Below are 144,179 nucleotides of genomic sequence, written 5' to 3'. Positions count from 1 at the left end.
GACTTTTTTTCGCCGGAATATTCTTTTTCGCTGGAATATTATGGCCAGACGGCGCCCGGAAAGTGGTCGGAAAACAACCGGTCGGTTGGCCAGTGGCCGATAGTCAATGGCCGATGGCCGGTGGTCGGAAGTCAATGGCCGGTGGCCGGTGGCCGAATTCAATGGCCGGTGGCCGAATTCAAAAGCGGACTTGTCTTCTCAAGGGCGGCCACACATGGGCGGATTGGAGGGTCCGATTTGGACTTATTCGCACAAGGGCTGCTACACATGGCTGTCTCTCATAAGAGAGGGCAGCCCTTTTGGCCTATAAAAAGAGGCCATTTCTACACACATTTCATAGTGTGAAGTTGATGCAACAAGGTGAGTGTGAGGTGGTGAGAGTGAAGCAAGACGGGAGCTCCATTAAGGGTATAATCCCTTTGTAAACTACTTCTTGTTTTGAAGTACTAAAGCCATTGAGTGGCTGCTTTCCCGTGGACGTAGCCCACATTGGGTGAACCACGTATATCGTGTGTACTCTCTCTCTCTCTCTCTACTCTATAATCTCGTGTATAATAATCTGTCTCTCTCCATTAAGTAATCTACTCAATTATCTATTTAGCTACGTCTTATTTCCTAACAACTGGTATCAGAGCAAGGTTTGCTCGTAGCTAAATTATCTCAAGGAAAGGATTCCTTGAATTGAGTGGGAGTTATGGCGGAGGAAGGGAAGCTCAAGATTGAGAAGTTCAACGGCAAAAACTACCAACATTGGAAGATGCAGATTAAAGACTATCTCTACCAGAAGGACCTCTATTTGCCACTAGGCGGTCTTGCGAAGAAGCCCGCAACAATGGCAGATGAAGCATGGATTGTCCTTGATCGAAAGGCACTGGGAACAATCCGGTTAAGCTTGGCGTCAACGGTGGCCTTCAATGTTTCGGAGATGAAGACCACGGAGGACTTGATGAAGTCACTTGACGACTTCTACGAGAAACCATCGGCATCCAATAAGGTATTTCTTATGAAGCGCTTGTTCAATCTAAAGATGGCAGAGAATGGTTAAGTTGCAGAACACCTAAATGACTTTAACACAAACATAAGTCAACTTCGATCAGTGAAAATCAATTTCGATGACGAAGTGCGAGCTCTCCTTATACTATCATCTCTACCGGATAGTTGGGACAGCCTTGTGATGGCTGTAAGTAATTCTATCTCTGGCACAAATACTCTTAAGTTTGATGATGTTGTGGGTGTTCTCCTAAGCGAGGAAATGCGAAGGAGAAGCACAGGAGAATCATCAAGTGCTGCACTATCAGTGGAAACAAGAGGAAGGCTTAAGGAGAGGTTCAAAAACCAAAAGGGTCGTGATCGCTCAAGGCGGAGCAAGTCACGCACAAAGTCAGTTCTTGAATGTTGGAACTGCGGCAAGAAGGGCCACGTCAAGAAGGATTGCTGGTCCAAGAAGAAGAATGAGACAGAGTCTCAAGACAACAAGCCAACATCGGAGGCCAATGTGGCAAGTAAAGTAGAGCAAGATGCTCTAATTCTCTCATTAGACAATGTGTCTAATTCCTGGATAGTAGATTCCGGGGCTTCATTCCATGCGACACCACACAAGAAACATTTCCAAGACTACACCAAAGGTAATTTTGGGTATGTATACTTGGGAGATGATGAACCTTGTGAGATTGTAGGCAAAGGTACAGTTTCTGTCAAAACTGCTAACGGAAATGAATGGAAGCTTAAAGATGTTAGGCATGTTCCTTCTCTTCGCAAAAATTTGATCTCTACAGGACAATTGGACGATGAAGGTCACAACATTGCATTCGGAAACAAACGGTGGAAGATCTCAAAGGGATCTTTGGTGGTTGCCAAGGGTGAAAAAGTCGGTACACTTTACTTGTGTACTGTTAGCACGCAACCTTTAGCTTGTGCAGCAACTATAGAAGTTGACAGTGCGGTGTGGCACTACCGACTTGGGCATATGAGTGCCAAAGGAATGCAAATCCTTCAAACAAAGAAGCTTCTACCAGGTTTGAAAGAAGTGGACTTAGAGTTCTGTGAAGATTGTGTTTATGGTAAACAAAAGAGGGTAAAATTTCAAAAATCAGGAAATAAAAGAAAAAATAAAAAACTTGAGTTGGTTCATTCTTATGTTTGGGGTCCTGCAAGTACAACATCACTTGGTGGCTCATTGTACTATGTAACATTCATAGACGATGCGACTAGAAAAACATGGGTTTATGTCATGAAGAATAAATCCGATGTATTTTCCATATTTCAAAGGTGGAAAGCCTTTGTGGAGAATGAAACAGGTACCAAGGTTAAATGCCTCAGATTCGACAATGGAGGCGAATATTGCAGCCAAGCTTTTGAAAGCTTTTGTGCTAGCAATGGCATTCGGAGGCAAAGGACAACCCCAAGGACACCTCAACAAAATGGGATTTTGGAAAGGATGAACATGACAATCATGGAACGAGCACGAAGCATGCGGCTACATGTAGGCCTACCGCTTGAGCTTTGGGCGGAAGCTGTAAGTACGTCTGTGTACTTAATCAATCGGTCACCCTCAACGGCATTGGATGGGGGAGTTCCAGAAGAGGCATGGACAGGTAAACCGGTGAATTATGCATTTCTCAAAGTGTTTGGGTGTGAGGCTTTCATGCACATAGATAGAAGCCTAAGATCAACGTTAGATGCAAAGTCCAAAAAGTGTTTCTTCATTGGCTATGGAGAAGGAGACTTTGGGTATCGTCTATGGAATCCTGAAGATGGTAAAATCTTAAGGAGTAGGGATGTAATTTTTAACGAACAAAATATGTACAAAGATTACTTGGAAAGAAAACAAACAAAAGAAACAGGTGATGAGTACATGGAGCTTGAGGACGGTGAAGACTCAAGGACTGCAAACGGTGACAATGTGCAACAACGTCAACCAAATGAGGAGCCTTAACCTATTCCCCGAAGATCTACAAGAGCAAGTAGGCCTCCAGAAAGGTTTGTTCCTTCCTTCAACCATCTCTTGATCTGAGATTCTGGAGAGCCGGAATCATATGAAGAAGCTATGCAACATGAATCCAAAGAAGAATGGACGAAGAGCATGCAAGTGGAGATGGACTCACTACATCGTAACCAAACATGGGAGTTGGTTGAGTTTCCTAAAGGTAAGCGGGCACTTCAAAACAAATGGGTGTACAAGCTAAAGGAAGAAGAAGGTGGGAAGAAAAGGTACAATTCTAAGCTTGTGGTAAAAGGTTTTTCTCAAAAGAAAGGTATTGACTTCAATGAAATATTTTCTCCTGTTGTAAAAATGAACTCAATTAGGCTTGTCTTAAGCCTTGTGGCTGCTCATGATCTAAATCTCGAGCAAATGGATGTAAATACGGCATTCCCTCACGGTGACTTAGAGGAGGAAATCTACATGCTTCAACCAAAGGGGTATGAAGTAAAAGGTAAGGAGAAAATGGTTTGCAGATTAAAGAAGAGCTTGTATGGTTTAAAGCAAGCATCAAGACAATGGTACTTGAAGTTTGATCGATGGATGTTGGATCATGGATTCACAAGATGCAACTCGGATCACTGCGTCTACACGGAGAATTTGGGAGATGGAAAATTCATCATCCTAATGTTGTATGTTGATGACCTGTTGATTGCAAGTGCTAACATGCAGGACATCAAAGACCTAAAAGAGGAGCTGTCCAAATCTTTTTCAATGAAAGATTTAGGTGCTGCAAAGAGGATACTTGGTATGAAAATATCAAGGGACAGGACGAAGAAGACAATAAAGCTATCTCAAGAAGATTACATCAAGAAGGTACTAGAAAGGTTTGCAATGCAAAATGCAAAACCAGTTTCTACACCTTTGGCTGGTCATTTTAAACTAACGAAGGATATGTGTCCAAAGACACAAGAGGAGATAGCCTATATGTCTAAAGTTCCATATGCTGCAGCGGTAGGTTTTCTAATGTATGCTATGGTCTGGACAAGGCCAGACATTGCATATGCAGTGGGAGTTGTGAGTAGGTTCATGGACAACCCAGGTAAAGAGCATTGGCAAGCTGTGAAGTGGATACTTAGGTATCTAAAAGGGACAACAACAAATGCTTTGTATTTTGGAGGAACTGATATTTTTCTAGAAGGGTATGCTGATGCAGATATGGCAGGTGACAAAGATACTCGAAGGAGCACTACTGGCTATGTGTTCACGGTTGGAGGCACAGCAGTAAGCTGGGCTTCAAAGCTGCAGAAAGTGGTTTCACTTTCTACCATGGAAGAAGAGTATGTAGCAATGACGGAGGCAAGCAAAGAAATTCTGTGGCTTCACAGATTCTTAGAAGAGCTTGGATTCAAACAAGACAATTGTGTCTTGTACAGTGATAGCCAAAGCGCTATCCATCTTGCGAAGAACTCAGCCTTTCATTCAAGGACAAAGCACATTGAGGTGAGATATCACTTCATACACACTCTTTTGGAAGAGGGACAACTAAAGCTAGGAAAGGTGCATACAAGTGAAAATCCTGCAGACATGTGTACAAAGGTGGTCAACAAGGAGAAGTTGAGCTTTTTCTCATCTTCAATCGGCATTCAAGGATAAGAAGCCAGAATGGAAAGCAGTCAAAGGTTTGGTTTGGAGATCAGTCTCCAAGTGGGAGATTGTTAAGTATGGAGCTTGATTTACCCTTGTAATTTTCTGTGGTAAAAACGCACATTTGTAAGGCCCCCATTATGAGGAGAAGCCATCGTGCTTGAAGGAAAATCACTCACCGGAAACCAAAATTTTCACGGACAAGAATCAGGGGAAACTTTAAAGGCCTCGAGACTTTTTTTCGTCGGAATATTATGGCCGGACGGCGGCTGGAAAGTGGTCGGAAAACAACCGGTCGGTTGGCCAGTGGCCGGTAGTCAATGGCCAATGGCCGGTGGTCGGAAGTCAATGGCCGGTGGCCGGTGGTCGGAAGTCAATGGCCGGTGGCCGAATTCAAAAGCGGACTTGTCTTCTCAAGGGCGGCCACACATGGGCGGATTGGAGGGTCCGATTTGGACTTATTCGCACAAGGGCGGCTACACAGGGCTGTCTCTCATAAGAGAGGGCAGCCCTTTTGGCCTATAAAAAGAGGCCATTTCTACACACATTTCATAGTGTGAAGTTGATGCAACAAGGTGAGTGTGAGGTGATGAGAGTGAAGCAAGGCGGGAGCTCCATTAAGGGTATAATCCCTTTGTAAACTACTTCTTGTTTTGAAGTACTAAAGCCATTGAGTGGCTGCTTTCCCGTGGACGTAGCCCACATTGGGTGAACCACGTATATCGTGTGTACTCTCTCTCTCTCTCTCTCTCTACTCTATAATCTCGTGTATAATAATCTGTCTCTCTCCATTAAGTAATCTACTCAATTATCTATTTAGCTACGTCTTATTTCCTAACAGATACTATCCTAGATGAACAATACATATGATGAGAATTTCTATCGCTTCCACTCTGTGCGATCTATTAGAATTAACGGATGGATTAGCCGTAAAATACACTTTCAACAACGTATAGTGTTTCTCTTTGTCCCAGAAAGGCTCAATGAAATACTCCTTTCACCGGATCCCATCATACTACCTCTTATAGACTATAACTTTTCATTTGACGTAAGTGTAGTTATCTTGCTATGAATCAAGAGGATTTGTACACACAATTAATCCCAATCACTAGATAAAACATATATATTATGGTAAGCATAAAACTATAATTCCAAAGAACAATTCATAGCCTGTTTGGTCGCAAAGATTGAACGCCATTAACTCATCTATTAACCCTTTCATATTACCCATGATACGATATGACCATAGCCTTGATGTTTTTTATCTTTGTGTTGTTTTGATTTTGTCTTTCGTGTTCTTTCTTTGTGTGTGTGAGTGCAAGAGAGAAAGAGTGGGGCTTCTTTGATTGCACTTCCTTCCAAACCCTAGTCTTCATGGAATCTATGGTTTAACTCCTTCATATAGTTTTTGGAGTTCTCTCACAAACTCTCACAGCCAAAAGCCCGGTGCTTTCCTGGCAAGACCGCAAATTTCTCGACAACACGCAAAGCGGCCATCGACGTTAGAGTTTCGGATTTCAGAGAGGGATAGAAGATTGTGCGGAGTCCATTGCGTGTGGAGTTTCCTTTGCGGTGAAATTGAATTGGCTTGGATCTTTTACGGCTTGGTTTGTACGACCATGGAGTGCGAGAAGGTATCCAATTACCAGATCTTGCAACTTTAATATGTCCCTACATTGCTCAAGGCCCAAAACCAACCAAAAGCTATGGATAACGGATCGTCAACCATCCATTTAGCAGCCTATGCATTTTTCTTTTGGCCTTCTTTGGTTGTTACTGAAGCTGCAAGTGATGGTGATGACCTGAGTTGCTGGTAAGGAATGTCATAATAGTCATCACTATTGCTGCTATCCTTAGCAAGGTTGCATGCTAGCACTTTCTCTTTGTGGTTTAGCTGGTTATGGAAAGTTACGGTTTGCTTGCTCTTGGGTTGTTGTTTTTGGGATGACTTTGGTATCCACTTGATTAGAGCGTTGTTAGCTCGCTGACATGGCTGTGCTCTTCTTGGTTGAGTCTTTTCTTCATTTATGGGAGCCACGTATGAGGATGCTTGTTGCAGTTGCATTTCCACAGAGGGTTTTGGAATCCATTTCTCATGCACTTTATTTTTGTAGCGATGACATTGTTTCGTGGGTCTTTGATCTAGACAATCATAAAACCGTGCATTTGTTAAAGTGTTGTTCATGTCACCTCCTGGGTCATCCGGATTTCTATTGTTTGCATCTTCTTGAAGCTCCAAGTGTTCTACAGAGTCGTAGAACTCATCTTCTTCTTCCTCTTCATTTTCCTGGATCACACTCACCGTAAAATAAGGAACAACATCACAACCATCTTCATCACAAAACTTCGTTGTTGGACTCTCTTGAATAGCGCACACATCGAGAGTATCCAAGATGTGTTCCCATTCAAGTGGCTCTAATTTTTCCTCACGATAGGATTTTGGGATGTAATCCATATCTTCAATTGTCCTTTCTAGGATGCCTTCCTCTCGCGTTAAGCTTCCACATTGCGAAGCTCCACAAATCCACAATTCTTCAAGCTTACCCAACCATGCTGGAAGCTCTGATCCTACTACAATAGCGGAATCAAACTCCTCCATAGGTGTTCTCGTCACATCTCTATAACTATGGTCCTTCAAATTTATCTTTGTCATGGTTTACATATGTCTCAAGTAGATATGGTCATAACCCCATCTTGGACCATTTTCCGTTGTCTCATGCGTGGTCTTCTTAGAATGATATCATAGTTGTTATTCTTGCCAAAATCAACAATAGCAAAGGTTTGCTCATATTCAATGCCACAAGAAGTAACTGCTTTATCTAGCAGTCCTATAGACCTTTCCATGTGTCCGTCTGCAAGCTGTAGTTTCATTCTTGTAGCCCTCATTACTGGTTTTTCCCATGTTTTCCAGACCTCTTTTGTTGCGATGGAAACAATGGCTCCACTATCAAGGATTGCCATGGTTTTTACACCTTGGAATTCTACAGGAAGAGTGGTGTTCCCATTTTCTCCCTCATAATACTCGCCTACCTTGTTTAACGGCACTGACCAAGTGTTTAGTTGAGGTAGTTGTAGCTCTTTGATCCCTTTCCTCGATTTGAGTCATTGGTCTTTTAACACCAAATTTTTCTAAGCATTTTCCCACAGTAGCCCACATATTTGGTCGTATCTTGAGCAACTCGGCTAATGCTATTGTATAGGTGACTGGGGTAGATGGAATATCTATCAGCCCTTTTGAATCGATGACCTTGTTGGGAGACAGTCTCTGTGATGAGACTGCAACAACTCTGACTTGGCCTCGTACTATAGGATGGTAGTGTTTTTAGCGAATGGGGTTGACTGTCCATAGACTGTATAGATCCTTTGTTTCCCAATACGATTCCACTTCTAGATTAATTTGAGATCCAGCTTCAAATTCCTCTATTGGTGGAAGAGACACTCTCTTCATCGTTCGTTTGGTTTACTCGTCTGCTTATCTCACTTGCTTCATTGGCTTCTCTGACTTGTTCCCACAAATTGTCAAGACCATCTATTTATTTACAACTCTTACGTATAGCTATGTGAAATCCCTCGGAAGAGTTATCCGTGGTATTCAACACTATCCTTGGCTCTAATGTGTGGTCCTTGAGCTTTTGTCCATGCTTGTGACTAGAATCTGGCTCTTTTTGTTCCTGGCTTGGTGGGATTACTAGTGTAGGTGGGATAGGGATCACACCCTCAGGTTTTTCAACTTGTGGTTCTAGTAAAGCTTGGGATTTTTGAATCATTTTCTTGCACATTTCAAGCCTGTCCTTTTGTAGTTTTGCATATGGATATGTCATCCACCTCTGTTCTTGGGTTTGGTTGTTTGTGATCCGTGTTTAATAGGCTTTTAGGAGGGCTTCTAATGGCTCATAACCTTCTTGACTAACATTGATCCTCTCAAACTAGCACTTTTTGGCTCACTTTCTATTGATGGTTCTGTTGGAGGTTGAGATGCCTCCGCAAGAGAAGATGCAACCCTTTCCTCATGTTTTGTTATCTTCTCTTCAGCTTGGGTAAGCTTCTCAGCTAGGGATGTTTGCTCTCGTTCCCTACGTGCTTTCATCCTAGCCTTTCTAGCTTTCCAGTTGTTCCGTTTGCTCTTGATTTTTTTGACTAGGTGCATCGGTCTTTGGTTCACCCGTCTTTGGAATCACTTTAGTTTTCGTTTTCTTTGTCTCTAGGTTCTCAACTTCTTTTTGAGCTTGTGCTCTTGTAACTACCTAAACATGTACGACGTTTTTATTTTTTGAGCTACTGGGTAGCTGAACAATTCCTGAGACAGTTGTCGTGATCTTCATGACTCAATTTGGATTTTTTGGACAGTGGGGGATCAAGTGAATGACGCCACAATCAAGACAATAGGCATTCACTTAAGTGATCTCTATCTGAGGACATTGTTTGACCAAGTGGTTGCCACGGCTTTTGTGACGATCTATCTCTGGGTGGGGAGTTTCTTCTTCCACTTCCTCTTGGTTGTAAACAGGCTTTGACCTTGCTAAGACTCTATTAGCAATTAACCGCAATGTCCTTTCGTCCATCTCGTATCTTCTTTCTTCAAGTCGAAACACAGGAGGTGGAGGTTGTACCAGCCTCACCACTCCATGTGTTTCTCTCATCTTCTGTCGCTTTGAAGGGCAGTACCTACTTTGGTTGTCATAATACACTAGAGCTGGTACTAACACTTGTTTATTAGATTCTTCCATCATCTGCATACATCTCATGTCTATATGCATTCTAGCACCTGGCTACAGAGGTTGTTGTCCTAAGACAAGTTGTGGCCTTGCAACTCCTACTGGTCCTGGCGCATTCCCCATAGCGTACCTAGGTGGAGTAGGTGCTACTGGATTAGGTTGTACATACCTCTCCCTAGCATATTCCATGCTATAGTAACACTCTTCCTTCATATGGTTTGTCCATTTTCTCTCCATTTCGCACCACATAGGTTCTTGGAGGTCAGATTTTCCTAGAGGAGCAACTCTCTGAGCTAATCCTTTTATAAGCTTCATTTGCTCACTAGATACCTCTGGCTTTAATGTGGGTTAGATTCTTGGTGAATCACTCCTCTGAGAAGATGTGTCACTATCAGTATCATATCTTCTCAAGGTTCAGCTCTGATTTGGATAGGAGTAAGTTATAGGGGGTGGTGATGGTACATATGGTCCTGTTGTGACCGTAATTCAACCTCTATAAAAGTCATGTTCTATGGTTGCATCTGGATACATCCATGATCCATTAGGTAGATTCACTTGAGGAGGCATGTCTGCCATCTTTGTGATCATTTCATCTCTCATTATCGCTCTAGAAAGGAATCCCAATGGCTCCCTTTTTGGAATTCTCATGTTTGGTGGAGGTATCTGTGGTCCTTCATTGACCAAATATCCACCTCTTTCTAGTGCATTGTGTGGGTTTGTGTCAAAATGTGGATAGATTGGCATTTCAGCACTTCTAGATCGGCTTGTCATACCTCTGGTCATATCTACAAAAGGATTGGTAGATTGGCTTTCCATCCTAATGATCTTACCTTTCTTAATGTCAGGCCCACTCAATACTCTCAAGGTAGTCCTTAACAAGCACCTTTGGCCCTTTGTCAGGTCCCTAAAAGTCAAGTCTGGCTAGTCTTCTGACTCAATTTGGAGTTGTCTATCAAAAGTTAGAGTAGTTTTGGTGAACTGCACTTGAAACAACAGTCAAAACAGTTTCAGGATCAAGGATTTTTTCTTGTGTCTTGACCAAATGTGACCCAAATTTGTTGAAACTTGGTCAATAGGCTTCTTTTATGGTGGCAAACATTTTTGTGAGCTCAAATGTAACTTTTTGACCTCTATTTTGGCACTTGAGACATTATACGCGTGTAATTTCTGTGCTCAGAATTTGACAAAAATTGGTATGTGAGCTTTCCTTGATGTCCTCTACCCACTACAAGTTTCAATTTGTGAATTTGACCTTTATTTTGACACTTAAAACATTACGCTGTCAGACATTTTTTGGATGAGTACAAAGGCCATAAATAATGCCAAAAAAACTTGCTGACCGCCCTCATGTATATATATGTACATAGTAAGTTCCAGCTTGAAAGTGTCCATGTAAAAAAACCCTGTACAAAGGCTTGGTTTTGGTCAACAAGCTGTTGGTTGAGTTTTGTGTTGGTCGAGCTTTCAAAAAATAGTTTTTAATGAGCATTCCTAACCGTGCTTAATAGCTTGCAAATTGAAATCGGACATCATGAGTCACACGCACTCGAAGTGGATGGTTTTTCACTTAAAAAGTGGCGGCGGATGCACGTGGGAAGACGACAAGTGGGCCGACTTGATGGTTTTTTTTAGCAATGGCATGTTTAGAAATTTCTGGAGTTAGCCAGGGTAATAAGCTCCAAGCCGTGCTTTATGGCGCTATATTTGGTGGTCTTAAATTTTGGTCCCCTGGACACTTTCCCCACCTCCCCCTTGGTCAAAATCATCGACATGGAGCTTTCCTTTCCCAAAAAAGGCCAAAAATAGCCCAATTAAAAGGGGAAATGAGAGAGAAAGATAACAACTGAGAAAAGGAAGAAGACTCCACTTCAATAAAGTGGAAAATGCCCCCATTATTTTAGCTGCATTTTCCTGCATATTCTTTTTTGCTTACAGAGACTTGTTTTTTGGAGCTTTTGAGAGACCTTCCATCTTCAAATGCTTGTAAGTCTCTTGTCGGTTATCAGAATCAAGCATATGGATGCTCTACGGAGATCCTCACGACACAAGATTCGTCTTTATGGTATCGGTTTTCTGAAATTTTAGCCATGGTTTGAGTTAGAGCTGTTTCTCACCCATCTTCATAGGTGTTCGACTTTGGTGTATTCTACTGTCATACAGGGTTTCTTTCCAACAGTGTGACATGTGCAGAGCTATAGAGGCACTTGTTTTCCTTATCGTTTGCATGCTAACATCGTTTTGGTGCTCCCACTGAGGAGAAATCCTCGTGTGCTCTAATTTTTACGAAATGCCTATATCATGCAGACAAAAAATGTAAATGGGATGTGGGTCCTTATGGACAACCGCCTATGTATGTGTTATTTGTGGAGAGCAAGTGAGGCGGTTGTTTAATTGGATTGTAGCCTTTGTGAGGGTCGTGAGGTTGTTTGAAGCCGAGCACTGGGGGCTAGGTTACTCAGTGTGAGGTGGATTAGGTACTGGAGCGCTCCATCGACATCCCTTGCAGCTTCGACGTCACATGTAAGTGTTTGTGTGGCAATCAAACATGGCAGACAAGTTTCCTAAGTTTCATGGATTGCCTAGTGAAAATGCGCACTCTTTTATTGAGAAATTGGAAGTTACTTGCTTGCTTCGGGGCATACAGGATACGGCTATACTGTTACGGCTGCTGCGATACAGTTTACAGGATGAAGCAAAATCTTGGCTACAAAATTATGGAGAGGCGGCATAGGCACAAATGCCAGGGATTGTGTTGGACTATAATCATGTGAAGATGGCGTTTTTGGCACAATACAGGAATGTCAAAGCACCTGATGAAGTTTGGCATGAGATTTTGGGCTACACTCAAAGGGCTAATCAGAGTGTGGATGATTTTGTCATGCATTTTACCCGCCTTTGGGATAAATGGGCCCGAGCATTAAACCCCTCCCGCCATGTTAAAAAAGGACCGTTTTGTGGCAACCTTGAAGGAGAGTTTGAAGTTTAAAGTTGAGTTGAAGCGGCCTACCACTTTTGAAGAAGCAGTTGTAATTGCCAAGGGGAAAGAGTGGAAAGCTCAAAGACTTAACGAGTATGGGAGAGTGGCCCATGGACAGGTTAATGGTGGCCAAAATGAGGAGAGCCAGGTAGAGGCTGGAGTTCAACCTATGCAAAGGGCTACAAACATTGAGCAATTGCAGCGTAAAGTAGGACATGATGACCATGATGCAGGAGTTACGGCTCAATGTCCTTGGAAGTGGTCGTGGTGGTGGTAGAGGGGTGGCCCAACCATATGAAGCTCAACCTAATGCCAATGCGGGTCATGGACAAGGTGCTCCTCAGTCAGCAAGAAGGTTTATCCCTACTTGTTATAATTGTGGTGAATTAGGACATATCAGCACTCATTGTACAAAGCCAAAGAGGATGGGAGGTGATATGTACCCACTTCCCCTGCAGGTTTGTGACAGGTCTAATGATTATGCCTTGGATATATGAGAGGATCATGGTGCTGAACAAGAGAATCAAGATTCAACATCAGGTGGTCACGTGGGTATTGTGCAAGTTGAGAATAAAGAGGCAGATATGATGCCCTAGCAAGAAGAAAGGGAAGGAGAAAGAGGGTGAAGATGCAAAGGCCAAGAAGAAAAGGAGACCTCGCAGGAAGTTTGAAGTAGCGGATTTGCCATTGGGAGAAGATTAGACAGCTTATAGTCTCAAGGAGGATCTAATTAGGAGGAAAGTAAATTGTACTTTTGGACAGTTGATGAACATGGTACCCAAAATTTAAGAGACAGTGGAAGTCATTAGTGAATCCTATTGAAAAAGAGTCAAAGCGTGGTCATGTCAGAGTGTTGTCTGTGGAGGAGTTACCCGACATCTGTCCTGTGGTGAACACTTGGCACAAAGGTGTGGGCATGGGAGAGGCCTACATTGATGGCGGTGCGCAAGTTTGTGTGATCACACAGTCATGTGTCGAGCCTTGGCTTGATCATGTCCGGAAGCTCTGGGTTTAGGATTAGACTAGCAAACCATGCCAAATTTAAGTGTTGGGACTAGTCAAAGGTTTGGAGATTGATGTTTTTAATGTGAAAGTTATGGTGAACTTTCATGTTGTGAGCGGGATAAAAACACACACATCGCCTCTATAACGACCCGACACACACTCTTGGGAAGATACACACACACACTATGGGGCACCACTCGGCTTACACAACACACCTGGCCGAGACAGGGAACACACCTCTGGAGTGAGAGGAGAGAGACTATCCACTTGCCCACTCCACACAGACACACACACACACACACACACACCCCCAAAAACTCAGCTCAAAAGAGGAGAATTTCTGATGTTTAGATACAAATGAGCTTGGGCCAACACCAATGGGGCAAACAGCTCACACAATATGGGTAAAAGATACCAGATACAATCACAAACTAGAGCAGAAACTTCGCTCATAGGAGAAACTTACACAGAAAAATAGCAGGAAAAGAGTGAGGAATTTGGCAAAATGGACAGCGCCATCGCTTCCGGAACAGCCCAAAACCCCAGTCTACAATGTCAAAGTGCTCAAATCCGACCTCGGATGAGCAGTTTACGGCCAAAACAGGCTCCAAAATGAGCAAAAACGCACCTGCGGCTGTTCCTCCTCTCTTCTCCACGTTTTTTCTGGTCTTCTCTTTTTTTTTTCAGTTCCCACACTTAGCTTTATTACTTGGGCACCCTTGGCCTTTTAGATGACCTCAAACGGACCTCGAACAGGCCAAAAACTGACCTCGCAGTGCATAGTTGTCACCTTTTTGCATCATTCGCACACCTGGCACTCAGTTTTTTTCCAATAATGCATCTCGCCACCACGTGAAGTGGCCCCAAAAAGTGGTCCTAATGATGACCTTTCTGCATAACTCTCACAAGAAAACACCCACGCTGTGTCCGTCCTCATCCGCGTGCAAATATTGACCTCGTTCGCCCTCCTGACGCCACTAGATGCCATCTGACGCACCTGCTGACCTCACGTCGTCGGCCTGCGGATAGCTTCCTCGAGAAGTTTTACGCGCTATAAACTCCTCATTATTGTAGAAAAAACATACTGGTACTGGTGATAGTGAAAATCGATGCACTATGTACACACTGTCCTACCTGTACACATGTGGGCCCCACATAACCACCTCGCTAAGGAAAATGGGCAATCCTTTATTTGATGCACCATGCATGTATATGTACATATGCGCAATCCCTTGCTCCAAAAAACTCCTGACATAATTTGCCCATCCCCTAGCCTGCTAGATCATTCATGATTAGCAGCAGCAAAGAGAGATATGAGACTCGCCGCATCACATGTCTCCTCATCCTTCACCAACATTGCTTGCTCCACAGACAGCTCATCGTGCTCCACCATCATCAATCTAGCATGATACAATTTAAGACGCAATCCATTTACCCTTGACTTGTGTAGAACACCATCCAGGTTAGCCAGCTGATATGTGCCATTTGGAAAACACTCCACTACATTGAAAGGGCCTTCCCACTTAATTTGAAACTTCTTTTGGAAGGTGTTGTCCAGCTTACTGTTGTAGCGCAAAACCAAGTCATGTTTCTTGATACCCTTACTTTTGACCTTTTCATTTATCTTTGCCAAAGCCTTATCGTGCATCTGCCCATAATGCTCCAATGCGCTCATCCTATCCAACTGGACCTCTTGTAACTGCAAGAGCCTCTCTTTGAATGCATCACTAGGCGACCCAAGCAACTTCTCTAACATTTTGACCGCAGGCAACTCTACCTCCACGGGCAATAGTGCTTCCTTTCCATACACCAAATGAAATGGAGTAAACCCTGTACCTGTCTTCACTGAAGTACGGTAAGCCCATAATGCAATAGGCAATTCCAAATCCCAATTCTTTCCTTGGTGCTCTGTCACTTTAGAAAGAATTTGTACCAACTCACCATTGAATCTTTCATTTAAGCCATTACACTGTGGGTAATAAGGAGTGGTATGCTGGTGCCTAATCTTCATCTTTGTGCATAAGAAGTCTAGCAGTTTAGCTCTAAATCCTGGCCCCTTATCTGAAAGTAGCTCTAATGGCACCCCAAACTTGCAACTATTTCATCATACACAAATTTTGCCACATCCTTTGCAGTGATCTGTTTTACTGCTATAGCCTCTGCCCATCTAGAGAGATAGTCCACTGCCGTCAAGATATAGCTTTTGCCCCTGCTTGTGATAGGTAACGGGCCTATTGCATCAATCCCCCACTTTTCAAACACATCAAACGCCATAATGGTTTTTCGTAGCTCTGGCTTCAACACTCTCTTCCCAAATGCTTGACACCTATTGCAAGACCTACACCAATGGTGAACATCCTTGTGCAAACTAGGCCATACATACCCCTCTTGCAAAATCTTATGCAAGGTGATCTTTAGAGCAAAATGGCCACCACATGCGCCTTCATGATTCTCTTCCAACACTCTGTAAAGCTCCTCCCGCCAAGGTACACGTCTCAACACGAGATCAGCCCCTTTCATGTATAAGACATCACCAATCCATTTGTACCTGTATGCTCTACGCACAAAGCCATACTTCTTAGACTTCTAAATCTCCTTTGGAATGATTCCTGTTAGCAAAAACTCCTCTTCTTGAGCCAAACTTTCCCGGCCATGATAAAGAGGTAAATTGGTCCTCAACACGAATAGCTCCCCAATCATGCCTTGAGCTGCTTCATGTGCCTCTCCATTTAGAGCACGTTCAATGTGTCTGATGCTCCATGCTTCGAACTTTTTTAACAGGCCTTTAATTCTGAAGCACATTTCCTTCAATGAGGTGTTCTTGCTCTTCCACACACCCAGCACTTGCTTCACCACTAACAAGGCATCACCTTTTATGCTCAACCTTCGAACCCCATGCTTCAAACAAATGTGTAATCCGGCTTCCAATGTAGCATATTCAGCCTCATTGTTACTATGCGCATCCAATTTGAACCCTCTCTTGCATACTAGCTTCCCCTCTGGATCATAAAGTGCTATACCCCCTGAAGCTGCATCATGGCTCTTTCTGTATGAACCATCAAAGAACAACACATGTGCATTGCTGATCTGTGGCACTTCTTCAACTACCTTTCTCACCACCTCTTCCTTAACAATAAGGGGATTCTCCTTGTAGGTCAACAAATCAGCTAGGGTAGCCCTTGTACTATCTTCCACTAGAAAAGAGAACTCAAACTCTTGCAGCTCAATTACCCATTTCTTCACCACATTTGACATGTTAGTACCATTAATTAACTGTGGCAAAAAGGCATAACTCGTCAAGAAAACAAAAGGCCGTGGTAGCAAGTAATGACGAAATCGTCGACAAGCAAATATTACACTGGCCATCACTAGCTCTACTTCCGATAACTTTCTCTCCGCTACCAACTTCACTCGGCTTGCACAATACACTGGCCTCATATAATGGCTGCCCTTCCCCTTTTGCAATAGCATGGCTCCAATGGCATCATCCCCTACTGATGGATTTACATAAAAAACTTTCTCCCAATCAGGAGCCTGCATGGCTGACAACCCCCGTAACACCTCTTTGACCTCTTGAAACACTTCTTCACACTTGTCATCCCATTGCAATGGATCATGCTTTGCCACTTGTTGTAATGGATAAAGAATCTGAGAAGACAATGGAATAAACCTTGCCATGTACTTCACTTTGTGTATAAAGGTTGCCAATTGCTTCGTACTCGTAGGTGATGGAAGAAGAATAATAGACTTAACCTTGTCTGGATCAGCCTCAATGCCATTTTCTGACACCATGTGGCCCAATAACTTCACCCTTGGCTGTGCTAGATGACATTTCTTTGGATTTAGTTGTCCTCCACATTCATCATATCGAGCGAATACCATCTGCAGCTTCTCATGGTGATCAGCCCTACTGCTATAGACACAGAAGTCATCCATAAAAGCTTTAACACAACTACCAATGAATGGTTCCAACACCCAATTTGCTCTCTCTTGATAAAAGGAAGGTCCATTTGACAACTCAAATGGCAATACTGTGTAGCAATAGCAGCCCCATGGCGTAATAAAAGTTGTCTTTGTGCGGTCTTTAAGAGCAATCTTCAATTGAAAATAGCGTGAAAAACCATCACACACATTGTACCTCTCATAACCTGCCACTGAATCCAAGATCTGATCGATGAATGGAAGAGGATATGGGTTCTTTTTAGTGGCTGCGTTTAAGGGTTTAAAATCTACACAAATTCTCCACTTCCCATCCTTCTTTGGACTGACTACTACTGGACTCACCCATTCTGTGGTCTCCACAGGGACTATGAACCCTGCCTTCAACAACTTGTCCACCTCTTCTCGCAAGGCTTCCATTTGCTCTTGACCCATCCTTCTTAGCCTTTGCCGCACTGGCTTAGCACCTTCTTTCAGCTCTATATGCATCTCTTCACCCTTGAACCCTCTGATCTCTTCATATGAAGTAATGAACAAATCAGGAAAACTAGCCAGCATGTGTAAATATATATCCTTCTCCATAGTTGAGAGGTCTCCACTAATGATTTGCGTCATTAATTCCTGCTTCTTTGACAACTCAACCTTGGTTTGCATCAGCCCTTCAATCACTTCATAAGGCCCTTCACTTTCATCTTCAACCTCATTCGCAAATGCAACTAAACCAATCTCCTAGATTTCTTTGTCCATCAAAAGAAATGCAACATCAACATCCTCACTACTGGTGGTGCTATCACTGTCCTCATCTGTCACCGTGGAAGAGTCTTCATCACTAGACTCATCCTCATCTTCATAAAGCTCCTCTAATCGTTTCCTTGTGTCCATATTATAAAGCTTCTTGGTACCTGTCTTTCCATAGAGGCTAATCGTACCATGTCGCCAATCTTGAACAGCTCCCACTGCACGTAACCATGGTCTACCCAATATAATAGGATATGCTCCCAACCCTGCTGGCATCACATGAAAATCAACCACTGCCTTTGCATCATATGCCTCCACTTCTAAGCTCTTTACAACACCCAAGCATTTTACTTTTTGATGGTTTGCCAATCTGATCCGAAAACTTGACACCCCAGCCACTGTGAGACCCATCTTCTCAACGCATGAGTGTGTTATGACGCATATTTGGGCTCCTCCATCCACATAACCTTGTCCCAAATTTTTCCTTTTATGCCACACATCTACTATTGGACAAATGTCTGGTAGCTCATCCATTGCCAACACCTTTACCGAACCTCTCTCTGGCTCTTCCTCCATTGGGTTAACCATCCTTTTCCACTGTCGCTTTAGCTTAGGCACCATCTCTATAAGCTGCCCAAAAGTAACATCTGCCTTCCTGCTCGTCAGATCCTCCTTCAAGTCATAGCTTAATTGCCCATCCCCTAGTGGAAAATCTGAAACATGAAACTTTCGACGAGCTCTCCTTTTCCTCTTGGCCTTGACATCCTCGCCTTCATGGCTCTTTCCTTTCTTCTTACTAGGACCTGAGGCACTTCTTCCTTCCTTATCCTCTGTGGTCCTCTTCCCAGTAGGCATCACTAATGTATCCTCTAGCTTTGATGCCTTCTCCAAGGTGACTACACTTAGCACTTTTATCTTTCCTTTTTCCTCCTGGGTCAGTCCACTGGTTCCTTCGTCTCCCTTAATTTCGATGCCATAATCATTTGACCTAGTTAGCACCTGTCTTGGCAATGGATACATGTCTCCCCCCATCCTTGGTGGCTTATCACATTGCGGGCTGATGTGACCCAACTCTCCACAATTGTAACAGGTGGGCGTCTGCCTCCAAAACCTACCATTGCTTTGTCCAACACCATTCCTAGGTCTTTCTTCACCTCCTGGCTAATTTGCATACCTCCCTCGACCTCGATTATTTCCCACTTGACCTAGCATGTTTAGGCTGAGATTCTTCATCAAATCTACCATTTGCCTCATGTCTTGCCTTAGCCCATCATCTTGCACTGCTGTAGTGACCACTGCTGGCATAACCTGAGTAGTAAGAGGAACCACTGGTTCGTGATGAACCCCTGACATGCGCCCTTGTAAAGACTCTATAGGCTGAAATTCAGACCTCATTGGCAAAGACTCCACCCCTAACTGGCTCATTTTCCTCAGCTTCCACTCTTTGTTCCTTGCTACCTCTAGTGCATCTTCATATGTCCTAGGCTTCTTTAGCTCCACTCTCCAACGTATATTCTCCCAAAGACCAGCCAAGAACCTGTCCTTCTTCATCATGTCAGGCGGGGGTACCTGTGGTGCTAAAGCCTTGCACATTCGCTCCCATGCCAATGAAAACTTACGTATGTACGCATCTACTGGCTCACCTTCCTTCTGCACCAAACCTTGTACTTCTTGCCACACTTTGTCAGGATCTTCTATCTTCACAAACTCCACTTCCAATCCATGCCTTAGATTGTCCCAACTCAATCTTATAGGTGGATCTGTTGCAGGCAACTCCTCTTCAAATGCCTTGGACCAAACTCGTGCATCACTCTTCAAACAAATTTGGAGAAGGCGTAACATTTGCGTAGGGTCATGAATCTGGTTGCTAATGCAGGCAACCTCCATCTTTTCCAAAAATTCTTCCACATCTTCATCACTTCTTCCATGAAACTCCGGATAAGAGAAAGCCATGGCTACCCAAGTTACAATGCTTTGAGAACCCCTTTGAACACACGTGCAAGAACCCAAAACTTTTGACTACCCAATCCCCAGAAACTTCAATGGAGCTCAACTTTAGATAAGGACAAACACATGCACATCAAATGAGTTTTCATAGTTAATCATCGGAATGACAACAGGCAAAGGACATTCCAGGATCTCTCTCAATCTTCTTGGCCCAAACATAAAGACTATGCGCTGCTGGAAAAAGATCTTCCTGGACACATGAACAATAATCTGAATCCTTTGAGTTAAATGAAAAGGAGTGAAATGAGGGCCATTTTGATCATCCATTAAAGCCAACCATGAAGCTCCCAAGAAGGCACACCTGACTTATCCTCTGTTTTTTGCCCAAATTTCAGCAGCATAACAGCATAAATGGCTCAAAATACCAAAAAACCAGCCATCATAACTTGGGAAAATTTCGACAGAGTTTCCCCAGAAGTAGAGCAGTAGGAACCCAAAATATAGACTGTCTATGTATGCATAAACTGTCAACAATAGAACCCGAGCATCAAGTAGGACTCACTAGTACATAGCCTATGGCAAGGTCACAAAAAGGGTGCTCCAGCTACTTGTATCACCGAAAGGATCTCCACATTTGAGAATCCCCCAGCTCAATAAAAACCTCACGCTATCGACCCTCACACGAAGGCTAATGCAAATCGCATATAGTCAAGTCTCAGAAATGACTATCTTCCAGACCAAGTCTCAGAAATGGCTCGGACTGCCAAATACAACCAAGAATGGCTCCACAAATGCGTACAATGGCAGTTTCCACAAGTAACGTACAATCCAGCAGACAATGCGCTCAAATAGGCGCCAAGTGATGCATTTCCACAACAACTGCAAGTGACATCACTGCTAGTAAATCACTGTACTCCAGCTACCTGTACCTGTGTGAATCACCTGTACCTGTACCTGTACCTGTCCCTGTCACCTGTAACCTGTAACCTGTAATCCCGAAGCTCGAAGCTCGAAGCAGAAGGTACTCGAAGAAGATCCTCCGTGGGGGCGCCAAAAGAATGTGAGCGGGATAAAAACACACACAGCGCCTCTATAACAACCCGACACACACTCTTGGGAAGATACACACACACACTATGGGGCACCACTCGGCTTACACAACACACCTGGCCAAGACAGGGAACACACCTCTGGAGTGAGAGGAGAGATACTATCCACTTGCCCACTCCACACAGACACACACACACACACACACACACCCAAAAAACTCAGCTCAAAAGAGGAGAATTTCTGATGTTTAGATACAAATGAGCTTAGGCCAACACCAATGGGGCAAACAGCTCACACAATATGGGTAAAAGATACCTGATACAATCACAAACTAGAGCAGAAACTTCGCTCATAGGAGAAACTTACACAGAAAAACAGCAGGAAAAGAGTGAGGAATTTGGCAAAATGGACAGCGCCATCGCATCCGGAACGGCCCAAAACCCCAGTCTACAATGTCAAAGTGCTCAAATCCGACCTCGGATGAGCAGTTTACGGCCAAAACAGGCTCCAAAATGAGCAAAAACACACCTGCGGCTGTTCCTCCTCTCTTCTCCACGTTTTTTCTGGTCTTCTCTTTTTTTTTTCAGTTCCCACACTTAGCTTTATTACTTGGGCACCCTTGGCCTTTTAGATGACCTCAAACGGACCCCGAACAGGCCAAAAACTGACCTCGCAGTGCATAGTTGTCACCTTTTTGCATCATTCGCACTCCTGGCACTCAGCTTTTTTCCAATAATGCATCTCGCCACCACGTGAAGTGGCCCCAAAAAGTGGTCCTAATGATGACCTTTCTGCATAACTCTCACAAGAAAACACCCACGCTGTGTCCGTCCTCATCCGCGTGCAAATATTGACCTCGTTCGCCCTCCTGACGCCACTAGATGCCATCTGACGCACCTGCTGACCTCACGTCGTCGGCCCGCGGATAGCTTCCTCGAGAAGTTTTACGCGCTATAAACTCCTCATTATTGTAGAAAAAACATACTGGTACTGGTGATAGTGAAAATCGATGCACTATGTACACACTGTCCTACCTATACACATGTGGGCCCCACATAACCACCTCGCTAAGGAAAATGGGCAATCCTTTATTTGATGCACCATGCATGTATATGTACATGCACAATCCCTTGCTCCAAAAAACTCCTGACAACGTTATGCCGGCAGGTTTGGGAGTTTTTTCTCTCATATTGGGACGACCTTGGTTAAGAGTTGTTGGTGTTGTACAAGATTGGGGCAAGGGCACAATCGCTGTGTATAGCAAAAAGGGAGAGAAGAGGATGTTTGATATGATTACCAAACAGCCTTTGGCATTAGAAGAGGTGTCTGAAGATGATGAATCTGAAATCACCAGTGAGGGAAGTTCAAAGGATTCAGATAGCAGCGCTACTTCAAGTTCCAGTGAGGGTGAGGTGTCTTTTTTGTTACTAAATGAAGAGGAGAAAGGTGGTTAAGTGCTGCAAATTTCAGAGGATATAAATGCGTCAAGTCGATTGGAGCAGCTGAAAGAGTTAATGCAGCCCAAGTAGGAGCTATCAGTGAAGAAAGGACTTGTTCAACATATGCTACGTACAGATTTGTCACAAAAAGAAAGGGCAGAATACCTGATGATGTTGGATAAGTTTTTGAATCTTTTCATTACATCATATCAAGAAATAAGGGGTTTTGTTGGGGACCCAGTGAAGATTGAGTTGATAGAAGGAGCAAAGCCAGTGAGACAGAAACTAAGAAGAATGGGTAAGGAGCAAATGAATGCTTTAAAAGAAGAAGTGGATAAGCTTTTGAATGCAGGGTTTATTGTTCCAGTAGATAATGCTGAGTGGGTCAGCCGTGTAGTGGTCACTCCCAAGAAGGATGGGCGTTGGAGAGTTTGTGTTGATTATAAGCCATTGAATGCAGTGACCAAGAAGGATCCTTACCCGTTGCCTTTACTCGATCAACTCTTGGAAACGGTGGATGGTTTTGAAAGGTATAGCGTCTGTGATGGTTATTCAGGATATTTTCAGCTTATCCTTGCTCTTGAAGATCAGAAGAAGACTACCTTTATCACTCCATGGGGTTGTTTTTACTTTTTTTGCCTTCTCTTTGGGTTGACAAACGGGCCTGGGGCTTTTGAGAGAAAGGTAGATTGGGTTCTTACCCCATTCCTTGGGAAGTTTGTCAAAGGGTTCAGAGATGATTTTTGTGTGTATAACTCACGCAAGGAGCATGTTCAAAAGCTTGAGATGACTTTTGCAAGGTATGATGAATGCGGGGGTCAGTTAAACCCTAAAAAATGTCATTTGGCACAGCCAAGGGTGAAGCTTCTTGGGCATATGATCTCTGAAAATGGAATTGAAGCAGATCCAGGGAAGGTAGAAGCTTTGCTATTGTTGTCATCCCCAAAAGATATGAGGCAATTGGCTACATTCATTCAGAAGGTCAAATATCTGTCTCGTTTCATACCTTTGGCGTCACAGCTGTTGTATCCTTTGCAGCAAGTGGTCAAAAATGATCCTTTGGAGTGGACACATGACTGTGAGGATGTTTTTGACAAAGTTAAAGAAGTGTTGAGCACCTTACCTGTTATGCAAGCCCCTGATTGGGAGAAGGAGTTTTATGTTAACTTGTTAGTTGGAGAAGATGCTATTGGGGCTATGTTGTTGCAAAGAGGGACAGAGTCTCAGTATATGAAGCCTGTTCATTATTCTAAAGTGGAGGGGAAAGTGGAGGGTATATATACTAAAGGAGGACTAGTCTATGGTGTACCAAATGGTGAAGGAATGCACTCAAGGCCTTGCAAGGAGGGCTCGTGGGCATTTTGGGGAGCTAGGGGCGCCATGTTCAGTTCCCACCAGCCTGGCCAGGCACCTAGACTTAAATTTTGGTCCTTGGACACTTTCCCCACCTCCCCCTTGGTCAAAATCACCGACATGGAGCTTTCCTTTCCCAAAAAAGGCCAAAATAGCCCAATTAAAAGGGGAAATGAGAGAGAAAGATGACGCGACTGAGAAAAGGAAGAAGACTCCACTTCAATAGAGTGGAAAATGCCCCCATTATTTTGGCTGCATTTTCCCGCACATCCTTTTTTTCTTACAGAGACTTGTTTTTTGGAGCTTTTGAGAGACCTTCCATCTTCAAAAGCTTGTAACTCTCTTGTCGGTTATCAGAATCAAGCATATGGATGCTCTATGGAGATCCTCATGACACAAGCTTCGTGTTTATAGTCTTGGGTTTTTGAAATTTTAGCCATGGTTTGAGTTAGAGCTGTTTCTCGCCCATCTTCATAGGTGTTCGACTTTGGTGTATTCTACCGTCATACAGGTTTCTTTCCAACGGTGTGACTCGTGCAGAGCTATAGACGCACTTGTTTTCCTTGTCATTTGCATGCTAAAAATGCGTATAAAATCTTTTGTGGCAGAATGAGGTGACTTTTGTTCCACTTATCACTCAAGCAACTCTCAGCAAGTTTTAGAATTCAATTTGGACATTTTTTGAGCAAATTATGATTAATACAAGCATGAATCTATCCAGATCTGTCTTCTGGCCTTTACAAGCTCAAATGAGCTCCAAATGCAATGAAATTTTGGCTGGGACTTCTTCTATGCTCTAGGACACTGAGGTATACTCAAATGTCTGTTTTGACCTAAATCTGGCCACTAAGACATTATACGCGTATAAAGTCTTTTGGCTCAGAATTCACTTATATTTCTACCCAAGGTACTCCTTGATGCATACAACAAGAATATGTGATCACATCAAATTTTGGATGTCAAAATTGATCAAAATCAGAACGTTTTAACCTTTACATTCTTGTATTTGCAAAAATCTCTTTAAATGCAAAAGTATGTGTCCAAATGAGATGAAATTTTGCAAGCAAGCTTAACACACCATTTCCCAACCCCCTATCTGGTCAAAAGTGAGATTTGACTTTCAGATCTAGCCTTGAGACATTATACGCGTATAAAGTCTATGTGCTCAAAATTGGATAAAATTTGGTATGTGATTTTGTCTTGTGGTGCTTAACACCCTGGACAACTCAAATTTCAACTTTGTTCTCAAAAAGTGCCCTTTAGACATCATAAACGTATGATGTCTAACTGGTCAGAATGAAGCGATTTTCACTGCAGAGGTTCCTCACTACACTAGCAACTCATAACAAGTTTCAGAATTGAATTTTGACAAGCAAGCTATGGCTAATACAAGCATTCACTTGCCTAGATGCGTCTTGCGGTCTTTGCAAGCCCAAAAAATGCTTCAAATTTGATGAAATTTTGCCTATATGCTCCCTAAATACTGTAGTTCAAAAGGGTGCACTGAGATGTAACTTTTGACCCCAATCTGGCCTCTAAGACATTATATGCATTTAAAGTCTTTTGGCTTAGAATTCACTTATGTTTCTACCAAATGTGCCCCTTGTATGTACCACAAGAATATGTGCTCACAACAAATTTTAGTTGTCAAAATCGCACAAAATCATCAATTTTAGGGTGAAATTCTCTGAAAGAGTAAAATCCCCTTAACTCTCAATCTATATGTCCAAATGACATGAAATTTGGTGTATGTGCTCAATACAACATGCAGAAGATGGACATAATGTCAAAACTTCATTTTGGCTGCCAAAATCACCCTTGAGACATCATACGCGTATGATGTCTGCTGATGAATTTTTGGACAGAAATCATTCACAATCTTCCCCAAGTGTCTAACACTAGTTTTCAAGCACTTCTACCAATTTTCATGCAAAAATATACTTCAATTCACAAGTTTTTCTATTTTCCGTTTCAAACACTCCGTCTTTTGCCTTTTGGGTGTCAAGAGTTGGTCAGAACTCTAGTCTCAATGTGTACTTATGTTAAAACCCCCCTTCTATGTTATAGAATTGATATCTTTTTATTTATTGCAGCTGACAGGTGGAAAAGACTAGACCGAGCTAGACCTATGCGAATGGATATATATATATATTGTACATTATATTATTCAAGTGCTCTTTTATGAGCTTTGGTCATTTATGACCGGCCGACCAGTTTTTACTCAATTTGACCATTCAAGAAATCTATAAAGAAAATACGTGCAAGAAAGAAATGGTCACTCTTGCACGGGGGGAGATTGCACCCAGTGTCTGTGTTATTCTCCTCTCGTCTCCTCTCTTCTCTCTCTCTCTCGTCGTGCCGGCATAGCACTCTGCTCTAGGAGGTGCACCTGCATGTGCGTTGTTGCGACTATTTTAAGCTCATCAACGCTATCAATATCTCTCTATGTGTCCCACTAGCATCTCAAACTTGGGATTTTTGCCAAACTCTAGATAACTCTCTCTCTTTATATGTACTCTCTCTCTCTCTCTCTCTCTCTCTCTCTCTCATTCCTTTTCCCGTTCCAACCTTACACTACCATCCCCACTAGTCTTTTACAACCTTGCAGTACCAAAATAAATGTTTTGTGTTTTCCAAAACATTACATGTTTCAAAGCATGCATTTGTGGTACCACTATTTTTCCTCATTGGAGGTACCGCCTTGATTCCCAAAACCGAGAGAACATAGTGATGTTGAAATGTCAAACTTCAACTTTCTAGGAGTTTGGTCTTGTAAAATTGAGGATTAATATAAAAAAAGTATGCAATTAAAAACAAAGGCGATTACTGCTACAAGAGTGCCTACATGCAATGTTTTCCATCCCATTAGTTATAGTGATGTTGGTTCTTTTGCCCACAAACCCAAACAAAGTATGCATGCCAACACCTACTCTATCTCAAGCATTGCTACCTTCACAATTTTTGTAGGTCACATGCTACATCTATATAAAAGGAACCCCTCTACCCATACACCATGTCCAGTTTACCCCTTACAGATGGAAAAGGCCTAGACAAGCACTGCATCAAGGAAGAGAAAGAGGGATCTTTGGGAAAAGGTGGATTTCGTTATAGTATTTAATTGGTTTTGGATTGATGCTAGTTGTTCTTTGAAAACATGTATGTAACTCTCTTTGGTTTTCCTTGGAAATGCATGCTATGTATCCAAGCCTTTCTAAAATTTTATTTTTAGCACAGAAGCTCCACATTGAGGATGGGAGGAAACGCACCCAAATTCCTCTCTAAGGGGTACTTTGGATCAATTTGGATTGGCATGTAGAATATTGTGCCTCAAGCTAAAGGAAGGCTAATTGTGTAAATGGGGGTCAAGATTACTGCCATCTAAGCTCAAAGGAGTTTTGCAGTCCCCCATTAAAGTCCAAAATTTTGAGAGCTTATGTTACTTATACCCCATATTTGATACGAATAATACTTTGCTTCTTGTTTATGTCAAAGTTAACGATGTGGAAGCATAGCACAATGGGGATAAGACATGAAGAAAGAGAGAGAGAGAGAGAGAGAGAGAGAGAGAGAGAGAGAGAGAGAGAGAGAGAGAGAGAGAGAGAGAGTACATATCGTTTTTCAGTGGCAAAGTGCATTGTCCATGTTACTTGTGCCCTTGTCCATTAGCTTGAGGATGATAGGGTACCCATTTGCGAAGTATGACCATGAATTTGTCTTTAAAGAGAGAGAGAGAGAGAGAGAGAGAGAGAGAGAGAGAGAGAGAGAGAGAGAGAGAGAGAGAGAGAGAGAGAGAGAGAGAGAGGAGGAGGAGGAGGAGGAGGAAGAGGAGCCTCGTATCGGAAAATGCAGAATGAGGAGGGAGAGAACGTGGATGCGTACATCCCTAGGAAATGCTCGGCTTCAAATCGCTTGATAATTGCAAAGGACCATGCTTCAATGCACTTGAACTTTGGGCATTTGGATGAAAATGGCCTTTACTCTAGACAATTTACCACATTTGCCTTGTCTGGGTTTGTCCAAGCTTAGGGGGATGTGGATAGTGCTTTTGATCGGCTTTGGCAAAAACAGAGGGCAAAAATTGGCCAGTAACTGTAGTGGGCAATCCCTTACTCTTTATTAATGTTGGTCTCTATGAGGAAAAGGATTTTAGATCAAATGACCTTTTAAGCTGCACTTGGAAAGCTCAACAAGTTTGTAATTTGAAGACTTGTCTCTGCTAGACTCCACTTGTGAGTGAAGTGCCTTCAATTTAAAAGGGTTTTTGATTTTTTGGACACAACTGAACGTGCCCTTGCCTCTATTTATCTGTGTGCACATTGTTTCTACGTCCGAAGATTATTTTTGAATCCAAAAAGAGAGAGAGAGAGAGAGAGAGAGAGAGAGAGAGAGAGAGAGAGAGAGAGAGAGAGAGAGAGAGGGAGAGAGATAAACTATACGCATGTACATCACTGGTGTCAAACCTTGCTGGATAAATGTAGATTGTTGTGGAATGTCAATTTGACAAAGTTCAAGTTTGTTTTTGGTTTGATCTCGTTTTGATGCACAATACAAAAGCAGGTCTTTTATTCTCCTTGTTGTCTTTAAGATTTTGAATGTTATCCTTCATTTGGAATGCTCAAAATATGCAAATCTTTGATGGATCAACTTTTGCTCTATCTTTGCCTTGGTCTCAAATCAAAACTAAGGTAATTGAGGATTACCTGAGTATGTCGAAACGTATTCGGAAGCAAATGTAAGAGTGTATTGTCATGCTATGAAAGATACCAATGATGTAGAATATGTAATATAGAAAGGAAAGTTAACCCGAGAGAGAGAGAGAGAGAGAGAGAGAGAGAGAGAGAGAGAGAGAGAGAGAGAGAGAGAGAGAGAGAGACTAATGTACCAACCAACGATAATAGAATGGGGGCAAGGTAGTGCTTATATATTCACCTTAGCAAATTGCTCTACCAAGATTTTGACAAATAAGTAAAATAAATACCTAAGCTGGAATGAAATAGTGGGATCACATTGGCCTATTCACTTGAGATGCTAAAATTTTAACATCCTCTCTCTAGCTCATAGTGGACATATATAGGAAGACCAATTTGACAAAGAAGCTACCATGGACACCCTAGTAGCTGATCAGTCTACTAGATGCACCTCGGTTTTTGCAACCATTAACTTCTCATCTTAGAAAAATGACATCTTGAATTGTAGAGCACACCACATCCAAGTATCGTGAACTATGAACACATCACATCCAAAATTTCTTAGACAATGAATTTTGAAACACATCTTTTCCATAATCTAGCCAACAATAATGAATTGCTTCACACAACTTTGCACCTCTCTTGTGGCTCCTTCAGTTTTGAGAATCACTAAACAATGTTGCACTCTCCTACAATTCATTTGGTTTCAATAATCACTGGACATTTTCCCCATGCTACCAAGGCCAATTTTGCATGTCTTAATGTCGAATACTCATGGTCTATTTATTATGTATAGTATTAATTATGACTCGCCATAGTCATACTTTTAAGTATCTAGTTTGTTTCAACGTTTTTTTTTCTAGAAGAGTAGAAAATTGAATTAAGGCTCAGAAAGAAAGTACAAAAGCCAAAGGAAGGGGGTGGATAAGCCTTATACAAAAGGAGTTACATCATAAGGTCTCTCATACTAAAGCTTACTCTGGAATAGAATTTGAGCAAGAAGGAGCTTTTTGCATCTAGTAAAGGATGAGTCTTCTAGGGCTTTGCATGAGCGTAGAAGGCGTGTGGAATGGAGCTAGATTGCTTGTTTGAAATTGGAGGTAATTCGAAAAGGTCTACTCTCTCAATTTCTTCACTCTCATCACCCGCTAATAACTAGAGTGCTTCGTTAGCCTGCATGACTACAAGTGGATAATAAATTGGTGGAACGGTACAAGCCTTCAAGGCGATTGCAATTAGAGAGAGAGCTTCCCTTTGGTAGTTGCATGTGTATGGAAATGGATTGAGAGCAAGACATACCCAGATTGACATCAAGCATCTATGAGAAAAGAAGAGTGTATTGATTTGATATATAGATAAGACGATTGAGATTGAGCATGACTAGTGAGAAACATGTAGCTATTCTAAACTTAAGGAAGCATTGACAAATTCAAAAAATACAGAAAACATCAATGGACTATAAATTTTTTTTTGCACTACCGACCTGATAATTGTGTACGGTCCTCATCCAATTGTCCAAGCCGAAGGATAATGTTTGTGTTAAGCTACAGCAAACCAATGTAAATAGTTAAACATTTTGTCTTGCAATGACACGTCACAGAGTGAAAATGCTAATTATACAGTGCACGTCATGCAGAAGTGCCATACAAGTATGGTGGACAGTTGGCACTGTGGTCTCTCCAAAAATTATAAGAAACGGAAACCGTGCCTTGCCCCGTAGCATTTATGTGTTGCGCCAAGCAAACGCATAGACATGGGGAATTGCATGCAAATAACGGACCTTGTAGTTTTGTCAAGCTGAACTTTCGAGTAAATATCATCCTCTCTGTCATGGTTTCGTTGTCTGTTATACTTCTATCATGTCGATCATGTCTAGCCCAACCTTCAACCATAGAGTTCTGGGCTCAAGGTGACGTCTTGAAGGCTATACAACAACAAGGGGTTCTGGCTTTGTTTTTATCGTGCTGGATTTGGCTTTGTTTTTATCACGCTGTTCTTGTCAAATGGCTAAAGGCTCAATTGAGTCTGTAATTGCATTTAGAAAAACAGGCCAAGGTTGTGTTTTCCCAGGTTGCATTGTCTCAATCATTTTGGGCATATCTTGCAATCTTCATGCTCTAACGTTTGGATAAGGAGAGGCATATGAGCCTTTCTCATCATCTCTTCTATGACTTCTATCCTTGTGTTGATTCTCACTTTCACTTTTACTATCATATCGAATACCATCACCATTGCTTCTGTGTTGTTCCTCTTCTTTCAAGTTAGTCACATGCTGGGTATAGCCGCCGCAACTCTAGCAAAAATACTCTCCAAAATGCAAATGTTATAGAGCATCCATGATATATTTCTCTCGTTGTGATCGTGTAGCGAGCTTGTGACATGTGAAAAAAGTTCATTATGTAGCCCCCCCTCCCTCCCTTGCACTAGGCAAGACCGTTCTACGCCAGGTTTGAGCAGTTCTTAGATGGTTGGAGGTCATCATCCAGGAGGAATGGGTGATCGTTGGTGTAGGAAGTTTCCAAGTTGTTGACGGTGTTTGGTAGAGCAAGGGGCAGCAGCCGCTAATCAACGGTGGCAATTGTAATGTACACACCCAATGTTGTCGCAAGAGAACCAGCAGAAGCACTTTAAAGCAGGCTGTTGTGAACAACCTCACAACAGGTTCACTTGCTGCCTGTGATGATTCTGATACGCCTTCGAGCTCTATGCGAACCTTCAAAATCTTTTAGCCCATCATCGCCTTCGCATCGTGATTTGTCGTCATGGTGTAAGCTGATTTTCGGCAATAAAATCTTTTAGCCCATCATCACCTTCGCATCGTGATTTGTCGTCATGGTGTAAGCTGATTTTCGGCAATAATACCAAAAGAATGCATGAGGTTGTTATTAAAAGAAAGCGTCTGGTTCATCCTCCACAGCTGTAATTCTCTTTGAGACATTTGGCAAACATTTATGCTTAGCATTACTTTTCTCATGTGTCATCTCTATATTGCACCACCTCAAAGGTCTGGCGCACCCTCCTCTGAATGTTCAACTTGAAATCTTGCTCTACTGCCGACGCTTTGGTGTGCAGCCGACGAGGACTGGTGTTGTGATGATGATGATGAATAGGACTACAGGGCAGCCGATGTGATGATGACAAACTGGATTATTGCAATCTCCATCTCCAAATTGTGCTGACTGCACAACAAATCCAACAGCTCAATCTCGAGCAAAGGCGTCTCCAACTAAGCATCTCTCCAAAGGCTTCTTTGCCGAAATTTCATTGTGGATTCCATTGCCCATATCAGCATCTTGCGTAATGCCACGTGCGTTAAGATGCAAGTGTACGTAGGTGATTGCATTTGGAAAGATGCCATCTCTTTGCATTTGTTGAAAACAACCCAGGGCTTCCTGGCCCTGTCCCTGTTGGGCGAATTCCGCAATCAATGTACTCCAAGAGATGACATTCCGGACAAGAAGCTCATGAAGCAAGTTTTGTGCTTTCTGAAGTACACCACATTTGGCATACATGTCGAGCAGTCGACCAAGGCAGTGTCAAGCACGAAAGCATATGTAATTGCATTTGGAGAGATGCCTCTCTTCTCATACGTGAAAATAGCCCAAAGCTTCTTGGCCCGGCTCATACTGGGCAAATCCTGCAATCAACGTCTTGCATAGTGCCACATGCCTTCAAAATGCAAGCATAGGTGATTGCATCTGGAGAGATGCCATCTCTTTGCATCTGCTAAAAATAGCCTAGAACTTGCTGGCCCTGTCCTTCTTGGGCGTATCCCGCAATCAGTGAGTTCTAAGGAATGACATTCCAAACAGGAAGCTTGTCAAGAACTTTTCTGAGCCAACTGAAGTATTTGGCATACATGTCAACCAAGCAACAACCCTTGACTAAAAATATCATAGCGGATTCCTTCGCCCATATCAACATCTTGCAGATGCAAGCGTACATAGGTGATTGCATTTGGAGCGATGCCATCTCTTTGCATTTGTTGAAAGCATCTTAGAGCTTGCAAGCCCTGTCCTTGTTGGGAAAATCCCGCAATCAATGCACTCCAAGAGATGACATTTCAGATAAGAAGCTTCTCAAGCAAGTTTTGTGCTTTCTGAAGTACACCACGTTTGGCAGACATGTCGACCAGGCGACCAAGGCAATGTCAATCACGAAAGCATAGGTGATTGCAGGTGGAGAGATGCCCTCTCTTATCATGCGTTGAAAATATCCCAAAGCTTCCTGGCCCTGCCGGCCCTTCTTGGGCAAATCCTGCACAATCAGCGTCTTGCATAGTGTCACATGCCTTCAAAATGCAAGCATAGGTGATTACATCTGGAGAGATGCCATCTCTTTGCATCAGCTGAAAACACCCACAGTTGTTCTTATTGAGCATATCCCGCAATCAGTGTGTTCGAAGGAACAACATTCCGGACATGAAGCTCGTCAAGCACTTTTCTGAGTCATCTTAAGTATTTGGCATACATGTCCACCAAGCAACATCCTTTGACTAAAAATATCATCATGGATTCCTTGCATCTTGGGTAATGCCGCATGATTTTTAGATGCTAGTGTACGTAAGTGATTGCATCTAGAGAGATGCCATCTCTTTGCATATGCTAAAAATAGCCTGGAGCTTCCTTGCCCTGTCCTGTTGGGCATATCTCGCAATCAATGCACTCCAAGAGACGACATTTTGAAGAAGAAGCTCCTCAAGCATGTTTTCTTTTTGAGGCACACCACATTTGCCATACATGTCGACCAAGTTAGTGACAAGCACGAAAGCGTAGGTGATTGCATCTCGAGAGATGCCCTCTCTTCTCAGATGTTGAAAACAACCCAAAGCTTCCTGCCCTATAAGGCCTTGTTGTACAAATCCTGCAAATCAGCATGTTGCATAGTGCCACATGCCAAGCATAGGTGATTGCATCTGGAGAAATGCCATCTCTTTGCATCCGCTGAAAACGGCCAGAGCTTTTTTTTTTGGGCATATCCTGCAATTAGTGTGTTCCAAGGAACGACATTCCAAAGAGGAAGCTTGCCAAGCACTTTTCTAAGCCATGTGCTTCCTAGTCCTGACCCTATTGGGAAAATCCCACAATCAATGCACTCCAAGAGACGCTTAAGTATGGAGCTCATTACTGAGTCAACGGACATTGTAAATCATAAAGAGCAAATGACAAGCCAATTTTTTCCCAAGAGAGGAGAGCTTACTCTCTTACAGTGGGATCAATGATCTGGTAGCGGTAAGGGCAATCAAGACAATCATGCCAAGTTTCGAACGGAGCCTCAGCTGAGCTATGACATGCGCGAGGTGGTTGGTGATGAGAGGGAAGGTGCACTACTGAATTGTTGACGGAGGCCCATGCTATGGAGAGTGTTGTCAACAAAAGAGACGCTCGGGTTGAGGTGGCGGATCACATCAGAGTGAACGCTCCAACTTGTGCAACAACGGCCATGCTTGCTCACACATGTGTGGACCTTCAGAACGTCACAAGAAAAGCAGCGTTCTTGTTTTACTTAACTTCGGCGTTGTGCAGACCTTCAAAACAAAAAACTCAGGGCTTTTGCCCATCTCAACATCATCCAAATTGACAAGTGCCTTAACAATGCAAGCATAGGTGATTGCATCTAGAGAGATGTGCTCACTTCAGCCCCTCAAGAACTCATTGTGTGTTTTGAAGTACACCACATCTTGAAGACCGTGCCTGTGTCCCGCATATCCCACAATCAGTGCCTTCCAAGAGGCGACATTCCATACAAGAAGCTCCTCAAGCAGAAGAACAACTTTTCAATAGCCCCTGAGTAACAATGCATCGTGAATTTTGTTACCCATGAGTGTTAGCGCCATCCATGCCTACTAAATTTACCCCGATAAAGCAGCGAGTTTCATTTTGATCAACTGCATTCCTTCCACTAAATGAGCACTCTCTACTTTCACTATCACTATATCTCTTTTCTTTCTTGCACTTATTAGGTTGATTGACAGCCCGCATTTCCATCGAGTGGATTGTTGCCGAGGGATTCTTTGCATGCACCTAATTGCAATGGTCAACGGGGGCTCTAGAGCGAGTAGCGGATAGTCAGGACACAGCTCTTTTGAAGCAATCCTACTTGCTTCAAGCATGTGTTTTTGAACTAGACATGGTCCAAAAGGAAACAACTCACAAACACATCATAAAGACTCATCCTAGACAGTCAGAGAAAATGCAACTAGAAAAGTTTCAAAGACATCATGTAACTAGACATGAACCAAAATCAAACAACCCACAAACACATCATAAGCAGTCCTCCTACAGACTGTGAGAAAACCATGAGAGAGAGAGAGAGAGAGAGAGAGAGAGAGATTGCAAACCTTGCGAGCTGACAAGCTGCTGCAAATCTATTAGATGGTGATGGCCTACTGGAATTGCAACAATGGGAGCGCTTCATGTGATCTGCCTGCGATTAAAAGAGCGTGAGCTGTTAAAAATAAGGATACAGTCGCTAAAAAAGCGCATCTACGTGGACGAAGGAGCTGTCAGGGATTTGAAATTGGCTCCTACGCTAACGAAGTAATAAGCTGCTCTCGCGCGTCAATGGATCAGGTCTAATTAAGCTACGTCGGCTCCTCTTAAAGTGGCTGCCTTGCTGCTGGTGTGCCTGGCCATCCCCCTGGCTCCAACGGCTAGCGCTGCCGACGAGGAACCCCTGTAGGACTTTTGCATGGCCCTCAGCCCCGAAGAACTGCAGCAGCTCCAAACCACCCTCAACGACCTGCCCTGCAAACCTGCCGCCGCCGTCCAGTCCTCTGACTTCACCTCCCATTAGTTCCGCACCCCGGCTAACTTCACTGGCAACCTCGCCTTGGGCGAGGAAGAGGACTTCAGTGGAACGGGGTGCTCGTGCGGCGGGGTTGATGCCGCGGGCGGGCAATGGAGAGGCCTTGCGTGTTGAGGGCGCCGAAGGTGGCAGCGGTGGCCAGGTTGACGGCAGAGCCACGCTCCTCGTGGGCTTTGTCTCCACCGCACCTGCCAACCAATTCTTCTATCAAACCGTCTATGATGGCGATCTCTTCGTGTTCCCCCGTGGCCTTGTTCACTTCCAATTCAACCCCGACAAGCCGCCCTGGCCATCGCCGCTCTCAATAGCCAGAACCTTGGTGCCTCCCAGCTCGATGTTGCCCTCTTTGCCTCTGAGCCACCTCTCCGCGAGGAGGTGCTCGAGACCACCCTCGGCATTGATGATGATGAGGTGCGTCGCCTCATCGCCAACGTCCAAAACACCCTCAATTAGGACGTCATAATTCCTCCTTTGTGATTGATGTACGTGTTGAATCTACTGCTTGCCACAGAATCAATCAACATTGAATTTTTTGCATTGCTAATGGTATAATTTCCTTGTGTTTAGAGCCGGCCCATGCAGCATCCTAAAAAATATGTAGCATTTGCAAGGCGGATACCTCCCTGCAAGTTACAATGAAATAAACAAACAAAACGCTAGCTATTTAAATAGTTCTGTTATATCGTTTGAAGCACATTTCCCTGCCTTTAGGTCTTTGAATTTAGGGTAATGGAGTACACATTTAAGTCAAGTAGTCATCCCCTTGTGTGTTACGCCTCCTTGACATAATCAGTTGCAGAATACTCTCATCGTTGAGAATGGGGGTTGTATTTTGCATGTTGGTATCTTATGACCATAAGTTGGCCTAGTTGCAAAGGGTCTTCACAAAACTTGAGTTGATTGTAGATTATAAAATAAGGCCTCCATTTAGGCTTCAGGTTGCTAAGGTGCCATCATGGAGGGGCTAACCGCCTACAACGAGCAAAGGTTGCCAATGAGTGGAAACGTAAAGACATCGACTATGCATGCTTTGCTTGCATTTCTTAACTACATATGCTAGCTCTAACCAAACAATCTTGACTTTGTTTTCTTCCCTTTTGTTTTTGGGAGGGGGGATAAGCATTCATAAGTTGGATGATGATAAATGTTGTGTAGAAAGGATCGATTCACTCACCCAAATTGCCATTGGTTTCTCATTATAGCATGCGCATTGGAAAAAAAAGTATGTCTCTTAGCAGTGGCTTGGTAATCGGACACTTTTATGTGTTGTTAACCAGAAAGTGTTTCTAATGAAGAAGTTTATGCATATTAACATGAAAGAAGGTAGCACTATTAGTTCATAATTGAATAAGTTTAACAGATGAAAGTCATTTTCTTGCTATGCTCTTTGTCTACATCATGGGATACATTTAACACTACCATTAGTAACTCCATCCCTAAGCAAAAGCATGTTTTCAATGATGTTACTAGGTCTTTTCTCACAGTAGAGATTCAAAGAAAGTCCCCTGATAGTAGTGGGCATGGTGATGCATATATGGCAAATGGAAGTAGCCAAAAAAACAAGGGCAGAGAGGTCATAGTCATAGTCATGGTCGTTCTCAAGATTTCAAGAATGCATGTAGCAGGAGCAGTGGACGAGGAACATTGAATGCTGTCATTGTCACAAGAAAAGACACATGAAAATGGATTGCCATTTATTGTAAAGAGAGAAGAGTAAATCCATTGTCATAAGTTTTGCACCTCCTAAGAGCAATGTGAAGATCAAGGAGCTCAATGTCGTTGAGTCTCTACATTTTGATGTTATTCTTGATGTGCCACAATCATCAAGATATACTTGTTTCACTTTTGATTTAAATCCAGAGACATTGTTAGCTCTTGACAAATGCTATGCACACAATTGTATTATTGACTCAGGTGTCAATTTTCATGTTACTCCTCACAAGGAGATTCTCCAGTTATGCTTCCACACATGGTTTAGTTAGGCTAGGGGATTTTCATCAGCTTGAGATGTGTGGCATTGGAAATGTGGAGTTGTGTATATGAAATGGTATTGATTTCATCATGTGAGGTGCTAGACATGTGTCAAATTTGGCTAAGAGTTTGGTTTGGTGTGAGTCGATCAGCTTGATGATTTGGGCTACACTACAGTGTTTGGAAATGGTTCTTGGATTATCAAAAAATGTAACTTGGTCATGCTCAAAGCCAAAATTCTAGCTCATCATATTCCTTGCAGGTCTCTTCTATGAAAGAGAACTCTATCTATATAGCTGAGATGTCCTTCATTGAGTTGTTGCATAGCCAGCTTCTTCATATGAGTCCGAAGGGAATGAAATAGTTACAGTATTTTAGTTATATCTTTGTGTTAAACTATTCTAATTTTAGTTTATGTGAGTATTGCATATACGAGAAACAGACTAGGCTTACCACTTCACCATTGGATAGAAAGTTAGGGAATCCTCTAGATTGGATTCATAGCAATCTATGTAGGCCTATGCCGCATAAGTCTTTATGTCCTGTCATAGATGATTCTACTTAAAAGGTGTGGGTTACCTCTTGAAGAGGAAAGACAAACTCTTTAGTGTCTTCCAAAAGCTCCTCGCTATGGTTGAAAACTAGTCAAGCAAGAAGTTAAAGGCTTTGCGCATTGACACGGGGGAGAGGGGGCGAGTACATCTCCATTGAGTTTAAGGACTTCTATAGCAAATGAGGCATTAGGAGAAAATTTACTATGCTATACACATCTAGTTAGAATGGAGGTGTTGATTTCATGAATAGACCTACTCAAGAGAGGGTTACTTCCATGATGTCTATGGCAAATTTACCTCAATAGTTTTGAGTAGAAACTATTATGATAGCGGTGAATATAATCAACGGGTCACCTAGTGCACCATTGAACTGCAAGATTCCATAGGAGATGTGGACAAGCAAGAAGCCTAATTATGAGAGATTACATGGCATTCTCACATGTGCCTAAAGATCTTAGAAAGAAGTTGAACCCCAAGTCACACAAATGCATCTTCATTGGCTATGGTACAGATGGAGAGATGGGTTATCATCTCTAGCACTTGAAATCTCGAAGAGTTATTCGCAGCTCACAAGTGATCTTCAATGAATAATGTATGCATAGACAACACATGAAAGAGGTTGAGTATGGCAAAGTGATAGTCAAGTATGTAGCCTCAAGTCTAGCTACACAATCAGATTAGTCTACTAGCAACGTACTTACCACCGCTAGTGATGCTACTGATACTTCTGAGAGAGTAGAGTCCAACATTCAGGTAGTGAGGAGATGTACACATGTATCTCATACCCCTAAGTTTTTTCAACCAAGGTTAGACTATTGATCGGTCACTAACTGCAAAGAGCCTACCTGCTACCAAGAGGCTATTGAGATGGAAGATATCATAAAGTGGGAGCAAGAGCAGACAATGCAATTTAAGTATAACTTGATTATGGCTAATGAAACTTGGTAATCGACAGAGTTTCCATAGGAAAAACAAGCCTTGCCTTATAAATGGGTGTATACAACAAAGTACACGCCAAAAGATCCCAAACCTAAGTATAAGGGTAGATTGGTTGCTAAGGGATTCAACCAAAAGAAAGGCATGGATTTTGATGAGATATTTTATCCAATGGTTAAGATGACCACATTGCATCTAGTGCTTGGACTAGTAGCCATTGAGGACATGGAACTTGTCCAGATGGACGTGAAGACGGATTTTCTTCACAGGGACCTTGATGAGGATGTCTACATGAAACAACGAGAGGGTTTTGAAGTCAAACCTAAGAAGCCTACAAGGATAGAACTAGTATGTAGATTACATAAGGCATTGTATAGATTAAAACAAGGCTCAAGGTAGTGGTACATGAAATTTGATAAGTACATGCAGTCCCAAGCGTATGAAAGGAGCCAAGAAGATTACTGCTTATATACTTGGAAGTTGAACATTGGTTCACTTATCATCTTGATACTTTATGTCGATGACATGCTCATTGCCAAAAGTTCTAAAGACAAGACTTCCATGTTGAAGAAGTCACTTAGCACATAGTTTCTATAAAGGATTTGGGAGATGTAATTCACTTTCTTGGCATCCGTATCAAGAGCAATAAAAAACATGGAATACTAGAGTTGTCATAGGAAACGTATATCCACAAAGTCTTCCGACATTTTAATATACAGGGGGGAAGGCTATATTGAGTACCTCAATGCACACAACTCCCAAGTTTGATAATGAGAAAGCAAAAATGACCAAGATGCCATATTCTTTAGCAGCCGGCAATCGTTTGTATGCCATGGTAGCCACACGAGATTAGACATTTCTTTTGCAGTGGGAGTGGTTAACAAATTTATGGAAAATCCTAGCAAAAAACACTAGGAAGTAGTGAAAACATCTTGAGATATCTAAACAGTACGTGCTTACATCTAGAGAATAGTGATGTATCCATTGTGGGTTACATGGATGCAGATTATGTGGGTTGTGTAGATAGTTGGAGATCCACATCTTGCTATGTTTTTCTACTTGTTGGAGCAGCTATGTCATGGAGATCGTGTCTCCAAAACTGTATGTCATCCTCCACCATAGAGGTAGAGTATGTGACACTTCTTATGCTAGTAAGGAAGTTATGTGGTTAGCTCGCCTAGTGGGAGATCTTGGCAGTGAAAATTGTGTTTGCGGTAAACAAATAAGGGTAAATCCATCCCTTCGTGGCTCTTTGTATTATGTAACATTCATAGACAATGCAACTAGAAAAAAATGGTTTTATGTAATGAAGAATAAATCCATGTGCTTTCCATATTTCAAAGCTTAAAAGTCTTTGTGGAGAATGAAGCATGTACCAAAATTAAATGTCTCAGATTCGACAATGGAGGTGAATTTTGCCACCCAGCTTTTGAAAGATTTTGTGCTAGCAATGGCATTCAGAGGCAAAGGACAACCCCAAGGACACCTCAACAAAATGCCATTTTGGAAAGAATGAAGAAAACAATCATGGAGCGAGCACAAAGCATGCAGTTACATGCAGGCAACTTTTGCAATCATGTGATTAGTAACACTTTTAATCTTGTCATGCTCAAAAAATATTTTTCCATAGAAATAATTGTCAAATTGAATAAGCCAAGCAAGAACATTCTCACCCTTTTTTTAATGATCATATGTGCATAGAATTTTCATAAGTCTTCAATCTTCATTATCATGATTTGAAAAATTTTATGTCAATATGTCTTGGAATTCTTTTGCTCTTTTAATAGCTCCACAAGATATTCAGTGACTGGATTTGGAAGTCGTGATTTGTGATATTTCATCCCAAGAATTTGGGTTGATATCACTCGAAGAGTTATTGTTGGAAGCTTCCGTGGTGTAGTGTCGAAGGTGGGTTAAAAGGGTTTTTAGTGAAGAACATGTTGTTCAAAACTATGTAGCAAATGTAAAAGGAAAGACTGTCTATAAAATTAACACTAGAATGGTAACCTAACAGGACATAAAAGTGTCCTTTCAGGGTTTTGGGAAAAAATTCCAAAACCATAGTAGATCCACTCATTCTGAAAAATCCTTTCATGAGCTTATAGTTCAATAACTACTACATATGGAAACAATGAGAAACTTGTAATTTTTCTCATCCCTTGGTCACTACAAGCCTCCAAAGTTGATGGACCAGTGCATTTTGCCTAAAACAGTAATTTCTTACAGTTGATTGCATATAAATAAGAGTGGGGATTTTTGTAGGACATGAGATAAAATGCCCCGTTAACTTCAATGGGTTGGTGACCAAAACATATGGTTGCTTTTACCTCACTAATTTTTTTTTGGGCAAAAAAAATAGGTATATAAAAAAGTTGCATTTTTGCCATTCTGTGGACCTATCATCAAAGTTTCTATAGTCACGCTCAATATAGATACTATATACATGTTTTCTTAGTTCCCTTTGGGCCTTTGGATCCAAAAGGAGCCATGGAGCATGTCAAAAGGATAATGGATCTCTTACAATTGGAACCTTGGGGGCAATGATAAAGTGCTAAATACAGCAAACATGAAAAAACTGGGTTTAGCATTATGACCTCTAGAAACCCATAGAAACTACTCAATATCTATCCAAGTTTGTAGTCTATGATTAGATATGGTTACTACCTACAAAATACACACAATTGGCCTAAGAAACTAGCAATACTGAGAAAGTTATACTTGCTACTCTAAAATGTATCGTATTCTTCAGCAATCAAAAAACTCAACCATCATCATATACTATGCTATATAGCATATTAGGTCCCCCAAAACTCAAGGAATATTAGCTTTATGTTATACATTACACTTACACAATCAAAATTGAATTTGGATATCAAGAAAGCCACCAAAAAAATTCATAAAAGTGCTAATTTTGGCAAAAAAACAGGATTATGCAATTCTTGTAAATTGGTCATAACTTTCAATTTTAACACTTAGCTCTCCCCACAAGCATCAAAACATGTTGAGAACTATGAAGTCCTAACCTCTAGCCATCTAAACCTCACAAACATGAAGTTTAGAGTGATCTAGTTGCCAAAAATTGAAAAAAAAAACAAAAAATAGGACCCGTTTTTTCACATAGTTTAGGTTCAAAAATGTTGTGCACGAGTAAGGTTAATGGTGAGATCAATACTCCAAAAAAAATGCTAAGTTTTTTTCAGCTCATAAGGCAACTTTGTGGATATATAGCACCTAGAAATTCATTTTCATACTCTTCAAATAATTCAAGCAAAATGGTCACTTAACAGGACACAAAAGTGTCCTGTTACCATTCTTGTGTTAAAGATTTTACTCTCATCTTATCAAAAATTCTTTTAGCAATAGTAAACAACAAAGGTGAATACTCAAGTGGTGAAGCGCTTGGTCGTTCACCTTGACGTGGTGAGTTCAAAGCCCCTCTTGTTGCAAGACGTTGAGGAGGGATCCTATACGCATAGTGCCAATGACATACCAATGGTGCCTTGAGTGCCAATAGCATGCCTTGGTCATAATGCTTCGGCAAGCTTGCAAGTGCACCAAAGGTGTTGGGCTTAGAGGGCAAAAGTCACATAGAAAGTTTGCAATCATCAAAACTTCTCTTTTTATTTTATATGTTCTATATGATGATACCACTGTTTTGTGCACTGATATATAAAAATGTTATGCATTAGAGGATACACATAGAGAAGAACAAGAAGACGGTCTATATAGATTGTGTCCAATATCCGCCTCTCCATGCACAATGAGCTCCTCCCTCATGAATGTACTTTCTTTTTCAGGTGAACTCAAAAGAGAGGTATATTTCACTTTGGACAAAAAGAAAAATACTTTAATTAAAATAGAGATTGCATAGTCTAAGAGGGGTTTCCTACAAATATGAGATAAATAAGAGATAAGAGACTTTTCTCTTTATTGTAGAAATAGAGGCCGCCCAAAGTAGATGAGTCCTCGTGTCTGTTTTTACATATCTAGCAACACCAGATAATATTTCTCACTAATGAAATATCCAAGGTGGATCAAAACTGAAAGCCATTATTTAATTGACAATTTCATAACATTTATGGACTTCTTATTTGTCCGTTGTCTCTCAACACATGGTAATCTTTCACAATGCATATATGAAATTACTTTTGTAAGAATGGCCTCACACTTCATTTTCTGAGAAGTAATAGCCAACTATAATCCTTCTTGTTTGTTTGAGGTTTAAGTGACGACATAATTAAACAGGTGAAAGCAAGTCTCAAAAAAGTTTTTGAAAGGAAAAGAGCTCCACAGTTGTGACATATTATTTGTCCACAATAGCACCACTCACTAGTACAATACATAATTGAGCCCTGAAGACAATTAATCCATTTTTTATTGTCTGTAAATCTTATGGATTCCCATGGGGCAATACGGTATAGTATCTACAAAATTCGAATTCATAACATATGCATTTACCATGCTGGTAAGATCATTGTGATATGCTATGGATACAACATTTATCTTAGGTCTAGAAGAGATGCATTGGATACTTTGTTTTGCTTTCCAAGAGTGTGAGCAATGTGAGAATAAAATTGAAAAGGAATTTTCCCTAAGTGATGCACTTTGTCGCACTTACAAAGCACTTCAAAGCTTTTGCAAGCACCCAGAATTACTAAGTAAAGCATTGTGACACTTTGAAGATGTTTCGGCTCATATACCTAAGGTAAATCAAGGAGATGCACCGGATGCACCACATGTGCCCTTTTGCCGATTCTCTTTCGAACAACATCTTTCTTGTTTAGGGAGATGCGGGATTCCATTGACCAAAATCGAAACACGATTTCTCTAATTTCGATTGTTAAGGTACTGGTCCTATGTTGTTGACATTGACACGTGTCTAAGAGAAGTGACCCCTTCTCCATATGAGTTTGCAGTCGGAAACTCGCTCCCACGAAATTTCTTCGATGAAGTCCTAATGTCTTCGCAACATCATTATTGCTCATTGCATTGTCAGCCCCATTAACTCCATTGAGGCATGCCATGACAGTAGCCCGTTTCAAAAATAGCTCATTGTTTGAACGAGGAGTCTTCACCTCAGACAATGTATGACAAATGTTAGAGAAAATCAGCCTCCCAATTGTCCCTGATGTGGGTTGCAACACTACGAAGTTGATGTAGAATGCTCCATTGAAGACCCTCGGAAAGCTTGTTTGTTTCATTACGCCAACGCTTAGCAACTGCCCTACATATTTTCTTTGCCTCCTGCTCATCAATGTCACCATTCTCTCGTGCTCGTGCCATCATTTTTGCATGTTTCTTTGTTTCCTCTTTTTTGCAGCCCAGTAGTTTCGGAGACTCGGCAGAAGATCCCTTGGGATATGTTGTGTAGCAGATAATGGAGGAAGGTAAAGGGGGTTTGTACTGCCATTATGAGTATTATGTGATTCCATGTGGAATGTGCGAGGATGCTAATGACATGACAATGAAGACAGTCAAAACAGTGCTATAGTACTCATAGAGAGAGAGAGAGAGAGAGAGAGAGAGAGAGAGAGAGAGAGAGAGAGAGTTTTCATCATATTAATATAAGGTAGGTGAATGTACTAATTGGGGAAATTGTTTTTGAAGCAACGACTTAGGGTGAGAAGCATGCAGAGGGTGGAATCAAACATTGAGGCTCTCACAGTAAGACAACTAAGTTTTATCATACATGGAATGGAGCTTGCAATGATCATGATTGGACACACTCATTACAATGAGGCAAGGTTGTAGGTAGCCTTGAACAGCAAAGCAGGTAGACCATAATATGGCTCTAAAGGAGTTGACCATGACAAATAAGAATGTCAAGAGGTAGGTGGATTAAAGGAAGAAAAGGTGAGGATGGAATTTTCTTCCAATTGCACTCTTGTTGGTGGCAGCCAACTATGGCATGCATCTTCAAGTGCAGTTCCACTTTTCACAGCTAGTCGTCTTGCCACCAGCTGATCAAGCTGATTACACATGAGAAGTTTGAAACATGCACCATTCTCTAGTATCAAATCCTTGCTCACAAAACTGTAGAAAGTTTCAACCTTAATTCCTCATACTCCACCTCAACAATCATATGGAAGTTCCTGCAATGGGGTTGGGTTCATCTCTTTGAGCTAGGGTGTGTGTTTCTATAGCCAATACCACACGACTGAGTGAAGCAATTTTCATTATGTTGACTAGAGAGCCATAATGCATGCTACTTCGTGAACTCATCTTAGTGAATTCAAAATGTGTGAGAGAGAAAGCATAAAGGTTTATAGAGAGAGTAAACACAAAGGTAATTAAGGTACGATCAAGGCAAGCAACACTTTGGGGTTGGAATTTATGTGCATCATGTGTTTGCTTTTCTCTTTCATCGTCTTCTCAACAATGTTGCCTACATCTAGCACACAAAAGCAACTAAGAAGGAGAGGGTAAGTGCATGTGAGCAGAGCATGCCAACACCATAGATAGATTCCTTGTACACATGCCTTTAGTGATATCATATTCTAATCATTCCCTGCTATTTATGATACTCAAAGTATATCAATCATCTAGCTAACAGACATGGCATAGAGAAGACAAGAGTTAGAAAGAGAGGAGAGAGGAGAGAACCAGTGCATACCTCTTTCTAAAATAAGTGTATTCGTGAGTTTGGGAGAGAGTAAGTGAGAGAGACAAATATACCTCTCTGAGGCTCAGCTCTTGGATATGGATAGAAGGAAACTCTAGTCTATATGTGTTGATGTGATCATGGTGGACAAGGCTTGCTCTCACGATGTTCCAAACATTACTTGAAATTTTTTAATTCTCTTTGCATTACATGTGCTACTTTTCTCACCTCACCACGTGGCACATGTCTCACTTCTTATAAGAGGGCACTCCCGTTATAAGGATTAGATAAGCATATTATAAACATAGACCTAGTGAAACTTCTTTATAGTTTGAAGACTTGCTGGCCCCCTCACTACTTTACCAGACTTCAACGTGCCCTTGATTGCACCCTTGCCATCTTAGAGTCTCTTCGTCAACTTTGGATGTTCCAACCTAGCCTAGAGAGAGATAACTACTCATTACGCCTCATATACAAATTTTGATAGCACAAAAGAAATAATACCTTTTTGCTTAACAATTAACTTAGGCTTGCCAAATTACAAGATTGAGGATGCTTTGCATGAACCTGCACACTTAATGAAGCACGACACTAAGTGTCATCAATTGAATTGAGCTTCTAACTACTTTTGTTATCTCCGTCATTATCAATCTTTGAGCACTTAAGCTTCTTATATTGCTGATTTTGTACAAACGATATCCATTTTGTGTAATTTTACAAGTAAAATAGTATTCAAAATTTAAAAAAATGAAAGGTTACATTTGATAATCAATACTCATACTTAACTAGAACAAAAAACTAACAATGAAAGAAACATAAGAAAGGTTAAATACACAAAACAAGAAAGAATCTTGGAATTGATAGATGGAGTGATGTGGATGTACTCATATGGATCCATGAGAAAACATTGTAAAGATAGAGGAGAACTTTGTGTTATGCGTGTAGGTGTAATAAAAGTTCACATAGAATGACCTCAACACCTCAAGTCAATGAAATTGTGAATAATACAATTGCAAGCTCCATAACAAAAAGATTTACTCATTTTCAGATCCAAAACATCAAAACTCAAAACACCCTTCCAAGTTCTTAAAAATCTACATAATCTAAATTTTTACTAAAGGATATGGCTTCATCTTACACGTCCAATGTGATTTGGAAAAACTCATATCCTTTCCTTTTAGAGTTTTCATCTCTAGTTTGAAACATGATCCAAATCCAAGATAATATTGTATGAAGTTGGTTGAGAAATCGCATTGTGTTCTTCAATTCTTAGCACACCATTATATCATGTTGCTCTTCCTTATTAATTATTTTCTAGCTTCTGCCATTTTATTGGAAAGACTAAGGCAACAAACCACTTGCTCCCTTGTACCCCTCTACTTTCCCTCGTCTGAAAACTTAAAAACAAACAAGACGGTATATTTAGGGATGTGTTATACATTCTTGTTTTGAGGAAAGATCATCTACGATGTCGAAAAGAGGCAACCTAATCTTAAAGCTCCTTGCAACTCTCCAAGTGTCTGTCACAACCAAAGTGTGGCCCTTCAAAATATCTCCTTGCAACAATTAGGAGCCATGAAAGTCTTTTAAGCCACACACTAATTGCTATGGAATGTTGTTTTAAAAAAACAAGGTAGTGGAGAAAAAGTACACTTGTTGAATGAAGACGAAGAGCAACATGCAGAATTAGAATCCGACATGCAAACATCTCTAGCTCAACCATTAACAAATGGAAACTAATCATGACCTATCTCCCTTATGCACATGCACGCACACATACACACTCATGAAGACACTCTTCCGTATACATGTATTGAGAAGCAAACAACATTATGCACCAAAACCACTATTCCACTGTCAAAAAAAGGTTAGTACAAAAGAGTTTTTGCAGATAAGGAACTTTTTTCTTCACCATGACACAACAAATATTTATGAAATATCCTCATGACCATGTCTTTAAATGTTAGGGAGGTTAACTTATTAATCTCAAATTGTATGGTTATGCTATAGGCACACATTTTACGTTGAATGGTGTGTAGGATCCCTTTGAGAGAGCCCAAAAATTACTTTGGTTATAGGATTTTCCTAGGGTGGTGGAATATAACAAAGGTAAAAACAAAAACATCATATAAGATATCCATTGTGACCATCCATGATATAAGTTTTGTGCATTGATGAATGACGAAATCAATTACATCATGAGAGGAAACTACAATTTCCTTGGGGGATGAATGAAGACAGGCATAAGAAATGTTTCAATGGTTAGTGGAAAAAACAGAGGAAGAGATGAGTCATTAATTTGAGAGAACAAATAAGTGGAGGTGACCATTGTCACCAATAAAATATAAGCATGAGCATTGTAGGAAAAACAAAAGCAAAAGTTTTCTCCCTCTTAATATGAAATGAAATAAGTAACATGGCGTACTTGTGAGGAATTTTTCCTATTAGAATTATATCACCAACTATGCATGTGCGTGAATTGCACATGGCATGCCCATGTGTATTTAGTATCCCAACAATAATTCAAATCAAACAAACTATTTAACGATACAATGGTCAAACTAAGCCTGGCATATGTATAAGAAAATATAATGGATAAAACAAAATCTTACATAATGTACTAAAATACAAATATACAAATTGAAGGTGGTTAATTTGATTAAAGATATGAATGTTACACATGTTATAGAGAAACTCCCCATCATATAAAAAGTGGGACAAAACCTTCTAGTCTACAAGAGTTGTACTAGCATTAGAATCTCCTACATGCCACCATCCAAGAAACACAACAAGCCATCGAAAATTTGTCACCGATTTGGGAGCTTTTTCCTTATTGGCCTTGAGAAGTAAATCAAACTAGCACAAATGGTGTATAATAGAAGAAACACAACAAGCCATCAATAAGTGTCATAGATTTGGGAGCTTTTTCCTTTTTGGCTTCAAAAAATAAATCAAAGCAGCACAAATGATGTATAATATTAGTTTAAAATCATGTAATAATCACAAATCTTTTAAGTTTATAAAAAAAAACCTTGAATTTTCAAGTTTTCATGAAAGAGACCACCATGTGAGCTAAGACAATCTGAGAACTAAAACCTTGTTTAATATCAAATCAGTTATTCAAATCCATGTTTGGAACAAACTTTAGATTAAATTTGTGTATTCTTGCATAAAGATCAAAATAATAAGGTTTAACTTACCACCAAAGTACAGCATGTGCTCTTCTAAGCAACAATCAATATAAAATTTTTGAGAAAAATGGGCAACATTTTGTTTGTTGTTTGGCCAGATTAGTACTTCAAGAATCAAAGTTAAAACAAGCAACCAAGAGTAGTTGTCACAGCCTCCAACCGTCATCACCTAAGTGAGTGCCCAAACACTTTTATGATGAAGACCAACCACCCGTCGATAATGCACATGGTGAACCTTGTTACTTTTGAAGATACATAATAGATGATCTTATGAGCAAGTAGTCAAGAATGCACTCATGACACACATACAATTTAGTGCAAGCACCTTAGGGCCTTCAAGAAGCAAAAGACAACCCAAAGTACATTCACCTATGCCAATGGAACTCTCACGCATCTCAATAGTCAATTATGAACACTGCTACAAAGGCCCTGTGAAGGATGGCTTTATTTTTAGTGCTGATGTTGATATATGTGACACAAAGATCTTCTAAGCACGTTTGTAAACAAAACTATATTGAAAGCCACTTATCCGGAAGTTAACTTATCCTGAGATACATTAGCGACAATTTATCATCACCTTCCATAAATTACACATTTCTCAACTAGCTCTATTTTGCAAATCCACCATTAAAATATTAGAGCTCTTACAATGTCATCACAGATCTTGACACATTGGAGTCAAAATTGATTTTATTATAATGCCAAAATAATGATAGGAATATGCTTCTCAACCCATACAACCACTTGGACCCTATTTTGAGGCCATCAGCTCGTCACTAAGGGTAATGAAAGCTTCACCTAAGGCAATGAAGGCATACATTCAGTCGCCAAAAGGACTCTCATTGTGTCGCCAACACAGCCATTTTGGTACCACGAGGGCAATCAAAACCAGATGTACAAGTTCCCTGCCCACCACTTATGCTCGTTATACAGCTTCAGACATAAGGTTGCATGGATTATTCCATGATGAAAACATGTATACCTTTGAACTTTTATCCATCTAGCTTGCTCCACACCTTGCCTAGCAACCTCTACTTCCAAGCCTAGCAATTGTGTAAGCTGAAGTGCAACAATAGGTTTCAGTATTGCATGTATATTTGATTTGTCTCGTTGGGCAATGTCGGCCTCTTAACAAACATAAAAAAGATCTTTTTTTTCTCTTTTTTTCTGAAAGCCACAAGCAAAACATGCAGATTTTGTGTACCTCAGAAGAAGAGGTTCTCCTTTAAGGGCAAATGAATACATAAACCTCAATCCATGTCCTCCATCATGATCTCCTCATTCGACTCCTGCATGAGGTTCTCAAGGACAGACCTTATGCGCACTCTTAAACCAGAAGCCTCTTGGGGCTTGAACCACTGCCTGCCAAACTGAACTTCCAAGGTTAGCAGTACAAAACCAGATAACCAGAGGCAGTGAAGGCATTTACCATAGAGTCGAGTAAACATGGCTCGAATACGTCGTCAGCATCACGCAAAAAGCACTCAATAAAGTAAAGTAGGAAGAGACCACAGTCCCAGGCATTTTGTTGCAGTGGCACCTGCATCGAGATGCGAACTTACATAAGCTCTTCTTATCTCATACTTCACGAAGCAAAGACGTTACTCCAATAACCTGATAGTGTTTCTGTCAGCAATGCACAAAAACAATACCTCGACTCGTTTCCTCACAAAGTCTTTGAGAACTATAGTACAGTTTTCATCATTGACATCCACGCCTCTGATATGATTCCACTCAGCTTCGACGTATCTGCTGATAACGAAGGCAAAGTTACCAAGAAAACTGTTAAGGATAAAAACTCTTTTACACCAGAGCTGCAAACCCAAACTAGGCATGTCAAAGCTACATCAGGCAGCTGTCAGGGAAGGATGGCCATTTGTGGGTTAGGGAGGGTTGGCCATCTAAAATGCCATGTAGAAAGAAAGATCTTTTTACGACTATTAGAGGCCCAAGTCGGCCTATGAGATAAATCAAATATAAATGGGTGAGTGTCCTCCATCTATCAGGAAAGGACAACGTACAAAGTAACAAAATGTAGCCATGTGGTGGTGGTTGTGGGAGGGGGAGGGGGGGGGGGGGGGGGAGCAGCGCTCTATCTTTACAGGGTATGGGTGCACATCTACATGCTCAGGGAAGTACAATCATGAAGTGCATCAAGCTGACTAGCTCCATCCTATGTCAAACTAGGGTGTAAGATCTGGTACATGGGCGGGTGTGGTATAAGAGCTGCACGTATGATCGCGGTTGGGGTTGCTAGCATCTTAGCAAATATCTCCTGGGCTGCCTCGTGGCAGCGAGTCTAGATCTCCTAGATCTGTAGGGGATGCAGTCTTGAAGCTCGGGGTATCTCCTAGCTTTGACAATCTCGGCCTGCTATAGGTGACCCCTCGATGTGTCTGTGTGATGGGTGGCAGTAGCGTGGTAGTCCTCTAGAAGAAGTCTGTAAGCTGTGATGTCTGCCACCCTTTGGTGCTGCTACAGGTACCAGCCACGTCTCTGTGTCTATGGATCTCCACTAGAAAACGACCAAACTACCGCTGACCTCTAGACTCCATGATCTGTTGTAGGGTGGGCAGTCCTGTGAAAAGAGCATATCTGTCTCTGATACTCTCATATGCTCTACATCTGCAGACGAAATGCTCCTCGTCCTCAGTCAGTCTCTCTGTGCAAAGCTGGCAGAGCCTCTCAGCTCGAGGGGTATAAGCAGCTCTTCCTTTCTCTATCTCTAGCCAATGTAATGACCGAAGCTAGCCAATCGCCACTCATGACCTATGTGGCAACCCTTCATCCAGATCTCACACAGTGATAGGAACACGGTACTCAGAGAGGATCTATTGCAGCTCTATGTCAAGAGAGACATGGATCACACCTAGATAGCTTCTTCCCCCGAAGATGCTCATTTACAGTGAGCGCTTCTTGACCATGCTAGATGAGGGGTTCATCCAGAGGCCACCCTACATGGGCACATACAAAACAGGGAGGACCAGAATCGCCATCTTGAGCTGAGCTCGAGTATGTTGGGCGATGGACCCAGGATGGGAATGTGACCCACGCCAAGATGCACAGAGCTGAGGTAGTGAGCACTGGGCAGCGATGGCCCACAAGTGAAGGGTTTGAGGCTGAAGTTAGAGCCCACCTAAGCCACTTAAAACAGTCTTTCTGGTCCCACCAAAGAAGGAAGTGGCACTTGGTCTTTAAAACAATCTGCGAAAAGGATAAGCCAGATGTACCAAAATATTGGCTCATAGAATGATGCCTATAAGAGAAATGCGAGTAGAATAGACTGTGTTTGCATGAATCCTAGTAGATTACCTTGGCTTTTTCAGTGAATCATCTAAAGCAAAAAGTATTAGAAAAACTGATAGATGCTCTACTGAAAAATTGAAAGGTTTAAAGAACTTTGGAACTCTCTTGAAGGGTAAGACAGGGTGTATCACAAGCCTTGCGCATAAGAAGAGGCCTACAACGAAAAGTGCACATACAATAGACAGTGCTGCACAGATACCCAGTAGATTACCTTTTGAGCAAAGCATGCCAAACATATATTGGGGGCAAAACAAATAATGACTTTGAATCCACAACATTTGTGACCCCTTAACCCGAAGTTGAGAGGCACAAGTTCCAACTGCTAGACCAACTCCTTGAGGACTAACAAGCTTTGGAACCATACAAGCCTAGCAGAAAGACAACTCTTCTTTATAAAAATGACTAGAACAGAACAAACCTGCTCAGAACAAGAAAAACTTCTTTGCTGACATGGCCTTCTCTCATAGAGTCTAAATGAAGTATGTATGGTGTAAAACCATTCCTCTCCTGAGGATTTGTGGCAAAGCAAATGATAGCCAGACTCCAATGGGCACTACAGAACACATGAGAGACACGCAACATGTGACTGTGATGAAAACTAAATAGCCGTTGATGACCATATAGAAAACACTTTTTACCAGTCATGTACGGGTACTAGCAAGTACTTTTTCTCAAAGATGTTGACGCCTTTTGTCCATTTTCGTAACTCGGAGTAATAAGAACTACCCTTTGTTTTTTTTCTCTGCATCAACGCGTGGCAAATGAGAAACAACAAAAGTAGCATGTCCATTTCTTGATTCTCAAATGTTCTTAGAGTACGCTACTGCTTAAAAGAGGGACAAAAGCTAGAGAATATTTTCTTGTGCATCCAAAATTGTGCATGTAGAGGTTTAAAAGTTTGCAGATATCCAAATATGCTTCTCAGAAAAATTGCAAGGTTTTTGGAACAAGCAACAGGAAGTTCATGGATGTTAATTGTGTTCTACCATACACCAATGAGATTAAGCAAACCTTCTCCAAAAGCAGTTTCTTGAAGAAAAATGTATTGAAGAAATGAAAGTGTACTTTCTTTTCCTGTCTCAAAAACTCTGGCCTCTGAAGATACCTGTGAATAACAAAACAAGACCAATTTAGAACAAAGCTCTCCCAGAAATATAAAATGCAAAAAAGAAAGAAAAGAAGAAAAAATCTTTTTACGTCTATTAGAAACCAAAGTCGGCCTATGAGACAAATCAAATATACATGTGTGTGTCATCCATCTATCGAGAAAGGACAAAAGTACGAAGTGGGGGGGGGGGGGGGGGGGGGGGGGTGTCTATTGCTAGGGGTTATGGGTGCACATCTTTATGATCGAGGAAGTACAATTGTGAAGTGCATCAAGCTGACTAACTCCAACAAGAAATCGCAAAAATGCCTGGCACAGTTGAGCAAACAGTATATGATAGGTATCTGTACAAACCTTGTATACAGAGGTTGAGAGTCTTGACCATGCCACATCAAATATGGTGCAGAAGGTCACACAATGATTCGAGTAAAATTCAGGCACTTCTTGACAATTCTAAAACCACGTAATCTAATCCTATTTCATTTATTACAAGTGCCTCTATAAATACCTAGTTCTTTTCGATTTGCACATGAAAAGAACCAAATAAGAGTACTTACTTGATATAGAAATCGATCACAGTATCGTTTAAAAATTCGTAAGGATCCAGATGCTTCATATCAGATTGCTGGACCTCAACTGCTTCAGGATCGCCACTAAGGACAAAGACAAAAAATATGAGTTGAAAGTTCGTTTATATCCCAAGCACATCAAGGGACAGACCCCGAGGTGACATACATATTAATAAATAGATTACAATGATAGTATCTAACCAAACATTATAAAGAAAACAATCCTGGCCTGTAGCTCATGAGAGGCTTTTGAAATACAAGGCTGTTTCTAGGCTTCCAAGCAAGCCTCCTCAGCTCAAAAGAGTTAATGTTTCACCACTTGCTGAGCCTTGCTTCCTGACTATGCACAGCTGCACCCCACTTCCTCCCTGTGCCTGACCCATTGAAGACCCAGAGGGTTAGGACTCCGTGAACCTAACCTGCAGATTCCGGTCGAGGGGCCTAAACCCTAGCAGAAGCAGAAAAAGAAGAAGAAGGTGAAGGAGTTACCAACTTGCAAATCATCGCCGAGTGGGGCCTTAATAATAAATTGGGCTAGGATTAAAAATCCTAACCCTCGACAACTTATGAAACTGGCTGAGGGGCCTGAACCCTTAAAATAAAGCACACACACACACACACACACCCCAATATTCTGGCACAAAAATTGATTATGTGGCGTGCTATACGGACGTCCACGATTTGCATTGACATGTTGATGTGGCAATTGTATGGATTGTCGTGACTTCCGTTGGTAGCTTTTGGGACGTAGAATTTAGAACCTGCCGTATTTCATGTAACTACTTTCTGATAGGCCAAGGGCATTTAAATATGAAGCGTGGGCTCTCTCTTGGGCATTCTATCGTGTGGAGGAGCAAAGCAAAGCCGCAGAGTTGTACCCTGTTGAAGCAATATAAAGAAATACCGAAAGGGGTGCCATTGTTTGGGATGAGTGCAGTTTGGGAGTGGAACTGCACCACTCCGCGTCTCGTGGATTCTCTCGTTGTTTGAAGTGCTAAACGTCTGTCTCAGTTTGTTTTTTTCAGTTGGCACGTGGTGTTGTTGTCACGGGGACAAGCACCACATGGCCAACGGAAAAGAACAGAGTGAACAACTTTAAGCACTTCATTTAACATTAAACTGAAAGAGATGCATGACACACGAGACGGGGAGTGGCGGAGTTCCACCCAAGAGAGAGCACTAGCCCAAACCTTGGCACCCCTTTTAGTATTCCTTTATATTGCTTGAACTCAGTACAACGCCAGTACTCCATCCTCTGCACCTCCACGCGAAAGCATGCAAGAGAATGAGCCCTTGGCTCATATTTAAAGGCCCTTGGCCCTTCAAAAGCAGTTAAGCTGCCAGCACATTTTGTGGAAATCCGTACTGTTGCCACGTGGCACTCTCAATACGAATTGCGGGACTATTCATACAACCTGCCACGTCAGAATGTTAGCGCGTTTTGCGGAGACAATACTTGAATTTCGCAAGGGAATTGGAGAGAGTGTCTTGATAATTTTATTGTCTTTAGGTCCCATGGGCCCCATCGAACGGGATCCGGTAAGTTGGTGGGAACTCTTCTTTAAAAATAAGCCACTCGGCAAGACTTTGCAAGTTGGTAAAACTTCTTCTGTTGCTACTTCTAGGGTTTAGGCTCCTCGGCCGGGATTGCAGGTTGGCTCCGTTCTTCAATGGCTTGACACGTCAGCAATTTGTGACATTCCCCCTTCTTGAAAGAAAGTGATCGTCCGCGATTACAGCATATCTACAAAACAACTTAAGTTAGCTCAAAACTTTCTGAGGGTCGTTCTGAGGGACATTCCGAGGATATTTCGAGGGGCATTTTGAGGGACAATCAGTCTTCTTATTCTAGATTGGAGCCCTTGATATCTTCGGCCGTTGTCTTCCCAAATAAATGTCATCCAATAAGGAGTCTCATTCCAGATTGGAGCTCTTGATATCCAGGGTCATTGGTTTCCCAGAAAAATCTAATTCAATAAGGAATATTCAATGGTTGGCACATCACAATGCGACACAAATGCTCACATATGCATATTACAAGACATAGAAACATAAAGTCACGGATGAACACTCCCACCGCAAATAACCATCCAGGTCCGGGCCATGAGCTGCTCAACGACTCCCTCATCACTCCTTCCGCATAACCTAAAAAGGTCTCAGCCGAGAGATATAAAGGCCTTTTACAACCAAACGCCGCCTAGACTCTAGCCTGCATCATTTGGAGGTTCAAGCATAGAACCAAACGTTCCCCAACCATCTCGTCTGCGTCGTTTTTGTTAGACTTACACCACTTTGCTGCTTCAAAGGTCTATGGAATACTTGTACGGCTAGTATGTCTTCGGGTTGGCCACCCATAGTCTAGGTTGTACCTGGTCTGCGGCCGCCCAAGTTTGGGACCGGCCGCCCACTTTGTCTGGGTGCCCTCATATATTTCCATGTATCATTTTTCTATTGGGTCGTGGGGATTTTTATCAGGCCTTGCCCTACCTCCCCTTGAGCACCTATTTATGGGGACAGGGGGGTACCCACTTCCATCATACTGATTGTATTGAGGGTATTCTGCTGCTCATGGTAGTCATGGGGGGTTGATCGCCCCCTCTTCCTACACATAGCGTTTTGGTCTCTCTCTCTCTCTCTCTCTCTCTCTCTCTCTCTCTCCGATAGACGGATGACGTACACACCATGTACATTTGATTTGTCTCATAGGCCGATTTCGACATGACATAGACGTTAAAAATCTTTCTTTCTTTCTTTCTCTCTCTCTCTCTCTCTCTCTCTCTCTCTCTCTCTCTCTCTCTCTCTCTCTCTCTCTCTCTCTCTATCTCATGGTATCAGAGCTTCAAGCTCTCCATGGGACTAGCGCTTTATCATCAGCAACAAGTTCTGCTCTCTCAAGGGATCACAACGGCCAGCGTTTTTGGAGAATCATCATCGATTTCACTGTGGAAGCATAGCGCTAGCAATTCTGCACAATTTTGTCGTGGGAAAATTGCAAAACGCCCTAGCATTTTTGCAACAGCCTAGCGTTTTTTTAATCTCTAGATGTTTTTTGCAAACCAACCTTGCGTTTTTGCATTTGAAGGCATTGATCTCCCTTTCCTCTCTTGGCACCCCCTCCTCGCAGACAAACGCACCCCCAAGGCATGAGATCAGCCTTGTGTTTTCTGGAACATATCTGAGTTTTCAGAAGTTGCTGCGTTTTCTGAGGTTGCTGCGTTTTCCGCAAATGCTAAGCCTCTTGCATACATGGGAGCGGCCAAGGCACTTACAGGAGTCTTCTACACTGCTTGGAATTTGCAGATCTACGCCATTGTCAGGTATCTACACCCAACCATCACTTTTCCAGCACTTATTACTTGCTGTTTTTTTTCTGTTTTCAGCCCCTCGACAGCTGAGAAGTGCAAGAACCCCCTCATCTGAACTTCTACGACGCTCCCGTACCGATCAGTGGCATACAAGCATGCTGAATTCTCTGTTACAGCAGCGTTTTCAGCCCCCTTTGCAGCAATTTTTAGGCGGACAGCAGGCTGAATTTGTTGCCTCTTGTGTGGTCGATCACTCCATTGCTCGTTAGTCTGAGCGGTTATTGTGGACTGCTACAGCTTTGGGGACGGTACCTTCTACGGCGACGTGAGATCCTATCCCTTGATCCTTGGGAGATCCATGCATTCCAGCCAGAGTTACCGGGGAACGCCCCCTAGCCCCCGTTCCGGCGTTCCGGGGGGCAGTTCCCTTCCCGAACGTTCCGAAACGTCCCGGAACGTCTGACGTTCCAGGTGGCCAGTGCAAACCGGAATGGCCGTTCCGGAACGTTCCGGAACGTCCCCGGAATATTCCGGAATGCCCCTGGAACGGCCAACGGCTACAAACAAATTTGGCAAAAATTGGAAAAATTGAAGTAAATGTTTGGGCTTCTTTTGGAAGTGTGCAAGGCCTCAAGGACTCATAAAATGCACCCCCCTCCCCCTTTCTCTCCACAAGCTAATCCTCAAGGGTCAAGCTCTCTCCCTCTCACACTCTCAAGATCTCTCCCTCTCAAGACTCACTCTCTCAAGGCTCAAGGCTTCAAGCCTTCAAGCTCTCTTCCTCTCCCTCCCACTCTCTCAAATCTCTCCCTCTCCCTCTCACTCTCTCGAGTCTCTCCCTCTCACTCTCTCAAGCTCTCTCTCTCTCTCATCTTCATCTAGTCATAGCAAGGTTGAATGGTCTTCAAAACGAGTTTTTTGTGAGTATTAGAGTCAAAGCACTCTAATACTCCTTGTATTTAAACACAAGGAGCTAAAAAATGCACTATTTGGGTGTTTTTTAACCTCCCGTTCCGCGTTGTTCCCGTTCCGGACCCCTAGCCGTTCCCCCGTTCCGCGGGGATCCCGTCGCCATTCCCGTTCCGCGTTCCGGGTAACTATGATTCCAGCCATCATTCGGCGGTTGCACACTGGAGAGGGGGTGGTGACTTGTGGTTTGCTATGGACACACCTATGCACTCATCAAAGGAGTTCACACGAGATATGGCCATGCTCATGGCATTTGGGATTCCGACATTCCCAGAGACGACACCACCATCTTGGGTGGACAGACACTTACCACTTGACCTCGACACGTGAGATCACTTGCTTACACACGAGCATCTACATGGACTCAGGGAGAGGATCTTGGATCTCTTCTTGGACAGGTTCATTGCTTGGATCTACAAACTGGAGTGGGACTTTAGTGCTCTGGACTCTCTTGGAGAGTTTCTTTTTTCCAGAATCTCTCTTGGAGAGTTTACCCGCAAGATGCGAGAGATCATTTGGATGGTAATGCAGTTGCTCTTCTACACCAACTGCACTACCATCCCGCGACTACATCACCGAAGTTTCTTTTTTCCAGAATCTCTCTTGGAGAGTTTACCTGCATCACCGGAGCTTGGCTTGGATGGTAGTGTAGTTGCTCTTCTACACTCCTGATCATTTGGATTGCTACCTTCAGAGTTGCTTACACTCACCCTCGATAACCTTACAATAGACTTATCCCTCGACCTGGGCAGTAGGCCACTCCCAACTCATTCACATTGAGAGCCACACTTAGATGCGGTTTGGTGACGGCGTTGGCGCGAATTCTGATTTGGTTGACACTGAGGATTGGAGGCGGGAGATACAGGCAAGATGGCACAGACAGATTGGTCTAGCCTTTCCTCTTCTCAGAGGTTATTCACAGCGCAAATGCTCAGTCTGGCTTCCCTTCTTCTACAGGATGATTACAGTGCAGAAAGCTTGGTCTGACCACACCTCTTCTCAGAGGCCCTCCACAAGGCAGACTCTTGAGTCTGGCTTTCCCCTCATCTTGGATTACCCTACCTATTGCCAGGACACCATCCGGTGGTGGTCCGTACGGTCTATCGATGACTCTTGCAGCTTACGATAGCTTCTACAGTGCAGACTATTTAGTCTGCCTTTCCTTGATTCGGAGAACGTTCACGACGCTTAGTGTCACAAAGTGATGACGTGGCTACCAACAACAGAAACCCTAAATTCTGTCAAAAATCCTAAAATTCCTGCAAACCCTAATTTCTGGAAACCCGAACCCTAGCTGCTGACTAGAAACCCTAATCAAGCGGGGCAATGCCACGTGGCAGTAGTGTACAGAGGCTTACTGATTTTGCGGCGTGAATCACGGAAAGCTGAAAAAAAGCATGAGCGACGGATTCTCAGCTGCTTTTTGGCTACGCACGAAATTAAGAGAGAGAAAGGGTTAAATTGCTTTATTTTTTTGACTCTTAGTGAGAGAGAGAGAGAGAGAGAGAGAGAGAGAGAGAGAGAGAGAGAGAGAGAGAAGTTGCTTTTGCTTTCAAGCTTTTGGGGCTCTGCTTTTGGGCATCCCTTGTAACATTTAAATATGCGGTGAGGGCCTCATTTCTCAGAGCATCTGGACGCAGAGTCTGAGAGCGAAACCCTAACCACTCTTGTACTCTGACATTGATTTTTAATACAAAAAGAAATACCGAAAGGGGCGCCAGTCTTTGGGGCCAATATCTCTAGGCACGGAACTCCGCCGGGCCAGTGCAAATCTATTGTGATCTGTGAATTGTTTGAAGTGGTTATTTGGTGTTGTCCCGATTGATTCTTGACTTGGAGTGTCCAAGTCTCTTACAGTGGTATCAGAGCACGGCCGATTTCTCTTCTACGGGAAATCCGATCCCCAATTTTTTTTTCCGCGGCACCTATGGCTTCACGCAAGGATCAATCGACTCCCTCTGCATCTAGAGATGCGGGCAGGGATCACAACGAAGATTTAGACAGAGAGTATGGCCCGCCCCGGCCTACTCAGGCGGAGCAAAGAGAGATGAAGCGTCGTCAATTGATCGGCGATGCAACAAAGATGATGCTTAGTTTTGCGAAGGATCCGAAATTGGCAAAATATATGAGCGAGACTTCTTTTCAGGAAGTGCATGCACAGTGGCACAAAACCACCACACCACCCCTAAACCCGCTCTCAAGAAACCTTTTGATCACAAACAGTACTCAGAGAAGGAATTACAAGAGGTAGTTGATGCACAGATTGCTCAGCTTTTTGACACGCAAAAGAAAGCCAAAAAGCACGGCAAAAAGCAAAAGAAAAGCACTGACTTCCCGGGATATTTGGGTCATCAGTCGACTTTTGACAAGGCAAAGAAACAGAAGAAGCGTGTTCGATTTGAAGGAGTACCCACTTCTTCTTCTTCTTCTTCTTCTTCTTCTTCTTCTTCTTCTTCTTCTGACAGTTCTTCTAGCTCTTCAGATTTGAGCGAAGAAGACAGAAAAGGTAAAAAACGAAGCAAGAAACAAAGCTTCGGAAAGGGCAAGAAAAAGGCAAAGAAGGCTAAATCTCGCCCAGAGCCTCACAGTTCTACTGAGGACTCGTCTTCAGACAGCTCAGTTTTTTATGATGGAAACTTCTATGCGAACAAGAAGAATTTTTACAAAGCCAACCAGTATGACTTTCTTGAAGATAAAAGCAAGAAAGTCCGAGAGTTTAAGGAAGGTGACCACTCGATCAAGTTTGATACTTTTTCAGAATACTCAGATGCTTCGAAGGCTTTGTCTTTTATATAGCAGTTTGACATTGCTTTCGCGGGAGGACGCTATTCAGAGCACTCCAAGATTCAGAGAGCTACCTCTTACCTTAAGGGGAATGCTCGTACTTGGTAGTCCACGCTTCTTTTAAACAAGACTGCGTCAATTAAATGGTTGAAATTTAGAGCTCTTTTCTACCCGCCTCTTCATTCAAGAAGATCACGTTCAGAGAACAGATTGAACGGTTTACCTTGGGTCTACCTATAGAGATCCGAGATCACTACTTGGAGCACAAAGTCAGCTTCTATTCAGGAGTTGATGAGTCATGCGAAGCGGGGCTTTGCCATTCACTCTGGCAGTCTGACTTACCCCACAGATGAGAACATGACACAACGAGCCGAACAGACTTCTGGGAATGAAAGTAGAAAGAAAAAGAGCAACCCAGAGAAAAAGGATGCACGACCCAAGCTTACTCCTCAGGAGCGAGCTCGATTCATTAAAGAAGGGAAGTGCTTTGGATGCGAGGAACAGGGACACATCTCCGCAAAGTGCCCTAAAAAGACACATAAAGAACAGAATGATAAGGACGACGACAGGCCTGAGAGTTCGAGAGCAGCCGAGGAACATGGACGAAAAGGCAAGATGAAAACAGGACTGTTTCCAGATTGTGTGGGTACCGATCACGACACCATGGATGAGAGTACAGAACTTTGCCGAGCTTGGGGCCGAGCTTGGGGCAAAGTGAAGGATCAAGAGGCCCTGATTTTCTTTGATGGAGGAGCCAAGGCCAACTTCATTTCACCGGAATTGGCGGCGCGGCTCGAGATTACTCCCGATCGGATGGGACCACTTGCAGAGGCAGTTCTAGCGGCACCCGACAGGGACGTAGCCATTACACTTGTCATTGGCAAACTTCGGTTGCATTGTCAGGGGTATTTGGGGCATGAGGACTTCTTCATAATGCCTTTGGAGGGTTGTGATGTTCTCTTAGGGATTCCCTCGTACCAGAAGAACAACGCCGTGGTCGATTATAAGGCGAGAAAAGTGACTTTGACTACAGAAAAGGGTAGAACAATTGTACTTGATATAAACCTGAAGAGGGAGTCTATCCCTATTGTATCGGCTTCGGCCATTTCAAAATTAATGAAATCCAGTCTGTTTGTTTCCTCGATCTTTATGAAAGAATTGAGTGATAAGGATAGGACAAATATGTCTAAACTTGATAACGAACACCAAGACTTTCTCCACTCTCACGTCGATTGTTTCTCAAAGGGGCTACCAGGAGAGTTACCCCCTGCTCGTCCTAAAGATCATACCATTGATCTGATACCTGGAAGCACACCACCCAACCAGCCACCTTACCGTGTGAGCCGAGCACAGAATGAAGAGATTATGAACCAAGTGAAAGACCTCTTGGAAAAGGGTCTTGTCCAGCCTAGTACTTCACCGTATTGCTCTCCAGTGTTGTTGGTTTTGAAGAAAGACGGATCTTGGAGGATGTGCACCGATTATAGAGCTCTCAACAAAATCACCATCAAGAACAGATTTCCGATTCCTAGGATCGATGGTATACTCGACAGGTTACACGGATCCTCGTGCTTTAGCAGGATTGACTTGAAGAGTGGATATCATCATATCCGAATCGCACCGGAGACATCTACAAGACAGCCTTTCGGACTACTTTTGGGTTATTTGAGTTTTTGGTGATGCCTTTTGGCTTAACCAATGCTCCTGCGACATTTAATCGGATGATGTACAAGATTTTTCGAGAGTACAGACTATTTGTTGGCACTTTCTTTGACGACATCATTGTTTTCTCCAAGAATGAGGTAGAACACAGAGATCATCTGCTTCAGGTCTTTCAGGCATTACGAGATCACAAGTTAGTGATTAATGCAAAGAAAAGTGAATTTTTCCTACCAAAGATACACTTTTTGGGACACATTGTCTCAGCAGCTAGAGTGCAAATGGACCCGGCCAAGATAGAGACTATCCGTGATTGGCCCGATTTGAGGAATGTCCATGAAGTTGGAAGCTTCTTGGGACTGTGTTCGTACTACAGGCGGTTCATACAAAAGTTTGCAGAGGTTGCTTCCCCTTTGCATACCTTGACACAGAAAGGAGTCCCTTTCTCATGGGGTTCCACAGTGGTGACTGCCTTTCGGACATTGAAAGAGAAATTGACTACGGAACCAGTTTTGACTTTGTCGGACTTGCAAAAGTCATTTGAAGTATATTGTGATGCTTGTGGTCGTAGTCTGGGTGCGATCTTGATGCAAGAAGGCCATGTCATTGCTTACGAGAGCCGATTGTTCTCTGGGCCGGAGATGACAGCACAGATATATGAGAAAGAGCTTTTGGCGGTTATCCATGCTCTTACTACCTACTCGGAGCGGATTTTATTGTCTTTACAGACCATCAAGTTTGCTCTACTTCTTGTCACAGAAGCAGCTTTCGGAAAAGCAGATGCGGTGGGCGAACATCTTGTCACAGTTTCAATTCCAGATTGTCCATGTTCAGGGACAAAAGAATGTGGTGGCAGATGCTTTGTCTTGGAAGCCGTTGGTTCTAGCTATTTCCGCGATACATCATAGGAGCTTCGAGGATATGGTCGATCAATATGCCACAGATACAGATTTTGCAGATATTTTCACACGGATACGGGATGGGGAGACAATAGCTGGATACTCCCTTCGGGAAGGCTACTTGATGAAAAAGACTATATTGTGCGTTACACAGCCGTTGAGGGAAGGTTATGACTGAATGCCACTGTCCACATTTTACGGGTCACCGCGGCATTGCTACCACCATGAAGGGGGTAGAGAGATACTTCTTTTGGCCGAGACTCAAATTGTGGAAGAGTTTGTGCGCAGTTGCTTAGTATGCCAGAAGGTCAAGTTTGACAGGCATAAGGCACAGGCATTGTTACAGCCTTTACCCATACCCACCCGCCCCTGGGAAAGTATTGCGATGGATTTCATTTTTGATCTCCCGAGAACACAAAGCAGTCACGATGGCATCTGGACTGTTATTGACAAATTTAGCAAACAGGCTCATTTCATTCCAGTGAAGAAAACAGTCAAGCCAGATCACTTAGCGAGACTGTTTGTGGCCCAAATCTTCATATTACATGGCATGCCTAAGACGATTGTCTCCGACACAGACCCTAGATTCACGAGTTTGTTTTGGAAGGCAATTTGGGAGAACATTGGCACGCGGTTGCACTTCTCGTCATCGTTCCACCCGCAGACTGATGGGCAATCTGAGATTGCAAATTCAGTGGTTCTAGATTTATTGAAGTCTTATATCTCTGATCAAAAGACTCAATGGGAAAAGTACTTGCCTTTGGTGGAATTTACCTACAATAACACGATACACTCTTCAACGGTGAAGGCGCCATTTGAGATTGTTGAAGGTGCCGCGAAGGTTCCACCCTTCCTGAGCACGAAAGATAAAATCCTTGAAGCGGATGAATATACGCGAGATTTGGATACGGCTTTTGCCAAGGTTCACGAGACTTTGCAGAAGTCTCAAGAACGACAGAATAAGGCAGCGGATCGCCATCGTCGCGACATGAAATTGAAGGAGGGTGATTGGGTGCTCTTACGTTTTGAGAAGGCATGCCTACGAAAGAAAAAGGGAAAGGGGAGGCTTTTTCCAAAGCTTAGTATGCGATACTACAGACCTTTCCAGATCACTGAAAAGATAAATGATGTCTCCTTCCGATTGAAACTGCCAAATACTTGGAGGATTCACAATACATTCCATGTGAGTCTCTTGAAACCTTTTAAGGGTGATGTGTCTGATGATGGGGAGCCTGATGAGCAACCCAAAGTAGAAGAAAACGAGGAGATCCTTGTTCCTGAACAGATGTTGGCACATAAGGATACGAAGAATAAAGGTAAAGTCCGAAGGCGGTTCTTGGTTAAGTTCAAGAACTATCCTGCATTGGATGCGAAGTGGATGGAGGAGGAGGACCTAGCAGATACTCCTCAGATTGTGAAACTTTACCTCGATGCTTTTGGTTTAGCATAGTCTATTCCAAACGGAACCTAGAATTCAGCTTGGCCGCAGATCTGGTGCAGTGGGATGCACAAGAGGGGAGTCGCTCCGCTCCTTTGTCAACAGATGCCTTGATTTAGATACTAGAGTCACTGATGTCTCTTTGAGCTTCAGGGATACTCAAAGCTAACAGTATTCTGCTGTATGACTTTAATGAAATGGAATTCCTGATTATGATGTTGATTTGTTCTTGACTTCTCTTAAGTGCAGGAACTGATAGACGAAATGACTGCAGCATTTTGGTCTGATTGATCTCGAATGGACATGGTTGCAATAGGGGTTAGTCAATCAAACATCGATGAGGTCCCGATTGGACCTAGATGTGATTGCTAGCTACATTGCCGATAAATCATGGTCTAAGATCCGAATGAATGTTGAATGTCATGTGATGTCGTGTGATGTGACTATCGATTTGGTACATGTGCTAGATGTGTGTTCCTAGTACGTAGGTACTAACAGTCAGTGTCTACTAAAACGGTTTATGGCTTTTGTCGGTTTTGCAAGCGTAATCGCAGTTGATTACAATGCTTTCAAGAGGGGGGTATTTCACAAAGTGATGACGTGGCTATCGACAGCAGAAACTCTAAATTCTGCCAGAAACCCTAAAATTCCTGCAAACCCTAATTTCTGCCAAAAACCCTAATTTCTAGAAACCCTAACCCTAATTGCTGACTGGAAACACTAATCAAGCGGGGCAATGCCACGTGGCAACAGTGTACGGAGGCTTTCGGATTTTGCGACGAATCACGAAAAGCTGGAAAAAAAGCATGAGCGACGCATTCTCAGCTGCTTTTTGGCTACGCATGAAATTAAGAGAGAGAAAGGGTTAAATTGCTTTACTTTTTTCACTCTCAGTGAGTGAGTGAGAGAGAGAGAGAGAGAGAGAGAGAGAGAGAGAGAGAGAGAGAGAGAAGTTGCTTTTGCTTTCAGGCTTTTGGGGCTCTGCTTTTGGGCATCCCTTGTAACATTTAAATATGCGGTGAGGGCCTCACTTCTCAGAGCACTTGGACGCAGAGTCTGAGAGTGAAACCCTAACCACTCTTGTACTCTGACATTCATTTTTAATACAAAAAGAAATACCGAAAGGGGCGTCAGCCTTTGGGGCCAATATCTCTAGACGCGAAACTCCGCCGGGCCAGTGCAAACCTATTGTGATCTGTGAATTGTTTGAAGTGGTTATTTGGTGCTGTCGCGATTGATTCTTGACTTGGAGTGTCCAAGTCTGTTACACTTAGCCACCTAGCCACACTGGTTACAAGTTCATGCATTGACAAGCTTCTGGTCATTCGCATGACAGTTCCTAGGCTTCACCATTTTCTCCATACGGTTTGACTACAGACACCACAGATCCTATTGGGTAGGACACTTGCAGGTCTATTGGCTCTTTTCACGACAAGGAGTTGTTTTCACACTCAGTTCGGGGCCTTCATGCAGTATCTTCACCTTGTATCGACGAAGTATAGAAGTTTGCTACACTGCTCGTGATGGCACTTCGCCATGGAGATCTCTCGGTGGTCGGGACACCCCAAATTGCTGCTACACTCGTAGAGTTTGCCAAAGTATTGTCCTTCAGTCGACATTGCCGAAGACATCTTCATCATTTGCCTCACATCTTCGGCTTCATACATTTGTTCATCAGCATCCGGTGCCGAGAGGGGGTGTTAGACTTACACCAATCTGCTGCTTCACAGGTCTAGGGCATACTTGTACGGCTAGTATGTCTCTAGGCTGGCCACCCATAGTCTAGGTTGTACCTGGTCTGTGTCACAAACGAGAGCGCATAACAATATAAAATACATTCGGATAAATAGGATTTATCACTTATTACTGAAGCCAAAGGATATAGAGAGAAATAAATAGAGAGAGAGAGATAGAGAGTGAGAAGATCGACACAGTACTGGGGACCAGAAGATGGGTTGGTCCCCCCCCGTAATAGTATCTTTATTACTGAGGAGAAGTCTATACAAGCACTTGAACCGAACGTATTACCAAGTTCGTTCTAGAATAAGACTTGATGGTTCCCGGAAGCCTCAGCTTCCGATTCCTAGGGCAAAACCCTATTCCAAGGAACTTCCGTTCCTTATTCCAATTCCTCGAGAATCAAGGTTCTCGCCTCTGGATCTCACCTTCCAGACTCAGGGCATGGCATCCCTGCAACTCTTTTCCAACTCTCTTTCCAGAGTCCTCTTCCCGCAGAACAACTCTGCTTTCCCGGACACGAAGTCCTTACTTGGGAATCCCAACTTCCGGATCACAACTTGAGAGACTACCTCTCTCCGATCCGTGGATCTACTTCCCAAACTCGGGTACGAAACCCTTGGGCTGATCTGGCTCTAGTTCCTCAAAGCACTTTTCTCCTACAAAGTCTCATACCTTCCTCTGCTCCTACTCCCTCACTAAGAGGAAGTACACCTGCAAACAAATACTCAGAGTTCATAACATGAAAATCGTTACCTTCAAAGTCTCGACGCTCGAAACGCAACTCCGTTCTCGAAAAGCAATCCCCCGGAAGAGATCTCTCCATAGAAAATCCTCTCTTCCAATCCTACACACAAAAGAGGTGTGTTCTCGGGTTCCTTCTCGTAAATCAGCCCCGTCTACGACGTTTATGGGCTGAAAACAGAGAAAAACAGCAGCTTGTCGCGATGGAAACACGCTCCGTAGGCACTTCTTCGCGAGGGAACTCGCGCACTAGGTCTTGGCAACATCGGGTACACTTGGGGCAGCCATGCACATCACCGGCAACGTTTCTTTAGGGCTAAAATCTGCAGCAGCATCTCCTCCTTGCAAAGATTGGTCCTCCCCTCTGAGTGAGGGCATGTGATGCTTTTATAGCTCCTAGCCACAGGCACAAATAGCTGCTCGCGTAGAGATCGCGGCCATTTTTTTTTCTTCTTTTTTTTTTCTTTTTTTTTTTGTTCTGCCAAAAAAAGAGAGAGAAATCGCTTGCTGATCTGTTGCCTTATTTATCATATGGCTGCCCACTTATTAAGTGGGCGGCCGGCGTATTTTAAAAATAGTCTGAACCTGCCCCAAACTCAATAAAACCTTATAAGTTAAAAACAATGCTTTCACAGCACTTCCCAGGCGTCCCTGGATGCAATCACATGCACAGTTGCAATGCAGACATAGACTTCCTCGCGGGAAAGCATCTGCTTTCCCAAAAAGCAATCGCGCTTTCTCAGAAAACATTTGTTTTTCCTCAAAGTTTCCTCTGAACCCATCTTCATTCAAGTGCTTGCTTTTTCCTTGTGCACAATTCTAACACAGTTCGGAATTTCCTCCCGACTATGGATATTCCCTTTCCGATGCACCCGTCACCCACCTTGTGACGCATCAGGAATACCCATCACCTAGTCCTTTCCTACCGAACTTACGGTACAATCTCCTTCACGATGCTCTATGTCACCCATCCTATGACGCATCAGAGATGTCCGTTCCCGGATGGTCGGATACTTCTTTCCGATGCTCCCTGTCACCCATCCGATGTGACGCATCAGAAGTACCCGTTCCTGGTGGCCTTACATATATTCCCGTTCTCAGTGTTCCCGTCATTACTTTAAATGACGCACTAGGAATACTCTGTACTCGGATGTCTCCAATGAGAAAAGCCCTCTCACTTAAAATTCTAATAATTCATTTAGAATTATTTTTCCTTGGCGTTCCAAGCGAGAAAACCCTCTCACTTATAAATCCAATAATTCATTTAGAATTATTTTTCTGTAAGATAAAGCCAATTTAGCAACAGTCTGACCGCCCGAGTTTGGGGCCGGCCGCCCACTTTGTCCGGGCGCCTTCATATATTTCCATCTATCATTTTTATGTTGGGTCGTGGGGGCTCTTTATCAGGTTTTGCCCTACCTCCCCTTGGGCACCTATTTATGGGGCCAGGGGGGTACCCACTTCCATAATACTGATTGTACTGTGGGTCTTCTGCTCATGGTAGTCATGGGGGGATTGATTGCCCCCTCTTCCTACACATAGCGTTTTGGTCTCTACTCTCTCTCTCTCTCTCTGCCTCAGCCCACGCAGCCCCACCCCTCACTCTCTCTGCCCACGCTGCTCCAATTCGTAAGTAAAAAGGCTTACGCAATCCCCCCTCCTGCCCACGCTGCTGCAAGGCTTACGCAGCTCCCCTCCTGCCCATGCTGCTGAAATTCGTAAGTAAAAAGGCTTACGCAGACCCCCCTTTTGCCCACGCTGCTGCAGTTCATAAGAAAAAAGGCTTACGCAAAACATTAAGGCAGTAAAGCTTACGCAATAAATTACACCAGTAGGTGGACTTGCATAGCAACAAACGGCAGGGAGGCCGAACCTACAGGCAAGGAGGCAAAATTCACTCGACAAAATCCAAAAAATTCCAGGAGGAATTTCCACAGGAATTCCCACAGTCTCGGCTTTTCCGGATTTTTCGAACTTTCGAATTTTCAAAAACCTGCATTTTTCATAACTGCAGGGGAATTTGGAAACTGCAGAATTCACAGAAATTGCACATTGACACATACGGAAAGGAAATATATGCCATGTAGGCTGAATGTGGACACAAATGTATGCATAATGCGGTGCGTATAGGTCGCTTTCTCCTCTCTCTTAGAAAGTGAATCAAATAACCGAAACAAATAAGGCAAGAAAGATGGCGGCGCACTACATGGTCACAAGCAAGAGGATGACAACCATTGAAAGGGAGTTGAAAGAATGCAAAGCCCACATGGATGAGTGGAAGAAAGAGAAGAATTTAATTCTTGAATGGAAAAAGAGGGAGGAACAGGCGAGGGAACTAGAACGCAAGGAGTTCCGGGATGAAATTCAAGCTTTAAAAGGTAACATCTCAGCCCTTAGGAAGGAACTCGACGAAACCAAAGAGGGGGGATGCCTTGAAGATGGAGAAATTCAGCCATCAATGATCGATGAGCTGAATAGTATACGAGCACAAGTCAAAGAAATAAAGGAGGAAGGAGAAAAGAAGACCTCATGGGTGGAGGTTCTCTCCAAAACGCAAAAGAAGATGGATGAGGCTGAAAAATGGATTGAAGTTGTCAAGAAGGGAAAGGGCAAAGAAATCCCGACTACACCTGACATCATCAACAAGACACTTGAAGAGGAACAACGAAGAAGGGTACGCGCTCTACACGTGAGAGTGACCGGCCTAAAAGATTCAGATAAGGTGGACCAAGAGGTGAAGAGCCTCATGTCCATGATGGGGGTGGAGAAGCCCTCGCACACACAAGCTTGGAGAGTGGGCAAGAAGAGTGAAGGTAATGGGGAGAGTTCAAAAGGACGGGCTCTCATTTTGCGCTTTCCCTCCATGGAAGAAAAGAAAGACTTTTTAAAGAAGAGGCCAACCCTCAAGAAAACAGGTATCTTTTTAGGAGATGATCTTACGCTCTCACAGCTTGCACATATGAGAGAGGTCATGCCAGAGATTATAGCAGCAAGGGAGAAGGGAAAGTTTAGCTTTCTACAGAAATGGACGAGTAGTGATTACAGAGCACCGCTCTACATGACGGTGCGAGACCTATGGGACCACTCTCAGGATGGCGGTTTGGAACTATAATGGTTCGTATAGACTTGATGTGGGGGCCTTTGAGGATAGCTTCAGCGACAGAGACATTGTTTTCTACTCAGAGACTCATCAGGCTCCAGGACAGTTGATGCCGCACATATCAGGATACAGATGGGAGACAGCTTGCCGGACAAGCACCAGATCTACGCATGGGACTAGAGGATCAGGAGGTGTAGCAGTTCTTTTCAGAGAGGAGTTCCAACCACTACTGCACATAGTTCGGAGAGATGATCAGGCCAGATACTTTTGGATGAGGCTAAGGGCAGAGACTGGACGTTTCTTGTACATCGCCATATGCTATTTTCCTCCCAGCACTTCAGTATATGCTTCACCCAGAGGACAGTCTCCTTACTCTGTACTTGATGATGATATCTGGGAGTTCTCCAGAGATGGAGACATCATACTCGTGGGGGATTTCAATGCCCGTACAAGCAGCTCACAGACGGTCTTCTATGACACCTCAGAGGAGATGCTTAGAGAGCTAGAGCCAGAGGAGATGGGACTTGAGAGATGCTCACACGACAGAGAGCATACAGAATATGAGAGATACCTGAGGGAGATGACGACTACTCACAGTTTAGCCATACTGAATGGCTTACCGACTTTCCCACTATCTACAGGTTTTACTTGTTTTCCACACAGGCATGGGTCCAGCACTGTAGACTATGTTCTGACACATCCGAGCTTTATCTCTCACATTCAAGATTTCACAGTGGGGCCCAAGCATGTAGGGACAGCAGTAGATCATGCACTTTTGACATTATCAGTCTCCTTTGAGTACAGTACATCTCAGGCCTCACGGGGTGGTAGACATCCACGCTATACTTTTACACCAGAGACTGACTCAGTCTATGCAAAGGAGATACGTAGGCTTTTATGCACATCAGAGCCAGTATACACAGTGGAGGAGATCACATCTATGCTGACAGTGACATTACATGCGGCAGCGACAGAGGCATACCTATTACCCACACACTCAGCCTGGTCAGAGACGTCGTTCTGGGGCACATGCCTCAGAGCAGCTGGTATGATGAGGAGTGTCGACAGAGTAGAGCCCAGATACAGCGCGAGCTTACATTGGGAGTGATCACCTATAGACAGTCTCGTATTGCTACACGATGACTAGTGCGACGGAAGAAGCGAGCTTTCTTGGTCCAGATGGAGCAAGATTTATATCAGCTCTTCCTTAGTAGAGATTCAGGAGAGGCTTGGCGTCTATTCCATGAGCAGTCTCCTCACCAGTGATTACTTCTACAGAGATATGGGGGCACTATGCAGCATCTTTATACACTATACCTGGACAACCACCACTACCAGATCCACCACAGCCATGTCCGGCTACGAGCACCTTCTTTACCACTGAGATGGTAAAGGAGGCCATTGACAGGATGAAGACCAGACGGGCACAAGATCATGAGGGTTTGGTAGCAGAGCACATTATACATGTTGGGGATTTGTTGGCAGAGATGCTTGCACGGTTATTCAACCGTGTCATGTGTGAGGGCTTCCCTGAGTCTTGGAGATTATCTACTATTGTACCTATCTTCAAGACAGGAGACCCCACAGTGCCGGGGAATTACCGTACTATCATGGTAGGACACACATTGGCACATTTATATGCATCCATCCTTGAGCATAGGCTAAGCACTTGGGCAAAGATTATGGGCATACAGGCACCTGGGCAGGCTGGTTTCAGGAGGGGTTTCTCCACACTAGATCATGTCTTTACACTCAGAGCTATCATTGAGGAGGGTCGAGCACATGGTAGACGGATATACTGCAGCTTTGTGGATTTCCGCAAAGCTTTTGACACAGTACCGAGGGCCAGATTGATGCGCCGACTTATAGAATTGGGGGTACCCACAGAGCTGATATGGGGGATTATGGCATTGTACAGTTCAGTGATGGGCCATGTACGCACATCACAGGGGATATCTGACATAGTTCACTCCACTATCGGAGTGAAACAGGGATGCCCACTGTCCTCTACTTTATTTGGTATGTATGTTGATTAGCTCTCTGATTATATTGACAGAGGAGGAGATAGAGGTGCTCAGCTTGCTGGGACATGGATCCCTCTTTTATTATATGCTGACGATATCGTGTTGATATTAGACTCACCAGAGGGTATGCAAAGACATTTGGACGCATTGCATAGTTTTGCAGAGGATAGTGGATTGTTTGTCAACCTTGGTAAAACCAAGGTCATGGTATTTAATACCACGCCACAGTGGGTTAGGAGATCAGCACCTACTTTCACATATGGGCAGGACAATATGGAGTACGCTGATGCATACACATATCTTGGGGTGGTCTTTAGTGGACCGAGGTTCACACTAAAAGTGGCAGCAGACACTAGATTGACTCGTGCCTATGCAACCCTAGGCGGTTTAGAGAGGATTTGTTCGCAGGTTCAGTTCCAGGAACCTCGAACAAAGCTATGGCTTTTCGACACTTTGGTTGCTTCAGTTATGCACTACGGGGTTCAGGTTTGGGGGCCGTCTGTTGACAATGCTGGATGGAGTAATATGGAGAGACCCTTGATATCTATGATGTCTAGGCTGATTAGAGCCAAGGCCTTAGTCCCACATGACATCATACGAGCGGAGCTGGCTGCCCCACCTATGGAGGTTGAGGCTCTCACCAGATCAGTATCATTTGTACACAGCTTATGGGACACCACCAGGGACAGGTATGTCAGGCTTTCTCTTGAGTCATCTAGACAGCTGGCATTACAGGGAGATACATCATGTTGGTATGCACAGATGAACTCATGGTTTCAGAGGCACGGTTTCAGCATGGACAGGCTGCCCCCTTTCCAGTATTCTCTTGATGCACCATCTTTGGCTCTTACACGGATGGAGACTACTAGACTCATTCGACAAGATCTTATCCAGCTTGATAGCAAGAGGACATGGATAGAGCCAGCACGGGAGTTGGGTACGAAGAGGGTTTTCTATAGAGAGCATCTTCTCCAACCCACGACAGACGGATTTGTCACACGGCCCAGTTACATGGACACACATCTATCTCATGGGTTACGATGTGCTATACGCCAGATTCGCACATCTTCACACCAGCTTGGGATTGAGACAGGTAGATTCAGAGGCATACCAGCAGACAGTAGGATATGTCAGTTATGCCATGCAGAGCCAAAGACAGAGTTTCACTACATATGTCGCTGCACGGTCCTGTGAGATACGGGGACGCTTTCATTGTTTATTCAGAGATGGTTTCGACTCGCTAGATAGAGTCATGAGATACCAGGATCAAAGATGTCTCGGATTATTCCTACTTGAGATACAAAGACATAGAGACGCTCTATTGAGTTGGCAAAGACAGAGACGGTCCCAGAGACGCATCTCAGATTTCTTCAGTCTGAGTACCACAGAGGCAGAGGGGACACCACCATCACAGAGCTCGGTTCCCACCCATACACACACCAGCGGTACTCTCATTGATCGAGCTATAAAGCTAGGGAGATCGAGACGACCGCGACTGATGAGGAGGGGAGCCATGCAGCACCGACGGAGATTGCGGCAGAGGATCCACAAGATTCTAGCACGACACCCAGAGTGTCGATCAAGATAGGCTTCATGCTACTGTTATATTTTATCATGGTGACATTTATCCCCACTTTGTACCTTTATGGCATGATACCATTGATCAGCCTACCAAGCCACCCATAGGAGTCGGTAGCACTCCTATCAGTTTCCTTGTTTGTAGTTTTCTTTGTTTGTACCCAGACTTGGTACTAGACTCATCATTGTAATCAGTTAGTCTCATAGGTCATTTTGGCCTTTTGTAGACGTTAATATATCATTTCATTTCATTTCTCTCTCTCTCTCTCTCTCTCTCTCTCTCTCTCTCTCTCTCTCTCTCTCTCTCTCTCTCTCTCTCTCTCTCTCTCTCTCTCTCTCTCTCTCTCTCTCTCTCTCTCTATCTATCTATCTAAAGTACCTAAATGTCCTAGGTCTAAGGACTTTTAAAACTAACATTTGGAGGTCTTTAATGAAGCTTACCCTAAGGTCTTTGAAGATCCATTACTTGCTCATTGCTCTTTGGTAGACTCTCTCCCTTTTGCACCCTTCAAGAGATGTAGCCCTTGGTCCCATGCTATTCTAACTCTTGTTTCCATTCATTTTCCAACATTAAATGATCAGTTTAACATGAGAAAATCATTCTCCTCCCATCTCTTGATTTAGCCTCATTCTACATATGTTGTTTTTCATTGGAAGAGTCTCCCCCTTATGTTTGTTGTGGCCCTCTCTAGCAGAGGTGGTTGTAGCCCCATGGGCAGTTTTAGTAACTAATAAAAGGATCTTTTTCTCAGAAAAGAAAAAGGGTACAACTTTGTGGGTCTCCTATACTTCTCTTTGTGGTAGAATGCGAGAGAGAGAGAGAGAGAGAGAGAGAGAGAGAGAGAGAGAGAGAGAGACCATAGTTCATATTTGAAGGCCCTTGGACAATCCAAAACCATTAGCATGAGAAACAATAGGTTCTAAAAGCATCTAGACCAAAATCTGCACCCCAAAAGCTGCCATCGAAAATCAAGGAAATCCAAACTACCACATCAGCATGTCAATGCAAAATTGTTTTTCAGTCCTAACCCAAATTATTATTTGGGCCACTCCGTGATGATCTACAAGTTGGTAAACCCTTTTTTTGCTTCTAGTAGAGTTTAGGCCCCTCAGTCGGAATTGCATGTTAGGTTTCGGAAGCCCTAACACTCTGGATCTTCAGTGGCTCAATGGGTCAGCGGTTTGTGACATAAACCATAAACATTAAATGTCTCTCACTGCGTCATGCTCACACACATGGTGCTGCCATGCCCATGGAGTGGAACTCCCAAAGGCATCCTCAAAGTCGAAATGGTAACGGAGAGGTTGAAATAGACACATCAAAGCATCCATATGACAACAACTAGCATCAATCCTCCACACATGAAAATCCACGTGGAAACACAAATAGACAAAAAAATACCATAGATTCTCACCACCGGCTAGCATGTGCCCCCTTGCTCTCCTCTCTTGCTAGTAGCCTTCCATACCGCATAGGTACAAAGTATAGAGAGCTTATCGGGCTAGACCATCACGGTCTCATGAGCTATAGTGATTTTTTACACGTTGCCAATTCATGTATACAGCAAAAAGAATCTATGATACCAATGTTAGTCCCTCACCAAATCCATCCTGCACACATGACATGACACCAACATACTCACGCATAAACAAGCAGATATCACGCTCACCTCCCAACCATAAGGCCAATACATGCTCACCCCCGAGACTGGGAACCTGCAGCCAGCGAGCTAGCCTCTACCACAAGGGCTGGTGTCCCAAAACACCAAGCACACACCAATATGGGTGTGCGGGTAGAGTTGCCAAGGGCCTAGAGTCCCAAGTGTAGTGATCACACAAGATAGCTCACAATGAGCCTAGGGTTCTATTTATAGGATTCCGTAACTGTCCTAACCATAGAATCATGTTCACAATTGGCCGGACATAGTTTAGTCAAGCGCCCATACTGGACGTAACACACGGGCTGTTGTGTTCACACCTACTGGGCGGTCCACTTGAAGGTGGCCAACTCCACACAAGAGGGGGCGTTTTCCCACCAAGGTGGTGTTCACAGTGCCTGATTGTGGCCTTGTGCATGGATTTAGTGGCTCGACTTGGAGGGTGGTTGCATGGATGCCTCGAGGCCGCTCAAGATAGAAAGGAAGAACATCTTTTTGGGTTTTTAAGAGGGATGGACCAATATCGCGAGGACCTTTGGTGAAAAAGGAGGAGATGGTAGCCAGGGTAAATTTTTTTGGCTATATATCGCTAACTTGGCTAAAAACACACTTTGAACCCTAGGGTTTTGGCTATAACTAGGTGTAAAATTTTACATATTGTTGCCAAAAATATGAGCATTAGGTAAAATGTATAAACTTTTATAGCCAATTTGTAATTTTTTATCTAGAAAATATATTATAAATTAGAAAAATTACGATAAAATTCAAAAAATTGCATCTTCAAATGAAAATCATACTACAACTTATTAATCATTTTGACATAAACAGTGTTTGAGAAGCTAATTTTGTTTCTAATACTATTATAAACCTTGACAAAAATTTGACAATTTTGCTCAAAATCTTATAGTTCATCGCCAAACAATTGAGCAAAAAGCTTAGGGTTTGCTCGAAAAAAAAAACTAGTCTATTGAGGGAAGGTGGGTGGTGGAAGGAGAGGAAGCAAGGGGAGAGCAGGAACTAACAAGAGACATCGATAGGGGAAGAGTGGCATTGAATTCATCCGTAGCGTCGACTTCTTCTTCCTTACCTAAAGGGGAGGATATCTCGTGTTACAAGGCTGTAGTAACCACTAACCTTAGTTGTTGGTTTCTTTCCCTTGATTTTTCTTTAATTTTTGGGACCCTCTTTTTGAAGTCACAAATGGCCCCACATTGTGTGGCCAATGTAAAACGGTCGGCGGCCGAGAATTTCCCTCGCAATCAAGAAGGGTAGGTCGCCACAAGATGGTCGGGCCAGTCGGCACTAAAATCCACGCAGTAAAAGGGTGCCCAGGCTCAGTTCAAAGTCATTTAGGCCCCTCGCGAGCTACACTTTATAAGTTGGTGGGTACTAGGAAATTAACTCAAAAAAGGCATAAGGGACACATGGCAGCTCCAGGTGGAATTGCCAATCCAGCATAAAGAGGGGGCGCCCAATTTGAGAGTGGAGGTTGTATTTTTGCTCCATAAGTGACTACAATGTGTGTGTGAGTAGTGGGTGCACGTGATCACAACTTTAATGGAAAGCTTGCCTTCTCCCTTGTCTTATGTAGCGCAATGATTCGCTCTCGCGGACCATAGTTGTACTCCCCGCTAGCTCGCTGCTGCTGCTCCCTTCGCTCACCATCGCTCCCCCCTCTGCCCCCCCCAAGCGCTGCCCGCTGCCTCCCCCCCCCGCTGCCCTACCTGCCCCGCTGCCTGCCCGCCTCTGCCGCCCCCTGCCTGCCCCGCGCTGCCTACCTGCCACTGCCGCCCTTGTCACCCCCTCCTGCTCCCGCTTGCCCCATCCCGCTGTCCCCACCCCGGGCCTGTTTGCCCGCCCGCCTGGGTTTCACCCCGTCAGCCCCTGCAATTTGGCCCCTTCAGCATTGATTCAATCCTTGGGGCGGTGCTCTGTGCGCCTGATTGCAGTGTCCTCCCGTCGACCTCTTCTTACGCCACAGCAGTAGACACAGATGGAGGCTCCAGCTTCGCCACAGAGGGACTCGCCAGAAGCCCCCTCGCCCAACCCCGCTGAGCCCACCATTCAACTTGCTCTCTCGCCGACAGAGCAAGCGAGCCTTGCCACAGAGGTAGGGCGATTGCAGGCGACTTCGGTCATCTGCAAGATTCTCAGCACCCGACCTAGCAGAGGAGAGCTACGAGATCTCTCCAGGCCCGCCTTCTCGCAGCGGTGGGCAAGATCTTGGATGCCCACATTCTCGGACGGGGTTACTATCAGATCGAGTTTGAGACCTCCGAGATGGCGTCCAAGGTCATAGCTATGAGTCCACTGGCCATCCGAGCATCACGCGCCCACTTTCGACAGTGGCGACATGGTTTTGACCTGGCTTCGGATGTTCTAGTAGAGGAGGCAGACATCCCCATCTCAGTCTGCTTTCCGGGTTTGCGGAGGGAGTACTTACCACTTCTATCCAGGATAGGCTCCGCCATTGGGACCGTCCTGGAGACACCTCGTACGACAGCATCAGTAGCTGCCAAGGCGGTTGGTATTCCCTCAGTTCGAGTTTTGGTCAGAGATACCCACACGCTCCCGAAGGTTATCCTTTTGCCTCGGGTGAGTAGGGGTTGGTTTAGACAGAGTGTGGAGTACTCAGGCCTTCCGAACCAGTGCTTCATTTGCTGACAGATGGGCCATCTAGCAAAGGCCTGTCCACGGAGGAGGCCACGACCTACACCTCAGCCTCGGCCCCAGCCTGCCAGGGCTGGCCCGCAGCCACAGTCAGAGGCACAACGCACACATGCAGAGCCACCCTCCGAGCCTGGGGCTCCAACGAAGGAGGGGTGGCAGCAGGCCCGTGGTCAACGACGACAGGGGCCACAGCGTCAACCTGGCACTCAGAGTGGCCCTCAGGCACCTACTCAGCAGCAGTGGGTTCCCACGGGGAACCGCTTTGGTCCTCTTGAGCAAGAGGAGATCCCTGCACCAGCCCCCACCTCCGCTTCACCCTCGACAGCCTCTCCCCCCCAAAGTTTCCCCCCTCTTCCTCCCATGCTTTGTTCCTTGCCGCTAGGGGGACAGAGGCCTTGGACTCAACAGTTGGTTTCTCCTTCCCCCTCTGTGGCAGGGCCGAGTCTGAGTGGACCCTTGACTCAGTGTTGGGATGGTTGCATACACAGGTCCTAGAATTCTCTCACCACATGGGAGAACTTGGAGTTACAGATATGCTGCAGACTTTGTGGCCATTAGCCAAGTTTGCGGTGACACCCCAGACTCAGCAGGATGTAGGCACATTGTGGTGTACTTCTTTGCTGATACGCAATGTTTGCCTTGTTATGTATACATTCATGAGGACTCCTGGACAGAGGAGGTTGCTTTACGCATGGCTCGCTCTGCTTGGGCTTGGGCTAGGCACTCACTGCAATCACGCCTATCTAGAGGACGCTCGGATGCAGATTACTCCCCATCCAAGCCAACCTCGAAGATAGCTCGTCTAGCTGCTACGACAGCATCTGTTCTCTCTCGCTCCCCATGAGGATCGTCTCATGGAACGTGCAAGGACTAGGTGGGCCCCAGTTTCAACGTCAGCAGGGCCGATTGCGTCAGGAGCTTCAGCGTTGTCTTGTGGGAAGAGAGATTGATCTCCTTATGCTTCAAGAGCACCATCTGTGTGAGAGCCGCATTCGGCGATATGGTCAGATTTTGCGTGGACGATATGATACCTTTTGGTCAGCTGGTTTTGGACCTGGAGGCATCTAGGGTGGGATATGTATGACTATTGCGGACTCATTGCAGCAAGCCATTATGGGCAGAGGGATTATTGTGCCAAGCAGGGCTCGGTGGATTACTATGCAGGTTCAGGGTGGCCTTGTGGGTTTCCTGAACATCTATGCGCCCAATGTGGCGAGTGCTCGTGCAGAGTTTTGGTCACAGATTGTTGAGTCTTTGCCGCCGCAAGCAGACCATTGGTGCATAGGAGGGGACTTCAACATGTTGGAGGACCCTTCTGACAGGGTTGGTGGCAGCCATGCTACTGTGCATGGAGTCGAGTTGGCTGCTTGGGAGAGGTTGTGTATGACTTTTGAGGGTCTCGGATACATGGCAGCACTCTGGTTTTGTGAGGCCCCCAGACAGTCTTGCCTTCTCTAGATCGGAACGCAGAGTGGGAGGAGTGAATCTATAGCGGATAGATTGCTTCTACACTGGTGACCACTTCAGTGACTTGGGAGGATCAGTGGACATCTTGGCAGGGACCTCCTTCTCGGACCATGCAACAGTGGCAGACAGGCAGAGGAGTGGCAACACGATGCTCCGCATCCCAGAGAGGGTTTTGTTGGACTCGGCACTCAGAGAGAGGGTAGAGACTCTCTGGACAGAGGGCATGGACAGACAGGATTCTCCTGCAGACAGAGTGGCCTCAAGCCTGGCTCAGCTTAGCCACTTTTTTCTTCAGGAGTCTCTGGCTCGCCGGGCTGCAGCGAGAGAGGCGGAGCAGCGTCTCAGACAAGGCATTGCTTCACTACAGAGGATGCAGGAGCAGCATCCAGACAGTCCATGGTTGGAGGAGCAGTTACAGCAGGCTCGACAGGAGCTTGCTAGCACAGAGGAGAGGCGCCATGAGTTTGCCTTCCACCGACAGGCATCTCAGTGGACTCAGGTGGGTGACAAAGTGACTGGTGCTTTTTTTGAGACAGTGGGACCTCGGCACTTGCATGCCAAGGTCAGTCAGTTGAGGAGGCCCGATGGGTCAGTTACTTGTGAGCTCGAGGATATGCGTGCAGTTGCTACTGACTTTTACCGCGAGTTACTGTCTGCTATGCCCCAGTTAGAGCGGCAGGATGCATGCAAGGAGCAGGTTTGGGCACAGATGCCATGTCTTGTGACTGAGGAGATGCGCCAAAGGCTAGAGATGCCACTTCAGCTGGAGGAGCTGCACACGGCTCTCACGGCCCTCCCCCGTGGTAGCTGTCCAAGTGAGGATGGGTTGACTTCCAGCTTTTTCTTGGAGTACTGGAACCTGCTTGGCCCAGATCTCTGTAGTGCTTTTCAATACATTTTGCACACAGGAGTGATGCCTGACAGCATGAGTGAGGGCCTGATCTACCTCATTCCCAAGGAGGGGCTCCTTGGATGAGATTCATCAGTGACGTCCCATCACCATCCTCAATTCAATCTACAAAATTCTTGCCAAGGCTCTGAGTTCGAGGATTCAGCCACTGTTAGAGAGCCTTATACATGGGACTCAGACAGGTTTTGTCAAGGAACGCAGTATCCTTGACAACATCTTTACTTTCTGGGAGGCTTCTGCCCTGGCACGGCTCCGTGGTGAGGACCTCGTGATTCTTCTTCTCGATTTTGAGAAGGCATACGACAGAGTTAAATGGGACTTTCTAGAGGGCACTCTACGCAGGATGGGCTTCTCAAATGCTTGGATCAGAGGGGTGTCAGCCTTGTACAGACAGGCTCACAGTCAGGTGCTTTTGGCAAGAGGTAGAGGTGATCGCTTCATGCTTACACGCTCAGTCAGACAGGGCTGTCCTCTTGCCCCTTTTCTCTTTTTGTTCTATGCGGAGGCGATGAGCAGATTTTTGGTGTCACAGCAGGTTGGTCTACGGGGCTTAGCACTCCCTATTCAGGGAGATGAGCTACTGGACGCTGAGTTTGCCGATGACTGAGCCTTGTACTTAGATGGCCAGGAAGCCAATCTTCACAGATGTGAGCAGGCTTTGGAGACCTTCTGTTGTGCATCGGGCGCATTGATCAACTGGAGAAAGACAGTGGCTTTCTCGGTTGGTAGTGCTCTTGTGCCAGATTGGATGCAAGGAGAGGGTTTCTGTCACGTGACACATCCCAACCCTATGTGTTCGTGGACAAGCTACACCACAGCAGGGTTCAGTCAGTTCAGTCAAGTCTAGATTAGCAATGATCCGGCACTTTTGTGAGTCTATTCGTAGACCGTGCATGCCCAATCACTTAGCTTAGATGCATATCCTCCGGTTGCACACAGCATGATCATCGGAATTCCCATCAGAATCCATTAGCATCAGTTAGGGGAATTTTCCAATGCATTTAGCCTATTTTCCTATTTATTGGGATTTTCACTTATTATTTTTAAGTGACTTTCCAACAAAAGTAGGTAGGGCAATTTTGCTAAGTTTCTATATAAGCAAAGCACTAAATGGTAGAAGAGGCAACAGGAGCTTCCCGCTCAACAGGCAACTTCTCAGCAGTAACCCCAGCACACCCAACGTTTTGGAGTTCATCCTCGCCGGGCCAGATCCCCACCATTGGCGTTTCTCTCTCTTGCAGTCTTCGCCATCAACCACAGTGCGTTAGCAGACCATTGCAGATCCTCACCATCGCAGGGGACCTCATCTCTGCTAGCGTTTTTCACAAGCATGACATCAGCCTCCACTAATGCCAGACACACCTCAGCCAAATCAGGGTTTTCATCAAGCAAATGGCAGCAGATCACCATGGCCGGGTAAGGAGTCATTAAGCATTTGAAAACCTGCAGATTTCAGCAAGAAACCCTCTGCAGTCCCAGCGTTTTTCAGCAAGGAATTTCCATCCAAAAACGCAGCCAAAGAGCAGTTTTCAGCAGTAGAACAGTAGCAGATCAACCCCCATTCAGTTGCAGAAATACCCCCAAGTTTAGCCTCGAAAAATGCAGCCAAAACAGTCATTTTCAGCCACCGAAACAGTCCCACAATTCAACGAATAGAAGAACTCAGATTTCAGCCATCAAGTCGTGTCATCACCGTCGTCGTCATTGGCATAGTCCCATTGCATTCGCATTGTACACCTTTGTGCAATCAAAGTAGACCACTCTCGCCAACGAGAGTGGGGCCTTCGGAGGAGGGTTTTACAACCTCTCGGGTGTCGTATCTCTTCTCTCTCCTTCTCTAAGTCTCATTCACTTGCACACACAATATCCACTCACTTTGCTCGTGATCATAGCACTCTCCATAAGACGGAAAGCTCTCTCTTTCCCTAAGAACTAAAAGGAACCTTGAGCAATAAAGATCACTAATCTTGAGAAAATACAACATTCATTCCGCTGCACCTTACAGTTTCAGGTGGATTCCCCCAGGGACTGCAGTTCGGTACTTGGGTTGTCAGGTTGGTCTGGATTTGTCTCCCGAGCAACAGATTGCTCCCCTTCTCCTGTCCATCAGGAGAAAGTTGTTACATTGGAGCTCAGCACGACTTTCTCTGGCTGGTAGAGTAGTAGTTGCCAACCAGGTGTTGTTGGCGACTATGTGGTACATCACTTCCTGCTGGATCTTCTCGAGTTCTTCTATCAGCCAGGTAGAGAGGCTGATCAGGAACTTCCTTTGGTCAGGACGTGTCACTCAGATAGCCCGAGCCAAGGTGGCTTGGCAGGTCATCACGCTTCCTTGTTCTCAGGGAGGGCTTGGGATCATTGGTCTAGCACAGCAAAGCAGAGCCCTTCTTGGGAAGTTCATAGTCAGAGGACTTCTTCCACGTGAGGAGCCCTGGAAGGAGTTCTTGCTACAGAGGCTTCGTGCCAGGGTGCCTCGTTCAAGAGGCCCTTGGCAACCTTCGACCAGATGGATCTTTACAGAGATGACCAGAGTTGGTTTGAGCAGGAGACTGGAGGACGCTTCGCTGTGAGTTTGCTTCGATCTTGGGAGCTCTTACGACGTGGCCTGAAGTAGAGACAACCGACGTGCACGGAGGAGCACTTACGGCAGCCCCTCGTCTGGAACCCCATGGTTAGCACTCAGAGAGGCCACTTGGTTGGTAGTCGGCCTCATGTTTCCTGGGGTCCCATGGCAACGGGCCCAGCGCGCTCTCTAGGTGACTGGCTAGAGTTCACAGGTTTGTCAGAGGAGGTGCAAGGTTTCCAGCTACAGGGCATGAGAGGGGTGCAGAGCATGTGTCAGGACATCTCAGACTCAGTTCCAGCTGAGTGGCTCACGCCTCTCGAGCCAGTAGCACCCCGGTGGATGGGAGCCTTCACACGACTGGAGGTTCTCATTTCAGTCAAGGCCTACTCAGAGACTGTCCCAGCCCTTTTCTTCGAGCTTCAAGGTGGGGGACGACTACAGCGAGTTGTAGTAGAGGCCCCAAAGGTGGCTGAGTGTTGTTTCCAACGGATCCGGGTTTTGGGCATCTATGGAAGGACTTACGTCATAGACCCTAACCCAGCAGCTCTTGAGACTGGACACTAGAGGCTACGGGCTTGGGAGTGTTGTCCACTGGCACGAGTGCAGTGGGATCCTGGTGAGTGGCTATGGAGGGACCCCTTCTCTTCTGCAGACCACCCAGGAGTCCCTTTCTTTCAGTACACTGTTCGGCTTGGACGTCATATACTTGCAGCACAGAGAGAGGCCCGCCCCGCTATAGCACGTCATTGGCAGAAGGAGGGCCTCACAGTCGAGTTCTTGGCAGCCTTTTGGGAGAGGCTGTGGGACTCCAGACAGCCGAGGCGCGTCACCTTGTTTCAGTGGTTGGTCGCACACAGAGCTACAACAGTAGGGAGCTGGCTAGTGCATAGTGGTCTCTCGATCGCATGTGCAACCTACGACCATTTGGTGGAGAGTCAACGACACTATCTTTGGGACTGTCCCTCGGCCTAACAGGTGTGGCTACGAGTTCTTCGGTTAATGCCTACTCTCTCCACGGCTAGACAGTACACTTGGGGGGCAGCGGCTTGGTCCACTCTCTCGGGCCCGGCACTTCAGTTTGAGCTATCTTCCACCAGCAGGATGATAGTGATACAAGGGGGGCGACCTTCACTCCAGCCTGCTACAGAGCTTACTCCACAGAGGTGGAGCAGTGAGAGAGAGGAGTGTTGGGAGCTCATCAATGGCCTGACACTTTGGTTCATCTTGCGGGCCCGCTGTTTCCGCACTTTGAGGCTCGCCCTGTGCCACCAACAGAGACTGTTCGTGACTTTTGGCTAGAGCTGATCCATACTCTCAGAGGACAGCTTGAGGGACTACAGGGCAGCTCCGCCGGCATGCGGGAGCGCCGTGAGGCTTTCCTTCGACTCTGGCGCCCTGGGCCTTTCTACACCATTGTCCAGGGTGTGCTCAGATGGCACTACCGTCCACCTGTGTGGCTTTTCCCTCCTCCCATCTCTTGATTTAGCCTCATTGTATATATGTTGTTCTTTCATTGGGAGAGTCTCCCCATCATGTTTGTTGTAGCCCTCTCTTGCAGTTGTAGCCCTATGGGCAGTTTTCATTAACTAATAGAAGGATCTTTTTCTCGGAAAAAAAAAAATGATTCCGCTCTTGCGCACGTCTCCCCCCCCCTTTGAATACAAAATCCTAATGCCCAGCTCCAAGGCTTTCCATCTGTATGTACAGTTGTGTGGGTTCATGCGCGTATGCCGAGGCAAGAGCCTCTTGTCCAGGTGTTGGATTAGCTAATTGCTAATCCCCCGCAGGTACACATGAATCGAAGAGATTTCATGCGAGAAATCTCGTCCAATTCAAAGGGCAAGTAGCCCTACAGGTGTGGGAGTACGAGGGCTTGCCACAAATGCACCGGCACGCGAAACAGAGCCCCAAACAATAAAATACAGCCTGCTGTGTATTTTTACAGGTTTAGGGATTTGACCCTAATTGATCCCTTATACCCGGAGGAGCTTCGGGGAAACAATGGGATAGTTGTACGGGTGATCTCGTGCATTTTCGAGGAGCAAAACAAAGAATTCAGCGTGTTGCAAATTCTCGCCAGGTTTTGGAAAGTGCTCGTATGTACCGGGAAAGTCACCTTTTGCATGGGGATTTTATCTATGAAGCCTCCTACTGCGGTTATGCTTCCAAATCGGGCTAGAGTAGGCCATTTTTTAGCCCCGTAAAAGCGGGACAACTCGTAGGACACCAGTCTTTGGGGCCTACAGGGTGTTACTATCTGCTCGGTGGCACTCTAGCTGCCAAGCCGTGGTTTGTTCTAAGTGTTAATTCCAGTAACATTCATTTGCAATGTTTCTCTGTGTCGTAAAGTTAAGTAAAATTTTTCAAGTAAAGAATCGGGTGAAAGCTAAAGTCTACCGCCCTACCGGCCGGTTTCATGGTTCCGTCGTCGGGACAGAATCACTTTTTCCTTACAGAGTGAGCCTGGGTTGGTTTGCGGCAAAGACGGAGCATAGGAACTCGGAATTACACTATGGCTGACAAGACAAATGACGCCAGGGAAGAGGGTTCCTCTTCACAGGACAGACAGGTTGTTCCTCCTCCAGTGTTTAAGTGTGGTGAGAATTCACGGCCACCTTGTTTGTACCTTTTGTTGATTTGAATGCTCCACAAGGTCAAGGGTTTATGACTGGGCAACTAGACAAGGATGCGTTCAGGACACAGTTGGTTGTTGTTGTGAATGTGTTCTCTCGATTGGTGCAGATTCCAGAATCCTAGGTTTATGGAATATCTACAAGCGTCGCCAATGTAACAATAGACAAGGCAACCGTCTCATGCAATAGAGCTTGTTGAGACTCAAGCCCAGGTCCCTTGTTCGTCCAAGCGGGGCAAGGAGCACTCACATGTTGCACTCACGTTGGGCTGCAAGACAAGTTCCTTCTGTCCACGAACAGGTGGTTAGGACATTCCAGTTAAAGGTTCATTTGCAAGTTTCTCTGTGTTGTAAAGTTGAAGTAAAATTTTTCAAGTAAAGAACCGAGTGAAAGCTAAAGTTTACCGCTCTACGGGCCGGTTTCACTTCATCATCAAGCCTAGGCTTTGATAACAAGTCAAAGTGCAACGGAAAGGTGTGATGACAAGGCAACGTGAAGGGGGGGGGGGGGGGGAGAGAGAGAGAGAGAGAGAGAGAGCTCTACAGGTAAAGAGAGAGAGAGAGAGAGACACACACACACACAAGAGCAAGCTCTACAGGGACAAACTCTGGTAACACCAAAGAGAATAAGGCTTTGCACACTCCCGAAATGAAGGAGTCCCCACTTCCACTATAAGGGCTAACAAAAATGCCAGACCCATATCCGAATACCCCAGACCCAAAAATGTGGGAATAAATAAAAAATAAGGCCTAAACAGGACACACAGCATAAAAGCCGTCATGGCATCAAGTGGCAAACCTGGACAAAATCTAGAAATCCCCCACACACAAAAACCAAGAGATAGCATGCAAAACTCTTAACATGATCGTCATAATTTCGGTTTTACCGAGTTTCATGTCACGTGTGCATTGCACTAGAGCCAAGAGGACATGCTACTCCTTCAGATCAACATCAATCTTAGTTAGCTTAGGATCTAGCCTAGCATTTTGGGATCCTCTAGAAGGACACGCATGATCAAGCAGGTCATAGTTTCATACCCTCACTTGCGCCGTACAATCATTTAAGCACATAGGCATATGAACAATCATGAAAATCCACAAAACAACAATATATTTTCCTTCCTCGAGCAAGTTCGTCTTCAATCAAGGCTCACAAAGTGAGTATATGATCCAAAGTGGTGTACTCAATTCTGAAGCCAACTTGTCCCATCGCTCTTTGTCAGTGCCTCGTCAACTCATGTTCCAAAATAGATCTATAATTTTTTGTCAAACCGTGGCCAATCATGATAGTGCGATAATTACTACGCATAGCGGGCTATGCCTAAAGTTTGGCGAGGAGATTTCACTTCTTCCTTCATACAAGGCGTCGAAAGAGCATCCTTGCTTGTTTATTATCTTTTTTCCAAGAGAGATGCTAATCTCTCTAAGGCTCTATTATAATTGTTGGTTAGAAATATTATCGATAACTCCATTGTGTGCAAACAAGAAATTTAAAACAAATAAATAAAATCTTAGCCATACAAATCTAGTCAAAACATCAAAAAAAATGGCGCTCAATTGGGAGGATGCCCAAGCCACCTAGGAGGCTTGAACACCCGTGACCCACGCCATAGATGGATCATAGCTATTGATGACCTGTTCTTAGATGCGCAATCAACTCATCAGCGTAAATCAATCAATGCATAAACTTTATTCCATGATTTTTCATTACTTCATAGCAATACCTTGGATAAGTCACCTTGAAGCCTTCTCTCCTGCAACAAGAATGATGTATGTCATAGAAGAACTAAACACGTGACTTTTCTCTTTTAGCAATTTACATCATTACCCTTCAAAATTGCTCCTCAAGGAATAAGGATGCCTTGAAAGACCTTTCGCCTTAACATCCTCTTCCCCATTTTCCTCTTCATCGTCAGAAAGCTCCATGGCGGTATCCTGTACATATTTCATATTCTATTTCAACACTCTACATCAAAGAGAACTCTCCGTGAACCAGGAACTAGAAAAGAAGCAAACTTTACTGTAAGCTTCATAAAAATTGCAATGTTTAAGTTTTATACACACTTTAGAGGCACCAGGAGAGTCTTTATGCATGTGTAGTTCTGGAAACAATCTGCTCTTTCGACGTGAATCAGACTGCAAACACAAAAAAAGACATTAATTGTGCCACAAACACAAAACTTTACCGGAAAGATGCTTTGCTCGAACGAAAATAGAGCACCTCCTGAACTCCAGCTTTTGTGAAACCTTTACCAAAAACAGGTGTACTTTTAAGTGATGGACTTTTCTTTTTCCTGGAAGAACATCAAAATGCTGCAAAGTTACCATGGTATACATAGTGTACGTTTACAAATGAAAACTGTACGACAAGATGGTCTTCCTAATTTCTTCACTCAAGGCAACTGTTCACATCCTTAGCCTCTATCAGTAAAAGTAAATGTGTGTGGGCTACATTCCTTCCAATGTATTTAAGTTCAGCTAAACATTCCTTGCTCATTCTTTTCCCTTGATCCAGTCAACAAGATATGCTAGGCTCAACCAAGAACTTATGCAAACAGGTTTGCTCTTGCAGAAAACAATAACACCACCAACAAATAGACATCTTGATTTAAAACGATAATACAAATTTCTCTTGTGACCACAAAAACTTATATATTTGAAAACATAGATAGATGCATGTGTCAGCCATGCCCAGATTCACTTTTGATAGAAAAAGCAATAGAAGCTCATGATAGGAATCCACAAGACTAAATAACCTAATCCACTTCAACATGTATGCTTTCACCTCAATGCTGCCACACCCCCCCTGACATCATAAGTGTCCAATACTGCAGCAGCAATTTTAGTGCATCTCAGCAAAATTTCTTATAGACTTTTGTATTATAAACTTGCACTGCTCTCTTAAGAGTTTCAAAACATTCTCTTACAAATGTTCAAGGACATTTTGTATCATGGATGGAGAGCTACGAGAGACCACTAATCACTATGATCTTCAAAACATTGGTTGTGGGTGATGCAATATTGGATCAATATCTTACATATATGGCTTGCCAATAAGTTGGCTACAATTGCTTAGCCTATGAACTAAATAAATATGATTATTTTTATGCACGCTGCTGAGGTGATGAATTAAATAAATACGACTATTTTTGTGCACATGAATATTTTGACTTCTATACTATTTTTAAAATTCAAGGTGTGATGCACATGGTCGGATTTTTTCAGGGCCCAAGCAGTGTAATAATAGCCAGACGCAATACAGAGTGCACAAGGAACAAGCACATAGATAAAGATGGCTTTCTTAGGCCTCAATAAGTTATCTACACAAGTTTTGTTACGTTTTTCCATTCCAAACATTTGTGCAATTAGATTCCTAGGATGCAAATTAATCTTGTGTACGTATACACTAAGCTCAGGAGACCAAAAGGCCAAGAAATTATCAGTTTTCAGTGTTTTCGCACCTGAAGGATTTTTTTTCTTTTTCTTTTTTTTTGTTTTTCTTTTGGGGGGGGGGGGGGGGGGGGGTTGCTTCTCGTTTTGATAAGTTTATGTCTAGAGGTTTAGATTATTAAGCTATTGCCCCAAAGCCCGGCGCCCCTTTCGGTATTCCTTTATTGATTGATGATCACAAAGTACACCTGCCAGGAGGTGTGCTAGGCGATTGGCTTCCAAGCTGATCTACCACAGCCACCCCCAAGGCACCAACTATAAAGGTTACAAAGGGGCCCTAAAACTCGGCACCCCAAAAGCACCAAGTGCTAAAAACAAGGTTCCTCAAAAGCTGCCCATGAAAAACGCTGCCATATAACCTGCAGTACAAATTCCGTGTTTTGCAGCGCAACATCTGGAAGCTGCCACATCAACCTTGCATTATTGAAAACTCCCTGCTTTGCTTTACTTTTATGTCCGATCACTTTGAGGGTCCCCTTTTCAGGGCCAAGCTGCAACATCATCACATTTGAGAGAGTGCCCATGGTGATGAGCGCGCGGCGGTGTGTGCAAGTGATAGAGCACGCGAAGATGTGCAGGCCTTGAAGCTTGAAGCGGAGGCACTGTGTTGCAGAAGGGAAGCGCTAGCAGAACGAAGAGGGGGAGAGAGAGAGAGAGCTCACGTATATGGGGAAAACTCAATAAGTGAGTTTTGGGTTTTCCCACTTTTATTATAAATGACCTTTAAAAAATGTGTCCAGGTTCAATATGAACCTGAACAAAGTATTAAAATGTACAAAAAGGGGTTATTTAGGCCTTTAACCCAACAACCTCCCACTTAAAGGCATAAATGACGCCTTTAAGTTAACCAATTCCCACCAGCTGTATGCAATGCTCATGTTGAGCCTTAGCAAGACTCTTGGTGAGAACATCTGCAGGGTTATCCTGTGTATGGATCTTAGTCAAGCTGACTAGACCATCCTCCAATACCTGTCGTATGAAGTGGTACCGCACATCTATGTGTTTGGTACGCGCATGAAACATGGCATTTTTGGCTAAATAGACAGCACTCTGGCTATCACAACCCAGCACGGGTATATGAGCAGGCATGCCAAGTTCTTTTGCAAGTCTGCCCAACCAAATGGCCTCTTTTGAAGCCTCTGTGGCTGAAAATATATTCAGCCTCAGTAGTACTCAATGCCGCAATTTTCTATAACCTAGAACACCAAGAGACTGCACCACCAGCAATGGCAAATATATATCCACTGGTAGATTTCCTGGTATCCATGTCACCTGCCATGTCTGCATCACAATATCCCTGCAACTTTAAGTCACTTTTGCCATAACAGATACACTTTGATTGTGTACCTTTCAAATATCTCAGAATGCATTTGACAGCTTCCCAATGCGCTTTGCTAGGATTCGACATGTATCGACTAACAACTCCCACTGCATAAGCAATGTCGGGACGAGTGGCAACCATAGCATACATAAGAGAACCACAAGCTAATGCATAAGGGATTCCCTTCATTGCTTTCAATGCCACCTCATCCTTTGGGCAATCTGCTTTGCTAAGCTTAGTGTATGGAGGTAAAGGTACTCCAATAGGCTTAGCATCAACCATATTAAACCTGTCAAGTACTTTTGCAATGTACCTTTCTTGAGATAAAAATAGCAATTTCAGCTTTCTATTTCTTTTAATACGCATGCCCAAAATATACTCTGCATCACCCAAATCCTTCATAGCAAATGTTGAATTTAGCTTACATTTCAGAGCATCAAGACTAGTCTTATGTTTCCCGACAAGCAGCATGTCATCAACATAGAGAACAAGTATGATGGGACTACCATCTTCATCCCTTTTCGTATACAAACAATGATCTGCATGGCTGCGTTTAAAGCCTTAAGACAGCATAAAAGTATCAAACTTCTTATACCATGCTGTGATGATTGTCTCAAACCATACAGAGCCCTTTTCAGTTTGCATACAAGTTCCTCACATATAGCAACTACAAAACCTTCAGGTTGTTTCATGTATATGTCCTCTTCAATGCCACCATGCAAAAACGTTGTCTTTACATCCGTTTGATTCAATTCCAAATCAAGCACCACAACGAGAGCAAAAAGGACACGTAAAGTTTTAAGCTTTACAACGGGAGAAAAGATTTCTTGAAAATCAATTCCTTCTTTCTGCGCATATCCTTTTGCAACCAATCTTGCCTTGTACTTGGGTTTTTCATCCACGATCTTAATCTTGTATACCCATTTGTTAGGAAGAGCCTTTCTCCCTTTAGGCAATGGCACAAGATCCCAAGTATCATTTGCATACAAGGATTTCATTTCCTCTTGCATTGCAAGCTCCCACTTATTGCTTGACTCACATGTCTTTGCCTCTTTATATGTAAGAGGCTCTCCCTCATCTGTCAACATAATGTAATGCAAAGAGGGATCATATCTATTCACAGTCCGTCTTGGACAAGTAGACCGCCTCACCCAATGATCCACATTATCCGGTAATGGGTCTACATCAAGTGGCATAATATAATCATCAACAATGGGCTGTTGTACATCATTTTCAGCACCATTTTCAGCATTGTTTCGTGGCTGCAAATGCCCTTCAGGAGCCTCAATTTGTTGTCCAACATCATCTGGCTCAAACACCACTGGATCATCTACATTTTCAACCATATGTGGTGCATCTTGAGGGTCAAAAATAGGCCTAACAGGTGGCTGGTCATGCTGAAATTTGACCCTTTTATGGTCATGCTTTGAGGCACAATTGTTTTGAAGCAACCTTGACTCATTAAAAAAAAACATCCCGACTGCGTACAACCCTTTTGAGTTGAGGTAACCAAATCCTATAACCCATTTCGCCTTCTTCACCATATCCCATGAAAAGGCCTTCAATGGATTTGGCATCCAGTTTACTCCTCAACTCGGGTCTGACATGCACAAAAGCCTCGCAACCAAAAATGCGTAAGTGATCAAATCAAGCAGGCTTGCCAGACCAAACCTCTTCAGAGATGTCACCTTTCAAAGACATGTGAGGGAATCGATTGCATATATGCACTGCAGTTTTCAAAGCTTCTCCCCAAAATCCATGAGAGAGATTAGTTGTGGACAGCATGCATCTCACCCTCTCACAAAGTGTCCTATTGAATCTTTCGGCCACACCATTAGAAGAGGGGCTGTATGACACAGTAAGCTCCCTCTTAATGCCCAAATTTTCACAAAATTTGTTAAATTCGGCACTTGTGAACTCCACCCCATTGTCCGTACGCAAGCATTTTAGCTTTCTACCTGTTTGGGTCACAAATGCATGAAATCTCTTAAACGCAACAAAGGCTTCATCCTTCGATTTAAGCAAATAAACCCAATTTTTTCTAGAATGATCATCAACAAAGTAGACAAAATAGCATGCACCTCCCATAGACTTAGTAGGCATGCTACATACATCAGAATGTACAAGATCAAGCACACAAGATTTACGAGAGACACCAAAGTAATAAGAACGCTTTACTTGCTTGCCATATTGACATTCATTACAAAAGTCAAGCTTTGTGTCTTTAGCATCAAGCTTGTTCAAAGTACAAAGTTTAGAAAGGCCCTTTTGGCTCATATGGCCAAGCCTCTTGTGCAATTACTCCATGTGAGAGTTAATTTCATCCAATGCAATAAACTTGCCCAACATGGCCTTTCCATGCATGCAGTAAAGTGTCCCTTTCTTTGTGCCCTTTACAATCAGCCTTGAGCCTTTAGTCATTTTCCATGATCCTCTCTCAAACAAGATGCTGTAACCATGCATATCCATCTGACCAACAGAAAGCAGACTCTTCTTGATTCCCGGCACATATCTAACATCATGCAAGACAAGCTCATTTGTACCATCTATGGAGAGATGCACAGTGCCAATACGCTCAATGGAACATACATGATTGTTTCCAAGGTATACATGGCATTGCTTGCCTGCATCAAAAGTAGAGAAACACTCCTTGATAGGAGTCACATGAAATGAAGCACCGGAATCAACAATCCAAGTCTGGGATAATGCATCATTGACAGTCAACAAAGCATCAATAAGATCACTCTTAGTGATCTGCATGTCCTGTGAATGAACATTAAGAGAAGCATCAATGTCATAAGCATCATCACCTGACAAAATGACACACAAGATGTCCTCTACATCTGACAGCTCATCAATCACAACACTAGAAGCCACATTGGCCTTCTCTTTGTCCTTTGAGCTATCCTGTGCATCTGTCTTGACTTCCTTCTTCTCTTTCTTTTTGTCTCTGCCATTCTTTTTCCGTTCTAACTCGGCTTTGTAGTACCTACAATCGGATTTCTGGTGACCTTTCCTGCCACACTAATAGCAAGTCACATCACCCTTGCCTTTGCTGGCATTTTCCCTTTCCTTACTCTTACTCTTACTCCTTTGTGCATAGACATTCTTCTTTTCTGTCATGCCTCAACCATGTTGGCAGAGATGCCTCCCTCTCCACTTGCTTTCCTCCTGATTTTCTCATTCAAGATAGAACCCCTAACACCATCAAAGGTCAAATTGGGATTATTCGACAATGAAACCACCAATGTTTCCCATGACTCAGGTAAGGCCATAAGCAAGAAGATAGCTTTCAGCTTATCATCAAAAGGGGGAAAGCCTGAATCTTTTAACTGCGACAAAGTACCTGCGAACAACGACAAGTGCTCTGCAACGCTCTTGGACTCATCTAGTTGCATGCCAACAAGTTTTCGCATCAAATGCACTTGGTTGACAGGCGTTGTGTTCTTATACATTCCCTTTAACTTCTCCCACACATTAAAAGCACTTGTGAGACCTTTCACATCAATGACTCTCTCATCGATCATGGCCATTTTAATGTATGTAACAGCCTTCCTGTTCAGGCTAACCCATGCTTCATCCGTCATATTTTGTGGCTTTACCTATTCAAGTGCCCCTTCACAATCTTTAAGAAATAGGATTCCCTGGATCCTATCTTTCCAAAAATCGAAACCTGTTCCATCGAACCTCTTAATCTCGAAGAGATTCTTCACATCCAAAGAAGATGAGGCCATAGTTGCACGAATAAGAGGGCTAATACGTTGAATTTTTGGGCAAAATGCACAAAAACCGGAGTATAGCCTCACTGAGGTGTGCACTACAGCTCCAAATGGTCACAGGAGCAATTTGGGGCAAAATAGGTCGATTTAGGCACAAAAAACAATTTTTGAAATTTATGTGCAGAAAATTTCAGCGAGCGAATTTGTGCTCAAAAACAACAAATTTATTTGTTTTTAGTCTCACAAAACATACATAAGGCTATTGCACAGCCTTTAGAAGCATGTAAGAGCAAAAGCCCCAATTTGTCAAACGTGCGTAGATTGCATCAATTTGCACTTTCCCCAATGTTGTCACACCATAAACACACTTGCAAAAAACCTGCGTAAATCTGAAATTTGCTGAAAACACCTGTTTTAGGACTTGTTTTTCGGCAATTTCAATGTTTTCGGGTAGCGGGGACTTAGCAAAAGTGTTCCCACACCTTAATACGTCATTTGCAAAACCTGTATTTTGCTGTCATAACCTGTAATTTGCTGGTTTTGACCTAATTTCAGTTTGTTTTAGGTCAATTTGACTTGCCGGGAGCTCTCTAGTGTCCGAGGACGAGTCCTTTGGCGATGAAATTGCAAAATCTCGCATGAAAGTTGACCTCCTTGGCTGAAAATCAGTGTTTGCAGGTTTGGGAGCAGACCCTAATTGGGCTCTGATACCAGTTGATGAGCGCGCGGCGGTGTGTGCAAGTGATAGAGCACGCGAAGATGTGCAGGCCTTGAGGCTTGAAGCGGAGGCACTGTGCTGCAGAAGGGAAGCGCTAGCAAAACGAAGAGGGAGAGAGAGAGAGCTCACGTTTTTGGGAAAAACTCAATAAGTGAGTTTTGGGTTTTCCCACGTTTATTATAAGTGACCTTTAAAAAATGTGTCCAGGTTCATACTGGACAAAGTATAAAAATGTACAAAAAGGGGTTATTTAGGTCTTTAACCCAACACATGGTAGCTTCTTCAACGACTTGGTCTTCCTACATATGTCCGCTATGAGCTATAGAGAGGGTGTGTTATGCTCCTAGGTCAAGAGGCAAGCTAACACGGATCACGGAGGCGTGCCTCCTAGTATACCAATCCCATGACCCCTCCTCTGCACGCCATCTAGGTCCCATCTCAACCCACACAGCACAGCTCAACTCCCACATAGCCAACTGTCACACAAGTCACTTCTTGTTCGACAGAGACGTAGAATTTTGATCAACAAGGGGTGCATATAAGGTTAACGGTCTTCTCAAAGGACTGACGATGGGGGAACCCCCACCTAGAAAACCTAGTCTTCACTCCACACACCATGCACCATGGGGTACGGTTCCCCAGAGCAACCCTCATACGGGTCGTGTGCTTGGAGTTTGGGGGACTATGGGGATTAGGGACACAAACAGAAGATTGGCAACCCAAGGCAAATTGACAATAAGACCCAAGCCGAGCCAAGCTATGTAGTTTAAGAAGGGACCTTGATGGGCTTAGTGAGAAGGGGTCCCGGAACTAGTATGTGACGTTTTAAATACGCGCCTAGGAGGCACACCTCTACAATGCATGTTAGCTTGTTTCGGGGGCCATACAAGATGTTAAAGTTATGCATCCCAAGTGAATGCCCAATGTGATCCTGTAATGTGCAGCGGAAGTGAATGATGGTGTATGCTCAGGATGAGTGATCAGTGCGTGCTCAAGGTTCCTTTTACTTAGAGGAAAGGAGAGCCTTCCTTAGTTTAATGAGAGAATGTGCAATGACCAAAAGAAAAGAGAGTGGAGAATGTGTTGAGTACTAGAGAGAGACAAGAGACAACACCAAATGGAGTCCCAAAACCCCCTCCAAGGGCCCCGGTGTTTGCATTAGATTGCACAAAATCTGGTACAACGGTTCTAGATGTTGTGGTGCTTGATGACGACGATGACGATGCCGGCGACGAGGTCTAGTGTCACAAACTGTTGACGTGTCAAAGCCCTAAAGAAGGGAGCGAACTTGTGTGCTTGATCTTGTACATTCTGATGTATGTAGCATGCCTACTAAGTCTATGGGAGGTGCATGCTATTTTGTCTCCTTTGTTAATGATCATTCTAGGAAAATTTGGGTTTATTTGCTTAAATCTGAGGATGAAGCCTTTGCTTCATTTAAGAGATTTCATGCATTTGTGACCACCCAAACAAGTAGAAAGCTAAAATGCTTGCATACGGACAATGGGGGGGAGTTCACAAGTGCTGAATTTAACAAATTTTCTGAAAATTTGGACATTAAGAGGGAGCTTACTGTGCCATACAACCCCTCTTCTAATGGTGTGGCTGAAAGATTCAATAGGACACTTTGTGAGAGGGTGAGATGCATGCTGTCCCAGCTAATCTCTCTCATGGATTTTGGGGATAAGCTTTGAAAACTGCAGTGCATATATGCAATCAATCCCCTCACATGTCTTTGAAAGGTGACATCCCTGAAGAGGTTTGGTCTGGCAAGCCTGCTTCATATGATCACTTACGCATTTTTGGTTGCGAGGCTCTTGTGCATGTAAGACCCGAGTTGAGGAGTAAACTAGATGCCAAATCCATTGAAGGCCTTTTCATGGGATATGGTGAAGAAGGCGAAATGGGTTATAGGATTTGGTTACCTCAACTCAAAAGGGTTGTACGCAGCCGGGATGTTGTTTTTTAATGAGGCAAGGCTGCTTCAAAACAATTGTGCCTCAAAGCATGACCATAAAAGGGTCAAATTTCAACATGACCAACCACCTGTTAGGCCTATTTTTGACTCCTCAGGATGCACCACATATGGCTGAAAATGTAGATGATCCAGTGGTGTTTGAGCCAGATAATGTTGGACAACAAATTGAGGCTCCTGAAGGGCATTTGCAGCCACAAAACAATGCTGAAAATGATGTACAGCAGCCCATTGTTGATGATTTTATTATGCCACCTGATGTAGACCCATTACCGGATAATGTGGATCATTGGGTGAGGCGGTCTACTCGTCCAAGACGGCCTGTGAGCAAATATGATCCCTCTTTGCATTACATTAAGTTGACAAATGAGGGAGAGCCTCTTACGTGTAAAGAGGCAAAGACGTGTGAGCACAGCGACAAGTGGGAGCTTGCTATGCAAGAAGAGATTAAAGCTTTGCATGCTAATCATACTTGGGATTTGGTGGAATTTCCCAAAGGAAGGAAGGCTATTCCTAACAAATGGGTGTATAAAATCAAGACTGTTGATGCAAAACCCAAGTATAAGGCAAGGCTAGTTGCAAAGGGATATGTTCAAACCAAGGACATAGACTTTCAGGAAGTGTTCTCTCCCGTTGTGAAGATGACCACTTTGCGTGTATTGTTTGCCATAGTGGCTGCTCTTGATTTGGAAATGGACCCAATGGATGTACATACCGCTTTCTTGCATGGTGATGTGGAAGAAGAGCTTTACATGAAGCAACCCGAGGGTTTTGTTATTCCTGGCAAGGAACATTTGGCATGTATGCTCAATAGAAGCTTGTATCGGCTGAAACAATCATGTAGACAATGGTACAAGAAGTTTGATCGCTTCATGCTTAAACATGGTTACAAAAGAAGCCATGCAAACCATTGTTTGTATACCAAACGTGATGAGGATGGCAGCCCTATCATTCTTGTGCTCTATGTTGATGATATGTTGATAGCTGCAAAGAAAAGAAGCACTGTTGATGCTCTTAAAGGGCAGCTGAAATATGCATTTTCAATGAAAGACCTTGGGGCAGCTGAACATATACTTGGAGTGCGTGTTACAAGGCAAAGGGACCAGCCCATATTGTATTTGTCGCAAGAAAAGTACATTGAAAAGATGCTGGACAGATTTAACATGGCTGAAGCAAAGCCTCTTGGCGTGCCATTACAGCCATATGTCAAGATCTCCAAGGATGATTGTCCCAAGTCAAAGGAAGAAGCCAATGACATGCAAAGTGTGCCTTACGCTTCAGCTTGTGGTTCACTTATGTATGTTATGGTTGCTACTAGGCCTGACATAGCCCATGCAGTGGGAGTTGTGAGCCGGTTTATGGCTAATCCAGGCAGGTTGCATTGGGATGCAGTGAAGTCCATTATGAGGTACTTGAAAGGGACTAAAAACAAATGCCTCTGCTATGATAAAGGACCATTGGAGTTGAAGGGATTTTGTGACTCTGACATGGCTATTGATGTGGATACACGAAAAGCCACAAGTGGCTATGTATTTACTCTTGCGGGAGGTGCTCTTTCATGGTGTTCTAGATTGCAAAAGATTGTTGCATTGTCTACGACAGAGGCTGAATATATTTCAGCCACTAAGGCTTCCAAAGAAGCCATTTGGTTAGCACGTCTATGCAACGAGTTTGGTTTGCCTAACAAGGCACCTATGCTTCATTGTGATAGCCAGAGTGCCATATGTCTGGCAAAGAATGCCATGTTTCATGCACGCACAAAGCATATCGATGTGCGGTATCACTTCATACGAGAAGTGCTTGAGGATGGCCTTATTACATTGGTTAAAGTCCATACATCACAAAATCCAGCAGATGCTCTCACTAAGTGCTTATCAAAAGCACAACATCGGCTATGCATACAGATGGTGGGAGTCACGTAGCTTAAAGGCGCCATTTATGCCTTTAAGTGGGAGGTTGTTGGGTTAAAGGCCCAAATGGCCCCCTTTGTGTATAGTTTTAAAGTTTATTAACCTCTGGCCAAGTTCACATTGAACTTGGCCACTAACTTTAAATTGGTCCTATACATTTTAATAAAGGGAATGTGAGTTATTTTTCAACTCACTCACTTATTCCCCAAATCGTGTAGCGCTCTTGCTCTCTCTCCCTCTTCGCTCTGCTAGCGCCCATCTCGGCACTCGCCCCTCTCCAAGGTACACACCCTGCACTTCCTCGCGTGCTCTATCACTTGCACACACCGCTCTGCGCTCATCAATCTCTACAATGCTTGGACTTGCCGATGATGTCGACGACGATGAGAACGACAACGAGACGGCTGAAATCTGAAAATGCTAAGGGCTGAAATCTGCAAATCTTTTATCTGCTGAATTCTGACTCTATGTCGATGACGATGTCGATGCGACGACGACGCGCTGAAAACGCAGATGCTGAAATCTGCGTTTCCGGGCTGAATCTGCAAACTTCGCTCGATCTGATCGTGCGGCAAGGATCTGTTGCGAGAAGGTGAGATCTACGAGGTTCGCAGGTTCTTCTGCGGGTTGTAACAGACTTGGACACTCCAAGTCAAGAATCAACCGCAACAGCACCAAAAAACCACTTCAAAACAATTCACAGATCACAATAGATTTGCGCTGGCCCGGCGGAGTTCCGTGCCTAGAGATATTGGCCCCAAAGACTGGCGCCCCTTTCGGTATTTCTTTTTATATTAATCAATCATCAAAGTACAAGAGAGCCGTTAGGGTTTCACTCTCAGACTCTGTGTCCAGATGCTCTGAGAAGTGAGGCCCTCACCACTAATTTAAAGGTTACAAGGGATGCCCAAAAGCAGAGCCCCAAAAGCTTCAAATCAAAAGCAATTGCTCTCTCTCTCTCACACAGAGAGTCAAAACATGAAAGCAAAAGCATTCTCTCTCTCTTTCTCATTTAAGTAGAGAAAAAGCGAAATTTGCGTCGCTCATCATTTTCCCAAAAAAAAATAATAATAATAATTCGCCTCCGCGATTTTCGGAAATTAGGGTTTCTGGCAAAAATTAGGGTTTGCAGGAATTTTAGGGTTTCTGGCAGAAATTAGGGTTTCTGATGTCCGCCACGTCATCACTTTGTGACATACCCCCCTCTTGAAAGCATTGTAATCGACCTCGATTACGCCTGCAAAACCGACAAAAGCCATAAACCGTCTTAGCAGACACTGACTGTTAGTACCTACGTACTAGGAACACACACCTAGCACATGTACAAAATCGACAGTCACATCACACGACATCACAGGACATCACCAGACATCACAGGACATCACATGACATTCAACATTCATTCGAATCTTAGACCATGATTTATCGGCAATGTAGCTAGCAATAACATCTAGGTCCAATCGGGACCTCATCGATGTCCGATTGACTAACCCCTATTGCAACCATGTCTATTCGAGATCAAGTAGACCAAAATGCTGCAGTCATTTCGTCTATCAGTTCCTGCACTCACAAGAAGTCAAGAACAAATCAGTATCATAATCAGGAATTCCATTTCATAAAGTCATCCAACAGAATACTGTCAGCTCTCAGTATCCCTAAAGCTCAAAGAGACATCAGTGACTTTAGTATCAAAATCGAGGCATCTGTTCACAAAGGAGTGGAGTGACTCCCCTCTTGTGCATCCCACTGCACCAGATCTCTGGCCAAGCTAAATTCTGGGTTCCGTTTGGAGTAGACTATGCTAAACCAAAACATCGAGGTAAAGTTTCACAATCCGAGGAGTATCTACTAGGTCCTCCTCCTCCATCCACTTCGCATCAAATGCAGGAAAGTTCTTAAACTTAACCAAGAACGGCCTTCGGACTTTACCTTTCTTCGTATCATTATGTGCCAAAATCTGTTCAGAAACAAGGATCTCCTCGTTTTCTTCCACTTTGGGTTGCTCATCAGGCTCCCATCATCAGGCACATCACCCTTAACAGGTTTCAAGAGACTCACATGCAATGCATTGTGAATCCTCCAAGTATCTGGCAGTTTCAATAGGAAGGAAACATCATTTATCTTGTCAGTAATCTGGAAAGGTCCGTAGTATCACATACTAAGCTTTGGAAAAAGCCTCTTCTTTCCCTTTTTCTTTCTTAGGCGTGCCTTCTCAAAAGTAAGAGCACCCAATCATCCTCCTTCAGTTTCCAATCGCGACGATGGCGATCCGCTGCCTTTTTCTGTCGTTCTTGAGACTTCTGCAAAGTCTCGCGAACCTTGGCAAAAGCCGTATCCAAGTCTCGCGAATATTCATCCGCTTCAAATTTCTAATCTTTTGTGCTCAGGAAGGATGGAACCTTCGCAGCAGTTTCAACAATCTCACATGGCGTCTTCCCCGTCGAAGAGTGTATCGTGTTATTGTAGGCAAATTCCACCAAAGGTAAGTTCTTTTCCCATTGAGTCTTCTGATGCGAGATACAAGACTTCAATAAATCTAAAATCACTGAATTGGCAATCTCAGATTGCCCGTCAGTCTGCAAGTGGAACGATGACGAGAACTGCAACCGCGTGTCAATGTTCTCCCAAATTGCCTTCCAAAACAAACTCATAAATCTGGGGTCTCTGTCGGAGACAATCGTCTCAGGCGTGCCATGTAATCGGAAAATCATCGTGATCATTCTGTATTCTCGGGAGATTAAAAAAATGAAATCCATTTCAATATTTTCCCAGGGGCGGGTGGGTATGGGTAAAGGCTGTAACAATCCCTGTGCCTTATGCCTATCAAACATGACCTTCTGGCATACCAAGCAACTGCGCACAAACTCTTCCACATCCTTCTTCAGTCTCCGCCAAAAGAAATCTCTCTCTATCCCTTTCATGGTGGTAGCAATGCCGCGGTGACCCGTAAAAGGTGGACAATGGCAATCAGTCATAACCTTTTCCCTCAACGGCTGTGTAACGCACACATAGTCTTTTTCATCAAGTAGCCCTCCCGAAGGGAGTATCCCGCTATTGTCTTCCCATCTCGTATCCGTGTGAAAATATCTGCAAAATCTGTATCAGTGGCATACTGATCGACCATATCCTCGAAGCTCCTATGATGTATCACGAAAATAGCCAGAACCAACGGTTTTCGAGACAAAGCATCTGCCACCACATTCTTCTGTCCCTGCACATGGACAATCTGGAAGTGGAACTGTGACAAGATGTTCACCCACCGCATCTGCTTTTCCGAAAGCTGCTTCTGTGACAAGAAGTAGCGCAAACTCTGACGGTCTGTAAAAAGAGTAAAATCCGCTCCGAGTAGGTAATGCCGCCACTAAGTAAGAGCGTGGATAACCGCCAAAAGCTCTTTCCCATAGATCTGTGTTGTCATCTCCGGCCTAGAGAACAAACGACTCTCGTAAGCTATGACATGGCCTTCTTGCATCAAGACCGTACCCAGACTACGACCACAAGCATCACAAAATACTTCAAATGACTTCTGCAAGTCCGGCAAAGTCAAATCTGATCCTGTAGTGAATTTCTCTTTCAATGTCTGAAAGGTAGTCACCTCTGTGGGTCCCCACGAAAAAGGTACTCCTTTCTGTGTCAAGGTATGCAAAGGGGAAGCAACCTCTGCAAACTTTCGTATGAACCACCTGTAGTACGAACACAGTCCCAAGAAGCTTCTAACTTCATGGACATTCCTCAAATCGGGCCAATCACGGATAGTCTCTATCTTGGCCGGGTTCATTTGCACTCCTGCTATTGACACAATGTGTCCCAAAAAATGTATCTCTGGTAGGAAAAATTCACTTTTCTTAGCATTAATCACTAATGTGTGATCTCGTAATGCCTGAAAGACTTGAAGCAGATGATCTCTGTGTTCTGCCTCATTCTTGGAGAAAACAATGATGTCGAAGAAAGTGCCAACAAATAGCCTGTACTCTCGAAAAATCCTATCCATCATCCGGTTAAATGTCGCAGGAGCATTGGTTAAGCCAAAAGGCATCACCAAAAACTCAAATAACCCAAAAGTCGTCCGAAAAGCTGTCTTGTAGACATCTCCTGGCGCTATCCTGATCTGATGATATCCACTCTTCAAGTCACTCCTGCTAAAGCACGAGGATCCCTGTAACCTGTCGAGTATATCATCGATCCTAGGAATCGGAAATCTGTTCTTGATGGTGATTTCGTTGAGAGTGCTATAATCGATGCACATTCTCCAAGATCAGTCTTTCTTCAAAACCAACAACACTGGAGAGCAATACGGTGAAGTACTAGGCTGGACAAGACCCTTTTCCAAGAGGTCTTTCACTAAGTTCATAATCTTTTCATTCTGTACTCGGCTCACACGATAAGGTGGCTGCTTCGGTGGCGTGCTTCCAGATATCAGATCAATGGTATGATCTTCAGGCCCTCTCAAAAGCAATCGGCATAAACGTGGAGGAAAAAAAAAATCTTGGCGTTCTTTTCTTCAGGTCAAAACATATTCAACTTTTATCCATCGTTCAGTTCTCCCAAAAGAATGAGTAAGAAAGCTGAAGTTCATCAAGTACAATCTCTAAGCCCTTCATTTATCAAAGACGCTTTCTCGGCTCGGTAGTCAACCACGGCGTAGTTCTTGTGGTACCAAGGGATCCCGAGTAGAACGTCACTCGCGTGCCCTGAACACCCTTGTCATTGCAAACGAAATTTGCCAATGCTCGGTGTAATGGCAACATCCCATCCGGGTGCCAATCGAACTACCTCCGCCTGTGGCGTCAGTCTGTTGGGCGTAGTTCCAAATCGAGCCGCCAATTCCAAGTGAAAAGAAGTTGGCCTTGGCTCCTTCAAAAGAGCTTCCTCATCCTTCACTTTGCCCCGAAAGCGGCAAAGTTTGTACTTTCATTCATTAGATTCGGTGCAAGTCCCACACCATGCGGTACCAGTTCTGCTTTTCTATCTGCCTTTTCTGCCACATTCCTCAGCTGCTCTCGAACTCTCAGACCTGTCGTCGTCTTTATCATTTTGTTCTTTCTGTGCCTTATCAGGGCACTTTACAGAAATATGTCCATGTTCCCCGCATCCAAAGCACTTCCCCTCTCTGATGAAGCGAGCTCTCTCCTCAGGAGTAAGCTTGGGTCGTGCATCCTTTTTTTTTTCTCTGGGTTGCTCTTTTTCATTCTACTTTCATTCCCAGAAGTCTGTTCGGCTCGTTGTGTCATGGCCTCATCTGTGGGGTAGGTCAGACTGCCAGAGTGAATGGCAAAGCCCCGCTTCGCATGACTCATCAACTCCTGAACAGAAGCTGACTTCTGTTCCAAGCAGTGATTTCGGATCTTTGTAGGTAGACCCAAGGTAAACCGCTCAATCTGTTCTCTCAACGAGATCTTCTTGAATGAAGAGGCGGGTAGAAAAGAGCTCCAGAATCTTTCACAATAAGAATTCACTATATAGCTCTTGGTCATCCGGAGATGGTTCCAAGTAGCTCGTATATCTCGCTCAAACTCTTGAGTCAACCAAGAAGAAATAAAAAGCCTCTTGAATTTCAGCCATGTAACTGGCACAGTCTTGCTTAATAGAAGCGTGGACCACCAAGTACGAGCATTCCCCTTAAAGTAAGAGGCAGCTCTCCGAATCTTGGAGTGCTCTGAATAGCGTCCTCCCACGAAAGTGATGTCAAACTGTTGAAAAAAGACACAGCCTTCGAAGCATCCGAGTATCCTGAAACAGTATCAAACTTGATCGAGTGGCCACCTTCCTTAAACTCTCGGACTTTCTTGCTTTTATCTTCGAGAAAGTCATACTGGTTGGCTTTGTAAAAATTCTTCTTGTTCGCATAAAACTTTCCGTCATCGGAATCTGAGCTGTCTGTAGACGAGTACTCAGTAGAACTGTCAGTCTCTGGGCGAGATGTAGCCTTCTTTGCCTTTTTCTTGCCCTTTCCAAAGCGTTGCTTCTTGCTTCCCTTTTTACCTTTTCTGTCTTCTTCGCTCGAATCCGAGGAGCTAGAAGAACTGTCAGAAGAAGAAGAAGAAGAACTGGGTAGGTCTTCAAACTTGACGCGCTTCTTCAATTTCTTTGCCTTGTCAAATGTCGACTGACGACCCAAATATCCCGGGAAGTCAGTGCCTTTCTTTTGCTTTTTGCCGTGCTTTTTGGCTTTCTTTTGCGTGTCAAAAAGTTGAGCAATCCGTGCATCAACCACGTTCTCCAGTTCCTTCTCCGTATATTTCTTGGAGGCAGAAGGTTTCTTGAGAGCGGGTTTCGGGAGTGGTGTTGTGGTTCTCTGCCACTCCATCTGTACCTCTTTCAAAGAGGTCTGGTTCATATATTTTGCCATCTTCGGGTTCTTGGCAAAATTGAGCATCATCTTTGTTGCATCGCCAATCAATTGACGACGCTCCATCTCTCTTTGCTCCGCCTGACTAGGCCGAGGCGGGCCATACTCTCTGTCTGAATCTTTGTTGTGATCCCAGCCCGCATCTCCAGATGCAGAGGGAGTCGACTGATCGTTGCTTGAAGCCATAGGTGCGGCGGAAAAAAAATTCGGGGATCGGATTTCCCGTAGAAGAGAAATCGGCCGTGCTCTGATACCACTGTAACAGACTTGGACACTCCAAGTCAAGAATCAACCGCGACAACACCAAAAAACCACTTCAAAACAATTCACAGATCACAATAGATTTGCACTGGCCCGACGAAGTTCCGTGCCTAGAGATATTGGCCCCAAAGACTGGCGCCCCTTTCGGTATTTCTTTTTATATTAATCAATCATCAAAGTACAAGAGAGCAGTTAGGGTTTCACTCTCAGACTCTGCGTCCAGATGCTCTGAGAAGTGAGGCCCTCACCACTAATTTAAAGGTTACAAGGGATGCCCAAAAGCAGAGCCCCAAAAGCTTCAAATCAAAAGCAATTGCTCTCTCTCTCTCACAAAGAGTCAAAACATGAAAGCAAAAGCATTCTCTCTCTCTTTCTCATTTAAGTAGAGAAAAAGCGAAATTTGCGTCGCTCATCATTTTCCAAAAAATAATAATAATAATAATCCGCCTCCGCGATTTCCGGAAATTAGGGTTTCTGGCAAAAGTTAGGGTTTGCAGGAATTTTAGGGTTTCTGGCAGAAATTAGGGTTTCTGCTGTCCGCCACGTCATCACTTTGTGACACGGGTACTGAATGCTAAAAACTGAAAACGCTGATTCTTGTGAGGGTTCCGTCGCGAAGATCTGCAAAAACGCTGAAGTGTCTTGCAGATGCAAAAACGCTAGGGCTGAAAATGGTCAAGTGGAGAATCTGCTAACAATGGGGTTTCTGCTTGGTCTGCTATCGCCAGGAATTTGCAAGAGCAAAAACGCTGGCTGATCTGGTCCAAAAACGCTAGCCTTCTGCTATGATACAAAAACGCTAGGCCTCTTGGAGGATCTGCTGAGAAGTTGCCTATTGAGCGAGTGCTCCTGCTGCCTCTTCTGCCAGAAAGTGCTAGCGCTAGGTTTATACTTATACAAACTTAAGTAATTTGCCCTACCTACTTTCCAGCAAAAGTCACTTAAAAATAATAGGTCTATGCACTGTAAAAATGTTCCTGATGGGTTCTGATGGAAATTTGATGGTCATGTTGTGTGCAACCAGAGGATATGCATCTACTCTAAGTGCCTGGTCATGCACGGTCTGCGAACAGACTCACAAAAGTGCCATAACACTTCCTGAACTGAACCCATGTCATAAAGTAGCTTGTCCACACACACATAGGGTTAGATGTGCACGTGACAAATATCCCTGAAACCACTTCAAACACAAAATCATAAGACATATTTGTTCCTTGTCGAGTAACAGAAAAAAGACTATTCTTCGTAAATGATTGTGCATGAAATGCAGATGAACTATGTGACGGACTACCAAACTGTTCACCAAATACATGCCAAAAGTGTGACCTAAACTTGACTTTTCGACCTAAGATTGTCGACTGTGACAAACCACAATGGAGATGCCAATCTTGATGGACAATCGTGCTAGTGCTTTTGTTGTGATGGTGTCATGCCAATGAATGAGCATGCAAAATTGACTAACAATGATGAAACATCGTGAATTCCGTGAATGTAAACTTTTTATCTTTTCTAGAGTAATCTTCATGCATTGATGCTCATCCATGAGTCAATCATGTGCATCGTGCAATATGGCTTTCCTATGAAAAGGGAACACACAAAGATGGTGACGAAAATACAAGAGACCGTCACGAATGAGAGACTCGAACGATGCATAATGACTAATCATGCGAACCAAAAATACTTCCTGAATGGGTACTGTGGACCTCTACTTGAGAGCCAAGATCGATCCTGCGTGATATAAGTGCGCGTGTGCAGAAGCGTGAGAGAGAGAGAGAGAGAGAGAGAGAGAGAGAGAGAGAGAGAGAGAGAGAGAGAGACAAAACACTATGGATGGTGAAGAGGGGGCAATCAACCCCCCACTGACTACCAGAGCAAGAGACCAATACAACCATATGTCAGACTGTGTATGAGATGGGTACCTCCCTGGCCCCATATATATGAGTGCCCAAGGGTGTGAGGATTAGTGGTGCTAATTCTATACTTAGAACTTAAAACTTCATACTTAAGATCAAACTAAGACTCAAGAGACTGAATGTGTGTTTGATTGATTGAATGAACGCTTGAAAACTGAGTACAATAGGCTCCTTATATAGAAGAAGAAGAGACACAAATGAAAAGACACATCTCATGGTGAAGAAACGTGACTTTAGACGTAAAGACACATCCTTTCCGCGAAGAGCTACACCCATTGGACGAAGAGTCGCAACCGTAGAGCGAAGGGGTGTGACCAATCGTAGCTTGGCGGCCGAAGACAGAAAGGCAGACTTGGATTGCGAGCGCAAAGAAAGACGGTTAGCCTTGGAGCGTGAGTACGAGCAAGCGCGCTTGGCTACCGCAGACAGAAGGATAGCCTTGGAGCGTGAGTGTGAGCAAGCACTCTTGGAGGCCGAAGAACGACGAACGGCCTTGAAGTTAGAGCGTGAGGCGCAGAGAGACCAACGCATGCAAGAGTTGTTCCTACACGTACTTACCTAGAAGCCTGAGCCGATCAAAGATGTTGGTAGTTCATCAAGTAGCACAAGCAGAGATTCGGACTCCAATAACCCCGTCACTAAGAAGTTGACATTCAGTAAGTATGACGGTAAGATGGATGCTACTATGATTCACTCTTGGTTGCATCAATTTAATGCTTACTTTGCGACAAGGTTTTGACGACAGCCATGTATCTTGCCGGTGATGCCATTAATTGATATCACGCTTGGCAAGAGGCACAGTTGACCGCGCACCTAGAGGAAACCGAAGAAGGCGTGCCCCTTTCCTTCGATTGGGCCGACTTCCTAGACAAGCTCAAGGCGCGGTTTATGCCACCTCAGTACCTAGCACGGTTGAAAGACGATTGGCGCGGTCTCAAGCAAAATGGCATGCCAGTTATGTCTTTCTCTGATCGTGTTTTACACCTTGGCACCCAATTACGCAAATCAGATGATGAGTGCAAAGAGGTATTTCTTTATGGATTGGATGAGTATATCAAGTTTGGTGTTGAAGTACTCGATCCAATCGATCTCAACAAGGCGGTAGCGATTGCTCTCATACAGGAGATGAAGCACAACAAAGGAAAGCCTAAGGAGAACAAGGCTTCTCACAGTACCTCTCAGACTCCTCAGAACCCACAGAATGGTAAGAATGGTAACTCTTCTTCCCAATCTTCCTCTAATCCTTCGGAAAAGAACTCTCAAAATGAATCTAAGGGTAAAACGAATACACTTGCTAAACCTAAGCTAACCCCGGATGAAAAAGCCACACAAGGAATTCTAGGAGGATACATAACGGCAGAAGAACAAAACATTTATTCTAAGGAAGGTAGATGTTATCAATGTCACACTAAGCGTCATAAGACGAAATTGTCCTAAGAACAAACCTAAAGAACCCACAAAATTCACATCTTCTATTAATGCAATAAGAGAGCACACTCATGTGTCCCAAGTTTCTCACGATCATGCCGATGTATCTCTCTTGCATTGTTATGGTTATTTGAATGGTCAATGCATTGTGGTCTTCTTTGATTTTGGTAGTATGCATGATGTGATTAGCGACTCTTTCGTGAAGAGCGCACGTCTAGAAGCTCGACCCATTGATCCCATTAAGGCCTTTGGGTTTGCTCCAAGCATGTACTCTTCGTTTACGCATGAATGTCCTAATGTGACCGTGTCCATTCAAAATGTCCGTTTTCGTCGAAAGTTTTTGATTTCTCCTCTCTCAGGATACAATGTGATTTTTGGCATTAAGTGATTTAAGGGTCATAATCCAGAAGTTTGTTGAAAAGAAAACACTCTCAATCTCGTAGTTGAAGGAGCACCTCTCGTGGTTCTTCAATGTGACACTAAGATTCCATCTATGTCACTAATCTCTCACTCTCATGTTTTGGACGAGGATAAAACGCGTAGTCTCATTGTAGAGAAGCATGATTTGTTGCATGACAAAGAACAAGGAAAGACACATGAAACGGAACATGAAATAGAACAAGAAAAGGAGACTCTCTTAGTCAGTCCTTTTCCACAACACGACACACGTCTTGCATGATAGCGATGTGATTGTTCACAAGGATGATGGTTTGCATGATGATTTTTTGAATGAAGCTAACCTCATAGCAGATACGATCAATCACGCAAAACCGATCTTGGCTCTCGAGTCGAGGTCCAAGGAACCCACTCAGGAAGTATTGTGTGTTCACATGATTAATCAGCATGCATTGTTCGAGCGTTTCATTCACGACAGTTTCTTGTATTTTCTTCATCGTCTTCACGTGTTCCCTTTTCATAGGCATGCCGTATTGTACGATGCATATGATTCACTCACGGATGAGCACGGATGTATGTGGACCACTCTCGAAAAGAAAAAAAGTTTGCATTCAAGGAATTCACATCCCATGTCTCTTCCCTTGCATGACACAGTCTCAAAAAGAGCAAAAGAAAGATTGTCCATCGAGCATCGGCATTTCCATTGTGGTTTTCCACAGTTGATAGATGTCGATCAAAAAGTCAAGTTTCGATTCCATTTTTTGCGTGTGTTTGGTGAACGGTTTGGCACTCCGTCACTTTGTTCATCTGCATTGCATGTGCAGTCCTTTCAGAAGAATAGTATTTTTCCAATCACTCTACATGGAATGGATATGTTCATGATTTTGTGTTGAAAGTGGTTTCAAGAATTTTCCTCCTCGGAGATTCTTGAAGGTAGACGCACGACCATAGCCGAAGTCGGAGCATTGAAGCAGCCACAGATCCCTTTGTCGCTTTCGGCGCGGCCCATAGAAGCAAGCATTGCAGACCTTCAAGAAGTTCAAGTATCGCACGACCCACGCATCAGAGTGGGCCGACGAAGAGTTCTTCGCAGATTATCCAGAGTTGTTGGCAGACTACAAGGTAGCCATGCAACTCGGTACCAGTACCTCACTTTGAAAAGGAGGGGATGTCACGTGCACATCTAACTCTATGTGCATGTGGACAAGCTACTTCAGGTGTAGGGTTCAGGTCAGCTTAGAAAGTGTTCTGGCACCTTTGTGAGCCTGTGCGCAGGCCGTGCATGTCCAAGCACTTAAGAGTAGTTACATATCCTCTGGTTGCACACAGCATGATCATCAGCTTGACAGTCAGTATACATCATGAGCATTTTACAATGCACAGAACCCATTTTTCCTATTTTATCCATTTTTCGCTTATTATTAATAAGTGACTTTGTTGGGAACTTGGGTAGGACAAATTTGCTAAGTTCTATAAAAGAAACCTAGCACTAGCACTTTCTCGCAGAAGAGGCAGCAGAAGTTCCAACTACTTGCAGTGCACCTTCTCAACAAGACCGGCAGGAGGCCTAGCGTTTTCCAACCAACAAGACAAGCCTGGTGTTTTGGAGTTCCCAAATCAGCCAGCGTTTTCAGATTCCATCTGGCGTTTTGCAAATTGCAAATCAGGCCTAGCGTTTTACAGTTTTCCGGCAACGGATCAGCCCATTGCATCAATGTTTTCAGTTTTCAGCACTTAGACACAACAGATCTCGCCTCTAGCCTCGCAGATCTCACCTACCTGCAGCAGTTCCTCGTCGCACGGTTAGATCAACCAGCGTTTTCAGTTTCAGCCTGCTAGCCGCAGATTTCAGCATCTGCGTTTTCAGCGCATCGTCGTCGCGTCGTCGCCATCACCGTCCTCACCAACATAGTGTCAGAATTCAACAGCTAGTAGATTTGCAAATTTCAGCCCCTAGCGTTTTCAGATTTCAGCCCATCTCGTCGTCGACATCATTGGCAAGTCCATTGCATCTAGACCATTGTACTAGATTTGTGCAATCAATAGCATAGACCTCTCTCGCCATAGAGAGGGGGGCCCTTGGAGGAGGGTTTGAGAACTGTTTGGTGTCATATTCTTCTCTCTCTCCCTCTCTCAGTCTGAGCACCTTCATTCACAATGTTATTCACTTTGTTTGTGATCATTGCACTCTCTCACTAAAGGAAGGCTCTCCCTTCCATAAGTAAAAGGAAACCTTGAGCACACTTCGGAGCACTCATCTTGAGCAAAGTTCAACATTCACTTCCGCTGCACCTTACACCTTCTCTAACACAGATTGCAAGCTAGAACTCAAGAACCTCAAGAACTCAAGAACCCAAGTTCCTTGAGAACTTAAGTACCCAAGATCTCAATGTATGGTCATCACCCGAAGCGGAATGGATACTTTGCGTGAAGGTGATGAGCATGGAGGTGGTGAAGAATAATTTTCCCCACTAGGAGGTTTTTCCGACCCTCCCACTTCCCCATCTACGCCACGGTTTGCACCAAATCCGATGGAGGCTTTGGTCAAGTCGATGATGGACATGATGCTACAACAAGAGGCGCAACGTGCTATCTTGGAGTGCGAGTGCGAAGAACGACGGTTAGCCTTGGACCGTGAGCGTGAGCAAGCGCGCTTGGCGGCCGAAGAACGACGAGCGGCCTTGGAGTTAGAGCGTAAGGCACAGACAGACCAACGCATGCAAGAGTTGGTCCTAAAGGTACTTACCTCGAAGCCCGAACCGGTCGAAGATGTTGGTAGTTCATTAGGTAGCACAAGCAGAGATTCGGACTCCAACAACCCCGTCACTGAGAAGTTGACGTTCACTATTATTCACTCTTGGTTGCATCAATTTAATGCTTACTTTGCGACAAATAAGAAAACAGGACATAGCAAGGTTTTGACGGCAGCCATGTATCTTGCCGGTGATGCCATTCATTGGTATCACGCTTGGCAAGAGGCACGGTTGACCGCGCACCTAGAGGAAACCGCAAAAGGTGAGCCCCTTTCCTTCGATTGGGCCGACTTCCTAGACAAGCTCAAGGCGCGGTTTATGCCACCTCAACACCTAGCACGGTTGAAAGACGATTGGCACGGTCTCAAGCAAAATGGCATGCTAGTTATGTCTTTCTCTGATCGTGTTTTACACCTTGGCACCCAATTACGCAAATCAGATGACGAGTGCAAAGAGGTATTTCTTTATGGATTGGATGAGTATATCAAGTTTGGTGTTTAAGTACTCGATCCAATCGATCTCAACAAGGCAGTAGCGATTGCTCTCGCACAGGAGATGAAGCACAACAAAGGAAAGCCTAAGGAGAACAAGGCTTCTCACAGTACATATCAAACTCCTCAGAAACCACAGAACGGTAAGAACGGTAAGAATGGTAAGAAAAGTAACTCTTCTTTCCAATCTTCCTCTACTCCTTCGGAAAAGAACTCTCAAAATGAATCTAAGGGTAAAGCTAATACACTTGTTAAACCTAAGCTAAACCCAGATGAAAAAGCCACACAAGGAATTCTAGGAGAATACATAACGGCAGAAGAACAAGTCATTCATTCTAAGGAAGGTAGATGTTATCAATGTCACACTAAGGGTCACATAAGACGAGATCGTCCTAAAAACGAACCTAAAGAACCCACAAACGAACCCACAGAATTCACATCTTCTATTCATGCAATCAGAGATCACACTAATGTGTCCCAAGTTTCTCACGATCATGCCGATGCATCTCTCATGCATTGTTATGGTTATGTGAATAGTCAACGCATTGTGGTCTTCTTTGATTCTGGTAGTATGCATGATGTGATTAGCGACTCTTTCATGAAGAGCGCACGTCTAAAAGCTCGACCCATTGATCCCATTAAGGCCCTTGGGGTTTGCTCCTAACATGAACTCTTCATTTACGCATGAATGTCCTAATGTGACCGTGTCCATTCAAAATGTCCGTTTTTGTCGAAAGTTTTTTATTTCTCCTCTCACAAGATACGATGTGATTTTTGGCATTTAGTGGTTTAAAGGTCATAATCCACAAGTTTTTTGGAAAGAAAACACTAAAGGAGCACCTCTCGTGGTTCTTCAATGTGACACTAAGATTCCATCTATGTCACTAATCTCTCACTCTCATGTTTTGGACGAGGATAAAACACGTAGTTTCATTCTAGAGAAGCATGATTTGTTGCATGACAAAGAGCAAGAAAAGACACATGAAACGGAACATGAAATAGAACAAGAAAAGGAGACTCTCTTAGTCAGTCCTTTTCCACAACACAACACACATGTTTTGCATAATAGCGATGTGATTGTTCACAAGGATGATGGTTTGCATGATGATTTTTCGAGTGAAGCTAACCTCATTGCAGATACGATGAATCACGCAAAACCGATCTTGGCTCCGAGTCGAGGCCAAGGAACCCACTCAGGAAGTATTGTGTGTTCGCATTATTAGTTAGCACGCAATGTTCGAGTGTTTCATTCGTGACGGTTTCTTGTATTTTCGTCATAGTCTTTACGTGTTCCCTTTTCATAGGCATGCCGTATTGTAAGGTGCAGCAGATGTGAATGTTGAACTTTGCTCAAGATGAGTGCTCCAAACTGTGCTCAAGGGTTCCTTTTACTTACGGAAGGGAAAGCCTTCTGTTCCTCTAGTGAGAGAGTGCAATGATCACCAACACGTGGAAGACACTGTGAATGAAGGTGTTGAGACTGAGAGAGAGAGAGAAGAATACTACACCAGAATGTTGTCAAACCCTCCTCCGTAGGCCCCACTCTCTATGGCGAGAGCGGTCTACTATTGATTGCACAAATCTCAACAATGCAATGGACTTGCCGACGATGTCGACGACGATGAGCACGGCGAGGAGACGGGGCTGAAATCTGAAAATGCTAAGGGCTGAAATCTGCAAAGCTTGTATCTGCTGAATTCTGAGTCTATGTCGGTGATGACGGCGATGACGACAATGTGACGACGACGCGCTGAAAACACAGATGCTGAAATCTGCGAATAGCGGGCTGAATCTGCAAACGCTGGCTGATCTGACCGTGTGGCAAGAATCTGTTGCAGGAAGGTGAGATCTTCTAGGTTTGGGGGCTGTTCTGCGGTGTCTATAGTGAAAACTGAAAACGCTGAAGCTAGGGCTGAATCTATCACGGGGAATTTGCAAAACTATAACAAACTGCTAACTTGTCAAAGCCGAAAGGATGGAGCCAACTTACAGATGTGGCCGAGGGGCCTAAACCCTAAGAAGAACAAGTAACACAAGAAGTGTCACAAAGTGATGACGTGGTTGCCCGAGAGCAGAAACCCTAACCCTAATTTCTGCCAAAACCCTAACTGCTGAAACCCTAATTCTGGAAACCCTAACCCTAAAACTTGCAAACCCTAACTCTGGAAACCCTAACCCGAAAACCTGCAAACCCTAATTTTGGAAACCCTAACCCTAACCCTAAGGACAACAAGAAGATTTTCGAAAATTGCACTGGCTGATGACGTGGCAGGCTGTACGGATTTCCGTGATTTACGCTGGCAGCTTTTGAGTTTTGAAGGCTTTTCACTGTAATTGCTTTTTAGACCAAGGGCCTTTAAATATGAGGTTAGGGCTCATTCTCTGGCATGCTTACTGGAGAAGGTGCAGAGTCTCGAGTACCGGCTTGTACAGTGTTGATGCAATATAAAGAAATACCGAAAGGGGCGCGCCAAGGTTTGGGGCCAATACTCTCTAGGGTGGAATTCCGCCACTCCGTGTCGCGTGTCGTCTCTCTCTTTCAGTTCAGTTATTATTGAAGTGTTAAAAGGTTGTGTTGTTCAGTCTGTTCTTTCTATTGGCATGTGTTGCCTGTCTTGTGACAAAAGCACTAGGCTGAATTGAGCATCTACTGCAAAAACGCCGTTGAATCTTCTATTGCCAAGTTGATCTGCAACTGCTAAAATGCTAGGCTTCTGCTGCTGTTGATGAAAATGCTGGCTTGTCTTTGGTGGCTGAAAACACTAGTTCCTCTTGTCGGTCTTGCTGAGAAGGTGCACTTCAGATGTGGTCCGCTGCTTCTTCTACCAAAAAATGCTAGCGCTAGGTTTTCTCATATATTGGCTTGGCCAATTTGCCCTACCCAGTTTCCCAACAAAGTCACTTATTAATAATAAGTGAAAAATGGCTAAAATAGAGAAAATAGGTTTTCTCCACTGTAAAATGCTCCTGATGGAATCTGATGGTATTGCTGATGATCATGTTGTATGCAACCAGAGGATATGCATCTACTCTAAGTATCTGGACATGCACGATCTACGAACAGACTCACAAAAGTGCCAGAACACTTCCTAAGCTAGGCTGACTGAACCCTTGTCATGAAGTAGCTTGTCCACACGCACATAGGGTTAGATGTTCACGTGACACGTATTGTACAATGCGCACGGATTCACTCATGGATGAGCACGGATGTATGCGGATCACTCTCGAAAAGAAAAAAAGTTTGCATTCAAGGAATTCACATTCTTCCCGATTGACAGTTTTGTCAATCGTTTTGTCAATCGTTTTTACATGTCTCTTCCTTGGCATGACAGTCACAAAAAGAGCACAAGAAAGATTGTTCATCAAGCATCGGCATTTCCGTTGTGATTTGCCACATTTGATAGGTTTAGGTCGACAAGTCAAGATTCGACCGCACTAGTTGGGTGTGTTTGGTGAACGGTGTGACACTCCGTCACTTTGTTCCATCGTTACATGGGAGGACGGCGGGTCGGGGTCGGGAACGGGGACGGGGACAAGACGGCAAAAGTCGGGAAATAGAGACGAGGGTCAGAACGGCCAAAAAAAACATAGTTTTTTTGGCATTTTTTGACCTACACACATGCCACACACATAGAGCATCACCTTTGACCACAAATTTACACTAAATAGACCAAAGAACATGAGTCATAGACGCAAATGTGCTAATAAAACATCGAGAAATGAGGACACAAAGGGTGGCTTTTATAGCCATTGGGGTGCTTCAAAGTTCAAACATATGGCTGTTAGAAAGGAACTAGCCACTAGAAACGATCAATTTTTCAAATTTTAAAAAACATTGACTGTCATCCCCTGCCGTCCCCGGGACGTTTTGACTGCGTTCCCACTTGGCAAGCCATTTGCCGTCCGTCCCCACCCTTCCCCGTCCCGGAACCGGGCGTCCCCCGTCTCTAGGCTCCGTCCCCTCTGTCCCCTGTTACTATGCTTTGTTCATCTACATTGCATACACAATCATTTTGGAATAATCGTATTTTTCCCGTTACTTTATACATGGAATGGGTATGATTATGATTTTATGTTGGAAATGGTTTCAGGAATTTTCCTCCATGGAGATTCTTGAAGAAGTGGACCTACGTCCATAGCACAAGTTGGAGCATTGAAGAAGCCACAGATCATTTTGTCGCTTTCGGCACGGCCCAAAGAAGCAAGCCTTGCAGACCTTCACGAAGTTCAAGTATCGCACGACCCACGTATCAGAGTGGGCCGACGAAGAGTCCTTCCAAGGATTCAAGACGTTGTTGGCACTCTCCCTCGACGCCATACAGCTCAGTACCAGTACCTCACTTTGAAAAGGAGGGGATGTCACGTGCACATCTAACCCTATGTGCATGTGGACAAGCTACTTCAGGTCCATGGTTCAGGTCAGCTTAGGAAGTGTTTTGGCACCTTTGTGAGCCTGTGCGCAAGCCGTGCATGTCCAGGCACTTAGAGTAGTTGCATATCCTCTGGTTGCACACAGCATGATCATCAACATGACAGTCAGTACCCATCATGAGCATTTTACAGTGCACAGAACCCATTTTTCCTATTTTATCCATTTTTCACTTATTATTAATAAGTGACTTTGTTGGGAAACTAGGTAGGCAAATTTGCTAAGTCCTATGAAAGAAACCTAGTGCTAGCACTATCTGGCAAAAGAGGCAACAGAAGTCCACCAACTTACAGTGCACCTTCTCAGCAAGACCGGCAGGTGACCTAGCGTTTCCAGCGAACAACAGATCAAGACAAGCGTTTTGGCAACAATCCACCCTAGCGTTTTCGGATTTACCAGATCAGCCCTGGCATTTTGCAAATCCCACATTCAGCCTGGCGTTTTTGCAGATAGCTTCAACGTTTTGCTGATTTTCGGCGACAGATCAAGCCCTAGCATCAGCGTTTTCAGTTTTCAGCACTTAAGACTCCGCAAGATCAGCCCCAAACCTCGCAGATCTCACTCCCCGCAACAGATCCTCGTTGCACTGTCAGATCAGCCAGCGTTTTCAGATTCAGCCCGCTATCCGCAGATTTCAGCATCTGCATTTTCAGCGCATCGTCATTGCATCGTCCCCATCACCGTCCTCGCCGACACAGTGTCAGGATTCAACAGTTAGCAGATTGCAAATTTCAGTCCCTAGCGTTTTCAGATTTCAGCCCGTCCTCGTCATTGTCGTTGACGGCAAGTCCATTGCATCTAGATCATTGTACCAGATTTGTGCAATCAATAGCATAGACCTCTCTCGCCATAGAGAGGGGGGCCCTTGGAGGAGGGTTTGACAATCGTGTGGTGTCGTATTCCTCTCTCTCTCAGTCTCAGCACCTTCATTCACAATGTCATTCACTTTGTTTGTGATCATTTGCACTCTCTCAGTAAAGGAACGGAAGGCTCTCCCTTCCGTAAGTAAAAGGAGCCCTTGAGCACAGTTCGGAGCACTCATCTTGAGCAAAGTTCAACATTTACTTCTGCTGCACCTTACAACAAAGTCTTTGTAGAGGCTCCACAAGTTGCAGAGTGTTGTTTTCAGAGGATACAAGTAGTGGGCATCTGTGGGAGCCAGGAGGACATGTCACAAATCCTGACCCAGCAAACCTTGAGACAGGCCACTGGAGGCTTTGGGCTTGGGAGAGCTGCCCTCTTGCACGAGCGTAGTGGGACCCTGGAGAGTGGTTTTAAAGAGACCCTTTCTCTTCAGCCGACCACCCTGGGATTCCTTTCTTTCAGTCCACTGGTCGACTGAGCATCACATACAGGCAGCACGGAGAGAGGCTCGTCTTGCTGCAGCACGTCATTAGCAGGAGGAGGATCTCACAGTTGAGTTCTTGTCAGGCTTTTGGGAGCAGTTGAGGGACTCCAAACAGCCGAGGCCAGTCACTTTGTTTCGGTGGCTACTTGCACACAGAGCTCCAACAGTGGGTAGTTGGCTCATACATATTTGCCTTTCGGCAACCTGTGTAGCTTGAGACCATCCTTTGGAGAGTTAGCGTCACTGTCTGTGGGACTGTCCCATGGCACAACAGGTTTGGCTTCGGGTTCTTCAACTGACACCAACTCTTTCTGAAACCGGTCCGTGAGGCGGTAGGTGTTGGCTTTCACCCGAAATTCTTTACTTTAGACACACACACACACACACACGCAGCATTTTGCAAAAAGAACCTGCGACGGGAATTAACACTTGAATACACACACGGCTCGGAAGCTAGAATGCCCCGAGCAGACGCCGACAACCTGTAAGCCCCAAAATTGGCACCCCTTTCGGTATTTCTTTATTCTTTGAAAGGGTAAATTACAAAGTAGAGTCCTGGGAATCCTTTACCTCTATCCCGCTAGATACTACCTGATTTGGCCTAATTTCGGCAACATAACAATTCCAAAACTTGCGCGAAATCAATTTCCCTGCTTGATCTCACTTGCACTGGTGTAAACCCTTTGATTCCTGCCCAAAAACGGTAAATTCAGGTCGTTGTATTTACTAGTTTTTGCCATGTTTCTAGCCCTAAACAATTCCCGAACTGTTCTTTGCCAATGGGGCACGATTCCCAAAGGTTTTGGCGTCCGTATGGCTGAAAAACTGTCGATTTTCTGCGCGTACACAGCGCTGAATTTGCACCTGCACGGTGAGGTTATGACCTTCACCGATGCCTGTTTTGGAGTAGCAGCTAACTACCCCTATTCCTGCTCGAGGAGGCTCTTGCCTCAGCACAAAAGCATGAACCCACACAGTTGTACATCAGTCAAATGAAGAGCCCTCTTGTGGGGCATCACATAACTGCACGTAGGGGGGAGAGAGAGCAGTGTGTAGCGTGCAGGGCATCACTCCTAGCACCACACTGTACATGGATTATGGGAGGGAAAGAAAGCACTCCATAGCTCTTAACATGTGACAAAAACCAAATGAGGCCTCTTCCCAGCTTAAAATTTAGCGCCCATTTTTCGGCGTGAGGCAAGTGCATGAAAATTTGCCACTTGGCGCATTTACAAGCTTTTTCCCGTTTCGGGTTTGCCGCCTAAAAATCTCCCAACTGGTTGCTCAGTTGACTTCGCGGCAGAGTTGTAAAATGTTCCGCTAGTCATATCGGAGGTAATGACGCGAACACATATTTCACGGCCCAAAATAGCAGTTCCCTAAATTTTAGGAAATGATTCCGTTGGACTCCCAATGGTCTTCTGACCATCTATCCTCATTGGGACCGCATCCAAAAGTGCAATGTGGCCCAACTATTGGATACTTTCAGTTGGTAGTCCCACCTTGACTTTATGCCTTTATTGAGTTCACTTCCTAGTATCTACCAACTTGCTAAGTGCGACGAGGGGACCTACATGATCTTGCTCTCAGCCTAGACATCCTCTTACTATACGAATTCCAGTGCCAACCACTACCCATCTACGGGTGAAACTACAGTTCACATTGGCCATACAATGTCCGACCGTTTGCTACTTCAAAAAGAGGGTCTCAAAAATAAAACAAAACCCATTGGAAAGAAACCAACAACTAAAGTTAGCAATTGCCACGTCCTCGTGACATAGTTAACAGTTGCCACGTCCTCGTGACATACCCCCCTCTTGAAATCGCAAACGTCCTCGATTGCATACCATAAATACACGCCAGTGATGATCTTGTGCTATCAACACTCTTTTATCATCGCATGTATCCGCAAGAAAGGTCGTAACACATAGATACAAATGGCTAGACCTTCATACTTTTGTCATTTCCATCTATTACACTGAATTCATATGTACATTTGATGTGCTAGCTCTATCATTACCCCTCCTTTGCACATGTTGAGTTGGGGCATAAGTAGGTTGTAACCCAAAGGCTTCAAGGTAAAGCTGCAATACATTTGGTGACTCTGACAGTTCATGCTCTTCCATCCACTTTGCATCCATAGGCGGATAGTTCTTGAACTTCACCAAATAGCGTCTTGCAACTTGTCCTTTAACTTTTCTATCCTTATGTGCCAAAACTTGCTCGAGTACCAGGATCTCATCAAGTTCCTCAACTTCTGGATGATCCTCATCTGGCATATCTTCTGGCACATCACCCACGAAGGGTCTTAGAAGACTCACGTGAAACGCATTATGAATCTTCCACGCATTAGGCAATTTCAGCCGGTAAGCCACATCACTGATCTTTCCAAGCACTTGAAAAGGCCCATAGTAACGCATGCTGAGCTTAGGAAACAACCGTTCCTTGCCCTTCATTTTCTTTAACCTTGCCTTTTCGAACCTTAACAATACCCAATCACCAGGTGATAACAGCAATTCACGACGATGACGATCAACAGCCTTTTTCTGTTTTGCCTGAGTCTTCTCCAAGGCAACTTTAATTTTCTTGTACATTTCAACCATGTTCTCAACATATCGATCTGCCTCAAAGATCTTGTCCTTTGTATGCAAAATGGGAGGAACCTTTTTGCTGCCTTCGACAATCTCAAAAGGTGCTTTGCTAGCAGACGAATGCATTGTATTATTGTACGCATATTCGAGCATAGGCAAATACTGTTCCCACTTGCCCTTATTATCTGACACATAGCATTTCAGCAGATCTAAGACAGTAGAACTAGCCTCTTCTGACTGACCATCAGTTTGTGGAAAGAAACGAAGACGAGAACTTGAGCGTAGTTCCCATATTCTCAAACAATCCTCTCCAGAACAAACTGGTCATGCGAGGATCACGATCACTGATAATCAATTGTGGCATACCATGGTACTTAAACACATTGTACATGAACAAGTGTGCCATCTGATCAGATTTTATCTTCTTCCTGACAGGGATAAAGTGGGCCTGCTTGCTGAACCTGCAGACAATGGTCCATATACCATCATTCCCTGTTGGCGTTCTTGGAAGATCAAAGATAAAGTCCATAGCAATGCTTTCCCATGGCTTATCCGGAATCGGTAGTGGTTGTAACAACCCTGGTGCCTTTTGCCTGTCAAACTTGACCTTTTGGCAAATTAAGCATGCTCGCACAAAGGCATCCACATCTCTCCTCAAGGTAGGCCAATAGCAGAATGTCTCTACCGCTTTAACTGTCGCATCAATGCCACGATGCCCTGCATACGGTGGGACATGACTCTTCCATGACCTTATGTCGCAGTGGCCTAGTGACACAAAGTTTGCCATGCATCATCATAAAACCATCTCTCAGGAGGTAGTGCTCATGATGTTGCCCGTCTTGTTACTGTTCAAAGATCCTTGCAAAATCTTCATCAACAGCATATTGTTCCTTCATGTCATCTAGCTCATGATGATAAGGAATTGACACAGTTGAAATTTGTGGCTTTCTTGATAACGCATCAGCCACAACATTCTTCTTGCCTTCCACATGCATAATCTGAAAGTGGAACATGGAAAGAATGTTTGCCCATCGCATATGCTTTTCGGATAACTTTTGACTGTGTCAAGAAGTATCGCAAGGTCTGATGATCTGTTTGGACAACAAAATCAGCACCTAAGAGGTAGTGCTTCCAGCAAAAAAGCGCATGAATCACGGCCAAGAGCTATTTCTGCATAGTCCTCTCTAGCCCTTGCAAAATTCGGCTTTCATAAGCTACTACCCGTCCATCTTGCATTAGCACTGCTTCAATGCTACTCCCACACGCGTCACTGGACCACAAATGACTTCCTGAGATCTAGCAAAACAATTACTGGATCTGAAGTCAACTTTTCCTTTAAGAGACTAAAAGCTGAAATCTCTTTTTGGGTCCATCTGAAAGTGACCTCTTTCTTTTGCAAAGCGTGAAGAGGCGACGCTATCTCTGCAAAATTTCTAATAAACCTTCTATAGTAGGAACACAATCCCAAGAAGCTTCTGACATCGTGCACAGTCTTCAAGTCTGGCCATGTCTTAATAGCTTCGACCTTTGCGGGATTCACTCTGACACCATCCTTTGAGACTATGTGGCCAAGAAAGTGGATCTCCTCTAAGAAGAATTCACTTTTCTTAGGATTGACAAGTAGCATGTGACTGTGCAGCTCTTCGAACACAATGGTCAAGTGACGCCTATGCTCCTCTTCATTCTTCAAATACACTATCATGTCATCGAAGAACGTCCCAACAAACTGCTGATGCGAGCGGAAAATCCGATCCATCATTCTGTTGAACGTGGCAGGAGCATTTGTGCCCAAACGGCATCACTAGAAACTCATAAAGACCAAATGTCGTTCTAAACGTAGTCTTGTGTACATCCTCTGGCCTTATACGAATCTGATGGTACCCACTCTTAAGGTCTATCGTATTGAAAATTGCAACACCCTCTAAACGATCGAGAATATCATCAATTCTAGGAATAGGAAACCTATTCTTGATGGTATTCTTATTCAACGCACGGTAATCAATACACATGCGCCATGCGCCATCCTTCTTTTGCACTAGGAGCACTGGGGAGCAAAAGGGTGAAGAACTAGGCTGAATCAGCCACTTCTCTAATAACTCCTCAACCTGGCCCATAATCTCTTTCTGCTGCGCCACACTAACCCTGTAGGGAGGTCTATTTGGTGGGCTACACCCTGGCACCAAATCTATCCGATGGTCCTTGGGTCTCTCTGGCGGCAAATGCGATGGTAATGAATCAGAAAAACAGTCACTAAACTTTTGCAAAAATGCTGACCTTTCTTTATCTAGCACGGATAAATTTGACTGATCACTATCTGAGACATCACGTGCAAAAATCAAGTACACAGAAAGATGATTCTTTATTACAGAAGTGATAGCAAGAGCAGATACAATAGGGACTGACTCTCCTTTAAGCTTTACATCCAAGATGTGAGTTTTGCCCCTATGCTGTACAGTGATCTTTTTGTTGTAGGCATCCAAGACTCCATGCACTCGAAACATCCACAGGATCCCCAACAAGGCATCACATCCTTCCAGTAGCATGATGTAGAACTCTTCTGTGTCCACATACGACTGAATATACAGACGCAGCTTTCCAATAATGGGAGTAACACACTCTAAGTGGCCAGGACATGCCAACCCTGCCTCTGTTGTGTGTCCCATCTCTTTAGCTCCGATGCCCAGCTTCATAGCTAACTCTGGTGAGATAAAGTTGGCTTTGGCACCTGGATCAAAGAAGATGAGTGTCGTCTGATCCCTAACTTTACCCCATGTCCTGCATAACTCACTGGCATCTGTAATGGGCCTATCACCCACCATGTCTGGCACCAAATCTGCCATGGGTTTAGGCTTCTTGCCTTTCTGGTCTTCTTTATCATCGGAGTCAACTGGTCTTTTCCTTTGTGGACAATTGGTAGCAAAGTGACCAGGCTGCTCGCATATAAAGCATTTGTTTTCAGCCATTAGGACCTTCTTTTCCTCGAGCGACTTGCGCACAAAAGGCTTCCTTTTCTGTTTCTTTGCCTGCGCTCCAGAAGTCCCAGCTGAATCCTTGTCTTTGGTGGCCTTTTCCGACCCCTATGACGCTTCAGGAGCTGTTTTCACAAAGGGCTTCTTCGCTGAATTTTTCTTTTGTTGCCCTCCTTTCTCGTTGCTCGGAAACCCACTGTCCTCTCCTTTCAGCAAGGCAAGACCAATGTTAGCAACTTCCATTAGCTAAGTGAGGGTAGCCACTCTGTTCTTGGTACAATAATCACGAAGCCCTTTAGGCAGCCCACAACAGTACTTCTCTATCTGCTCTGTCAATGGCACAAATCTGTAGGAGGTCACTGAGAGTAACGCTTTACAAAACCTCCTATTGTACTCCAACAAGCTCTTGCATGAAGCTGAAGTAAGCTGGTGCCAATCTGTCATGACATAGGCTTCAAATTCATTTGACAGCCAAGCAGATGCAAATATTTGCTTGAAGTAAACCTAAGTGGCAGGTGCCTATCCTTGCATTAACAATGTCGTCCACCAAGTAAGCGCATTGTCCTTTAAGAAAGTGGCAGCTTTCCTGACTTTCGAGGCCTCTGTAAAATTCCCTCCTGCATAAGTTGTATCAAACTGTTGGAGGAAAGTGCGAGCCTTTGCTTTAACCTCAAAGCCACTGAAAGTACTGAACTTTACCGCTGCACCACCTTCTTTGTAAGCTTTCGGCTTCTTCAGTGCCCCCAAGTTGTCATAAGGAATGGTCTGCAACATGGGCACTGTAGTAGGCATGATCGGCACATCTTGGCCATTCACATTTTGCGTTAAAGGTGCAATATCTGGCTGCTGTCCAGCAAAACCAGCCATGCCAAAATGACCCTGTGGCACCCCAAACTGGCCCTGGTTGCACTGAAAACCCTGCTGCATGCCGATACTACCATACATGGGGTTTGGCATGATGCCTTGCATACCCCCAGACACTGTTCCTGGCATGTATGGCTGACTTCCAAGTGCATAACCAGCCATACTTTGGAACACTGATCCACCCCTGAAATACCCAGGATGTACAGTGGGTGGTGGAAAAACTGGGTGCATTGCCTGGTATCCAGTTCCCTGTCCATTCAAGACAGCATGAGAGCTTTGAAAGGTGACAGGCTGAACTGGCATAGCCTATGGAATAGGCGCTCTAGCCACCTCTTCAAGCACAGGAGAAACTTGTTTTGGAGCCCCTGACTCCGCAACATGCGAGTGTTTCCTTTCCTGCTGAGTCACATTAAGTACTTGGGCTTGAGCCTCAACAAGCTCCGTACGCGGTGTAGGTTGTCTATTTTGCTATTGCACTGGTGGCGCTTGCAAGAACTCCATAAACCTTGGATTCTGCACCAGCTGCTGCGAAAAGACATTCACCGCGGACCCTAAACCTTGAACGCATCATCCTCAAGTTGCCGAGTCATAAAGCCCTGTACTTCTGGAGGGACATTCACATTGACAGGAGGTACAGACTGACGTGGCCGTGAGCTCTCGCCAATCTCGAAAACCATAGGGATTTCCTATCTGTCCTCTGAAGAGGAACCCTCTTCCATAATGCCCTTTCCTTTGTTGGCCATAGTGTAATCCCGCGTTCCTGCACTCTGTGTCTTTATCCAAAACAACCGAGGCTCACTCTTTGAGGAAAAAGTGATTGATATCCCGGCAATGGAACCTTGAAACCGGCCCATGGGGCGGTAGGCATTGGCTTTCACCGGAAATTCTTTACTTTAGACACACACACAGAGCATTTTGCAAAAAAAACCTGCGACGAGAATTAACACTTGAATACACAGACGGCTCGGAAGCTAGAATGCCCCGAGCAGACGCCGACAACCTGTAGGCCCCAAAATTGGCGCCCCTTTCGGTATTTCTTTATTCTTTGAGAGGGTAAATTACAAAGTAGAGTCCTGGGAATCCTTTACATGTATCCCGCTAGATACTACCAGATTTGGACAAATTTCGACAACATAACAACCCAAAAACTTGCGCGAAATCAATTTCCCTGCTCGATCTCACTTGCACTGGCATAAACCCTTTGATTCCTGCCCAAAAACGGTAAATTCAGGTCGTTGTATTTACTGGTTTTTGCCCTATTTCCAGCCCTAAACAATTCCTGAACTGTTCTTTGCCAATGGGGCACGATTCCCAAAGGTTCTGGCGTCCGTATGGCTGAAAAACTGTCAATTTTCTGCGCGTACACAGCGCTGAATTTGCACCTGCACGGTGAGGTTATGACCCTCACCGGTGCCTGTTTTGGAGTAGCAGCTAACTACCCCTGTTCCTGCTCAAGGAGGCTCTTGCCTCAGCACAAAAGCATGAACCCACACAGTTGTACATCAGTCAAATGAAGAGCCCTCTTGTCGGGCATCACATTACTGCACGTAGGGGAGAGAGAGAGAGCAGTGTGAAGCGTGTAGGGCATCACTCCTAGCACCACATTGTACATGGGAGCGAAAGAAAGCACTCCATAGCTCTTAACCTGTGACAAAAACCAAATGAGGCCTCTTCCCAGCTTGAAATTCAGCGCCCATTTTTCTGCATGAGGCAAGTGCATGAAAATTTGCCACTTGGCGCATTTACAAGCTTTTTTCCATTTCGGGTTTGCCGCCTAAAAATCTCCCAACAGGTTGCTCAGTTGACTTCGCGACAGAGTTGTAAAATGTTCCCCTAGTCATACCGGAGGTAATGACACGAACACGTTTCACAGCCCAAAATAGCAATTTCCTAAATTTTAGGAAATGATTCCGTTGAGCTCCCAATGGTCTTCTGACCATCTATCCTCATTGGGACCGCATCCAAAAGTGCAATGTGGCCCAACTATCGGATACTTTCAGTTGGTAGTTCCACCTTGACTTTATGCCTTTATTGAGTTCACTTCCTAGTATCCACCAACTTGCTAAGTGCGACGGGGGGACCTACATGATCTTGCTCTAAGCCTAGACATCCTCTTACTATACGAATTCTAGTGCCGACCACTACCCATCTGCGGGTGAAACTACAGTTCACATTGGCCATACAATGTCCAACCGTTTGCTACTTCAAAAAGAGGGTCTCAAAAATAAAACAAAACCCATTGGAAAGAAACCAACAACTAAAGTTAGCAATTGCCACGTCCTCGTGACACTTTCCACAACGCGAAAGTACACTTGGGGTGTTGTTGCCCGGTCCCTCACGGGCCTTGCGCTCCAGTTTGAGCTTTCTTCCACCAGCAGGATGATAGTGATCCAGAGGGGTCGACCTACACTTCAACCTGCTGCAGAGCTTACCCCCAGGAGTGGTGCAATGAGAGAGAGGTGTGTTGGGAGCTCGTTTGTGGCCTGACACTCTGGTTCATTTAGCGGGCCCGTTGCTTCCGCATCTACGAGGCTCGCTCTGTCCCACCGGCAGAGCCTGTTCGTGACTATTGGCTGGAGTTGATCCATACTCTCAGGGGTCAGTTTGAGAGACTTCAAGGCAGCTCCGACCGCATGCGACAGCGCAAAGAGGCCTTCCTGTGACTCTGGCGCCCAAGGCCCTTCTTCACCATGGTCCAGGATGTGCCCAGATGGCACTATCGACCACCTGTGTGGCTCTTTCCTCCTCCCATTTTGTGATTTAGCCTCATTGTACATATTTTGTTTACTCACTTGGAGAGTCTCCCAATGTTTTTGATGTAGCCCTCTCTAGTAGAGGTGGTTTGTAGCCCTATGGGCAATTTTATTAACTAATGGAAGGATCTTTTTCTCGGGGAAAAAAAAAAGAAGCTCGACAATTGTGGATACCTGCTTAGAAGCCAGAAGGACGCAACTGAGTTGCCTAGACTCCAAAACCCTACACTCTGGCACATTTTCTTTCTCCAGCTGTGTCCATACGAGAATCAGTGCTTTGTTTCTCCTAAAAATCAGCGAACTAATTCTCTCACTGGCTAATTTCTCTGAAGTGATTTGTTTCTCCTAAAAATCAGTAAACTACTGGCTAATTTTCTCTCTGCAAAGATCATTTCTGCTGATTTTTTTCTAGCTTTTTTGTTCAATAAATTGCACCTGGCATGGTGGGCATGAGTCTCTTGAAATTTACTCTCATATCCAGCAACGAACAGGCACACATATACACACAAAGCGCATGCAGAAACAGAAGGAAACAAAGTAATCTAAATAACTACCAAACGAGGTTTTGCAGGAAATTAAGAGACACAGGTCTTGAGCACAACTGACTTACTGAAGGGGGGAGATAGTTTTCTGTTTTTTGCCTGAAACCACTCTATGGGCAATAGAACCTTCTACTTGATTTGAAAGCTTGAAATCCTCAAGGTCCACCTTGAATTCTTGGGCCGAATCTCGTGTGTTTGTATAAAACGATGAGCTGGACACCACAAAGGAGCTCTTGCCTTTCTGGCCCCTACAGGTGTTACCATTACTGCTCCCTTTATTACTTCCCACCTTTGTGTTACCATTACAGGATGCACCTCTGAAAATCCCTATAGCCTCAGAGAATGCAGAATCTTCGACTTGTTCAAAGCCAGAGTGATTTTGCATCTGTGCAAAAAAGAATTAACCACATTTAGATTGTGATAGTAAAACTCTCCCAAACTGCTGCACTATTTCTTACTCGGGCTTGTTTATTTGTACAAAAAGTGGCCCCAGCATTTTGTTCAGTGAATCTACTGTTTGTAAGCTCATGACCTGCTTTGAAACACAACACCAAAGAAGACTCAGTATATCCCATCGGACAGCTCTCTCAAAATAGCAAAAGCCATACCCATATCTTTTGTTGGATACTGCCCTGCTTCTTTTGACAGTATGGAAGGCCCCATTGCCTACACCGTCAAGACATTAGTTAGAAAAGATGTGTCTTCTCCTGAGTTTGTAAAAAAATATTTACTGGAGCTAAATGCAACTAGTTAGTGTGATAAAATCCTATTTGTGGGCAATTAGAAATGTGTTAAAAAACACTTATGCCTCATGGCCAGGATGAAAACATACATCATGTGCAATATTGAACAAAGGGGTCCTAAAAACAATTTTTTTAAAGTTCGGGAATCTCTGGGCCTCCCGCAGACAGCATCCTATGAGAAGCATCTTTCTCTTTGGCATTTCACCTCCATAAAACAATTTTTTATGGAAAAATACAGGCGTAAAGACATTCTGGTGACCTGGACGTCAATGATTGACGATTGACTATTAGCCTTCTCGTCTCCATTAACTCTATCTTCAAAAACACATGGCCTGGACGTGTTCAAATATCTACCATAATGAACAAATTCATCCAAGCACTCATTACAACGTCTTATAGGTAAAAGTGCTATGGTACCATCTGCCTTGTCCAACAAATGGTGCAAACAACCATGCAGTTCAGTGAAGACAATAGCTTGTACTGGTGAAAAGCTTGAGTATGTGCAATGCCAAACGAATCTATTAAGCAATCTTTGATGGGATTTTGGCGCTCACAACAATTAAATAAGACCACTTTCACTGGTAAAGATTTGAAAACAATAATACCTGTTGCTTTTGCAGCTCCTCCAAAACATTATAAAGGTGATTCAATTTACTTTTCAATTTGTTCCCTCTGTCTGCTAGGGAGTTCCCCATAGTTCTGAGGTGACCTTCGTATTTTTGAATATCTGCCTTTGTAGATTCAATGGAATATATCTCCTGCCTTTCTTCTTCATTTTGATCCCAAAGAAAGGTCCTGGGCTTGGTACCCATTATCTCCACGCTATAAACTTCTTCCGAAGCATATCTCATACACTGACCTATATCTATGGGCAGAGGAGCCCCTTTGCGTTCCGCTCCCATAGTCAATTGAACCAAGGAATCGTGTTAATGAATGGGTGAGCATCAATGAGGTCATGCCATCAGATAGCCATGTGTCACATGATTGACACTCGAAGCAACCAATCACATGAGAGTAAGAAGGACCTGACAATCCAACATCGGTTGGAAACACTAGCACAATGGGAGAACATTGATGAAGTCATGCCATCAGTTAGCCATGTGTCACTCAATCGACCCTAGCAACCAAGTCAGCAAGACCTGACCTGACAACCCCAAATCAGTTGTAAGCACGAGCACAATGTGCATACTAGAGCACCGATGCAGGTGTTGAACAAACTCAGACACTGGACTCGGGCGAAGTTCTTTATCGGCAAAGTCTTTTGCATATGTCCGTCACTAACCAGGATATGCATGAAGCAAAAGCCTGCGATCGCACTATCTGCTTCATCAGATACGGAAAGCGGTATGGAGTTCAATGCACGTGAATGGCGATGTACACGGAGGGTCGATGACCGGCTTAGCCCGAAGCATCAAGGCAGCAGCGTGTGTGGGAATGCGAAAGGTTTTAACATTCCGTGGCCAAGTATTCCCGCCAACAAGCCGCCATTTTAAGCTGTGCTTGTGAGGTTCTTGTGATCGAACACTCGTCCCGCACGTAAAGGGGCCAATATGTTGAACACATTTTGAAAAAGGGTCATTAAGGCGAATCATGGAAGATGCAAGTGAATAGTAGAATGGGCGCCGAGGATGCGACAGCTGAGGAGTGCACAAGCATGGGTAGGTGGCGAGTGCAAGGCTAGGAGCGGAGCCGAATTCAGAGATGCGACGATGAGTAGTGCACACGCCTCTGTTGGGGACACGTCCTGCTCGTTTCTTTTTTGGTGAAGTGATGTGCTTCCTTTTTTTTTTTTGACATGCGGCCGCCTTGTCAGCGGCGATTGCCTAAGTCTTTGGTTAAGCTTACTACTTCTTTCCTCAGCTGGCCACTAGAGTTCAAATCCGGTTTGATTGTCCTAACTTTTGCTTGACTTGAAGCGATTGGTGTAGGTGAAGAGGAAAGGTTGGGAACCAAGGTATCTAAGTAATAATTGAATAAAAGTTGGAAGTAACGAGTAAAGGGGCCAGTAGGTCCTCTTAATAAGCGGAATCTAAACCAAATTACATATGCGAAGGAAGGAAAAACGAGGGAGACGACATGGGGGGGGGGGGGGGGGGGGGGGGGGGGAGAGAGAGAGAGAGAGAGAGAGAGAGAGAATTGCATGCTCAGCAGCGCGTAGCAAGGAGGAAAGTTGTTTCTGAGGGATAGCATTTAATTTATAGCAAACAATGCTCTCCATTCGCACGTAGGATCGAGATCCAGTGCATGCTTCGAGTCTTGCGATTGTGTTGCAGCAGGGCCATGTACAACCTATCCTCGTACTCTACAGCCACTGCCAGCACTTCCATGATCGGCTTTTGTTCGTGTCGCATGGTGTTCACATATGACGTCTGATTGAGAGAAGAATTAAAGCTAAAAAAGTTAAGGTGCCAACGAAATGTATTGGTGGATTTCATGCCATGTGTGGCAACAACCAAGGCAGAGAGAGATAGAGATCTTTTCTAGCAATAGTGGAAAACTCATGTGTTTGTTGCGATGATTGCAGGGTCAATCAAATGGTGATGTATTACAAGAAGCGGCAAGAACCAAGTGTCGTTTTGACGTCCTAGCCTTGCAAGAGAGAGAAAGATAGATGGGAGGCGGACAGAGGAGTACAAGGAGAGAGGGAGGGAAAGGCATACGTGAAGAGGAAGGGCTAGTGGAGACGATGAGGTGTGTGCCATGTGCGATTTGCACAGATTTGCTTAGAGGTGGGGACGTGGAGAGGGAGAAACACTTTGGGGGGGGGGGGGGGGGGGGGGGGGGGGGGGGGGGCTTTGAAGGGAAGATGGAAGAGTCATGCAGGTAACCTTGCATAGCGACGAAGGGCAAGGGGGGGAGGATCCAACGATGACAATGTTTGAGCAGTATGCAGTTGTGATGATGGTGATATGAGCTTCCTTTTTGCTTTCAAATTGCTAGATTTTGAAGGAATTGCGGTAACAGTTTAATTGCTTTCTTCAAATATAGATCGAGTAGGTCTCCCCAATCTCGAAAAAATAAAAATTCCTTCAAATAGAAAGGGTGGATAAGTTGGATGGTTGAGCAGTATGGTGGAATTTGAAACGTTGAGTGGTAGGGACGAATGGTTTAAGGATTTGGAAAGTGGAGGGCCATTTTAATGATATAAATGAATGTCTTTGTAAGGCTATGGCTCTCTGTGGAGCCCGACTCAACTTTATCGCTCAATAACTCTGTGTGTGTGTGTGTGTGTGTGTGTGTTTGTGTGTGTGTCATGAATCTTGCTCTGAGAGTCAACGAGCGCCTGGTGCGAGCTTCCTGAGCGAGTCTGGTGCGAGCTTTTTGATGCGCTGCTTGAGCGCCTCCTTCCCTTGTTGCTTTGGCATTGCTTACACTCTTACCGAATAATTTTCTCACAATTGGCTTTTGGCTTAATACTGCACGTGGAGCCCACTCACTATTCGTAAGCATTGATGTTGCATCCACCTTCATAGCATCATTCTCTAATGCATCTAAAAATCCAAAACCACTTGTTTGCATGACTTTGGGGATTCTTCTTAGTTCTATAATTAGGTTGTTGAACAGTGGGTGAGGGACCAATCTCTCTCTTAAAAGACCTAACAGCACCTAATCTGTATTGCGCTGTAGACATGCCACAGTTTGTGGTGACGTGCTACTGCCCAGTGCTGCATCCGCCTAGGGTAAGAGTGGTATCGACATCATCGGTAGTAGATACGACTAAGTTTTGAGTATCATGAGAATTTTATTTCAAGCCTTCGTTTTGACCCTTAGGTTTTTGACTGAGGATCTCGTACACACATCGTTACCTCGCTATTTAATGCATGCATGGATGAAGTCTTTTTTTTTTTTGGAAACATCCCTCACAGGCATGTTTGCAAGACTCAAGCACTACGGAGATAAGGCCAAAAGTTATGGTGAGAAAACTTGGTGAGATTTTGAAAGAACCTCCTTTGTAATAATGAGGGCAAAATCGCAAGCCAAAAGCAATGCTCAAAGATTCATAAAATGCATAGACAGACTTGCAGAAAAAATTTGAGAGAGTCTCCTTTTGTTCGGGGAGTGAAAACTCAACCCAAGTAACGCATAAAACCGATTCAAGGGAGTAAACGTGGGCATAAACAATCAACTATCACTAACAAACGATTGCTATATGTGGCATCAAGCAAAATATCCAATTAGAACCTATGGCAAGGGTACTATAATCAGATACATAACCTATGGCGGGGGTACCATAATAGAGAACTCCAACAATCCCTATCACCAAAGGTATCTCAACATACGAGAATACCCTAGCTCAATAAAGCCTCATGCACAGCCCTTCAAAAGGCTAAGCAAACAACAGTCTTAGAAAGGACTCTTCCGGTCGAGTCTTAGAAACGGTCGAGAAACTGCTAAAAAATGGCTCCACACAGTGTATAGTGGACAATATTTGCAACTCAACATACATTAGTATGAAACCATACACAAACAGGTGCCAAAAAAATTTGCATGTAGTAAACAAAATCTTTGCAGGGATATTTGCTCTCAAGAGATCTCCATAGCATTGTGTGTGCTCAAGAAAATATGAATCTGTCAATGCATAGCATCCTACAGCAAAACCCAGGGAGTTCACTAAGATAAAACACCTTATATCACGTGCGAACATGGGAACATTTTAAAAACCCTATGTAATTTTTTTTTGCAAGTTAACCCTTTAGGACCTCTCATAAATAGAGACTCAAATAAATAAATATATATAGGAAGGGCATTTTTAATTATACTTAGGATCCACATAAGGGTTATAAATAGTATATTTCCTAGCTACAAGAAAAAATGAAACTAAAACTTCTTAATATACACCTCTCGTGACTTGAAAGGTGGGAAAAAGATCTTGAAATGTTAAAGGGCTTTATTGCTCTCTCTCTCTCTTTCTCTCTCTCTCTCTCTCTCTCTCTCTCTCTCAAATATTTTCCCTCTTGCACTTTACAAGTCCAATGCGCATTTGCAAATTGGGGCAACCTTACAACTCAATCAACACCTCTCTCTCTCTCTCTCTCTCTAGGGTTGTTTGTTGATGATATGAAGCACTTATCTCATCAGTTGATATTTACTTACATGGCAAATAAAAATAAAGGACACAATGATAAAAGAGGAATCAATAGTGGAAGACAAACGATGTGTATGTTTTTAACGAGTATGGGATTATGCTTCAAAGTCTGATAACATTTTTGTAGGAGAGACTAAGGAATGAGACCTTGCTAGAGGAAATGGAGATAGGCAAAATTGAAAATGGCCATAATTAAGGGCTAGAGGAAGTGCCTTGGGTTAGTAAATTGATTTCGAAACACCATGTTAGTGGATTTTTTGAGCCCATGACATAAAACTCAAGGATGGTTTGAACATCACCTCTCATGACCTAATATCATGCTATATGAGAATCGATATATATAGCAAAAAGTTTGGGTAGTGGCTATTTTGATTGGTTTTATTTTGTATCTAGCCATACTATATGGCTAACAAAAATACCTAAATAACTATCATGTTTATTCAATCCTTAGAAGACAATCTATTATGTTTAGATTAAATGAACAAACAATAAAAAAGGATAAAGCTTTGAATTCTATCCCCCCTCTCTCTCTCTCTCTCTCTCTCTCTCTCTCTCTCTCTCTCTCTCTCTCTCTCTCTCTCTCTCTCTCTCTCTCATGGGCGATATATGATACAAAACAAAATCCATTTGATTAATGTAATTCATGTAGAAACTAAACACGATAATATACATCCATTTGATTGTAGCAATAAGCAAGTGGAACAACTACTCCTGATATTTGCATATTCAGTTGTGTCTTTACAGTAGCAAAAAAGGATTTTTTTAATCAAAATGCTAAAAGTTGACTTTGTATAAGGTCATTCTATGCCCTCAATGCAAACCAAGAGCTTCTTGTAGCTATTATCATAACGCCATAAAGTAATCTTTGTGCAAAATCATTGTCTATCTCCAATAGAAACTCAAAAAATTGCCTCTGATATCATCCTGAAAAATTTATTATAAAAAAACATATTAGCCATGCCTTGCATTATAAGATCTATTCTTTTGAAATAAAGTAATAAAAATCACCTTAAATTTAATTTTTGAAAGCATAAAACACTTTGCAATCATTACTATCGAATCTATATTTGTCGAAAGATGGATCATAGGTAAGATTTACCAAATCTATGATACTTTCAATGTCAACCATGTGTAGATCTGTTGAATCATGAGAAAACATTTTGGTTCCCTTCACCTTTGTATACCAACCAAGTTGGACTTGCAAAATCCTTCAGGTCTACTCAATAAATCAAACCCCATTGTATTCCACTAATCGACCACCAAGTTTTCTTCGCATTATTTGGACTCTACCAAGATACCTATCATAATAACTAATATCTAATTCTCCTAAATGATTTTCTCATGTTAAACTGATCATTTAATATGGGGAAGTGCCACAGGAGAAAAAGCTAGAATATTAGTTAAGCTGGCAGATCGGCCACAGTAGGGATCCAAAGGAGGGAAAATAGGGATCCAAAGGGGGGGCCATCTGCAAAAGAGCAATGTGCAACAATGGGCTTTAAAGACCCTAAGGTTCAGCCCATTAAGACTTCCAAAATGCCAAGGTTCCAAAAATCAAAGGTTGTGTCCAATGGTCAAGCTTAGAAAAATTGGATGCATTGTGTGTGTACAAAAAAGTCTTCACGATTCCTACATAGGAGGGGGCGAGCCCTATAAGTAGGGGATGAGAGAGAAACACACACACACACACACACACACACACACACTCATCACAGGGTCCCTTTACACAAAGGGAATGAGGGACACATGTCAGTCCCCTAGCCCAGATGCCCATAAGGTGCACTCAAATCCTATTGGATGGCCATGGAGGTGGACCAATGAGGATTAGGCTAGAGTAAATCTAGTTTAATTCATTTAAAAACACTTAATAAAAGAACCAATAAGAATTAAGCTCTCTAGAAGACTATTGGACAGTCTCCCAAGGGGTCCAATGAGCATTCAGCAGCCCAATGGCTTGCCTGATTCTTATTGGTCATAAGACAAAGGGGTCCAATGAGATTTTAGTTGCATTAATTAATTACCTAAAGCTCTCACAAAAGGGTAAAGGGGGACACATGTCAGAAGGCTATCACTTATGCTACTTAATTCTCATTGGCTAAGCTTGGAGAGGTCCAATGGGGTGTCAGCATGAGTAATTTGCATGAGGGTTCGACCAAGAGAGAGAGGGGGCTGATTTTTCAAAGGCATTATTCCACATACACTCACACTAGCTCATGTGTGAAGCAAGGAGACTCTCTCTCTCTCTCTCTCTCTCCTTCTCAAGCTTTAATGGAAAGCTCATCATCTACTCCAAGCTTGCGAGAAGGGAGGCCTACACCAACAACTCTTGGCTTTGTGATGCAAATCCAAACAAGATCCAAGCTTCAATGCACGCTCATATCCTCTACCATGCTAATTACTAAGCTATGCTATGCTAGTACGAGTGATTATGTGAGGAGATGTACATCTTTCTCGTAAGACTACTCCTTCTTCCTCTCATACCCCACTAGCTCTCACCATCTCCAAAGGTGTGTGAGATCTTGGGTTTGAGACTGTGAGGGAATTGATGTTGTGTATTATAAGTGTTTTGCTTAGTGCTTGAAGCTTCCATCTTCATTGCACTAGCTAGTTATTGAAGGAACACAAAGAATTGTATTGTAAAATGTCTCCCTTGATGGGGGAAACCTATAATACAAAGCCTTTTGGAGGGGGGACCGGCTCCATGTAAATCCGGTCCTCAGCTATTGTCAATAGCTTAAGTTCTCTCTCTTTTGAAGTATTGTTCATGCCTATCTAACTAGGTGTTATGTTTTTGTTTGCTCTCTCCACCCAAGCACTCTTGTTATGCTCATTAGGAATCTATTCTAATGAAATGCTCACTATGTTGATGCTATTTTCCGCTACACACAAGTTACTAGGCCATTAAATGTTACAATACCAACATTCAAGTATGATTTTCTTAGGCCTTGTAGATGAGATAGGTTTTGGCCGTTTTTAGATGGCTCTAATTGAACATCATTGGTGAAATATACTGCACAATCTAATCCTATGCCAAATAGATTTTTGTTTGTTGCCTCTTGTTTATTTGTGTCTTTGCTGAAGTAGACTCCTTGCCGCACACTAGTAAACCTATCCTTTGATAATGTTGGATTTCCATTCAATTGACTGACTAAGGTTGACTTGCACATTTCTTTTCTATCCACTTCTATCCAATGTATTGTTATTTTGGATTCTAAATCCTCATTCTTCAAGATGGAATCCATTTCATGATGAAGCTCACTTGCTGCAATTTCTTCATCATTGCTTTGCTCTATCGCTAGGCTGCAATGTGAGTCGTTATTTTCCTCGTTGACATTACAATTATCTTCAGTTTTCTTCTTGTCAAGGTCAACCCATGAGCCATCGTTCTGAAGCCATGGAGAAAGCCACCACCTTTTGTGAGAGGGATTTGTTGGCTCCATATTCAAAGACTTGCATAAGTCTTGTGAAAGCTTCAAGCCTTCTTTCAAAGAAGTGGTAATCTTTGCATTATCATTTGTTTCGCTGTAATCCTTCAAATTTGCCATTGGCACACCATTTTGCTTATTCAATTCTTTTCTATCCACTTCAACCACATGTATTGTTATTTTGGATTCTAAATCCTCATTCAAGATGGAATCCATTTCATGACGAAGCTCACTTGCTGCAATTTCTTCATCATTGCTTTGCTCTATCGCTAGGGTGCAATGTGAGTCGTTATTTTCCTCGTTGACATTACAATTATCTTCAGCTTTCTTCTTGTCAAGGTCAACCCATGAGCCATCGTTCTGAAGCCATGGAGAAAGCCACCACCTTTTGTCAGAGGGATTTGTTTGCTCCATATTCAAAGACTTGCATAAGTCTTGTGCAAGCTTCAAGCCTTCTTTCAAAGAAGTGGTAATCTTTTCATCTTCATTTGTTTTGCTGTAATCCTTCAAATTTGCCATTGGCACACCATTTTGCTTATTCAATTCTTTTCTATCCACTTCAACCACATGTATTGTTATTTTGGATTCTAAATCCTCATTCAAGATGGAATCCATTTCATGACGAAGCTCACTTGCTGCAATTTCTTCATCATTGCTTTGCTCTATCGCTAGGCTGCAATGTGAGTCGTTATTTTCCTCGTTGACATTACAATTATCTTCAGCTTTCTTCTTGTCAAGGTCAACCCATGAGCCATCGTTCTGAAGCCATGGAGAAAGCCACCACCTTTTGTGAGAGGGATTTGTTGGCTCCATATTCAAAGACTTGCATAAGTCTTGTGCAAGCTTCAAGCCTTCTTTCAAAGAAGTGGTAATCTTTGCATCATCATTTGTTTCGCTGTAATCCTTCAAATTTGCCATTGGCACACCATTTTGCTTATTCAATTCTGTTCATATGCATTCTTGTTTCTTTTGAGCTCGAGAAAAGACCAAGCCAGTATCACCACACTCAAGCCTAGCAAGTTTGTTTAGATTACCTGTGCAATGCGAGAGGTCCAATAGATCAAAGACCCTTTCCATTCCACTCATTCCCCCAACCTTGCTGAAAAATATCTCAGCTGCATATGAACCTATAAGATGTAATGGGCATTCCAACTCTGGAAAGTAGCGGCAAAACATTTTTGCAAGTAAAACCACAAAATGACATGAGATTTGCACATCCAAATAGTATTCTCTGTTAATAAAGTGGCTTTTAACTTATAAACGAGATGATGATATATCCAAAGTTTCCAAAGCTTGAAGAAGAATACAACTTTAGCGGCCAAAACTATTCGGCTTCTTAACCCAAGGTGTGGTGATAAGAATATATCGATGTAGTCAACCACAATTTGTAAATATGCCTCTATTCCATGAGCACTTTGTTCGATTCTTTTCATACAAGGACCACCCTTATGTAACTCTCTAAGACATGATATGACTTTTCTACTAGCAAGCCTTTGTGTTGCACCCCAATTTCGTATATCTTCTCACGATAGATCACTATCTCTTAAATGATGCCTATAAAAAGGAAATGAGCCATATACCAATGAAATATGATTCAAGGTGATCCAAACATCAGAAATAGCTAAAGAATGGCTAGAATTATCAAGAGCATTCACAAGATTATCCATTATAAATGAAGTCTTGCCCATAAACATCTTGATTGATTTTTTGGCCAGATATATTCCAGCCACATCAATCTATTTTGAAGCGAATACCATTTGTACTGTGTAGCCCTCAATCATCAATTTGCACCTATGATTGTCCCCATCTGAGGCATGGCCAATTATTGGACCTATTTTGTATGTGTTTTCCAAAATCTTTCTACTTCTATCCATTGATTCCTTACAAAGATAACATCAAACTTGTTGCATGTAGAGTGTACAACCAATGCAAGCCGTGGAAGCTTTTCACGAAGAGGATTGGCTAAGAGAACTCGCCCATAGTGATCGATCTCATTTGTTTGGAAGACATTGATAATATTTTCATATCCATCTGCTGCCTCACCAACGGTGATGATATAGGAGGAAATGCATTGGTGATATTCACCTTTTGAGCCACAAAATCCAACAAGGGTATCATTGTTTGCATTCCATTTGTACAAACATATCAAGTATACATAAGGCTAACCCTCTGATTGTAATACATACAAATTATTCAAAAAATTCCATGTATGTTATCCATACTTGATGCGGCGCTTAATAACAGTCTCATCTTCAACAATAATGAATGGTACTCGTGAGGTAATCCCATGCTTGATCTTCTCCTTTTCATATATTTTTGCTATACGTTCACAAATATATTCATGCACGGAGGGCAAGAACTCTATGGACTTCCTTCCTTCGTGCTTTGTAGTGCTCATAGAAGGGCCACCTAGGTTTTGGCCTAGAAATTCATGTAGCCTTGGCCCTCCCCATACTTTTACTGTTTCAAAGATAGCTTTTGATGTTTTTTAAAATCTCTTTTCTTGTAATGTTCGTACGAGATATTGAAAAATATCTTGCAAAAAAATCCCACAATGCTGGTTTTCCTCCAAACTTTCCAAGTGTATGTGCCTCAATAACATTATTACAAAAGCGGAGAATATCTTTCATTTGCAAACTTTCTTTGCTAGCCTCCTTCAATGATCTCACTCTAGCTGACAATGTTGTTATCCTTTTATGTGTCCACCAAAACTGTCGTAAGCTATCCCTTAGCTCTTTCTTTGTAGATATGTGCTCCTTTTTCACTTCTTACTTAGTGAGATAGTCTAGGCATATTACAGTCTTGGTTACTCTGTTTCCTCTTTTAATCGAGGAAGATTGTTCTCTAAAATCTTGTAAATGAAAGTCAGTACACTTTGGAATATCCTTGCAAAAATGACACATAAAACCTGGAAATGGTATTCCATCCTTTGATATTCTTTCACATTTTTCATGTTGAAAGCACCCATTAACCGTAAACTCTTGAGAACCATGAATGATTCTAGTGTGATTTTGAGGCTCACAACAGCATTCTCTACCATTTTGTTGATCATGAATTAGTGACTTGACATGCACCACCTTAGCCCCCATAGTTATCGTGCCATCCAAAATCCCCAGCATAATATGGTTAAAGGATCAATTGGAAAGGATGATGTAGCTTGAGCATACTTACAATTATGAATTGGAAAAGAACTCTCCTCATTTGCATCAATAGATGTTGAGACAAAGAAGGAACTCAATGATTTCTACTTTGCATCTTTTCCAATAGCTTTTTTTGGTCCATCTCGAAGCCCTATAAGAGGAGGAATTATACGGCCAGCTTCTTTTTGTATGGCCATTGTATGTGTCTTTTGATAGTGTATGCTCCATAGTTATAGTATGTAGATCTAAATGAGGAGGACATAGTGGCAGCCAAGTGTTATCATAAGTGCATTGTATTCTTACAAGCTTCTTATCTTTGCTCCCATGAAGTGTCCCTTCTACAAGCTCAAAAGTTACACCTATATAACATGTTATATATTTGAAAAATATGTTATCAAGAGACAAATTTGCATGTCCCAATCAATAACAATATATGGTAAAACAATTTTTTAAAACCATTTTCCTTATTGTTGAAGGATTTTATCACTTCTAATGCATGAAGAATGCAACTAGCATCCTCCTCCTTTGTTGCTTCTTCTTTACTTGCTACCTTGCTTATATCCCTCTTTGAATGATACATTTTCTCACGTCGCTTGCTAAATATGTGCGTCATAAGAAGTTAGCCAAGCATGTGTAAGCTGCAAGCTTCCATTCGAGGAACCTATACCATAAGCCTCTCCACATTCATTGCACCATAGTTGTATGATTGATTTTCCATTGAGCTCCTCGATTTTTAGCTCAAAGTTGTCATCCCTTGTGACTGTCACATTAACGTGCCCTTGTACACTCTTTCTCCCATTTATCTAGCTCTTCTTTAGGGACAAGCAGATTATTTTGCAAAGTGGCACTTTCAAAAGAAACCATCCCATCATTGAAAGTGCTTCCATGATCACTTCCAAGACTTGATCGAGAATCATTGCATGGAATATTTGATGGTTTAAGATTTAGACTCTCATTGTTGGCCTTCCTCTTTTGATAAACCAATCCATTCTCCACAAGCCACTTGTCTTCTTGTTTTGCATTGATAACTATAGATCCTTCCAAAACAAAATGAAAAGGTTCTTCGAATAGCTCGTCCTCTGTGATCTCCTTTTGAATGATGCTGTAGGTTGATTCTCCCTTGACACGAACAACACCAAGTGGATTCCCACAAAAATTTTCTACATTATACACCTTTATGTCTCTAGATGTTGCCATTGATTCCCTCTATGCAAGGTGTACAAATTTGTATCCTGCAATTCTTGACAAGTAAATCTATAGTCAAGACCATAGAGGAAATTATATACATACACATATTGTAGAAGATAATGCAAAATGTGACTCCTATAGACAAACTTTTGTCAAATAAGGAATCAAATTTTGTATTATCACCTTCCATTATTCAACATTCATATAAGTCATTTTACGGCTTTAGTAAAGACAATATACATTGACATGAAAAGAAACTGTAAAGGCCTGGGTGACTAGACTTAGGATCCTCCTCCCAACCTCCCAATATAAAGGCAGGCTCCTAGCCTCTTGCCTTAGATGGATTCCCTTGTCCACACTGCCTAGCGTGGCCCCTGGCCCAGTCTGTGACTCCCTGGCCTGGCCCTTGTCTTGACATTACTCCCCCCTTGGAGAAGCGTTTTCGTCCTCGAAAACACAAGTGGTAGTATCTTCGTAAGAACAATGATGTTTTCCTTATTGGCATCCCATACGCGAGCCAATTGTCCATATGATACTTGATGCAGTGAGGAGGTTCAATGAAACCAAGAGCAACATCTTGATTTTCAACTTTGTTGTCCTTTTGCAACCACACGTATCTAAATAGTAACTCGTGATAACTCATGTGAGTATCTTGAAAAGCTCATAGCTACTGAGGGATAGAACAGGGAGTGTTCTCATGTCTGACTTCTGAACATTTTGGAACACACAGAACTACATGTTCACCCCTAACGAAGGTTACATGCCAACATACTTTGCTAGCACACCTACTAAGTCCTTGACTTATGAAACTATCGAATCGGTATCCAACTTTCCCACAACAGGTGTTCAAAGTTGAAAACCTGACCTAAGAAAATTCAAGAATAGGGAGAGAATTGCCCATTCAGAATGCTTTGTGTTGACGTATGTCTTAGCAGATCCTTTAGCGAAAAATACTTGTAATCTGCCCATCCAACGCGAGATGAATAGCAGCAGTAAGAGTGAGGTACTTTCCCCCAACCACTTATAGACAATCTTACACGACTAACGTTAAACCATGACTCAAACATTGAGTATCCAACCATATACTCGATATGGAATGGAGAAAACCAACCAGGTTGAAAGCTGGTTGGAGTGGAGTAAACTCTTAGAGTTTAGACCAAACAACCACATAAACCCATATTGAGCCATTAACTTGTATGGAAGGGTGTAAACTCATAGTAAATCTGCAGTAGGGATTGCACTTGCAGTGCAAAAAGGTGTAGAAAGAATAAAGTCCATGAATTTGCATGCCGCTCCAAATAAATCAGTGTTAAACACTAGGACCCATAACACCTAGTGTGCATGTATTTAACACAAACTTATCCAAACCGCAGTTCCATGACGAGACTTTCCACGGTACATACGGGAAAGCCTGGCAACAAAAGTTGGACCATAACAGAATGTGACAACCCAATCACACCTAGGTATCAACCATGAGACATTCTCATGAACGTAGCATACGTGGCTATAGGTAGAAACAACCCTCCGTTAAGGTGGTTCCAGAGCACTTGTAATCGAAACAAGTCTGTATTGAGTACCCGACAACTTCTAGCCACTGAGATAATTCTTGATACGGTGTGCTCCAAATGGTCTAATAAACGGATGCGATCAGCACGTAGGACGTCATCGCGACACATCATTAGGAATTAGGCGCCAGTGTCAGTCCTAGAGACTCATATTCTCCACATGTGGAATATGTCTCAAATAAGGATGTCCGAAAAAGCGACATCCACCAAGTACAAGATGTACTTGTATCCAGCAAGTACAAGATGTACTTGTGTGTGGAGGTAACTGCAAAACACTCCGTGACAAGAGTGAGAGGGACCCTCATTATCGGTGCTCCACACTGGCTAAACCGAACTCCTTGAGTTCCTAGACCATGTTGTATCCTGTGTGACAACATGTGCCAAAGTGAACCCTACAAGTGGGTTCATAATAGCATAATGCAAAAATGTATATTGGACACTATGGCCCAAAATACTTTGTTCCGACATGCCCTTGGCATGTCTCGGAAACATGCAATCACATTTATACGAGTTGAAAAAATCAAACAAAGCATACTAAAAAACGGAATAATACCAAATCAATAGATGCGTACCTGGGGATTGAACTATATGTTCACTTACCCGTATTCAATTGTAGAGGAGCACATCGCCAACCTGAGAAAAAACCAAGCAACATTGTACTGGAAACCCTGGGTGTTGCCTTCGCAATCCAAACCCGTTGGTTAGAATCTACGTAGTCAAACCCCTTCGTAAGACCCTTTGTAAAAATTGCTCAACTAGTAGGTAATGGTAACCAACATAGTCAACCATGTACAGAATGATTGGAATCAACTAAAAAGGTTGAATTTATCCACTACCGTGTGGTAAACAGCAGAATTCTTTCCTTGAAAGTATAACAGAAATGGATCAAATTGTGATCCTCAATGTTGATGGGATGATTTAGTAAACATCCGTTGGGTCTTACCCCAAAACTATACTTCCATAGACACTCATAGTGCTATAAAGAGAGTAGGATATCAACACAAGTGAAATGCCTAGCTCTTATGGACAGCCATGCTGTTGCAACGGTTTACTGCACAGCTAGACTCCATGATAGAGAGCAACTAATGTGAGTTTAAGGCTATCAAAAACTCAACTCGAGCGTCGCACTAAAAACACGTAGTGCAAAAATGACACTCGAAACATTTGTAATGTCAAGACTTGCTTGTCCATTAACGTCGATGTGTATTCCACTAGGTAGATTTGTTCGATCATGAAAACAATCACCCAAGAAAT

General features: G+C 43.6%; 1 protein-coding gene and 1 pseudogene across 6 annotated transcripts; one reads left to right on the top strand and one right to left on the bottom strand.

Annotated features, from left to right (window-relative positions):
- Positions 1–27,573: 27,573 nt before the first annotated feature.
- On the top strand, positions 27,574–27,824 carry LOC147452144 (small ribosomal subunit protein eS21 pseudogene; annotated as a pseudogene).
- A 21,326-nt stretch (positions 27,825–49,150) lies between these two features.
- On the bottom strand, positions 49,151–130,017 carry LOC147452143 (uncharacterized). Of its 6 annotated transcripts, XM_086517945.1 has the most exons (18): positions 129,127–130,016; positions 128,387–128,444; positions 128,237–128,310; positions 127,847–128,163; positions 87,820–87,892; positions 87,663–87,734; positions 87,427–87,533; positions 87,323–87,352; positions 53,447–53,542; positions 52,796–52,889; positions 52,423–52,526; positions 52,203–52,337; positions 50,131–50,227; positions 49,908–50,018; positions 49,793–49,848; positions 49,683–49,701; positions 49,461–49,537; positions 49,151–49,383 (listed from the first exon to the last, which is right to left on the bottom strand). In XM_086517945.1, exons 1-18 carry the CDS (start codon positions 129,421–129,423, stop codon positions 49,299–49,301), a joined length of 1,902 nt encoding a protein of 633 aa, XP_086374071.1. In that variant the 5' UTR covers positions 129,424–130,016; the 3' UTR covers positions 49,151–49,298. The 6 variants fall into 6 exon arrangements, 2 of the variants coding, with proteins under 2 accessions (XP_086374071.1, XP_086374070.1); XR_015188872.1 differs by having other exon boundaries at positions 49,683–49,848; positions 50,131–50,230; positions 128,237–128,313; positions 129,127–130,014; XR_015188874.1 differs by having other exon boundaries at positions 49,683–49,848; positions 128,237–128,313; positions 129,127–130,013.
- Between the last annotated feature and the right edge of the window lie 14,162 nt (positions 130,018–144,179).

This window comes from Adiantum capillus-veneris, chromosome 8 (assembly GCF_014529385.1).
Source record: "Adiantum capillus-veneris isolate H3 chromosome 8, ASM1452938v2, whole genome shotgun sequence".
NCBI lineage: Eukaryota > Viridiplantae > Streptophyta > Polypodiopsida > Polypodiales > Pteridaceae > Adiantum > Adiantum capillus-veneris.
The sequence above is the reverse complement of the archived record's forward strand: the minus strand, read 5'-3'. Positions and strand labels throughout refer to the sequence as shown.

What these genes read in the sequence shown, in the direction of transcription:
- LOC147452143 (XM_086517945.1), bottom strand. Translation starts at nt 129,423, where the DNA reads ATGGGAGCGGAACGCAAAGGGGCTCCTCTGCCCATAGATATAGGTCAG. An exon ending in AGGAGCTGCAAAAGCAACAG is followed by an intron (nt 128,445 to 129,126) that starts GTATTATTGTTT and finishes TTGACGGTGTAG; the next exon opens with GCAATGGGGCCTTCCATACT. An exon ending in CATGTTTACTCGACTCTATG is followed by an intron (nt 49,849 to 49,907) that starts GTAAATGCCTTC and finishes TTGGAAGTTCAG; the next exon opens with TTTGGCAGGCAGTGGTTCAA.